Below are 144,179 nucleotides of genomic sequence, written 5' to 3'. Positions count from 1 at the left end.
ACAAACAAATGGATATTAAATCAACAATCAACAAGACATTAAAAAGTTCTATGGACACTACAGTTCTTTCTAACTTACTTTGACTACTTGTCATCAACTGTAACATTCCTGTCTTACATGGTTTTAAAGGAACAGTCATCCAAAAAAAAAAAAAAAAAAAAAGGCAGAGGCTATTTACACTATAAGTAAAAATAGCAATTGATGCAATTTTCACTAAGTGTACAACCCCAATTCCGAAAAAGTTGGGACAGTATGAAAAATGCTGATAAAAACAAAAAGGAGTGTAATTTGTAAATTATATTCATCCTTTGCTATATTGAAAGCACTACAATTACACATTATATGATGTTTTACCTTGTGAATTTCATTGTTTTTTTTTAATTTATTTTTTTATGTGCAGTAATTTCAAATCAGATGATTCAAACACACTCCAAAAAATTTGGGACAGTTGAGTGTTTACCACTGTGAAACATCACCATTTCTTCTAATAACACTTATTAAGCATTTGGGCACTGAACACACAAGTTTGTTAAGTTTAAAAAGTGGAATTTTCCTCCATTCATCCATTATGCAGGTCTTCAGCTGCACAATTGTACGGGGTCTTCGTTGCCGTATTGTGCGCTTCATAATGCACCACACATTCTCAACTGGAGATGGTCAGGACTGCTGGAAGGCCAATCTAGCACCCGCACTCTCTGCTTATTCGGCCAGTATGTAGTTTGAAGTTGTCCTGCTGAAAATTCTGGGAAGTCCCTGGAAAAGGGATGGCAGTATATGCTGCTCCAAAATTTTTACATATCTGTCTGCATTAATGATGCCCTCACAGATGTGCCAGTTACCCATGCCATGGGTATTGACACACCCTGGCCCATACAGACACTGGCTTTTGGATCTGATGTTGATAACAGCTTGGATGGTCCATTTCCTCTTTGGCCCAGAGAACACGATGGCTGTGTTTTTCAAAAACTATTTGAAATGTGGACTCATCGGACCAAAAAAACACGTTTCCACTGTTCTACTTTCCATCTAAGATGAGACCAAACCCAGAGAAGTTGGCTGTGCTTCTGGAGAGTGTTGATGTAGGGCTTCTGCTTTGCATAGTAAAGTCTTAACTTGCACCTGTGGGTGCAGCGGCGAATGGTGTTGACTAACAAAGGTTTACTAAAGTAATCCCAAACCCATGTTCATGATAACCATTACAGATGAATGATGTTTTTTAAGACAGTGATGTCTGAGGGATCAGAGATCACGCGCATTCAGAAGTGGTTTTCATCTTGCCCTTTACGCACCAAGATTTGACCATATTCCTTGAATCTTTTAACTATATTGTGCACTGTAGAGGGTGATATGCCCAAAATCCTTCCAATTTTTCTTTGGGGAACATTGTTCTCAAAGTGCTGGATTATTTGCTGAAGCATCTGTTGGCATACTGACAAGTCTCGAATGATCCTTGCTCTTGAAGGACTAGGCTGTTTTTGGTGGCTCCTTGTATACTATGACACGACTGCCTCACCTGTTTAACATGTCCTGTTTCACATTGCCTTGCTATTTTAACTTGTCAAATTGTTATTTGTCTTAAATTGCCCCATCTCAACTTTTTTGGAGTGTGTTGCAATCATCTGATTTGAAATGACTGTACATAAAAAACAAACAATGAAATTCACAAGGTAAAACATCATATAATGTTTAGTTGTAGTGCTTTCAATATAGAAAAGGGTGAATATAATTTACAAATCACTCCTTAGCATTTTTCAAACTGTCCCAACATTTTCGGAATTGGGGTTGTAAATAGCAACAAAATGTATCTTCTTTAAACTAAGGGCAAATAGTGTTAGATGATATTTAAAAAATGTACCATGGTTTTACTACAGTAACCATTGTATCAGCGTTGCATTTTGTTGAAAATTATAGTTACCGCAAAATTAAACATGGTTACTATATTATCAGCATATTACTGTAGTAACACTATGGTTAACTGCATTAAAATTATAGCTTCTGCCCAAAAAACATAGTTGCAATATTACTATAGTAAAACCTTGGTTAATTTTACCCGTGTTCCACGAAAGAAAGGGTGAGTAAATGAGGACAGAGCTGTCAATTTTGTGTTAATTATTCTTTTAAACTTCCAATGCATCTCAGTTTCACCTTAAGCACAGTGCTTTCCAGCTTGCGTAGCTCAATGCTCATGTGGCTGGGCAGAGGGTGGCCTGTGGCAGAACATGTGATCTTATGGCTGGAGTTCAGGTTCCCCTCCAGGTTACTGGCCATGTCCAAAATCTCTGGTGCACGATCTGAAAGAGGAATGAGGAGAGAGTTCCATGAGACATGAGGAACAAACTTTAGACATCCTAGCTGGAAGCTGGTGGACCAGCATAGCCTTTCTGGTGAAGCTGGTTGACTAAAGGGCTGTTCCAACTGAACACGTTATTGCACTAAAATAACTAGATGCAGATCAACGAATATATCAGAGTGCAGGTGTCTCATGACACGTTTTTAACTCGGCACAGCGTGAAAACATACAGTGTAACAGTCAAAGATGCATGTTTACAAAGAAAAACTATTCAAATGCAGAAGGACGCTAAGACACGTTTTGTGTGAACAGCCCCATAAGGAAGTCTTATTGGTTAAGATAGTTAGCAATCCTGGTGGGGACACCAACACACCATCATCTCATGCTAGGGTCCAGCACACAAATCACAAAGTATACTAATTACCAACAATGCTGGTTTATTTTTTGTAATAGGCTTTAGAGCTGATGGAAACATAGTCTTAAACGCTGACCTGATTTCTCACAGTGCTGGCCTCTCCAGCCTGTTGGACATTGGCAGCCACTGAAGCGATTGCATTTCCCTTTGTTCTTGCAGTTGCAACTTAAAAGACAATCAGCCCCGTACATTCCTTCAGGGCAGGCTTTTAAAATAAGAAGAGTATTAACAGGTCTATGTTATCATACTGTAGTACATATCAGCAGTTGAAGGCTTTGGAAATGTTTGTATAACTCTACCAAGACTAGAGAACAGTTGGATAGAGCAGTAAGGAATGTTTATGTTGGTTGGAATGATGGATGCTGAATTTTTACTGGCAGATTCCAGTGGCACCTGTTTAAATTTTAATTTCAGAATGAAATGTTTTATGCAGGGTCCAAATTATACACTGTATTGTGAACAGTAATTGTTTAAAGTGATCCTATGTTGAACTTACGTTTACGACAGCGATCTCCATACCAACCGCTGGCACAGGAACACCCATAAGGATCCGTGAGACAGAAACTCAAGCCCTGGCAACCACTCACTGACTTACAGGATTCCTGGCAGTTTCGGCCAAACATTCCTTCACGGCAGGCTGCAAGACCAAAATCAGACAAATGTTATGGATATTTTAAGAGGCCAACATATTCCCCTTTTGTGATGCACAGAAGAAAGAAAGTTATGCATGTTTGGAACAACATGAGGGTGTTTTGGGTTCATTATTCCTTTAAATGCATAGCCATACATAGTCCCTACAAAAGCTTACCTGAAATAAAGGAGATTTATAAAGCATCAGTTTCAAACAAATTATTCTCAGATTGAATTCAACTCTAAATGTTACATGCCCTCTTGTACCTGTCTCACAGCGCACTCCCATGAAGCCTGGAGGGCAGACACAGTCTCCATGTTTGTCATGGCATATGCCTCCATTCAAGCACTCAGGACAGTCCTTGTCACAGTCTGAGCCCCATTTGTTCTTTGGGCATTCTGGAGAATACAAGGTTGAAGGTAATCATAAACAGACAGGATATAATGTACAATACAATGTCATGCATATCTTAAAAATAGTAAAATACTGATTAGTCTGTTACCACGAACGATGAGATGCATCAAGGCACTATAGAGAGCACTGTCCCCAACATAGCTGGCACTGTAGATCCCTGCGTAATTTTCATCAATGTTCTCCAGATCCAGGACTGCTGTGCGGTTCTGAACATCAGCAATAGGTGTCATGTAGTAATAGTTACCTAAATCAAATCAGGACATACTTGCTTGTAAATTGCTCATCTATTTATTTAGATACAAAATAAACCTTTGTTGCTGTACTATGCATAATATGTCTGAACTAATTCTCTGCTCAGTTGCTCAGAAGGGGTAAGAAGGTAACATCATAGACATTTTTTTGACACTAAGAACATTATGCTAACATTTGGAAAGTAATCCACTAAAACGACCTGAAAAATATATTCAATAACACTGCGACACCATCAACACACATAGGCTTTAAAATCTGCAATCAATGGTCCAATCAGAAAAGCTATTATTCTTCTTAATATCTGAATAGCATATTTGTATAATAAACTGCTTAAGTTGTGCAAAGTTTCATTGTTGTGGTTGTAAGGCTGCAGCTTCTAGAGACAAATGAATTTTCTGAATATTGTCTTAAATATGGAGACGACACAATGCTTTATAATTTAAACTCTGTTCATTGCTTAATTAATTTGCACAAAACATTAACTATCCATTAATCACTGCCTTAAAAATCATTCCAACATCTTTCTATTTAGCTTAGATTTGGCTCATTTCTGATTGCAGCTACTGTATATTTACCATTGAATTTCCATGCAATGTCTCTTCGATCTGTCCCAAGCACGTCCATGGTTAGATGCACTGTGTCTCCTTTACTGGCCGTCAAAGAGACCCTCACTGGTCTAAAATGACCTTGTAAAACATAATAATAATAATAATCGAATATAATACATTTGATAATATTTTTTTTCCAGTCTGATTAGTTTGACAAATATCTAAACAAAGTCTTAAGAGGAGCTCAGAATTTGTTTGTTAAGCTTCTGTCCTGCTCATACCTCTGCTGAAGTTGTTGATGAGTGTAACATTGCCAAGTTGGTCAGTGCCCCTTTTTGAGTGACAGTAGAAAATTCCACTGTGATCAAAGCCCGTAAATCCAAAAGCCACCACTTCTAGAGCCTGTGGCCTCTCCACAGTAAAGAAAGGTGGATCTACACGACGGACAATACTGTTGTCCTTCTTGATGCTCAGCTGAATGCCATCAGCATCACGCTCTCCAGAAATGCAGGAGAGGCGGAAATTATGAGCAGACGTGGCCCCGTTAGATGTCATTGTGAGATCCACAACTGCATCTGGAAGAGGACACATACAGATTAATGTAAAACTCACTCTAGTGGGTCTCATTAACAACAACAACAACAGCAACAACAAAGAGCCTCTATCATTGTTATAAATAATTTTTTCACATTACTTAAGGGTGAAAATGTGAACCAGCTTTGGAACCATGTTTCAGTCCAGGCAAAGAGTTATCTGCTAATTCAAATTAAGAGATACTTTACAAAACATCAACAACAATGGAGCTACTAGAATCACATTCCTGCTTTGACACGTTCCCCCCTGGCTTTCTGCCCCTCGTGCCCTTCTCAACACGAGAACAATGTCAGGAAGCAAAGAGGATCCAAAGCCATCCCTAGAGCACACATTCCACCTAAAGGGATAGTTCACACAAAAATGAAAATTATTTTAGCATTTACTCACTCTCATGCCATCCCAGATGTGTACGACTTTCTTTCTTCTGCAGAACACAAAAATGTTTAGAAGAATATCTCAGCTATGTAGGTCCAAATAATGCAAGTGAATGGTGGCCAGAACTTTGAAGGTCCAGAAAGCACAAAAAGGCAGCGTAAAAGTTATCCATATGACCCCAGTGGTTAAATCCATATCTTCAGAAGTGATATGATAGGTGTGGGTGAGAAACAATATTTAAGTCCTTTTTTTTACAATAAATTCTCCTCCCTGCCCAGTAGTTGGCGATATGCACAAAGAATGCCAATCACCAAAAACAAAAGAAAAAGAATGTGATAGTGAACGTGGAGATTGATAGTAAGAAAATACTTAAGTATTGATCTGTTTCTCACCCACACCTATCATATCGCTTCAGAAGATATGGATTTAACCACTGGGGTCATATGGATAACATTTATTCTGCCTTTATGTCCTTTTGGACCTTAAAATGTCTGGCTGTCATTCACTTGCATTGTGTGGACCTACAGAGCTGAGATATTTTTCTAAAAATCTTCGTTTGTGTTCAGCAGAAGATAGAAAGTCATAGGCCTACATATCTTGGATGGCATGAGGGTGAGTAAATGATGAGAGAACTTTCATTTTGGGGTGAACTATTCCTTTAAGGTTTAGATCAAGTACAAATAGCTCCTTAAAGTAACAAACTTCCTTAAAGTCTATTGTTAACATGGTAAATTGTGACAACACTGGTCGTCCTATAATGTGATTATAATCATTAGGCCCTATTTTGTTAATTAATTAAGCAAACACAAGAGTAGAAACGACACATGGTGTAGGGTTCATTTTTACTTACCAGAAATGTCGACGAGACACAATAGACAGATTAAATACAGCATGACTTTAATTTTATGTTTACTCTGTAATAATCCGTTAGAAATAATCCAAATAAAGGATTCGTCAGCAATTAATACATTCCAGAGGGTTCTTCCAGCTCTGCAGCCGTTGCCGCGCGTAATTGCGCATTTCCACAATCACAGTGAATATACACGAACCAATTCTCAGTTAACGCGTGAAAATCTGTTCTGTTGACATACTGAAAACTTCACTTTCTTACTTACTGCACTCTCATACTACTCATTCTATGGGAGGGAAAGGAAGGAAGAGGCGTTGGGGATAAGAGAGAGAGAGAGAGAGAGAGAGAGAGAGATTATCAAACACATGGAGTGAGATCTTGAGTATAATTGAATTTTGTTTTGTTCCATTGACATAAATAAATAAATAAACCTTTAAGACAGTGGTTCTCATTAGGTTTTGCTTCAGGGCCCAGATTTGACAAAGAACTAAAAAAAAAAAAAAAAAAAAAAAGATTTATATATATATATATATATATATATATATATATATATATATATATATATATATATATTAGTACACAAATGTGTTTAAAAGCAAATAAAAAAATATTAATATTATCATGAACTACAAAATTATTTACATATAGGATGAGTATGAACATTTATAAGTTTGTAAATGCATAAGCAACAGCAGAAGCCTGTTCAAATCAATGGGGCACTAGTGGATGTGGGCGACATTTTGCTCAATGTGTCAATTTTTTCAATCTTTTTAATTGCAAAAATTAAGTTATATTATTTATTTAATTTGCATTTAACAGTTTTTTCCTTGCTTTCAGCAATCCTTTTAGAACAGACCTGTGACAGTCATATTCTGTACCCTAAAATGGTAAGTTGGGGTGAATTCACACAGTGACACAGTGGGTTTATACCATTTTACGTAGGCCTACACAGAGGTACCATTTAGAGAGGTTTAGAGTATTGGGGCCTTTTTAAATATGCATATCTATGGTAGTTGTATGTGTACCCAAAAATACTGTTTCATGACAGTGTGCCCAGACTCATGAAGTTAATTGCTTACTGATTTAGGAGAGGCAAAGTATGCCAAAATTCAGATGTTTCCTGTTGACTGTTTTTAGGCAGGCAATGAAGCACTGATACATTTTACTATTATCTGAAGAAGTTTTTTAATAGTTCAAAAACATAGTTTTAAGGATACTCTTTTTACTCAAGGCACCAAACCATTATAAAGACACAAAGATTAAAGACAAGCCATGAAAGGAGAAACAATATCTGCCTGTCCATTAGCTGGTAAATACAGTTTTTTGGCTGTTAAAATGTTCTAATGTCCAACAAATTCAAACATGGTCGGACACAATGTCCAGTAAAAATATTAACACGAAGTGTCAGCTACTTCTTTTGTTGATGCCACAAATGCACAGCATGACACAGTGGCATTCACAGACCTCAGAAGGCACAGGGGAAAAAGGATAAAAATGATGACTGATATATATATATATATATATATATTAAAGAGTCGCACTTATATATACTTATTCTTTGCTTTTTGAGTTTTTAAATTTTTTTCTTGTATTATAAACATTTTATAATACAAGACACGCCTCAGTCCGGGTGGCGGAGGATGAATCTCGGTTGCCTCTGCATCTGAGACCGTTAATCTGCGCATTTTATCATGTGGCATGCTGAGCGTGTTACCATGGAGACATAGCGCGTGTGGAGGCTTCACGCTATTCTCCGCGGCATCCATGCACATCTCACCACGCGCCCCACCGAAAGCAAGAACAAATGAGAAACATTTCAGTCAAGTGTTTCAAGTGTGTGTGTGTGTGTGTGTGTGTGTATATATATATATATATATATATATATATATATATATATATATATATATATATATATTCTGTGTATATTAAACAGAAAATTACTTGATTAGTGTTAACAAATTGATTTTAATTTTTTCTTTATTTTATTTCAATACTTTAATCAATAAATATATATATATATATATATATATATATATATATATATATATATATATATATATATATATATATATATATTATATTTATGTATGAATATATATATATATATATATATTATATTTATGTATGAATATATATATATATATATATATTATATTTATGTATGAATATATATATATATATATATAATATTTATGTATGAATATATATATATATATATATATATATATATATACACTTACTGAGCACTTGTACACTTTCAGCCTGTATACCTACTTATTCATGTGATTATCTAATCAGCCAATCATGTGGCAGCAGTGCAATGGATAAAATCATGCAGATACAGGTCAGGAGCTTCATACATATATATATATATATATATATATATATATATATATATATATATATATATATATATATATATATATATATATATATATATTTTCTCTATATGCTGATGTGTCTTGTCTAGAATGTGTGCATGTTTTTCTGTGAGTCTGTATGTGTATACTGTATGTTTTTTGGCTGATAAAGAGCAGAAAGTGTTTGTATGAGGAAGCCACATGGGAAAGTATGGACACTGTGTCAACATTTTCTGTGGGTGCATGGAGCCAGGGCGGGGAGAAATACTCACAAGAACAAGGTACTTAGAAAAAAGATTTAACGCTCCCAGACTACCGCCTATTGTCCCTGCCATCTTTTGTAGTCCAGCTGTAATTGCCATACCTCCTCTTTATTATGAAAGTGAAGATGAATGCTGATTATTTTTTTCTTGCAGGCAGACAAAGACTCAAAGGCTTTGTCTTTCCTGCATTTACCCAGTGAGGTCAGGAGACAAAGCACACACTGGAGGCCAGTACACATGTAAAGGAAAGCAAAAGTATTTATGTAACTTGAGTATGTTTATTGTGATTTTGTGTGATTGTTTTTCATTATTATTATGCTGAATTGCTAACCTCAATGCTGCTGATACTAGAGTTGACCAATAACAGAACTCAATAAGGATTTATTCTTTTTTGTTAAAAGTAAAATAAACTAGATTTTTCACAATTTTGAAGAAACTGAAGAAAATCTGTGTGGTACTTGCCAGTCCAAAAATAGGCACCACAATACTAGGGTGTTGTGAGTGATTGTCAGGGTATTGCTATATGTTTGATAAGGTTTTCTGGTGGTTGCTAGGGGGTTGCTAGATAGTTTTGGGTGGTTTCTAAGTGGTTTCTTACTGGCCAAATAAAAAAGATCGCATTCGTCTCTATATTTTAGTCCCTAGATATGGCTTGAGTGCCTCCTTCCCTTTAAGTTATGTACATGGCACAAACAGTGAGGTGAAATTTACTTCTTAGGGTTAGAGGTTTAGAAAAACGGAGTGACTATTTGCACCCAGGTGTAAATAACACCTGCCCACAGCATGGCTATTTGCGCCCCAACAGAGCCGGTGAGACTGAGCCTTTTCAACACGGGTTTGATTCCGCATTTGTCGCACTCTTTTTCCCATTCTGTTTCCTGTCATCTCTCTTAATATTTTCTTTAACACTACTTATAATAATACATTAAAATGAATATAAAGGTAGTTTTACAAGAGTAATATTGTAGTAACCATGTTTTTTGGCGTACACCATAGATTTGATGCAATTAACAGTAGTGTTACTAGAGTAATATGGTTTTTATATTGTAACCATGTTTAATTTTGTGGTTACTCTGATTTGACAACAAAATACCATGGTGATACTATGGTGACTGTAGTAAAACCATGGTTAATTTTGGTGAAGGAAGGTTAGGGTTTGGTTTAAGAGTAGGGGTTGGTATATGTCTGAGGGACTCTAAATAAATACAATAAACATGCTGTAGGGATGCCCCTACACTGTTAGTATTTAATTAGGGGTGCAAATATTATCTACCATTATTTGTACCAGGGTTGGGGTACAAATAATATTTGCCACTATTTGCACTGGGGTGTAAATAGCATCTACCTTTATTTGCACCAGGGAGCAAATATCATCTGCCCTAGAAAAAACCTAACCCTTAATATAAGCAATAACAATAGTGATACTTGCCTAAGAAATCACAGCTGATAATAAATAACTACATAAAAATGTATAAGTTATTTACCTAAATACCACTTTGTGTAACGACATGTAGAACTGTGGGAATATCTCACATAAGATTCATTAAACCATAAATAAATCTGTAAGTGTTATTGACTTGGGAGGGGCTTCAGATGCTTTGTAGCTATGTGAAAAAATTTGTATTAAATTCTCATTTCCTCCTATTGTGATTGGAGTTGGCAGGCCTCCACACGCACTGATTCACTCCTTGAGCACTGCTACATTCAATGTGGATGTGTGAGAGTGTGAGTTGGCAATACAGTAGCCGGTCTCATGGGCCTGCAGCCCTGTTGAGGAAGCTCACCCTGGGACCCTTGCTGCTATAGGGGCTCCACAATACTCCTACTGGGCATTGCCGGAAATCCCCCTGTGATAACGGGGTGAAATTTATGGAACTAACCATAAAACCTCCCCTTGAAAATCTGTCATCCCTTCCCTCACAGAAGGGTAATTGAAGAAAACGCTCTTGAAATAGTGTTTAGTGAAAGCTCAGACTTGCCATACATTTCCCACCGGCTGATGGAACAATCATGTTAAATTTCCATGCATCTGGCATGAATGGGTTATCCGCTCATATATCTGTGGAATAATAAACACAGTGGTTTAAATAAAAGAAGATGTCTTTGTGTTTTAACTTAGTCAGCCAGATGCAGCGTGACAGATATGAGGATGATCTTTAACAGTGAGGTCAAAGATAGGATGGCTTGTATAGGAGGATGTGGAGGGTGGTAAGCTTGAGAGAGAGAGAGAAAAACAAAGGATAAGGGAAAAGGAAAGAGGTGAGAGGACATTTCCGCTCCTCAGCATTTGTCACAAGATTGTACGTGTGCAGCCAGATACATCTTCATCACTCTCAATTCATCCTTCCTTTTACTCTTGAACCACACTTTCTTATCCAGTCCCTAACCACTAAGCACCCACTTCTGTAACTCTACTTTCTGCACTCTTTGAGAACTTGGATTGGCTGAGAGATTATTTATTAACACTGATGTGTGTAATTTTCTGATGTTAAAATTATTTCTCGGATCCCTGCTAAATATACAGTGTCAACTAAAGTATACTGGATGTAAGTACATTTTAAGTTGATTTCACCTACAAGTGCAACACTGTGGCTCTGGGGCACTATCAAAATATTACTCTGTTTGAACAGCCTGTCTAGCCTGACACAGCAACACTGGCTCAACCAATAATGTGAGTTTCAGGTGGGAGTATCTGTTACAACCAACTGAAGACAGGGGAAGTTGTCTGGAATCTGTTTGACAACAGTGATTCTTTTTGCAATTCAGTTTGATTACGCTAGTAGGGCAGAAAAAGGGTCGCTTTACCCATTAGGCAACATATAGGCAACCGCCTAGGGTGCCATCTCTTTGAGGGCGCCAATCTACTGAGCAAATTTCAGCATGTGTAAAACCTGTCAAACAAACTGCACCCGTGTGCTCCGATAACATGCCGCCCTTCCCAGAACATGATCATGATCATTGATCACACGAAAAGTTGACACGTTGCTACAAAATGTTACAGTACCCTGACATTGACCTCATTTTGCCGAGTTACTGAAAAGCAGCATCTTCTATAAGACATTTTTACAGCAGTTAAAATTTTGTTTACCTTATTCTGTGGCACAGCAGCCTCAGCTCACATTGGAGCTCACACTTGCCCACACTTCCAGCTTTGGCCACTGGGGGCACTAGTTAGAATTTCGGTAAGCACAGACCAAGTTTAGTTGAAGAACTTTTGACATACTGTCATTGAATTCACAGTGATATCAGTCTGGAACATTGATAGACTCACTAGGTTGGGGGCTGTGTCTGCTGTGTTGAATTAGAACTAATGTTGCCTGATTCAAGAATGAATCATCCTTTTTTCATGCATTGGTCTAACATGCTAGCAAAATGACCTGAATTAGTATGCGATTCAGTCAGAATCATTTGGACAGTTCAAGCATGTACTGAATTGTTTGGAGCATTTTCACACTCAGTAAAACAGTAACATGATACTTTAGAAGACTATATCTGCTGGATAAAGTGGATATTTACCTACAATCCATTGAAACAAAACCTGCTAATGTATTCTATCATTTGCCAGTGATGAAGAAGGTCATGTGCTGCCTGTGAACGACTCTGTACTGCAGATAAAGACATTTTCCAATCAAAAGTGTATCAAAATACTAAGTACACAAAAGCCAAATACAGAAATTACACATTTCAGCTTTAATAGTTTACAATAAGGTTATATAAGCTAAAATTAGCTAATGTATTATGAACTAACAATAAACAATAGTGTATTTATATATTAAACATTAACCAAGACTACAAAATGCTGTAAAAAATATTGTTTATTGTTAATACATGATACTATGTGCATTAACCAATGTGTAACTGATTATTTATAAAATAATTAAATTATTACATGCAAATGAATGCCCCTTGATGCCCCTGCTGAGAGGTCTACAAACAAGCCCTGAAATGAAGGAATGTACTCTACTATTGCAATGTTATAAATCATGTCTCAACGTATGTCAAACAATAGAATGTTTCTACTGCACCCGAAGCTCATATTATAATATTATACATAAAGACATTAATTTTAACTCATAATTCAACTCTTTATGACCCTGGGTGTTCATTTACAGTATTACATTGTTGTTTTGAAATTTCAGTATATAAGCCTTATCTCAGAATAATAAACATCAGTCTAGCCTCACATTTCCATGTTGGCTCAGGGTGTGGTGTAGTGGAAATCCATGTTCCGCAAACAGCAGGGTATCTCGGCCTGTGTCCCGCTCCCTGCCAGTTTTTCAGTGCCCCACAGATTCATGTGTAACATGAAATGCAGGGGCTACGGAGGTCAGCAAGGGGTCATTACACAGACTGATTATGGAGAGCACAATGGAGAGGATGGAAGAAAGATTGCTTTTGCTGTTAGATCTGTTACAGCTCTTGATTTAGACCCATGAGACTGATGCTGGCACGTGCTTAAAGTGTTATGTCAAAGAGAGCTTAAAAATGTGTCTACATTTATGGATCAGTAAATGGATATGACCCCAATTGAAAATGATGTGAACATTCAAAGAGTACTTTTTGAAATGTTTGGTTGAGAGGTCACCATGTCTGACCCATTTTCCTCAATCAGTGAGGTATGCAGTGCCATTAATTACATTATGGAAGATTCAGATCAAAGGTGAGGAAGTGTGAATCATAACAGACCTGACGACCAGTAGTGTAATTATTGTAGAAACCCCTGGATGTCTTTATCATTGTGCAACAGAGATTCAGTGTTTAAAAATATAACCTTGCGCGATCCTGCATACACATGCGTGGACGTTGCAACGCATAATTTATATACATTTAAATTGATTAATCTCAGTTCAGAAGACTCTGGGCTGTCAGTAAAGGGTTAACTTTTGCCGTACAGAGACATGTAACAAAACAACATGGTTTGTTGAGTTTGTCTACATCTGGTAAGAAACCTAAATAAGTTTTTACATTGAAACCTGTTTGAGTCAAAAAATGAGAGTCTCTAGTTTCATCCGATATGCCATTTAAAAAATGAGAGCGATTTATTGCGAAACACCACACTGTTAAACACAATGTACACTAATGTTTACTTTAGCACATTTCTTTCCCCTTAGAAATATATTTACTGTGAATTATCAGATTGAGAATAAATGGGTTCTTCCAAAAGCTGAAAATTTTTACTTAGGACTTAGGATGAAAATAAGGTGCATTTCAAACTGTTCAGAGACCAGTGCAGAAAGACAGCACACTGGAGGTTAGGTCATTCACTAAGTAGGGAGGATGATGCTGGCTATTATTTTGAATCAGAATTAATCATCCTTATTTCTTATGTAATGTCTGTAATGTCTAAAAATCATGAATAACCAACACTCCTGGAAACATAATAAACAATTTTATATATAAAAAAAACTGACTTTCTTTAGCTTGGTATTATCTAACATTTCACAAATTAGTCCCGCTGTCCACATATGTTGCCTTACATTTTTAGGAAAATGATTTGCGCTAGAACTACAGTCCCGTGCATGTGCACCTTCACGCAACACACTGTGCAAGACATAAGCAAACATTATATAAATGGATGTGATGTGAAAGACAAATTGCATCCGATTTTCAGAAACATTTGAGTAGTAATTACAATACGTAATATACTCCTCCTTACTCTGATCCAAACCACAACAGAACAGAGACCAAAACAGTTTTATTTCACTTCTGTGCAAATGTAGCTGTGCAAATGTCAATGTAATCATGTTGGCCTACTTCTTTCCAAGGCCGTAACCATGTCTTGAACATTGGGGGGGACCAAATCATTTTGGGTGTGGGGGGTCGCGGATGTTGAGATTACAAATATAATTGTGCTCTTTGGTCCTTTAAAATATTAAAGGCTCCGAATGCAATAATTTTCTGAATAAAGGTTTTAAATGCGATAAAGGCCTTACATTTGATCATTTTTGGTTTTAAAAGATACGGTTTTTTTTTTTTTTTTTTAAGTTCACATTACAAGACTACTACCGTGTCTGCATTGCTAGCAATTTGCCTGTTTTAATCATCTTTTCTTTCTTTTTTGGTGCTGTCTCAAAGAAAAGACAAATATAATTTGAATTTCTTTTCATCACTGATGTACAGTATCTGTAAAATTACGACATCAGCTGGCTAGCAAAAACAAAATACACAAAATTATTTACTGCCCTCAAGTTGTCCCTCATTGTGATTTTTTCCCCAGTAGAATTTTAACATAATCTTTTCTTCAAGAATCCGAACGCTGCTCTTTTCCATACAAAAACAGTTCATACTAAGCACTATTGTCAAGGTCCAAAGAAAAAAAATCATTATTCATATACCATTTAAGTAGTCCATGCAACACAAAGCTGTTGTGTGTCCCCAGAAAGCTTAGAATATAATGCACGAGTCATATGGACTACTGTCATAATGTCTTTATACTGAATCTTTAATAACGATTGAAAATATTTGTCCTTTATGAAGCTTGACAGTTCCTGCTCACTGTAAACTGTGATTCTATGGAATAGAGCTACTTAAAATATCTATTTTTATGTTCCAAGAAAAAGTAACAGCATATGTGGTTTGAACAACATAAGGGTGAGTAAATGAGTGAGTAAAAGTTAATTACCAATTTTTAGGTGAACTACTCCTTTAACTGGTGGCTCATTTTGTGAGCACAAACTTGACAAGGACATACTCAAAATAAAAACGGTCTCTTATAAAAGAAGACTCTTAGGAAATGTTGTACACAATTCAGAATTAATTAAAAACAAAGAAATAATTTAAAAAAATCTTAAATTGATTTTAAATTACTATTATTACCTAATAATATTTGCATTAAAAATATATGACCGTGTCCTTGCCACAACCTAAAAACTAAACTGAAGCCACAAGCCACTGGTCTTACCATGTTCTAGTTCTAATCTGAGGGTGATAATGCTCTACATTGTGTTATAGGTCATTTTCAAAGTGAATTTTCAAAAAAGCTACTTCAGAAGCTTAACCACATTCATTCAATTGCTTTACAATATACACACATTCGCTCTTTGTCTTAAGCCTGATTCACTGAAAAATGCTCTCTTAATGTTTTAACATTCAAAATTATGAATGACATAGGAATCATGTACTGTACATGACATATTTTTAAATCAAAACGGCAAATTTCGCCAAATGGTGAATAGTTTGCACCACTGGAAATTACTGTCAGTCTGTACAATATTTCAGTCATAAAATAGTGGCCAAATATTGCATGTTAAGTTATATACCGACATCTTACATGACACTAAAACACTTAACCTGAACTGCAGACACTGATGTGTGCGTGCTGCGTGGCACTGGAATAATCCACAAGGTTCCCGCTCAGCTTCTTAAATTTGAGTCCCGCCTTAAATCGATTTGGAGGGGACTTGTCCCCCTCAATGTATATTGTGGTTACAGCCCTGGTTCTTACAGGTTCAGTCCTCCCAAAGGAACCTTGGTTTATTGCACATTTCGAGGAGGTATCAGTGTAGTTTTTTGCAGAGTACAAAGTACAGAGACATAAGGTGATAAAATGAAACAATAAGATATGATTTGAGTGTGCATGAGAGTGTGATAGAGCGAGTGGTTAGCGGCAGCAGTCAGTGGAGACTTTGTGACAGGAAGCAGTGCTGCGGGAGTTGATATGTGACCAGGAAACTGGCAGGAATCAAACAGTAAGCATGCAGAAACAGGAAAAACCGCTGGTCTCCTGTCTGCTGAGTGTTTGCTCAGCCCACTTCACACTTCCCATGAGGCCTTCTAGAAAACAGCTGGAGCAATGGACACTCGCCTGCACTGGGTCCCAAACCATTTCCTGCTGGTTCAGTGGCCAGCATGCAGAGTCCTTAAGAACACTTCTGCACATGGTTTTTAATGATGTCCCAAAGGCTGCTAAAGCTGCAGAATCAATCACGAGACTCCTTTTGGTGAGTCTAATGAATGCACTCTATTGATGGCTGTTGCCATCAATTCAATGCTTGAATGTTAGCTCACTCAGGTATTTCTAAATTGCACTAAACTGTACTCACAGCGGTGGTATGTATACCTAAGAATGTCCCCCATTGCCTATGTAGTTGCATTCCCAGAATTGTGTGAAATGTTCACTGACAATAGACGCTCTGTAGTATTACTTACAATTGTATTTGAGTTGGAAGATTTTAAAACACATAATTCCAAGAACAGAGTTTCCTGTCATATCATCTTTATTTATCAAACCTCCTGTAATATTTTAAATTTGAAAATATCTGCATATCTTCTGGATATCTGTTACACAAGCACATTAAAACAAATTATTATTAAGTCAACTTGGAAATCTGGGTATGACTGTAAACTTATAAGAATTACATCCACCCCACTGAGTTGGATCACAGCCTCTGTTTTTAAGTTGAAGCGTATATGTTTGCACACTAAGTGGGGCCAAGTAAAACACTCTGTTGATAAAATCACTGATTAACATACCACTTGGACAAATCACTTCTCTTTTGCAGGGGAGGGTTTTTTCAGCTCCCATTACCAAAGGAAATGAGTGTTTTTTAGATGCTTAAAGGGAGTCAAAGAACAAAAATAGTCAGAAAGCCAGACCACCTAAGTGATCAGATGCATGGGCTTTCTCAGCTAAACAATGGGTCTGGGACACAAGATGTCCGGGTCATACATCAAAAACATTGAAACAGTTTGGGCCAAATTACAGAGGTCAACCAGGGGAAAAACAAAAAAGCTAACTGTAGTATAGAGAAGTTAAATTTTGCTATAGATTTTCAGAATTATGTGATAATATGATTTGTGTATATGCATACAGTGGCCATGAATAAACATTTAGATATTTAAGTCACACATAAAGCATATAAAAGTCATTGCATTAGATAACAAAATATTAAACCAAATGCCTTTTATTATTAAGTGTTCACAAGCAAACACCGGTGTAAGCAGCTAATTGATATAGAACGAAATGTTAAAATGAAACTCAATGGAGAACCACAGTGGATATTGAGAAAGATGCTCAAAGACACTAGCGACTTAGTTAATGGTCTCTGGGAAATGTGGGGAAAAGTTCACAGTGTCTGGGAAAAGTTTAGAGTTTCTGTCAATGACAGACTCTCACCTTTCCTGAAAAGCATACATTTTGGTGTTAACTTACAGTATGGTGGCATATCATATCAGGATGATGGTAAATCCCCCATAAGAGTGAACGGTTAACTTGAGAGTCCCCCTCCTACTCTAATGCTATTGTGGTCATGAGAAAAGCACTTCACCCTAAATCAGGGGTTTCCATCCTTTTTTTGTCTGCCAAACCCCTGTGACCTAAATTACTAAGTACTAAATATTCCCTGACATTTTAAGTAATGCTTACCTTTGAGCAAATACGAATAAAGAGAATGTATTCACATAATCCTTTGAAAATTATGAAATAATACAAATAACTAATGAAATCATTTTTATAAGATCATGGAAGTTTTCCATTTTTATAGTTTTACATACATACATACATACAGCCAGCATTATATTAAACATACAACTATTCATGCTGATGTCCTTGAAGAGTGTTAACACTGTGACCCATTCAAATCATTATTTGATTTGTTTGATTGGTCCAACATGTTAACTTGTGGCTCAACCTCATGGCAGAATTTGCTACCTGTGAACAATGGAAGACATTGGAGTGACTGGGAAACCTGTTTGGAAACAATATTGTGTATACCTGATCTTACACTAATTATGCTTAACAAACCGATGACGTGTGGTCATGTAACCGCCTTAAACCGTGTTCCTTTATCGGGGCAAGGTTATAATCAGTTTAAGCAAAAAACAATCAAACCCCCAAATTTCGTGTTGTATGTAAACACCTTTATCTGTGCTTTTACCAGCTTATTTGTAGAGAATAACCCATAATTTCACATGTCATGTAAACACGGTTTTCTTGCGTTGTCATATTTTTTATCATCCTGTAAAAGTGATTTGTCACACCCATGATGTGACTGATTATGATCAACCAATCAGCACCCATGCTCTTGTGTATAATAAGGTTCAGATGTGTCACCTGTGAGTGTGTCACCATTCGTGTGGCCTCCTGTTCTGGGGCTGGACTGCATCACTTTGGGTATGCGTCATTGTGAGTACTGTTTGGTCATCACTCGTCTCCCGTTTTGCATAAGCTGGGTTAATGTTGGATCAGCTGCTGTATGTCTTTGCTGTGTTGACTAATGAGTCTTCTCCAGCTCGTTTGTCACATTCACATGCTGTCTACAGGCTGCTGTTGTTTACACTTTGAGAAATATTGGTATATTATGGTTTTCAGTGACATGCTCCAGTTGACTCGCATGTCTGAGGGTGTTTCTCCTCCCAGGCTGCGGGATTTTGAGCGCTAATCTTATCTGAAGATCCCATTGATGGATGCCGTTGCTGTTTTGCTCCTGTTTTTGTTTGTTATTTGTTGTTGTTTCTCGATGTTGTGTAATGCTAATGCTGTGATGTGCCCGACTTATCCTGCGGAATAGCTTCCACACCATCTTGAAGCTTTGTTCTAAAGCATGTGTATATACAGTATAATATACATTAATGTGGTTTGTTGCATATCCATTGGATGACCTTTTTTGTTATTGTTTTCATTCTTTTTAGGAGCTGAAGGTCCCCCGGGGTAGGAAGGCTAGCTGTCCCCTAGTGGTGGTATTTCCTCACTGAGTGCCGTGCCTTGCCGCTTGCATCCAATTTCTCACCGTGTGTGTGTGTATTTGGGTGAGTGAAATGCTTTTTAGGGGATCAGATAAGCTCTCAGCTAGCCTATCCTGCCTCAGCACTGTGAAGTGTGTGTGTGTTTTTTTTTTTTTTTTTTTTTTTTCCTTCATTAAGTTGTTCTGTGTGGATTAAATTGTGAACATTTTCTCTGGTACATAGGCGAGTAACAGCTGTTCAACCTAGTCAACCACATTTCAATAAAGAAATCTATTTTTGTACTGGTGCCCACATCTCTGTGCATCTTTTTGGTAATAAACCTATGTGCCCTTTTATGGGTTATCATTTCCCTGGGTAAAGTCCCAGGGTGGTGTAGTTGGTTTAATTCTAAAATTTGAAGTATATAAGCAAGTTTGTTGTTTTTCTTCATGGTCAATTCCCACTTAGCCACACATAGTTTGATGCACATTGTGTACGGTGTGCAGTTTTATATTGACTGGTGCTTAAGTTAGTTTAGAAGATGGCAGGCTGTAAATAGGCTAAAATAGGTAAAAATTGCCACTAGATTTGCCAAAGTTTACGTGAACTGGTTAAAATGAACTATTCCCTCATATTTAGCATTGGAAACTCTGACTAATTTTAGTGAGTCTGTTCATTCGGACGGATCATGTAAATTAACTAGTTCACATAAGTGATTCACTTGGCCCTGTTTAGCCTTAAAGGGACTTTACCTTTTGTGTTAATTGCTGTTGTTTATCACTATTTTGATTCAGTTATACAGCATAGGTTATCCTTCTGAATCTCAGTGTGCAAATTTTTTTCAACAGTCATTTTAAGTGTGTTTGCGTCATTTGCAGCAAGTGATTAAAACAATGCAGACAGTGTGTGCAGAAACAATGCTAAATCAATCTTTGGTGTGACCAACTTTGCCTTCAAAATGGCACCAATTCTCCCAGGGACACCTGGATACAGTTTTTCTTGGTTGTTGGCAGATAAGATTTTCCAAGCTTCTTGGAGAATTCGCCACAGTTCTTCTATATATTTAGGCTGTCTCAATTGCTTCTGTCTCTTCATGTAATCCCAGACTCTGTTCAGTGTGGTCTCTGTGGGGTCATGCCATCTGTTGCAGGGCTACATGTTCTTCTATTCAAGTCTATTTGCAGAAGGAACATTTGGGAGTCTAATGTCAATTACCTATTGACACACTACAGCTGAAGATATACATAACTATCTTAAGACAAATGTTTTTTGTTAAACATCTTATGTGCCTAAGACGTTTGCACATTACTGTGTGTGTGTGTGTATGTATGTATATATATATATATATATATATATATATATATACTGTATATATCACACACAATGCTCCCCCGCAGTTGGGGTTTAATGTGGAAAAAATTCTGATTAAGCTTTTAAACTGCAAAAAGCCACAGCTTAAATTTGTTTTATTTTTCACTTAAATTAACTTTTTATATATATTTATGGCATTTAATAAGGTTTTTTTTTATTATTTTGAATTTGTTTATGGCTTTGTTTTAGCTTCATGCTTCACCCTAATTGTCACGAATCCCGCCTCTGTAGTTCCTCCCACTCACCACCTGAGGGCTCCATCACCTGAATATTGACTTTTACACTCTGAACTCAATTTCCCAAAATCCCCATACCTGGCACTGATTACCTGCTCACCTGTTCCTCATCTAATCAGTTATTTTAAGTCTCACTCCCTATCATTTTGAAGTCTTGTTTTTCCTCGGCTAACATTTCTGAGCGTTCTGAGTTTATTGTATTTCCTGTGTATGATCCTGGACTGTTTACCCTGTTTTGACCCGTTGCTGCCTGCCTACTATTACTGCCTTGTTTACCTGGATATAACCTGTGATTGTCTGCCGCCTGACCTCTTGCCTGTTTATTGACTACCTCTCTGGATTACCTTGGACATTACTGTTGCTTGTGATTGACCCCTGCCTATCTGTATTACTAAGTTTATTATTAAAGCTGCACATGGATCTCAACTCCGTTGACTCATTACACTAATCATGTTTTGGTGATTATACACAAAGTTTAATGTTCATTCAAACATGTAATAAAAGTACAAATTTAATAAAACATATTTTGTTTTCTTCTAAATGGTGAACAGCTGTTAGGAACACATTAAAGAATGGAACTCTGAAACAAAGAAATAGACCTTTGAGTAAATAATTATGTCACAGTTAAGAATGAAACTAATTTGAGAAGTTTAGAATGTTGGCGGCATATAAAAGGAGGTGAAGGCTTTAGTTTATCTGTTTAATCTGACTGCTAACTGGATTTTTCAGCTGTGACAGTTTACTTGGACTATTACAATTACTACTTTTTCCGAACACTCTTCTGGAGTTCTGATCTACACCCAGAAGCAGGGGTGGACTAGGACTAAAAATAAGCACTTTATAGCTCAGACAAATAACATACAGCCAAATAACGTTTAACCAACATACAGATGTTAGGTTAAAATGTACATGAAATTTCAAAGTAAAATGTGAATTTTATTTGCTGTGACAAGTCAGCATTTCTTCAAAGTTTTTAAAGATCTTAATCACCTTTCAACTTTTTTTTAGAAGTGCAAATAAACAATTATCTTAATATGAGGTTGTGGAAACAACAAGTATAATAATAATATATTATGTATATATAGTTATAAAAGATCATAAAATGATGTGTCACACAGCAGGACCCTGATGACAATGCTTAAAATTTCATGTCAATTACCCACTTAAGTATGTGTAAAAGTTTATTTAAAAAATCAATTAAAACAAAGTTAGCCAGAATATGTACATATATAAATAGATGCCAAAATAATAAGCATACCTCTTAAAGTGTAGATCTTTGCAGATATTTTGCAGATTAATTGCTCAGATTTTCACTCTATGCAAGTTTGTTGCATTTTTATATCTGCAGTGTTTTAATTCCTTCCCCAGATTATTCTTGAGAAAAAGTGAAAAGCCCTATGCTTTTACAAGCACTGTTTCTGCTATCCTTTAAACAAAGTAAGCCTCAAAGACTCAAATTGTAAAAAGTAATCTTATTTTCTGCAATATTCAGCAAGCTGCACTTCAGCTACCTGCTCAATGAATAAATTATGCAAATGAATATTTACTGCTCAAGGCTTTACTGTTTGCAGATTTGATATATGCTGCTGTTATTGTATTTGTTTTAACTTGCAGTTATTTGTCATTTTGTGATTATTCAGAGCTCATCTTATACTTAATATGTTGTCTTTGGTTGTCACCATTACTGTGATTTGTATGTCAAAAAAATCAGGTCCACACCAGGTATGAAGTAAATGCTTAGGAATGAAAATGAGCAATATTGTGTAAGTAAATTCAAAATAAAAAACATTGTATCCAATGAGATCATTGATTATTTGCTCTGTAATGGAATTCGCTCGGGCATGTTGGAGCCTATGGCGGCTGCCTATTTTGCCTGTAGGGTGGCCCGTGCTTGCATAGCAATGGGATAGGATGTCCAGTCCACCCCTGCCCAGAAGTGACTGAACATCTACTTCTTATGATGTTTATCCCACATGGTCCCATCTCTTCTGTGCAGGTGTGCAGAGATAGGAGGACCAACCTCTCTTTGAGGTATGGTTATGTTAACTTTATACACCGCAAACATGCAGAGTTTGCGCTGAACACGCTTATGTTTCAGGTCCTCTTGGGTCAGCCAATGAGGATTATGTGGGCCCAACATGATTCCACTGTAAGGAAAAGTGGAGTTGGGAACATTTATATAAAGGGTCTGGCAGCGGACATTGATGGCATCGCCTTGTATGACAGTTTCTCAGTCGTCAGGGAAATCCTGTTTTGCAAGGTGGTTAGAGATGAGAATGGATCTAAAGGCTATGTTAACTTTGTACACCGCACACATGCAGAGTTTGCGCTGGACACGCTTATGTTTCAGGTCCTCTTGGGTCAGCCAATGAGGATTATGTGGGCCCAACATGATTCCACTGTGAGGAAAAGTGGAGTTGGGAACATTTATATAAAGGGTCTGGCAGCGGACATTGATGGCATCGCCTTGTATGACAGTTTCTCAGTCGTCAGGGAAATCCTGTTTTGCAAGGTGGTTAGAGATGAGAATGGATCTAAAGGCTATGTTAACTTTGTACACCGCACACATGCAGAGTTTGCGCTGGACACGCTTATGTTTCAGGTCCTCTTGGGTCAGCCAATGAGGATTATGTGGGCCCAACGTGATTCCACTGTGAGGAAAAGTGGAGTTGGGAACATTTATATAAAGGGTCTGGCAGCGGACATTGATGGCATCGCCTTGTATGACAATTTCTCAGTCTTCGGGGAAATCCTGTCCTGCAAGGTGGTTAGAGATGAGAATGGATCTAAAAGCTATGGCTTTGTTCATTATACAATGATGAAGGCTGCCAAGAGGGCCATAAACAAGCTCGATGGCATAATACCATTTCAAAGCCATATGAGGAGCATCAGGCCGAGTGAAATGCTGTGCAAAAAAATCCAGAGAAGGATGACCTCAAGCTGTTACCCGGGGGAGAGTTTCTATATTTCAAATCTTCCGTACAGCTTGGATAGTGAACAACTGTGTACATTTTTCTCTCAATTTCAAACAGTCACCTGTTCCAAAGTAATGATGGCGAACAGAGGTAGACAGGGCTTTGTGGCCTTCTCCTCCCTTGAGGCTGCAACCAAGGCTCTTTTTGTAATGAACGGCCGTATTGTTGGCACCAGGATGTTGAGAGTTTTAGTGTCCAAGAGTGTGGAGAAGAACCCCTGATCTGCAAAACAAAACAGTTCTGAAATGCCTGACGTTGTGGTTGAATCAGTCGTAGAGGACAACTCTGAAAAGGCACTACAGTACCCTGACACAACACTGCCAGTCCAGTGCCCCGACCAGGGCTAGATGTACCACTGCAAAAAAGTCTTGGTGTGAAAAATAAAAAAGACTGTACAAAGAAAAAAAAAAGTTTTTTTTAATTTTTTTATTATTATCTTTGTGTGTGCGCACTAAATATATGTTTACATTCTATTTTTGCTATTGAGTCTGCACTTATTTTCCCAAATATTTACTAAAAATGACAACTTCAAACAGACAGTGTGCATAGTAGAGAGAAGGCACAGTAATTGGCCTTTTTAATAGTCTCAATATTGCCAAATATCAGTCGATTAATCAGCCCATCAAAAGGTAAAATATAACCCTTCACCTGACCCTAATTCTCTCTTTCTCTATAACGCACACACACAGCAATGTTAGTGTGCCCTTTAAACACACAAAGGAACACACACACACTTCCTCAAGCGAATTAATTACCACCCAATCACGGTAAGGCTCCTTTCTCATTTTTCATAATTATATGATCCTAGATGTGGTTTTGTACAAGCACCTAAATTGTTATGTTTATTACTTTTTAATGCAACCATAATGACTGTCTTGCTGTTCCCAATCCCAAACTGCATAACTGCCGAGCTCTGGTCATTTTTCAATATTACTCACATGTTAATATCAGGTTAATACCGGGTTTTATCACAACATGATAGTTGGCTGTAATGGCATGACAGTACTTACATTCTGCATATACTTACCTCAGAAGTCCACTTAGTGAGATTTGCCAGTTCACTCCTCATTGTTGTTTCTCCACATCCGTCCTTTCTCCCCTACTCCCTAAGGGCTACTTGATGATGTAAACAAGCCAAACATTGACTCCCTGATTGTGATGATCCCAAGTAACCCCAAACTGATAACTCAGCCATTGATGGAATGTTTTTCTATTTTCCTCATAGGTAAAAGCCCATACTTCATGTTCACTAACCGCCATGAGATCCGTCACATTGATCTGTTGAATAAGGACCATACGCAGGTAGTGCCGACCCTGAAGAACACTGTGGCTCTAGATGTGGATGTTACCACCAACAAGATGTACTGGTGTGACCTCTACCATCACAAAATCTACAAGTACTCATGACATCACACATTTAAATAACAAATATGCGCAGCTTGATTTAATGTTGCTTTTATGCTCCCTAAAGTAGGGAATGACAGAACATAGAAGTGCAATAAAAAGAAAAGATATAAATAGTCCTGTTGCAAGACATTTTAATAAATTTAATCATCTGTTGTCATAATTTTTCTTTTTTGGTAGTGAACATACAAAACCCAATACAAAAGGTGGGGATATTGATCAAATTAGGAAAAGGAGGGAGGACTTTTCCCACCCCCTCTCAACCAGCTGATATTTAAATGCATGAGAACAGCTGCTATAGACTCACTGGAAAGTTTCTCAATGCAAACAGCATCATGGAATGAGAGCTGTGCTGGATATTATATGCACATTCCCATAAAGGTTTACTCCGGGTTTCCTGTCTCTAGAAACTTGAACTTGTGATGAAATGTGAGGTGATAATTAGTAAAAAAAAAAAAAAATAAAAAAAAAAAAGGAAATGCTGAGTCAGAAATTCTAATTAAAAATTGTTTTTCTACACTGCAAAATACATTTTCTTAATCAGTATTTTAGTCATCTTTTCAGTAATAGTATTTAAACATTTTTAAAACAAGATAAATGTACGTGAGAAGCAATATTGTGTAAGTTATTAAAGGAATAGTTCACCTAAAAATGAAAAATGAAAAATTGCATGTTCACACAAAAACTTAAGCTGTCTTTAAAGGGACAGTTCAACCAGAAATGACAATTCAGTCATTGTTTACTCACCCCTGTGTTGTTATAACCCTATATGACTTTCTTTCTTTTTCTTAACACAAAGGGAGAAATTGTGAAAAACAATTGTTCTCAGTGATGCCATACAATGGCAGTTTATTGTGACCACCTCTTCAAGCTTTAAAAGGACACAAACATGTAATTCAGAAGTCTAATAAATTGTTCCATGAAACTCATGATTATTATGAAAGTGTACGATAAGGTTTTGTGCGAAACAAACTGAATTGTAATGTATTATTTAGTAAAAATTTTCACTGACTGTTGATCTCTTGTGCGCGTTCATGAGTCTGCATGCAAGCTTTAGAGCTCTTTGCATGAGAGCAACAGTAACTGCCATTGTATGACATCGAGTAATTTTTTTTTTTCACAATATCTCTGTTTGTTTTAATAAAAATAAATTAATTTTGCTGAAGAGCCTGGAGAAAGAGCATGTGCAGGAAAGAGAGAGAGCGCGAGCGAGCGAGAGACGGCAGTTTTCAGCTTCATTCCTGCAATGTTTTATTTCATGCTGACTTTTTAAAAAATATTACTTGATTAAAATAACATAATGAAATATAGTGAGCCAAAATCATACAGAAACATTTTAAAATATATTATTTATTTATATAGATGATGTAATGATGTGGAGTTTTATTTTGCCATTAAGCTAAATAATTCTTTATTCACTAAATAATTTTCTAAGGTGATATTATTGTAACTCAGGAGAATGCACACAGTGGCAATGATAATTTAGTGGATGATTCTAATATTCGGTTTTCAAATGTAGGTTATGATAACTTCAGTGTTGTTTTATGGTCGCATGAGGGTGCTATGTTCCCATGGTTTTCTGATCTCAGCGCCCAGAAACACTACCCAGGTTGGATCGGAGTTTAAAGATACTAAAACATAATAAATAGGGCTGTCGATTTAAAGCTTTAATTCATTGTGATTAATTATATAAAAAATAACGAGTTAAAAAAATTAACTTAATTAATAATTTCCCCGGACCATAATAAGCCTTCCATATGAGAAATTCAAGCACAGAGTACCAACTGTTTCTCCAGGGGGCAGTAAGCAAAACTAGCTGTATGAGCAACACTGCTGACTCAGCTCAAACAGACAGAGAACAAACCACACTTGGAGCAGACAACACAAGATGACAACACGTTCTTGTGTACAAACACAGCTTGACTGAGCGCAAATCTGAAGGCAGGGATCTCAAGTCGTGTTTTTTTCGAGTTAGAAGAGTTTGTAACTTTGTTTAACTTGACACAGCACTCACTGCCACTATATGGGACATAGTGAACGATTTCGGACACAGCCTATGCGAGCTCATAAATTCAAACCCAGTGCATGCTGGGAACAACAGCTTCAAAACGTTAAGTAAAATTAACTCATATTTATTTGCTAATTTGAGTACATTTCACAGGTTAAAAAAAAAAAAAAGGTTTTCTCCTTTAGGACTGATACATGATGACACATTGTAAAGATAACAAACAATCATAAATAATATTTACTTATAAGCTAGAGCATTCATTTTTACATGTTTGAATTAAGTACAAATGTAGAATTTACTTAATATTTTCAAGTTGACACTTTAAATTTTTCAGTGTAGAAAGTACTTAATCTTTTCTGCTATCTTTACTTCACCACAAAATATTTTTTTGTGTGTGTATACACATGTATGATCTTGTGGAGAACTGAAAAAAGAAAAAGGAAGAGGAGGAGAAATTAATGTAAGCCTAAGACAACTCCTGCTTAGATTGTGTTTGTTACTTGTCAGAATTAAACTGCAACAATTATTTAGCTAACATTTTGGAGTTTTGTTCTATTTTTCAAAGGTACATGTTATCAGATATTTCTGCTAGCTATATAACTAAGGTGTAGACAATACTATTGTCACAATAGACATACTGTAGCTAGCCAAGATTAGCTCACAGACTCTATGCTATTTTCGTTTCAGTTAGTTAGCTAGCAAACTAACGGTAATTGCAGCACTGGAGATGATTCAATCAACTAAAAATGTGTCTTTTTCAGGTGCCATATAGAAATATTTAGGGACATTCATACATTCAGGTACACAAATCCTTGTGAACAGCCATATATGTATGTATGTAATCATCACAAGTAGGATTTCATTAAGAGCCCCCATATGCTCAGAAACAGCCCTGATGTAATGCAGAGAAATGCCTAGGGAGGGTTAAAATAAAGATTAATACAGAGAAAGAAATGTGCCAGATGCTGCCAGATGCTGTCATGCAAATGCAATAACAGCAGTATAAGTGCCAAACATGAACACCATGACCAGTTCATTTGTGTCTTGTCTAAGACAAACTGTCCATTGTTTTGAACCTTGGGTTGTTTTTTCCTGTTAAGGAGAGTGAAGCCACCACAGCTGTACCCATAGCATGCTGGATAGATTCTCTATCCTTCCTTCCCTCTTCTTTCCTTGTACACACACTGTGTCTATGATCAACAGCTAGTGTAGCCAATTAATGTAGATTATGTAGAGAGTGTGATATGTACAGAACATGCGCATGCTTGTTTTAGTGTCAATGTGGGGATCTACCACTGTTTTTCTTTTGTTCTTAAATTAAGCTATTTGTAGAGTACCCTAACCCTAAACTTTTAACATTATTCAATGTCTTTATGAATTGGTGCATCTCTGCAATACAGGTTTATCAGAATTTACAATCTTTGTAGGGGCATTTGGTACTTACAAGGAAAGCAAACCTGATACACACATGAAAAACCAAGCATACCTTTGTGATATACAGGAAATTATCCTATTGTTTTTGAGAGCCTCTTCTGTCTGAACATCAGGCTAACAAAAGCTGAGAGCTGTAGAGACTACTGAAGTCACTGCATTGTGAACTAAACAGACAAAAATGTTCAATGACATTTAAAATACTATATAAAATATTTGTAATAATATCCTTATCTAATATTTCAGTACTAAATACATGTTAGATAGACTAGAAATACATAACAATATAGTTTTGGAAATACAATAGGGCCTACTATAGATACTTTCACAAAAAAAGTCCTCTAACCTATATGCTATACCAGCAGTGTCTAGCAGTAATGACTACAAGATCACACAAAATGTTTCTGGTCTGTAGTGTTTTGTCTGTACTGTATTATTTTATTTTTTTGTAACTTTTATTTTTTTTAATGTGGATTTTTTTTAATGAATTATAGGCTATTTATCACAATGAAAGGGACAGCAATGTGTGTTGTCTATTGAATATTTGTGTATGATAAATGATAAGTTTATATCAACAAACAATGTAGACCCTTATAATTCAGTAAAATGTCCACATCTTGGGGTATGTTAAATCTATTCCTTTAACATAAATTTGACATGAAGTACCACTAAGACATCAATGTTGTACCAATGTTGACAACATTTTCTTATGTGGAACACAAAAGGAGATAAAGGCTGCATCAGTCACCATTCAGTTTCATTGTATGGGAATGTGCAGCTTAGGGCTGGGCGATAAAACAATATAAATATTTATAAGAAACAAATTATTTTCGATATCGATGATAAACTTTTGAGTAATTTTCAATATTTAGCCTATGTTCTACATCTAGACATTCGGATCAGGAGCGTCTCGCTAAAATTGCAAGCAGTTAGGCAAAGTTATACACATAGCTAGCTAACTGAATCACAGTCATGAAATCAGCTTGTTAGGAAGTATTAGCTGGCTAGCAGCTACATAGCCCTGCTGTCATGGAAACCGGTAATGAGGCTCAGTAGCCGCTAGCTAGCTATCCGTTAGTCTTAGCCTCTGACGGCATGCCCACGGACCGCCCACAGTTCATTCTCTAACCATCTGATAACACAGAAAACTGGAAAAAGTTTTCTCGATCAACTCGCAAATCTGATTGGCTGGTTCCACAACTTCCGTGAGTAAACGCACACAGGACGTTTATCAGTCCCCCTGAAAGCCGAGTTGTGTTCACAAGGTTCTGCATTGATAGAATACGCACTTTTGAGGACGAAATAATTGCAGAATTTGCCCACAGTTGCCAGGTTATTGACATCAAATCTTTTAAAGATATTTAGAGTTTCGTTTGAGGCATGCAACAGAAAGTAAAGCAGATATCCATGAGCAGAGCTGCATTTTTCTGCTATGTTTACTTAGGGTGTTTTCACACTTGTAGTTTGGTTCTTTTGGTCTTCTTGGTCCGGACCAAAAAATAAATTGTTACATTTAGTCCTGGTTCGCTTAGCGTTCACACTGGCATTTTTAACACCGAACCTAATGATACAAAACCAAAGGCATCAGGAAAAAGTCACAACCAGACTGGACAGCTTTTATGATGTATATTTTTTGACGGAACTTAATGATCATCCAAAACAATGCTGGCTGCTGAGCGAAATGCGCTCGTTAGATTTATATATGTATATATGGTGGTATTTTTACCAGCAGAGAACAAACAAAGAGCTAATAAAATGTGTAAAGGAGTCAAAACAGCGCCAGGAATTCCTCCGTTGCACACACAAACGAAGATATGCTGCAAGGACGGCTGACGGCGGTTCCGACGCCTGTACCGAACTGTAATGGGCAACATAGCTCCTATGATGAGAAGAACCAGGTATGCTTGAGGTCAGTATTAGGCAAATTACTTCCTGTTTTTGGTCCGTTTAGACATCTTTGGTCCAGGTTGCGTTCATATATCAATCGAACCGCACCAGAGTTCGTTTGGAAGCAGACCGAGACCCACTATTCAGGCGGTCTCGGTCCGCTTGTTTGGTGCGCACCAAAGTTCGGGTGACAGCGTTCACACTTGTTCAAATGAACTGCACTAACAGAGCAATCGCACCAGAGTTTGTTTTAATCTAACCAAACCTGCCAAGTGTGAACACACCCTTAGTTCTATTAAATTCTCTATAATGAGTTTTTCTGTGCTGTACTTACAGTGCATTCAGAAAGTATTTAGACCACTTCATTTTCCCCCCCCCACATTTTGTTATGTTGCAGCCTTATGCTTAAATGCTTTAAATTATTATTATTTTCACACCAATCTACACTCCATACCCCATAATAACAAAGCAAAAAAAACGATTTTTGATAACTTTGCAAAATCACATTGACATAAGTATTCAGACCCTTTGCTATGACACTTGAAATTTAGCTCAGGTGCATCCCATTTCTCTGGATCATCTTTGGGATGTTTTTACACTTTGATTGGAGTCCACCTTTGGCAAATTCAGTTGATTGGACATGATATGGAAAGGCACACACCTGTCTATATAAGGTCTCACAGCTGAAAATGCATATCAGAGCAAAAACCAAGCCATGTGGTCAAAGGAACTGCCTGCAGAGCTCAGAGACAGGACTGTGTCGAGGCACAAATCTGGGGAAGGCTACAAAAAATTTCAGCTGCACTGAAGGTTCTCAAGAGCACAGTGGCCTCCATAATTCTTAAATGGAAGAAGTTTGGAACAACAAGGACTCTTCCTTGAGCTGGCCATCTGGCCAAACTGAGCAATTGGGGGAGAAGGGCCTTGGTAAGAGAGGTGACCAAGAACCCGATGGTCATTCTGGTTGAGCTCCAGAGATCATGTGTGGAGATGGGAGAAACTTGCAGAAGGACAATGCTACAAATATACCGGCAGTTGGAGGTGTAAAAAGGAAGTGACGGGATGATGGTATATAATTCTAGAGTGTTTATTCCACAAGAGTACAAAATTGATGGTGTTCCAGTGATGTGCAAAGATATTTACAGTGAGAGATGAATAATCCAAGAATATATATATAACCCCCCTTTACAAAATAATGTACAATATTTACAATGAGGTTGTTTTGGCTGCAGAAAATTTACCCAAAACACAAGAATCACACTCTACAAACTCAACTCAACTCAACTCCACACTCACACACACACACACACACACACACACACACACACACACACACACACACTCACTCACTCACTCACTCACTCACTCACTCACTCACTCACTCACTCACTCACTCAAGGAGCAACAAACAGCACTATGCCAGAAAATTGACCCAAAACACAAGAATCATACTCTACAAACTCAACTCCCCACTCCAACTCACTCAAGGAGCAACAGACAGCTCTGAGGAGCACCCTTAAAAAGGCCAAGCCCCTCCTACTTGGACTAAACCATTTTAGAAATTAAAGGTAATAAAGAAAATAAAGACAAACAATTGCAATATAACAGTAACAAAAAGGTAAACTGTTATCATAATACAACATACATAAGTATTTTAAATGAAAATAATCAATAAATCATTAATCCTTAACATAATGTTTAACACAGGAAATACACAGTACACCGATCTCCCCCCTCATACATTAGACAATGAACTGTGCCTTCTATCGGCGGGAATGTGAACTTAAAATGGTGGCATTCACTGTGATCAAGTTTTGACTGTTTGGAATGGAGAAGATGTTCCAGTACGTAAGTATAACTGTTTATATATATATAAGTGGATATATGGAAATAAAGAAATAAACATTTAACATGAATACTTGTCTTGTTCATTCTTTAACATAATACACAACGAAATATATGAATCAACCATAATGAAATATATAAATCATTAAACATTAAACCAATGAACAAATACTGACACGATGGGGACAGGAACAATATTAAAAAATACACACAAGCAGTGGTACAAACATATCTGCATTAACTGGTGTTATTTTGTGCAAAACAGATGATCTATGTTTGGTGTTACAACAGGAAGTGTATGCATGTTGATGTTCACATTCTGGTGTCATAATAAGAGTCCTTTCATAATAAAAGTCTCTAGTCACAGGGTCTCACTGTGAGATTTCCCCATCCCTCTTCAGACACCGCCTGTGTTGTCCTCGAGAGAAAGTCCGCAGTGCAATTTTGCGACCATTACCTGTACAGTATCCGAAGTCAAACAGCTGAATGACTAGAAACCACCTGGTAATCTGAGCATTAGTGTCTCTCATCCTCATGTGGTCAGTTTCTAAGTGGAATTTCCGCCCAAGCAAATAGTACCTTAAAGAGTCCAAGGCCCACTTAACAGCCAGGCACTCCTTCTCTACTGTAGAATAGTTGGTCTCACAGGGAAGGAGCTTCCTACTGATGTAGATGACTGGCTTAAGCTGTCCTTGTTCCTCTTGTAGCAGTACTGCACCAATGCCCTGTTGCGAAGCATCAGTTTGTACTGTAAATAGTTTGTTAAAGTCAGGACTGGCTCCTGACATAAAGCATTCTTTAAGTCTTGGAAGGCTTTTTCGCAGTCCTCTGTCCAGTTTACCTTTTTAGCCTGGCTCTTTTTAGTCAAGTTTGTTAGAGCTACTGCCCGGGCTGAGAAATTGGGAATAAACTTCCGATACCAGCCAATGAGTCCCAGGAAAGGTCTGACCTGCTTTTTAGTAACAGGCCGTTCCGCACCCTTGATGGCCTCCACCTTCCCAACCTGTGGTCGGATCACCCCGTGACCCAACATAAATCCAAGATATTGGGTTTCTGACTTGGTAAGGGCACACTTGTCAGGTAAGGGTACACTTGTCAGGGCAGATGGTTAGTCCTGCAGTTTTAATTTGAGTCAACACCTCCTTAAGACGCTGAAGGTGCTGGCTGAAGATAATAATGTTGTCCAGGTAAACTGCAGCATATTCCTCTGTATCATGGAGGATCTGATCCATCATCCTCTGAAACATTGCAGGGGCCCCATGGAGCCCAAATGGAAGGACACGGAACTGTAAATGGTCGAAAGGGGTTCTGAAGGCGGTATACTCCTTGCATTCTGGTTTCAGTGGCACCTGCCAGTATCCCTTACAGAGATCCAGTGTGCTGAGGCACTTCGCCCTTCCAAGCCTCTCCACCAGTTCATCCACTCGTGGCATAGGATAAGGATAACATTTTCTGACGCTGTTCAACTTACGGAAGTCCAAGCAGAACCTTAGGGTACCATCCTTTTTTGGCACCAGCACTATGGGGCTGCTCCACTCACTCGTAGATGGCTCGATCATTCCCAGTTGTTGCATAGTTTCCAATTCCTTTTCATGACAGGTAGTAGTCTCTCTGGCACTCGATACACTGGCTGGCGGATGGGTTTTGGGTCTTTGAGGACGATGGAGTGGTTGACCAGTACTGTTCTGCCAGGTGTATCAATGAAGAGCTGATCAGGTAAGCATTGTAGCAGCTGCTGTCTCTGCTCTTCAGTTAGGTGCTCTTAATTCAGTTTACTGTCACTCGTGGGTAAGTACTGCTCCTCTACTTCTTCCTCTCCCTCCATGGCTCTCACCAGCATGGCAACATCGGTGCCCTTGTCTGGTTCCACTGAAGGTACACGTGAATGCCATTTCTTCAGCATGTTAACATGGAATGTCTGTAGAGGTTGACTTCAAGAGGGAATTTCGATCTCGTAAGTCATTGAACCTACTTTTCTTTTCACTTGGTATGGGCCTCGTCACTTCACTAACAGTTTATTCAATGATGTTGGCAGTAGTAACAGGACCTGTTCACCAGGCTCGAAGCTTCGTGCTCTACCTGTTTTTATCATACAACTGCTTCTGCTGTGCTTGGGACTGTAACAGATTCTCTCGTGCTAGTGTAGTGGTCTGTTGCAGTTTCTCCCTCATCTTGATAACATAGGTGAGGATGTTCTTTTTGTTCGGCTTGTCTATAGCCTCCCAGCTCTCCCTCAGGACATCTAGGGGCCCTTTAACCTGGTGGGCGTATAGCAGCTCAAACGGTGAGAATCCCGTCGAAACCTGGGGTATCTCCTGGTAAGCAAACAGGAGGAATGGCAGCCATTTATCCCAGTCTCTGCCTGTGTCTGAAACAAACTTCTTCAGCATGTTCTTAAGAGTCTGATTGAATCTTTCAACAAGTCCATCAGTCTGAGGGTGATATGGGGTTGTTCTTACTCTCTTTATACCCAAGAGCTGATAAACTTGGTGTAGTGTGCGACTCATAAAATTAGTACCTCGATCGGTAAGAACCTCTCGTGGTATGCCCACTTGAGAAAATAATCTAAACAAAGCTGTAGCTATCTGCTTTGCAGTAAAGTCTCTGAGTGGTTATGCTTCAGGATATCTTGTTGCATAATCTGAAATCACCAGAATAAACCTATTTCCTGCCTGACTTCACTCAACTGGTCCAACAATATCCACCCCTATTCTTTCAAATGGCACATCAAGCATAGGTAAAGGAATGAGTGCCGCATATGCAGGGGTACGAACAGCAGAAAGTTGGCATTCTGGACATATCTGACTGTATTCTTTAATCTCAGTATACATTCTGGGCCAATAAAACCTCTTAGAAATCCTCATAAGAGTTTTCATGAACCATAAATGACCTGATCAGGGGATGGAGTGACCTAATTCTAGCACCTCACCCCTCTGTGTCTTAGGTACAACCAACCGAAGACCTCCTTTTTCACTCTGCCTGTACAAAAGTCCATCTTTCACCACAAAAGCCTCAAAAAAACAGCAACCCCTTCTTTCTCCTTAGCCTCCTTAAAACATCTAGCTAGGGTCGGATCTTCTCTCTGTAACTGGACTAGATTATTTGAGATCACAATTTCTGTCTCACACAGTTCAGGTTCATCTACCTCCATATTAGCCTGCTCTGTGGTGTCAATCAAACCTTCCACCCAATCCCTACACTGCTGTAACCTGTCCTCCTCTGTAGGCCCTGATTCAACCTCAAAATCAACAGTGCTAAAAGGCATGGTTTGCAGAGCATTATCTGGTTCTAAGATATGTGTTATCTGTGGTGGCTGTTTTAACTGAGACCTTGTCACTACCCCACACCATGCTGTCTCCTGCACTAACTCACGGGCATATCTGTGCCAAGCAATATGGGATAAGGGAGAGTCTCAGCAATTCCAACTTTCATGAGGTATGACTGATTCAACACTTCAATGTAAACCTCAGCTGTAGGCAATGGAGTGTTATTGCCATGCACACAACAAACTGTCTCAGTGTCACTCCAATCTTCTCTGGGCACATAACTGCTCTGAACTAGAGTGTACGTACAATCAGTGTCCACCAAGGCTAAAACTGGTTTACCATTTAACAGGACAGATTCTACAGGTTGTGAGTTGCATTTTATGGGTGATGACTGATCTGAATGAGGAACATAAAGACTGGCTGTTTTGGGTTTCTTCAGTGGGCAAAGAGGTCTAGTGTGTCCTGGCTGACCACAGTGGCCACAGTTGTATCAGGTGTAGTGGCTTTAATGTGTGTATTTAAGGTTTTTAGACTGAGAGTTTGAACACCCCCCAGATCCCTCAGACTTACCTCTGGCTAAAGGCAGGCTGCCTGCATAGCGGAAGTTTCCTGCTCCTTTTCAGGCTTTGATGTATGCCTCCACCATGTTAGCAGCTTCGTCAGCAGTAGCTGGCCCATGCTCTTTGACCCAAGTCCTCACTTCTGGATACAAGACTCACAGGAACTGTTCTAGCACCAGGGCCTCCATAATGTCCTCCTTAGTGCTGCTGGATTTTGGACCCACTTGCAGAACAGATCCTTTAGTCGGGTATAAAGTTCTTGTGGCGACTCATCAGAAGGGGTACTCAAGGTACGAAACCTCAGTCTGTATGTCTCAGAATTGATCTCATACTTCTTCAGTATGGCTTTCTTTACTTGATCATAGTGCTGTGTTTGTAAAGGGTCCATTGCAATGAATGCACACCTGGCCTTACTCGTAAGCCATGGTATGAGGTGTATGGTCCAGTCTTCTTTAGGCCACTGGTAAACCTCTGCCAGTGTCTAGTCGCGGTTTGTGGTCTATCACCCTAGGTACTAGTTTATCGGAGCCGGCTCCAAGATGGGTACGCTCCATGTCCAGCTGAATCTGGGCGACCTGGTGACTGAGAACTTTGTAATGTTGCTCTCATCGAACTGTCTCTCTCTCCTGCCAATCGTCACGCTCCTTCTGACACTCCATGAAGGAACTGAACATCTGCACAAGAGCAGCAACTGCAGCATCCGCTCCAGTAGCATTAACAATCGCACGCTGCACTCTATCCTCTGGTCCACATCTGGAGTGGCACCTGCCTCAGGCTGACTCATTGATTTGGTGGCATGGCAACAAAACAGGAATCTCCATGTCACTTCAGCGGTACAAAAACTTCTGACACCAACTGTTACAAATGTACCGGTGGTTGGAGGTGTAAAAAGGAAGTGACGGGATGATGGTATATAATTCCAGTGTGTTTATTCCACAAGAGTGCAAAAATGGTTGTGTCCCAGAGATGTGCAAAGATATTTACAGTGAGACGAATAATCCAAGAATATACATACAATAATAATAATTAAAAAAAATATTAGCAAAAGTAAACTGTACAAAATAATGTACATTCTTTACAATGAGGTTGTTTTGGCTATGCCAGAAAATTGACCCAAAACACAAGAATCATACTCTACAAACTCAACTCCCCACTCCAACTCACTCAAGGAGCAACAGACAGCTCTGAGGAGCACCCTTAAAAAGGCCAAGCCCCTCCTACTTGGACTAAACCATTTCAGAAATGAAAGGTAATAAAAAGAAAGAAAGACAAATAAATGCAGTATAACAGTAACAAAAAGGTAAAATGTTATCATAATACAACATACATAAGTATTTTAAATGAAAATAATCAATAAATCATTAATCCTTAACATAATGTTTAACACAGGAAATACACAGTACACCGATCTCCCCCCTTATACTTTAGACTATGAACTGTGCCTTCCATCACCAGGAAAGAGAACTTAAAATGGTGGCATTCACTGTGATCGGGTTTTGACTGTTTGGAATGGAGAAGATGTTCCAGTATGTAAGTATAACTGTTTATATACACTACCGGTCAAAAGTTTTGAAACACTTTCTCATTCTTTATTATTATTATTATTATTATTATTATTATTATTTATTTATTTATTTTAAAAATTTTTTTTTCACATTTTAGAATAATAGTAAAGTCATCAAAACTATGGAATAACATAAATTGAACTATGGGAATTATGTTGTGACTAAACAAAATCCAAAATAAATAAATCAAAACTGTGTTATATTTTAGCATCTTCAAAGTAGTCACCCTTTGCCTAGAATTTGCAGACATGTACTCTTGACATTTTCTCAACCAACTTTTTGAGGTATCACCCTGGTATGCTTTTTAAACAGTATTTAAGGAGTTCCCATCTATGTTGGGCACTTATTGGCTGCTTTTCTTTATTATTTGGTCCAAGTCATCAATTTAAAAAAAATTTTTTTTTTTTTTTTTAAATAAAATTTTAGTTTTATAATGAAATAAATTAATATGGTGGCACAATTATATTTTTGTCTACAAAACTAATTTCAAACATTTAAGCATAAGCCTTCAGATCAAAAGATTTTTAAGCTCATGAGAAACATTTCAGTCAAGTGTTTTGACCAGTAGTGTATGTAAGTGGATATATGGAATTAAAGAAATAAACATTTAACATGAATACTCGTCTTGTTCATTTCCTTAACATAATACACAACGAAATATATGAATCAACCATAACGAAACATATAAATCATTAAACATTAAACCAATGAACAAATACTGACACAATGGGGACAGGAACAATATTAAACAATACACATGAGCAGTGGTACAAACATACCTGTGTTAACTGGTGTTATTTTGCGCAACACAGATGATGTATGTTTGGTGTTACAACAGGAAGTGTATGTATGTTGATGTATGTTCACAGTCTGATTTCATCACAAAGTCCATTCATAATAAAAGTCTCCAGTCACAGGGTCTCACTGTGACAGACAACTATCACTGCAACACTCCACTGATCTGGGCTTTATGGCAGAGTGGCCAGACGGAAGCCTCTCAGTGCAAGACACAAAAAAGCACTTAAAGGTCTCTCAGACGGTGAGAAACAAGATTCTCTGGTCTGATGAAACGAAGATTGAACTGTTTGGCCTCAATTCCAAGCGTCATGTCTGGAGGAAACCAGGCACCGCTCATCACCTGTGCAATACCATCCCAACGGTGAAGCATGGTGGTGGTAGCATTATGCTGTGGGGGTATTTTTCAGTGGCAGGGACTGGAGGACTGGTCAGGGTTGAAGGAAATCTGAATGCAGCAAAATACAGAGATATCCTTAATGAAAACCTGCTCAGGACCTCAGACTGGGCTGAAGGATCACCTTCCAACAGGACAATGACCCTATGCACACAGCCAAGACAATGCAAGAATGGCTTAGGGACAACTCTGTGAATGTTCTTGAGTGGCCCAGCCAGATCCCAGACTTGAAACCAAACAAACATCTCTGGAGAGACCTGAAAATGGCTGTCCACCGACGGTCCCCATCCAACCTGACAGATCTTGAGAGGATCTGCAGAGAAGAATGGCAGAAAATCCCCAAATCCAGGTGTGCAAAGCTTGTTGCATCATACCCAAAAAGACTTGAGGACGTAATCGCTGCCAAAGGTGCTTCAACTAAGTACTGAGTTAAGGGTCTGAATACTTACGTCAATGTGTCAAAAATGTCACAAATCTGGTTTTTGCTTTGTCATTATGGGGTATGGATGTAGATTGATGTGAAAAAAATAAAATAATTTAAAGCATTTTAGCGTAAGGCTGCAACATAAGAAAATGTGAAAAAATAAATAAAAATGAAGGGGTCTAAATATTTTCTAAATGCACTGTAGACTCTCTACACATTTTCTGCTCTTCTCCCATGTGTTTTCTGTGCAGTCGCTCACGGAGACTTGCGCACCATTATATAAATGATTTTTTCCCCCATGTCTGTATTTTTATTATGGTATGATACGTCTCTGATAACCCCGCCCCTATACACCATGTAATGACAAAACTGACTGTGATTGGTCGCTTTACATGTAAGTTAGATGGCTTTTCCTGTCTAAATGTGCGGTTCTTGGCCCATTGAAGTGGCTGTAGACCCCAGACCTATGCCATAATCATAGGTTTGGCTATGTGAGACTAGCTATCCGGCTAATATGATATCATTGTGTACCAAACAGGACAGCACCAACAATGCAACATCGACATCAACACCATTGCTGTTTATTTATGTTCTATTTAGTTAAACGTTTTTACATGATCCATAGAGCTGTGACAGGCAAGAAAGTGTTTCTTCTTTTTGTGATGTTTATTGGTGGTTGGCAATCTATCTTATGGTGCATTACCGCCACCTACTGAGGTGGAATATGGAGCATCACAAAGTCTTTCAGTGGAGTCAAATGTCAGCTGAAAATGATGAAATGGCCAAATTTCATCTAAAAAAAGGTCACACACCTTATGTAGGATTAAATCCTAAACTGAGTATACTTTAAAGGTAGCTCCGAAGTTTACTTGTAAACAAACAAGTTATGTTTACAATCATTCTTGATGACTATAAAACATGTGGAATGCATTTCCTACCCCATAAATGGTATGACATTTATATCATGACAAATATCGATATTGAATGATATGAAAAAAAAAAAAAAAAAAATATCCTGATAATATTTTTGGCCATATCACCCAGCCCTAGTACAGTGTGACCATTCCTCAACATTTTTCCTGTCTTCCACAAAAAAAAGTAATTCAGAACAAATTGGAAACAACACAAGAGTGAGTAAATGATGACAGACTTTTCATTTTTGGGTGAACTACCCCTTTAACCAACAACTGCATCAAAGAGTTTTTGTTTGTGATCTCAGTTTAACCAAGCTTGACTTAGTATAACTGTTCCTTTCAATTCTAAGGTGAAAGAGAAGAGGCAGAGCTACGTTCAGACATTCAGTTACAAATTAACTTTATCTCAGAATGACATGCAAAAGACACACCTACCAACAACCTTTGCACAACCTGCCTTCCATTTCCTTAATATTGGAAATGGCTGACAAAAATGTTTCTGTCCATGATAAAATGTGACGTCTGAGAAGAAAAGCCACTGATTTTACATATTCTTAATAACTGGACAAGCCAAATCTCAGGTAAGTCACTTCTGTTTGGCTCTCAACATAACCCTTTTGCACTGTATGACGATGGTTCCATTCATCATCAATGCGCATTTACTGTATATGTTTGGTAAACTCTGGTTTGTAACACAACAAAAAGCATACCGTAAGTGTAATCACTATGTTACAGATCTTCAGCTTAGAGTCTAAAATGAGCCTAAGCAGCAATATACAGTATTTCTCCTTTCCAGGTTGCTAGTTTACTGTTTAATGATCAGACATTCCCACCTGTAAACCCTCATGCCACTTTATATTCTGTTTTAACCACAACAAGCCAACCGATAGGAGAGGAGTTTTGTAGGAATCAAGACAACCACACCTAGGTTACTTACTAAGCGGACAGAAAAGACTTAACAATATTATCTAATGCGTTACAGAAGATTTGAAAAGGTAGGCATACACCAACTCCTACTATGTTCTTGTTTTATGCATTGCATTGCAATGATGCCGATTTAAAAAAACAATATTTAGGACAAATGTAAATAATGGGGGGTTGGGGGCTCTTCATGCAACAGCACTTTCTGAAATATTACATCTATACACAAAAAGCAGTTTAAAACATATAGTTTTCAGCTTTTAAAAAAAGCAACAATATCAATGCAGTCTTTGGTGTCAGTGTAATCAGTAACAAACAGAGTGCTAAACAACGTAGGAAAATGGGGGAAGGTGGTGTGCTTGTATTACTTGATCTTAAGGAGGTCAAGTCAAGGACTTCTTTTTGTGGCATATTTCCACAGTGCACATGGACCCATGCAGTGAGGTCCGGGAAAGCATTTGTGGTTGTTCATTTATAGCATAAGGAAATAATGAGATAAAAGAGCTTAAGACAGAGAGTGAAAAATGTCAGGCTGGGATCCTATCACTTCTTATCTTTTCCACAACATTTCCGAAAGGATTATGCTTCATGTAAAATGACTCCAAAATATCATGTCACTGTACTGGATAAATCCTTTCTTTCTCACATTCATAATGACACACACATACAAACACTTCCAAGTTGGCTGGCTCCTGCAGGTATGCCGTTTGGGGCCGTGCTGAGACAGGAAGAGATAAAAGGAGCTCCTGAGGAGTGTTTACCGCCAACAGTGCTGCTAAATGAATAGCAGGAGACAGAGGGAGTGAAAGGAAGGGCCCTTATATAAAAATGATTGAACCCTCTATGAAAAGTGGCCCAGGTGGAAGTCACCGTATTCTTTGATCGAATATTTTTGTGTAATAACCGTAAATTGTTTTTAACTGACTGTTGTTCCAAGCAACCGATTTAATTAATAACTGTGCTAGCTTTATGTTTGTCGTATCAATCTGCAGTCTCTTTCTTCTGGCATAATAAAATGATTTTTTAAATAAAAACTCATCGAATCAATATTCATGTAATTTATTTATTTGGAAAGTACCTGTGTAAGCAGGATAATGTACAGTCAGTGGACATCCCTTTCACATTTTACTGTTTTTAATGCAATGTGTCTTACACATGCTGTTGTGGTTTAGAGTAGAGTATGCTGAGTCTTGTGTTGTGTTGTTGAGTGTGTCAGCATGTTCCTAAAATGACTTCCTGTTCATTTTTGATGATACAGTTATCTTAAATCTTGGATATTCACACATATTTGGCTAACAATACAGTAATGTAACATGAGAAAAGCAGTTTCCACAGTTGCTTTCTAAATCTTAAAATAATAATAAAGTAAAATATTACAATTAAAATTTAGATTTAAACAAACAATTAAATGTAAAAACGAAAAAGCCTTTTTTTTTTTTTACTGAAAAGCTAAGCAGAAAATAATTGTTTTAATTGTTTTATTTATTTATTTATTTATATTTAACCTTTAAAAGCATACCTTTGGTCTTTAGTGACCCAAGACCTCATTCCACCCCCTGTACCTCATCCATTTTTAGTATTTAGCATCCACTTTAATATTCCTCATTCTCTCTCTTATAAATAGTGTAAATAAATAAATAAATTATATATATATATATATATATATATATATAATTTATTTATTTATTTGCAACTTAATGTAATTTAATATATATATATATATATATATTTTTTTTTTTAATTTTTTTTTTTTTATTATTGTTTTTTTTTTTATTATGGCTTAAAGTACCAAAAGTGTATGTGGGTCATTAGATACCCTAGGTATTTAAGAGTGTCGTTTTTTGTGTCGTCTTCTTTTTTTTTTTTTTTTTTTTTGCACTTCCATAAATTATATATTTAGATTATTTCATATCTATATAAGTTTACTATTGCAGGATATCTATTTCTTTGTTTATTACAAGATAAATTAGTATTATATTCATACAAATGAATACTACATCACATTGATTTTCTGTATAACAATGAATTATCAACAATGGTGAATTATCAGTATTCCAAATGCGTGCACATACATATTATACTTGTTATTCAAGGTGGCGCTGTTGTTTCAGTGATGAAGAAACGACATGGAAGTAAACTATAGCAAGTACAACACATGAATAGAATGATATGACTATTGTCATTTGGGTGTATTACTGAAATTATGTAAGTTGTGCATCTATTTAGACTCAAAAAGTACCTTAGAAAATACTTATGTGTATTTTATGTGTAACTTATGTGTAGCTTACATGTATCTTATGTTTTTATGTGTAGCTCAATATGTGTTTGACAGCCAGTTGTCTCATGAAATTTCATTGTGAAAGTAATGAATCCTGTTCCAGATTTGTTCTGATTTGTTGCATTAGCTCTTTGATATATAAAATAAAAAAATTTTTATCAAAATATATTTTATTCTTTTATTCTAATTGTTTTATTCTAATTGTCTTGAAAATATTTTACACATTTAACAGTCTCTAGGCATTTTGCAGATCCATTTATGATAGATATAAGTAATAATTATAATTTAATAATTAATAATAATTAATAATTATAATAATTATAATAATTATAAATAATTTTCTTTATTTATCACACATTATACATTTGCACATATATGATGAAATTCTTCTTTTTCACATATCCCAGCTAGGCTGGGGTCAGAGTGCAGGGTCAGCTATGATACAGCGCCCCTGGAGCAGATAGGGTCAAGGGCCTTGCTCAAGGGCCCAACAGTGGCATCTTGGCAGTGCTGGGGCTTGAACCCCCGACCTTCTGATCAGTAACCCAGAGCCTTAACCGCTGAGCTACCACTGCCCCTGCTGAGCTACCACTGCCCCTCAAGTGTCGGGTCTTTAATTGCACTTTAATTATGGTTGCTTTTTTAAATTATGATTTCAGCAGGAAGTGGGCAAACATGGGGTCTGTTGCACGTGCCTTATGTCTGCTGCAATGTTTTTGGATCCCAGGATCATGCCATACACTCCAGACTGTAGGCCCATGTACAGTCAACAGAGACACGGTAAGGAAAAACAATGCACACTCTGGCCTCTTGTTCCCTCAGCCAGAGCAAGTGTGGCTACAAGTGTGGAGTATCCTGTTTGCACACACTTGTTTCCTGTTTTTGCTGAAAGAGATTTACCCAGTCTGTCACAGTTTTCATGTTTATCTCGTGAGAAAAGAAATTTCTTGTTTTTCGTCTGAAACCACAAATGGGTAATCTACTCTCTTTTAAATCGGCCTTTTATGAAATGGGGTAAAAATATATTTTGTTTGAATACATGTGATCATTTTTAAACAGATGAAAATTCTGTCATCATTTCCTCACCTTCATGTTGTTACAAACCTGTATGACATTCCTTCTTCCGTGGACAACAAAAATAGATGTTAGGCACAATGGCAGCCTCTGTCACCATTCACTTTTATGTACTGAGATACAATGAAAGTGAATGTTAACTGAGACTGTCGTTCCACCTAACCTTTTTTGTTCTGTGTGCCATGGAAGAAAGTCATACTTGTTTGGAACACATGAGAGTGAGTAAATAATTCAAATTTTCTTTTCTTTTCTTTCTTTTTTTTTTTTTTTTGTGGACTACCTTATTAAGTAACTTAAGGCCATACCCCCTGAAGTTCATATGTCTACTAATTTTTAACCAGTTTCCAGTACAATGTAACCAGTTTCATAATTCATATACAAATCTTTGTCCAGGCTGCATTTGACTGCAGTAGAAAAAAACTTACATCAGTACCACAACATATCTGGATGAATGTGACCAAGTTGGACCTTTCTGACAATCTTCTCGGTCTAACCCACACTGACAGCTTCAGGCAGCTGAACCTCTTCAGCCACTTGATCACACTAAATCTATCAGGCAACTACCTCCCCCTATTGTTAAATGACCATCTCTACAGCCTCCCTTCTCTCAAAGTATTGGACGTAAGTAGATGCAAGCTGAAAGCAGTGGAGGTAAGTGCTCTGAACAGCCTCCCCAGTTTACAGATGCTCTTCTTGGGGGAAAAAACGTTACAAGGCCACCTGTCCAGTGCACTTGGAGACCTGAGATTGAATGACCGTCAGACAGTGGGAGAGGGAGTCATGATGATCAGAACAATAGAGGACATAGTCCAGGATAACCACAATGATGGTATGAACACCTTTATCTTGTTTTTCTTATATTTTACTTGCCACTTCTGCTTGAGCTGCTTGAGTGGGATAGTTCACCCAAAAATTGTAACTCTGTCATAATTTATTCACATGAGAACCTACATTGTTTAGCCCTAAAACAACACAAGTTCTCACGTGAATACACAAGCCACTGTGAATAAGTGACTCATGCAAGATTTTCACCTAAAAATAACTTAAATTTCAGGTGTTTCAAACCAAAACCTATCGAATGCCTTTAAAAGACCTGGAATATAACGCACGAGACGCACTGACTACTTTTATGATATTTTGGGTCCTTTTTAAAGCTTTAAATTGAGTCAACATCACATTCCATCATCTACCACTTCTATTCCATTGTACTGAATAGACCACGGGTGTCCAAACTTTTCCTATTGAAAGCCAGAGAGAGAGCGAAAGAGAGAGAAAAAGAGTCACGGGCCACAGCGTTGTAATAATTAAACATAAACAAGATGCAACTAGATGGCCACTACTGCATCATCCTTATTTTGTATGCTTACTGTAATTTGATAAAATAAAAAGTGAATAGTAAATATAAATATATATAGAAATACACAATAAGACAATATATATACAGTACTGTGCAAAAGTCTTAGGCACATGTTTCACAAAAGCATTTGTCTTAAGATGGTTAATTATATCTTCAGCTTTAGGAAATATAAATGTTAGACTCCCAAACATTACTTTTGCAAATAGAAAAGATTAGAATAGAAGAACAGGGAGCCCTGCAACAGATGTTATGGCCCCCAAAGCCCCCCACAAAGCCCCCCACTGAACATCTTGTCAGTCTGAGAATTCATAAAGAGACAGAAGCAACTGAGACAGCCTAAATAGATCAAATCAAATCACTTTTATTGTCATACAGCCATATACACAAGTGCTATGGTGTGTGAAATTCTTGGGTGCAGTTCCGATCAACATAGCAGTCGTGACAGTGATGAGACATATACCAATTTACAATAACATCAAATTAACACAGCACAATTTAAAGTCTAATATACACATAATTACACACAACAATATACAAATAATAACATACACTGTACAGTATACAATACACACAATATAGATACACATTATTCAATAAAATAAATAAAAAAATAAAAAAGTATGTATAGTAGTATATATAGAATGTACAGTAGGTTGTATTGTACTGTATTGACATTCAGGCTGTCGGTTGATAGAAAGTTGCAAAGAGAGAATATATATAATATAATATAATTTATGACAGTCCGGTGTGAGATATAAGAGTAAGAGTAATAAAGTGCAGTGCTGATGTATTTTGATCGTGGGAGATCAAGAGTTCAAAAGTCTGATTGCTTGGGGGAAGAAGCTATCATGGAGTCGGCTGGTGCGGGTCCTGATGCTGTGATACCGCCTGCCTGATGGTAGCAGTGAGAACAGCCCATGGCTCGGGTGGCTGGAGTCTCTGATGATCCTCCAAGCTTTTTTCACACACCGCCTTGTATATATTTCCTGGAGGGAGGGAAGCTCACCTCCGATGATGTGTCTGGCAGTTTGCACCACCCTTTGCAGTGCTTTGCGGTTGTGGGCTGTGCTATTGCCGTACCAGGCGGAGATGCAGCCAGTCAGGATACTCTCTACAGTGCAGGTGTAGAACCGTGTGAGGATGTGGCGGTTCATTCCAAACTTCCTCAGCCATCTCAGGAAGAAGAGGCACTGATGAGCCTTCTTCACAACGACTTCAGTGTGGATGGACCATGTGAGTTCCTCAGTGATGTGGACACCCAGGAACTTGAAGCTGCTGACTCTCTCCACTGGTGCTCCATTGATGGTGATGGGACTGTGTTCTCTGTCTTTTCTTCTGAAGTCCACCACAAGCTCCTTTGTCTTACTGACGTTGAGGGAGAGGTTGTGCTCCTGACACCAGTGTGTCAGAGTGTGCACCTCCTCTCTGTAGGCTGTTTCATCATTGTCAGTGATCAGACCTACCACCATCGTGTCATCAGCAAACTTAATGATGGCATTGGAGCTATGTGTTGCCACACAGTCATGTGTGTACAAGGAATACAAGAGTGGGCTGAGAACACAGCCCTGTGGGGCTCCAGTGTTGAGGGTCAGTGATGAGGAGATGTTGCTGCCTATTCTAGCCACCTGGCGTCTGCTTGACAGGAAGTCCAGGATCCAGCTGCACGGCGAGCTGTTTAAGCCCAGAGCCCGGAGTTTCTCATCTAGCTTGGAGGGCACTATGGTGTTGAATGCTGAGCTGTAGTCTACAAACAGCATTCTCACATAAGTGTTCTTTTTTTCCAGGTGGGAGAGAGCAGTGTGTAGTGTAGATGCAATGGCATCATCAGTGGAGTGGTTGTTGCGGTAAGCAAACTGCAATGGGTCTAGAGAGAGAGGCAGCACAGAGCAGATGTAATCTCTGATTAGTCTCTCAAAGCATTTGCTGATGATGGGGGTCAGAGCAACAGGACACCAGTCATTTAAGCAAGTTATTTTTGATTGCTTTGGAACAGGCACAATGGTGGATGTTTTAAAGCATGTGGGGACTACAGACAAAGAGAGGGAAAGGTTGAAAATGTCTGTAAAACACCAGCCAGCTGGTTCGCGCACGCTCTGATGACACGGCCCGGAATGCCATCTGGGCCCGCGGCTTTGCGGATATTCACCCGTCGGAAGGATCGGGTTACATCCGCTACAGAGACGGAGAGTAAACTAACCTCTGTAGCTTCGGCCGCGAGAGCTCTCTCCATGAGGGCGGTGTTATTTCCCTCAAAACGAGCATAAAAAGTATTTAGCTCATCCGGGAGAGAGGCAGCGGTGTTCATGGTGGAGTTTTTATTCCCTTTAAAGTCCGTGATGATGTTAATTCCCTGCCACATGCTTCTAGAGTTGGTGGTGTTAAACTGTCCTTCAATCTTGTTCCTGTACTGGCGTTTTGCTGTTCTGATAGTTTTTTGGAGGGCATAACTGGCTTGTTTATGCTCCTCCGCATTCCCGGAATTGAAAGTGGAGGTCCACACATTAAGTGCTGCGCGAACATCGCTATTTATCCATGGCTGCTGGTTCGGATAGATCCGTGTTGTTCTGGTCGGAACAAAATCCTCCACGCACTTTTTGATGAAACACATTACGCTATCAGTGTAAAGCTCGATGTCATCATCAGAGGCGGACCGGAACATCTCCCAGTCCGTGTGACAAAACAGTCCTATAGCGTAGAGTCTGATTGGTCCGACCAGCACTGGATCGTTCTGAGGGTGGGTGCTTCCTGTTTCAGTTTCTGCCTGTAAGGGGGCATGGAAGAGTAGTCCGATTTGCCAAATGGTGGGCGGGGGAGGGATTTGTAGCCATCCCGGAAGGGAGAGTAGCAATGGTCCAAAACCCGGTCCCCTCGTGTGTTGAAACTAATGGGCTGGTGGTATTTTGGTGCAACTGATTTGAAACTGGCTTTATTAAAGTCCCCGGTCACAATGAACGTGGCCTCAGGGTGCGCGGTTTCCTGCTCACTTATACACCCATACAGTTCCTTGATTGCCCGGTCTGTGTCGGCTTGTGGGGGGATGTACACAGCAGTGATAATGACCGCTGTGAATTCCCTCGGTAGCCAGAATGGTCGACACAGAAGCATGAGAAATTCCAGATCAGGAGAGCAGAAAGACTTGACAGAATGTACGTTCCTCTGATCACACCAGGATTTGTTGATCATAACACATACACCACCACCTCTGCTTTTACCTGAGAGGCCTTTCGCTCTGTCCGCTCGGTGCACGGAGAACCCCGCGAGTTCAATGGCTGAGTCTGGAATCTCCGCAGACATCCAAGTTTCTGTTTGGCAGATAATGCAGCAGTCCCTCGTCTCTCGTTGGAAAGAGATCCGCGCTTTCAGCTCGCAGAGCTTGTTATCCAGAGACTGATTATTTGCCAGTAGAATACTGGGTAGCGGGGGTCGATTTGCGCGGCGTCTTACTCTGATGAGAACGCCGGCTCTGTTTCCCCTTTTCCTCCTGCGTTTCCGTGTCCAGACTGCCCAGACAAAGGGCTCCGCTTGCGTGTTTGTAAACAGCGGGTCGGCATTGAGGAATTTGAAGTCCGGTTTATGGTGTGAAATTGCTGAACCAATGTCCAAAAGTGTTTGTCTGTCCTAGACAATAAGGCAGACAACATCCAAGACAAAAAACATAAGAATTGTGAACAAAACAAAGAAAACACTACCATGTTGTGTCGGAGCTCGCAACGCAGCAGCCATACTCGGCGCCATCTTGAGTCCTTGCCTCATCTTGAGTCCTTGCCTTGAGATAGAAGAACTGTGGCGAATTCTCCAAGAAGCTTGGAACATCCTATCTGCCAACAACCAAGAAAAACTGTGTCCAGGTGTACCTAGGAGAATTGGTGCTGTTTTAAAGGCAAAGGTGGTCACACCGAATATTGATTTAGCTTTTTTTATGTTTACTGGACTTTGTATGACACAAGTGATAAATGAAAACTATTTATGTCATTATTTTAGAAGACATCCTCACTATGCAACATTTTTCACAAGTGCCTAAAACGTTTGCACAGTACTGTATATATATATACAGTTGTGCTCAAAAGTTTGCATACCCTGGCAGATATTGTGAAATTTTGGCATTGATTTTGAAAATATGACTGATCATGCAAAAAAACTGTCTTTTATTTAAGGATAGTGATCATATGAAGCCATTTATTATCACATAGTTGTTTGGCTCCTTTTTAAATCATAATGATAACAGAAATCACCCAAATGGCCCTGATCAAAAGTTTACATACCCTTGAATGTTTGGCCTTGTTACAGACACAGAAGGTGACACACACAGGTTTAAATGGCAATTAAAGGTTAATTTCTCACACCTGTGGCTTTTTAAATTTCAATTAGTGTCTGTATATAAATAGTCAATGAGTTTATTAGCTCTCACGTGGATGCACTGAGCAGGCTAGATACTGAGCCATGGGGAGCAGAAAAGAACTGTCAAAAGACCTGCGTAACAAGGTAATGGAACTTTATAAAGATGGAAAAGGATATAAAAAGATATCCAAAGCCTTGAAAATGCCAGTCAGTACTGTTCAATCACTTATTAAGAAGTGGAAAATTCAGGGATCTCTTGATACCAAACCAAGAAAGATTTCAGCCACAACTGCCAGAAGAATTGTTCGGAATACAAAGAAAAACCCACAGGTAACCTCAGGAGAAATACAGGCTGCTCTGGAAAAAGACGGTGTGGTTGTTTCAAGGAGCACAATACGACGATACTTGAACAAAAATGAGCTGCATGGTTGAGTTGCCTGAAAGAAGCCTTTACTGCGCCAATGCCACAAAAATGCCCGGTTACAATATGCCCGACAACACCTTGACACGCCTCACAGCTTCTGGCACACTGTAATTTGGAGTGACGAGACCAAAATAGAGCTTTATGGACACAACCATAAGCGCTATGTTTGGAGAGGGGTCAACAAGGCCTATAGTGAAGAGGGGGGGGGGTGCGGTGAGCTCTAAAGGCATGGGGAATCTTGTGAAAATTGATGGCAAGATGAATGCAGCATGTTATCAGAAATTACTGGCAGACTATTTGCATTCTTCTGCATGAAAGCTGCGCATGGGACGCTCTTGGAATTTCCAGCACAACAATGACCCTAAGCACAAGGCCAAGTTGACCCTCCAGTGGTTACAGCAGAAAAAGGTGAAGGTTCTGGAGTGGCCATCACAGTCTCCTGACCTTAATATCATCGAGCCACTCTGGGGAGATCTCAAATGTGCGGTTCATGCAAGACGACCAAAGACTTTGCATGACCTGGAGGCATTTTGCCAAGATGAATGGGCAGCTATACCAAGAATTTGGGGCCTCATAGACAACTATTACAAAAGACTGCATGCTGTCATTGATGCTAAAGTGGGCAATACACAGTATTAAGAACTAAGGGTATGCAGACTTTTGAACAGGGGTCATTTAATTTTTTTCATTGTTGCCATATTTTTTTATGATTGTGCCATTCTGTTATAACCTACAGTTGAATATGAATCCCATAAGAAATAAAAGAAATGTGTTTTGCCTGCTCACTCATGTTTTCTTTAAAAATGGTACATATATTACCAATTCTCCAAGGGTATGCAAACGTTTGAGCACAATTATATATATATATATATATATATATATATATATATATATATATATATATATATATATATATATATCACACACACACACACACACACACACACACACCCCCACACACTACTGGTCAAAAGTTTTGAAACTCTTGACTGAAATGTTTCTCATGATCTTAAAAACCTTTTGATCTGAAGGCGTATGCTTAAATGTTTGAAATTAGTTTTGTTGACAAAAATATAATTGTGCCAACATATTAATTTATTTCATTATAAAACTAAAATTTTATAAAAAATAAAAAATTGACCAAATAATAAAGAAAAGCAGCCAATAAGTGCCCAACATAGATGGGAACTCCTTCAATACTGTTTAAAAAGCATCCCAGGGTGATACCTCAAGAAGTTGGTTGAGAAAATGTCAAGAGTACATGTCTGCAAATTCTAGGCAAAGGGTGACTACTTTGAAGATGCTAAAATATAACACAGTTTTGATTTATTTTGGATTTTGTTTAGTCACAACATAATTCCCATAGTTCCATTTATGTTATTCCATAGTTTTGGTGACTTTACTATTATTCTAAAATGTGAAAATAAATAAATAAATAAATACATTATAATAAAGAATGAGTAAGTGTTTCAAAACCTTTGACCGGTAGTGTATATATACACACACATGTATGTACAAATACAAATCTGCTATATACAGATGCAAGGGAATGTAAGGTAGGAAATGTTGGATGAATATAAATAGACTAAGCTGTGTATTGCACGTAATTATTGCTCAGTGGGGCAGTTTTAACAGTTTTTGAGATGGATAGCCTGAGGGAAAAACCTGTTCCTGTGCCTGAGGGTTCTGGTGGTCAGTGCTCTGTAGCGCCACCCAGAAGGCAACAGTTCAAAAAGGAAGTGGGCTGGGTGAGTGTTTGAATGATGCATGTACACTATATTGCAAAAAGTATTCGCTCATCTGCCTTTAGACGCATATGAACTTAAGTGACATCCCATTCTTAATCCATAGAGTTTAATATGACGTTGGCCCACCCTTTGCAGCTATAACAGCTTCAACTCTTCTGGGAAGGTTTTCCACAAGGTTTAGGAGTGTGTTTATGGGAATTTTTGACCATTCTTCCAGAAGCGCATTTGTGAGGTCAGACACTGATGTTGGACGAGAAGGCCTGGCTCGCAGTCTTCGCTCTAATTCATCCCAAAGGTGCTCTATCGGGTTGAGGTCAGGACTCTGTGCAGGCCAGTCAAGTTCTTCCACACCAAACTTGCTCATCCATGTCTTTATGGACCTTGCTTTGTGCACTGGTGCACAGTCATGTTGGAACAGGAAAGGGCCATCCCCAAACTGTTCCCACAAAGTTGGGAGCATGGAATTGTCCAAAATCTCTTGGTATGCTGAAGCATTCAGAGTTCCTTTCACTGGAACTAAGGGGCCAAGCCCAGCTCCTGAAAAACAACCCCACACCATAATCCCCCCTCCACCAAACTTCACAGTTGGCACAATGCAGTCAGACAAGTACTGTTCTCCTGGCAACCGCCAAACCCAGACTCGTCCATCAGATTGCCAGATGGAGAAGCGTGATTCGTCACTCCAGAGAACGCGTCTCCACTGCTCTAGAGTCCAGTGGCGGCGTGCTTTACACCACTGCATCCGACGCTTTGCATTGCAGTTGGTGATGTATGGCTTGGATGCAGCTGCTCGGCCATGGAAACCCATTCCACGAAGCTCTCTACGCACTGTTCTTGAGCTAATCTGAAGGCCACATGAACTTTGGAGGTCTGTAGCGATTGACTCTGCAGAAAGTTGGCGACCTCACCGCACTATGCGCCTCAGCATCTGCTGACCCCGCTCTGTCATTTTAGGTGGCCTACCACTTCGTGGCTGAGTTGCTGTCATTCCCAATCGCTTCCACTTTGTTATAATACCACTGACAGTTGACTGTGGAATATTTAGTAGCGAGGAAATTTCACGACTGGACTTGTTGCACAGGTGGCATCCTATCACAGTACCACGCTGGAATTCACTGAGCTCCTGAGAGCGGCCCATTCTTTCACAAATGTTTGTAGAAGCAGTCTGCATGCCTAGGTGCTTCATTTTATACACCTGTGGCCATGGAAGTGATTGGAACATCTGAATTCAATTATTTGGATGGGTGAGCGAATACTTTTGGCAATATAGTGTATATTTTACGGTTCATTACCGTTTATATTATTAAATGATATAAACTTATTACACTAACATTCTGGAACTATAAAATCTGCTTTTTACTTTGTAATGTATTGTTAAACACTGTAGTAATTGCAGAAAAGCACATGATGACATACTGTAGAGCTCATCAATATTGGCCCTTCCAGGAGAAATTACCAATAAACATGTAGAGACAGTATGCACAGTGTCACTCACACAAACACAAAACACCATCAGGGTAAAACATGTGAAATTAAAAGAATAATACAATAAACATGAACTAAACTACATAAAATATAACTCGGAACACCCCAAAGTAAATAACTGATATTAAAATGATGAAGAAACATCGCTAATCTCATAAAATATAATGAAATGTGATGGGTCACGCAGGGAATTCTGGGAACGCCCGATTATTGCTTTTTACCTTAATTTTAATAATACATTTCCATAAAAAGTACATGTACTCTCTTGTTAAACATAATATACATTTTACTGTTAATTATATTGTAAAATTATACTTTTTACATTTAAAAAACATAATCTTTACAACATTTTATCGTAAATGACATGTTGTTACATTTATTATCATTTTTACCATATATTTTAAGGTAACTACCCATTAATCAATGAAAGTTTTTTTAATGTAGCATTTTTACAGTCTTTTACCATTACGATTATGGCCATTTTTTATAGTGGAGGGTAAGTATGGTTTGCACGTCTCTATGCCCGCTCAATAAACTCAATTTGGCCGCTCGCACAACGACAGCTATACCCAGCTGTACGATGGATGGTATCGGGACATTTTAATGAGAACAAGCACTGAGCAAAGTGTCTTTGCTCTGATACCGTAACCAATCCTTTAACAAATCATTCTTTTTTTGTGGCGCCTCATCCATGGAAATCTGGAGTATTCAAAGCTCCTGTTGAACTCTGCCAGTGGATGGTAGCGATTGCAATGAGAACACACTAGTGGGGACAATGCGCTGTGAAATGTTGCTGTTTAAACATGTTTTGTTCCACAGTCATACTGGTTTTTAAACGACATCAGAGTAAGTAAATTATGACAGGATTTTCATTTTGGGGTAGACTATTCCTTTAAACAAGACATTTATTTTACTTTGAGCTTTAAAAATGGATGTACACTATAACTTCTGTATGATTTTTTTTTTTTTTTTTTTGCAGGATATTTTAAGAATGTCAATCATGGAGACTCCCTTCGTAAACTACTGGAAATGACTTACCAAGGAACCTCTACACATCCTAATTTCACAGCTAATAGTCAGTGTTTTTACATATACATACAGTGTGTATAGCCAACATCTGAGTTTTTCTTCATTAATGTAATGTAGATTATTACCTATGATTTGTACTACAATTCTATAGCCAAACATTTATAATCTTGCATACAACTGAGACTCTAACCAGTTTCAATAACAATGTTTTCAGGCACACTGACAGCAAACTCTTCAGACAGCTGGAAGGCCTTTGTGGCTGTCCTGGTGTCAACTATCTGCCTCTCAATTCTTATTGCTGTGATCGCCAAGTGCAAGCTCATACACAAGTATCTGGCAAGCTACAGACACTCCAGGCTCAGCGAAGTAGATGCCACAAGTCAGTGTGACCCTGCAAACTTTGAGGTGGGCTTCTCGACACATGGGGGCCCAGGGATCCAGGCAGCTGCACCTACTAATAACACTGAGGAAGATGACGATGGGTTTATTGAAGATAACTATATTCAAGCGAGTGAGAGTGAGAGAGCTGCAAGAGCAGCAGAACTGAAGGATGATGATGATGATGAGGACGAAGAGGAGGAAATTGAATTCACTATTGGTTAAATCTAATTGAACTATTTAATCTTATTAAATCTAATGTAAAATCTTATTTGATAACAGTTTATAATAAAAAGACTTGTGTCAAATATGCCTAATGCCACAAACAATGGCAGATCTGTAGTTTATCAAAACAGATCAGTAATGTACATTAATATATGGGCTATAAATATGAAACATTTATGAATCAAAGTTTAATGACACTTAAAAGCACATGAACTAATGGTCTGTTTTTATAATGTTTATTATGGAATAATATCATGGTTCCCACCATTTCTCACCAGTGAAATTGTATGACTGTGCTGTTTATAAATTGTTAAAAATCATTTTGATTCATGTTGATTTGCTAATGAATAATTCAGACTGATTTGTGAATCATTTTGACCTATTCAAGATCTGACTCAAAAGAACCATTTGCTCACAAATCGGACATCACTGTGGCTTGCGAGAATGTTTAACTATACACAAGAACATTGTCTAGCAGATATTTTTAGAGCACAGGAAAACTAGAAAAATGTATATTCACTATAAAGATTTGATACATTTTCATGACTTTTCCAGGCCTAGAAATCACTATTCAAAAATGTTGTTAATGAATTTTATAACGAGGGTTACTGTTTATTTATTTTAAATGAAAATTTTAATAATCAATTACATTTTAAGATCTGTCCTTCTTGAATTTCTATTTACTTATCTCAGTTGGGCACTATTACTTGTCTCCTTGACCATCTACATGATGTATTATGTATGTTTTACTCCATTTCTAAATTAAATGGTATTATTGACCATAATGTTGTTTTATTGACCAACTCTGCACAGGTTCTAGGCTCTACATACAGTTTTATAAATCTGAATCTAAAAACTTGAGTGCTTACACATACTTACAGGATAAAATCTATGCAAAGTTTTATGCATGAGGCTACTTTGGCATATCCACGATTGTCTTTGAAGAACAAAACAATCCAGGATTGTGTCAAATACTTAATAATTAAATCCAGCTATCCATGTATGAATAACAGCGCACAGGTTTCCTTTCAAGCTATATAGCCACATTTTAATGCATCTATCAGAAGTGGACTCTACAGTCTTACTTTGATATACATTTTAAAAATACATTATCTGAAAAAAGCCTACATATCTTATACAAAAAAATATGAACATTTATTTCTATTTTTGCAGCTCAAAACTTCAAACTTCTCTGTCTGCTTGGATAAATATGACACATCTTAAGTGTTTGTGAAAACTCTTTGGATCGCATCATTTTGAATTTAACTGTATTCTGATTACCAACTATTTAAATCTACAGTTAAATCTACAGTTACTAATATTTTGTATTTTGAATACGTAATCCCATTACGTGTTTTCAGTTACTCCACAACCCTGGCTGTATTTATGTGCTTTTTGTACCTTCAAAATTCTGGCCACCATTGACTGCACGGATCTACATTGCTGAGAAATTCTTCTAAAAATATTCATTTGTGTTCTGCAGAAGAAAATCATAGGGTGAGTAAATGACGAGAGAATTTTAAATTTTGGGTGAAATATTCCTTTAAGTCAATTTATTCTCTTTGCTCATTAAATAAGTGACACAACACATTATTTTGCTCATTTTTATTTCTGGTAAATATAATGTACAATAAGTACACTACACACTACAGATTAGTTGCTTTCTTTATAGGACAGGTAAATGACTTAAATGTACCATAAACTAGCACACACCCCAACTTGATAGATTTTTTACAAACAAAAAGGAATAAAGAAATTACTGAAATTGTCTATTTTCTTTAAACATTTTCATTATAGGGTTGCAGAAATGATTACATATGTGGCATTTCAGTGGAACTCACTTGTTTTCTGAACTAATACTTTGACCTCCCTTAAATTTCCTTTGTCTAAATTTCAAAATTGCTCTTTTGCAAGAACTCTGATGAACCTGAAGGTGCACCTCGCTCACTTTGACAACTTTCGGCAAGCCTTTTTTAAATGTTTCCCGAGACTACCACATCGACTGAAAGTCTTCCCACATAAAGGGCAGTGATATGGCTTGTCCCCAGTATGGACTCTTTCATGCACTGTTAGGCCAGATGACTGAGCGAAACTCTTTTCACAGAATAAACACTTGTAGGGTTTTTCTCCAGTGTGGATTCTTTCGTGCACTTTCAATTCAGCTGCTCTCTTAAAGGCTTTCCCACACTCACAGCACTCATAGGTTTTCTCATCAATATGTGTTTTCTGATGGTCTTTTAAACCGTTCAGCCATACAAAACTCTTTCCACAAAAAGAACACAAGTAAGGTTTCTCATTTGTATGAATCCTCATGTGTGTCTTTAGCTGTATTGCCAAAAGAAAATTTTTACCACACTGATCGCAGTGAAACGGCCTTTCTCCAGAGTGAGCGAGCACATGAGTTTTTAGATTGTTCGCCTCTGCAAATCTCCTGCCACACTGAGGACATTCGTGTGATTTCTCTCCAGAATGAGTTTTCATATGACATTTTAAGGTGCTGTGATGTGCGAAACTCTTTCCACACAACATGCATGCAAAAGGCCTCTCTCCAGTGTGAATTTTTGCATGTTCCTTAAGAACACATTTTTGCTTAAAACACTTTCCACACTGAGGGCATGAAAAAGGCCTCTCCACAGAGTGACTCTTTATGTGCCTCTTAAGTTCTGTTAAATTTGGGAAACACTTTTCACACTGAGTGCAGATGAAAGGCCTCTCACCAGTGTGAGTTCTAATGTGCCTCCGGAGTCCTCCTGAATTTGTGAAACTCTTTTCACACTGAGTACAATTAAAAGGCCTCTCACCAGTATGAATTCTAAAGTGTTCCTTAAGGCCTCCTTTACATGTGAAACACTTTCCACACTGAGGGCATATGTAAGGCCTCTCTCCTGTGTGAATTTTCATGTGAGTCATAAGGTGTCCTATACGTGCAAAACACTTTTCGCACTGAGGGCAAGGGAAATTTTTGGGTTCTGTTCTTTTTTGTGAGAAATTCTTTTCAGTCTCTGAGGAATTAAAGGATTTTTCTCCAGTTGTGACATTATGGGGGTCCTGATCCTGATGTTCCTCCTCCGATTCATTCAGTTCTTGTCTTTCCTCCTCAGCTTCTTTCTGTTCTTGACTTTCCTCCTCCACTTCTTTCAGTTCTTGTCTTTGCTCTTTCACTTCCATTTAGTCTAAAAAGAACATACATACAGTTGAAGACAGGAGTTTACATACACCTAAGCAAAATACTTTTAAACTCAAGTTTTTCACAATTCTTGACATTTAATCATAGAAAACATTCCCTGTCTTAGGTCAGTTAGGATCACTATTTTAAGAATGTGAAATGTCAGAATAATAGTATGGAGAATGATTTATTTCAGCTTTTCTTTCTTTCATCACATTCCCAGTGGGTCAGAAGTTTACATACACTTTGTTAGTATTTGGTAGCATTGCCTTTAAATTGTTTAACTTGGGTCAAACCTTTTGGGTAGCCTTCCACAAGCTTCACAATAAGTTGCTGGAATTGCGGCCCATTCCTCCAGACAGAACTGGCGTAACTGAGTCAGGTTTGTAGGCCTCCTTGCTCGCACACACTTTTTCAGTTCTGCCCACAAATTTTCTATCAGATTGAGGTCACGGCTTTGTGATGGCCACTCCAATACCTTGACTTTGTTATCCTTAAGCCATTTTGCCACAACTTTGGAGGTATGCTTGGGGTCATTGTCCATTTGGAAATCCCATTTTCAACCATGCTTTAACTTCCTGGCTGATGTCTTGAGATGTTGCTTCAATATATCCTAAAAATTCCTCATGATGTCATCTATTTTGTGAAGTGCACCAGTCCCTTCTGCAGCAAAGCACCCCCACAGCATGATGCTTCCACCCCCATGCTTCACGGTTGGGATGGTGTTCTTTGGCTTGCAAGCCTCACCTTTTATCCTCCAAACATAATTATGGACATTATGGCCAAAAAGTTAAATGTTTGTTTCATCAGACCAGAGGACATTTCTCCATAAAGTAAGATCTTTGTCCCATGTGCACATGCAAACTGTAGTCTGGCTTTTTTATGGCAGTTTTGGAGCAGTGGCTTCTTCCTTGCTGAGCAGCCTTTCAGGTTATGTCGATATAGGACTCGTTTTATTGTGGATATAGATACTTGTCTACCTGTTTCCTCCAGCATCTTCACAAGGTCCTTTGCTGTTGTTCTGGGATTGATTTGCACTTTTCGCACCAAACTACGTTCATCTCTAGGAGACAGAATGCGTCTCCTTCCTGAGGCTGCGTGGCCCCATGGTGTTTATACTTGCATACTATTGTTTGTATAGATGAACGTGGTAGCTTCAGGCATTTGGAAATTGCTCCCAAGGATGAACCAGACTTTTTTCTGGGGTCTTGGCTGATTTCTTTTGATTTTCCCATGATGTCAAGCAAAGTGGCACTGGGTTTGAAGGTAGGCCTTAAAATACATCCACAGGTACACCTGCAATTGACTCCAATTAGCCTATAAGAAGCTATAGAAGCCTATAATACATATTTTTAAACACAAATCGTATTTTATCAAACTACACAATGATGACTCTAAGACATTATAGATATTACAGTTTCATTTTCTGTTAATGCATGATTTTCTGTAAAGCTGCTTTGAAATGATGCATGTTGTGAAAGGCGTTATACAAATAAAAATGACTTGACTTGACTAATTGCCTAAAGGCTTGACATCATTTTCTGGAATTTTCCAAACTGCTTAAAAGCACAGTTAACTTAGTGTGTGTAAACTTCTGACCCACTGGAATTGTGATATAGTCAATTAAAAGTGAAACAATCTGTCTGTAAACAACTGTTGAAAAAAATAAATAAATAAACTAGATGTCTTAATCGACTTGCCAAAACTATAGTTTGCCAATATGAAGTCTATGGAGTGGTTAAAAAATTATTTTTAATGACTAAGTGTATGTAAACTTCTGACTTCAACTGTAAGTAAACAAATTAATTAACTTTTTTTTTTTTTAAGTGATCTTTGATTTTCTGAAAGTGAATTATGTTAAAGGAATGGCTCACCCAAAAATGAAACTTCTCTCATTATTTACTCACCCTCATGCCATCAGAGGTGTGAATTTTTTTCACTTTTTGAAGAAAACAAACAAAGATTTTTTTTTTTTTTTAAATATCTAAGCTCTGTAGATACATACAATGCAAGTGACAGGTGACCAGAATTTTGAAGCCCAAATAGAACATGAAGTTAGCATATGCATTATCCATAAAACTCCAGTGGTTTAGTCCATATCTTCTAAAGAGATCCAGTCAGTTTTGGGTGAAAACAGACCAAAATATAACTCCTTTTCCACTATAAATCTTGACATAAGAAGTCTCCTTGGCGATCATGATTTCAAGCTCGACTACACTTCCTAGCGCCATCTAGTGCTCTGTGCATGCATCAAGCAATAGGAAGTGTAATCGAGCTTGAAATCATGATGGTGCCCAGAGACTGCAATGGAAAAATATACAGTAAAAAAATAATTATATTTTGGTTTGTTGTTACCCAAAACCAATTAGATCAAACCACTGGAGTCTTATGGATTACCATCATGCTGCCTTTATATGCTTTTTGGAGCTTCAAAGTTTTGGTCAACATTCACTTGCATTGTATGGACCTATAGAGTGGAGATATTCTTCAAACATATTTGTTTGTGTTCTGCAGAAAAAAGAAAGACATACACATCTGGGATGGCATGAGGTTAAGTAAATATTGAGAAAATTTTCATTTATGAGTGAACTATTCCTTTAATGCAACCAGATCTGGTGTTATGGATCAACTGGGGATCATGTTAACTGGGGATGTGTGCGTACATGTGAATAATTTTACTTGCCTTTTCAGCAGATTCGTTCAATGTGAATTGTGAGTAAAGAAAAGACGTTTTGCACATTATAAAAAATTTTGGTATCATTATTAAACAGAGTTGTTTCATCGATGTCTGTTCTAATGAATTTGACACACTTTAAGAGTGATTTGAATGGTTTCACAGGGTAACATGTTGACGTGGCACATTGGTTTGAATGGGAATGCCAATTAAACTTGTCAAGAGCAGTAAATCGCAAGTGGAATTCTTTTATATACAACACTAAAGCATCATAGGCTGATGTGTGTCAATAATACATTTTCAATTGCTTTTTTTTCTCTTTATAATGAATAATGGCTTAATTAACCATGATAGTTTGAGTAACCTTCTACCATTGAAAATGAACAAGGCAATCTGCTAATAAGAACTGGATCGTTAGTTTAGTAGTAAGTCACACTGATATATCACTCAGCGGTTCGGATTCAAATCCTGGTTCATCAAGAGCATTGTATCTCTGCTGCAGGTTATGATGTACTTTAAATAGGTATATCGAAAATTATTTTGTAAAACACAGACACAATTTATTATATTGTTTTAAACAAATCTATCAAAATTTCAACTGAATCTGACAGCCAGTAATCACAGTATAACCTACTGAATTTTCTGAGATTGGTTGAATTACTGAGAAGAAAATTAAGAACTATGCTGTCTACAGTTTAAAGGCCTTTATAAATGGTCAAAACATTTATTAAAGATAAAATCTTAAGATTTTGCCAAACAAACAAAATCATTGTTTCTGAAGAACTTTATCATGCTTTCTCAGAGTATAATTTATCATTGGTCAGTTAGGCCTCTGTACATGCTCTCCAGTCTCCACACATAAACATCTTTTGGCAGTGTCATGGGTAATCATAAATATACTACACTGTCATGCACAGAACCGTTGAAAAGTAAAGGATATTATAATATCAATTTAATTAAATTAACAGATGTTTACTGAGGAATTGAACCCGGGTCTATTCATATGGTTACGATCACGCTACTGCTAGACCAACCGACTTTTCTATTACTTGCAAACAATAATTTTCTTTAAACTTATAAAACTATAATTCTTTTTTTAATAAATGGAAGTAATTTAAGAGTATATGCCTATTGTTGACACATTTCAGCCTATGATGGATTAGTTTTGCAAATTAAAGAGTTTCACTTACGATTTACTGCTCTTGACAAGTGTAATAGCCAGTTCCCATTCAAACCAATGTCCCACGTCAACATGGGAAACCAGATGTTACCCTGTGAAACCATTCAGATCGCTCTTAAACTGCGTCAAATGAATTAGAACAGACAACGATGACACAGCTGTTTAATAATGACACCAACATTTTTTATAATGAGCAAAACGTCTTTTCTTTACTCACGATTCACACTGAACGAATCTGCTGAAAAGGCAAGTAAAATTATTCACATGCACGCACACATCCCCAGTTAACATGATCCCCAGTTGATCCATAACACCGGATCTGGTTGCATTAAAGGAATAGATCACTCATAAATGAAAATTCTCTCATTATTTACTTACCCTCATACCATCCCAGATTTGTATGTCTTTCTTTCTTCTGCAGAACACAAATGAATATTATTAGAAGAATATCTCAGCTCTATAGGTCCATACAATGCAAGTGAATGTTGACCAAAACTTTGAAGCTCCAAAAAGCATATAAAGGCAGCATGATGGTAATCCATAAGACTCCAGTGGTTTGATCTAATCGGTTTTGGGTGACAACAAACCAAAATATATTTCGTTTTTTAATATACATCTTTCCATTGCAGTCTCTGGGCACTATCATGATTTCAAGCTCGATTACTCTTCCTAGTGTTTGATGCATGCACAGGCTGTGTCTCATTTGGAAGGCTGCGTCCTCCGGAGGTCGCATTTCTCGGCCGCATACTTCATCGAGGCTGTCTCGTTTCATAAAAGCGAGTAGGACACTTCGAATGCGACCTTCTTTTGTGGGAATTCGGAGTTTGCATGAGGTGTATCCTTCATGGGCACTCACAACCCACAATTCTTTGCTTCAACGGAAATGTCTAAAAAAAAAAATAACACCACCACCTAACATTTGCCCGTAAATATGATGTTCAAACGCAAGGAATGTTAATTCCCAAGTTGAAGTACCTCAGTAGATGGGTGCAGAGTATATAATATGTATATTTATATTAATATATATTTAAAATAAAGTATATATTAAACTACACCTGTAAAATCTATTTTCTTTTCTCTTTAAATCTTTATAACTCTCCTAAAATTTACCTCATACATTCCCTTCTAAAGGGACTTTGTTACAATCTCAGTCGAAGCGCTCGCGCTTGTTAAAGAGTGGCGTGCTGTCAAAGCACCCATGTTATGTTCTGTTTCCATTTGTCCTACAAAGGCTGTCTCGTTTAAATGAGATTTGTTTAAAGGAGGATGCTCGGTATACTGCAGCCTTCAAAGGATGCATCCTACCTAGCATGCAGCCTTCGAAACGTGACACAGCCACAGAGCGCTAGATGGCGCTAGGAAGTGTAAACGAGCTTGAAATCATGATCGCCAAGGAGACTTCTTATATCAAGATTTATAGTGAAAAAGGAGTTACATTTTGGTCTGTTCTTACCCAGAACTGACTGGATTGCTTTAGAAGACATGGACTAAACCACTGGAGTTTTATGGATAAAGTTTATGCTAACTTTATGTTCTATTTGGGCTTCCAGTTAACATATAACACCGTTAATGAACTATCAGACGGTGTATGACTTTAATATTTCTCTGCAATTATTCATGAAAAATCAACCTCTTTGCTCCTCTGTATTTTTATTTTTCACTTTTCATCTTTACAGTGATATGGCACGCAGATTTTAGTTGTTTCATCCCTTCTTGCTTGTTTGGAAACGTGTCTTCGTCACGTTTAAAACGCTGCGAATCAATGGAAATAAAATCATAGACAAATATCAAAATCAATCCGTTCCTCGTGTGAGAATACGCTTCACTCTGAGGGCACATCATAAATGTTGAGCCATTTACAACAAATCATCTATAAGCACGTCAGATAGAGGATTACAGTAATACATTCTCTAATGATCTACATTCGTAACACAGTGCTAACTTACTATTACCATGTTGTTGTAAAAACATTAAAACACTCTTTAACGTTATATTTATACACCTAAAATGTGAGATCGCTCAAAAATACAAACCTTTTCTCAGCCAAAGTACAGTAGCCTGAAAACGATGGGCGCAGCCCTAATGACGTCACTGGCGCTATGTACTTGACACGTCTCGTGTCTAACGCAACACTGAAGGCTGGGTCGTAATTCGTTTTAAAGAGGTATATTGAAACGGCGGTCTTCACTTCAATATAGTAAAGAAAGAAACTAGGATTCCGGAGACATCGAATAAATGCATCCAATTGCTTCGCAAATTATCCACAATTTCGAAGCGGTCGAAACACGGCGCAATGCGGACACCTAGTGGTCACAGGCGGGTAATTGCAATGAAAACACTACTATGTTTTTTTTTTAATTCAAAGGCGAGAACTTCCTGAAACCTAGCAACAGTTTATAGACCATGTAGACCTTCATGTAAAAGTGAGACTTTTATTATTATAGTTTAGTTTTAATTTGTTTTTAAGTTTGTCTAAAAGTAGCTAGCACGTGTAAAACCTGTAGAATGGTGTGTACCGTGTAAATTGCGTGTTTTGTTTATGAATTCTAATTCTATAATGTTTTATTTGTGTACTCTTTTCTGTAGCATGCAGTCTATAAAATAAAGATAACAAATTGTAATGCGAGAGGTTAATGTTAACAATTTATTGACCGCCACCGCAGGTTTAGATGCCACAGTATATCCTTAAAACTCTGTGCGCGGACAGCTCGCGCTCAGTCTCCTGAAACTAAACTGGCAGCGTAGACTGCGTCTTGTTTATAACGAGAGCGTTCTAGTTTCGACGTTTCGCAACGCAGGCAATGTAGCTGGGGTGACAGAATAGGCACAGCTCAAACGAAAGCTGCAGAACCGGTCAGACGCCTCAAAACCCGGAAGACACGCTGGTTAAGGATGGGAAAGGGCTTCCTTCATTTCACTTGATTAAACTTTACTCAAAATCACAAAACTTCGACATCCGTCTGTCACTCCTTGTCTACTACTTTGATCAGGATGGCAGCGTCCGCGATCTTCATCCTGGACCTGAAAGGCAAGGTAAGAAGTGTACGTGCACCTGTCAGAGGAGGAATAAAGGTCACACTACTCCTTTATTCTTAGGATAGACAGTATGACTTTATATGAAGCCAGTATACATATAATCAATGTTTAAAGGTCAGTTACAAAAGTAAACTGCATGTGATACCTCAAATCAATACCTGCAGGGGTTTTAAAACGAAGATGTGATGTCACATGATGTCAGAATGGCAAGAAGATAGATTAATTTTACATTGCAGTGTATTAATATATAAATTTGGCATGTTACTTAAAATAAGAGCTATGACAATAACAATAACAAACTGTACAAGATGCTCCTTAAAATAATTGCATCAATAACAATTATAAAGTACTTTCTTCTATGTACCAAAGTATTCTTTGGGTAGTCCTTTGGGCAAGGTTATAATAGTTTTACATTTTAAATTTAGTTTTTATTTCTATTTCATTTTAAAATTTTCATTATAATGTAGTTTAGTTTTCATTTTGTTTGTTAGTTCTTTGTTAGTTTTAGTTTTTAAATATTTTATAGTTCAGTTTTAGTTTTTCATTTCATTTAGTTTTTATATCAAGTGATACATCTAGAATGGGGAAAACAGGCATCTGTGCAATGTGGGTCATATAGCTGGACACCCAAATGTACAGTTTGTAAATAATACTTATAATATTAAAAATCTTCATTTTAATAAGATCAACTGAATTTCCTTACTGATACTACAGAAGAAGAAAACACATAATTCTGAATTAAGAATGCTTCTTTTTTTTTTTACTTTAACCAAAGTTCTCTTTAGTGCATTTGTCATGAGAAAGTAAGCCTTGTCGTAACTCTGAAAACTGAACATCAAACAAAATCTATACCAATTCCAAATGAAATGTAAAACAAATCATTGATTGACGATGTAAGACAGAATGAGTGAAAAGACTGTGTGTGTGTGTGTGTGGGAGAGAAAGAAAGTCAGAATAAATTACTGGATATTGTATTGTTTCTGTTCTCTTTGTTTTAACATCATGCATTGACAGCACAATGAACGGTCATGTCAATAAAGGTTTAGATGTGTCATAATTGAAGTCCCAGGTGCATTTCCTATAGGGTGACCAGATTTTGAAAGTCTCAAACTGGGACACTTGGGGGATTCGCGATACATGCATTTATATATGTATGTATATATATATATATATATATATATATATATATATATATATATATATATATCACATTGTATTAAAATATGTAGCTAAATTCAATATAACATCTTTTAGTATGTGAAATGTTATTTTATTATATATTGTTTTAGACAATTCTAACCACATTTTAGATATGTACAAATTCCATATAGCCTATTATATCCACATGATGTCATATTGCATGTGTAATAATGATATGACTTGTCAATTGACAATTTCATGTCAGCAAAACATTTTTACAAAAAATTTGCAAAATTGGAACTTAAAAGTTAAAATACAATTCCACATTTCCACATTTAAGTGCTTGTACTATTTTAAAAAATAGAGCCGTATGAATATTAACCTGCAATCTCTTATTTAACTGTGGCCATGGGAAAGTGAATATTTACAGTGACAGCAAAACATTTCAATTCCATTTTCACATGTTGTGCAAAGAAATAGACTGGCTTCTTTCAGCTTGTTGAACATGCATTTTCATTTGGGCATTTCTAATTTGTGTTGGATGATGACAGAGAGCAGCAGAGAGCGCCAAGCGCTTGAGTCGTTGTCATGGTAACCAGATAGATTCTGAGTGGATTGCTGCAGATTGATAGAATGAAAGTATTGTCAAATCATCGTGCAATGCAATAAAATATCTTCCCTTCCCTGCAATCGATACCAGACACAATACCAAGAAGGACGCTGAGGATATTAAATTTCACATAAAAAAATAATCAGTAAGCCTAACAGCTGAAACTGGGACATTATTCAATTTTTTCAGAAATGACGCGACACCGGGACACACCTCGTAAAACCGGGACCAACTACAGGTCACCCTAGTTTTCTACCTGCTTTGCTTCTCTCCATGATGTACTGTAGTGATTCCCTCCCTCTCTGTCTTTGCTAATATAATGAGAGAAATAGGCTATCTGCTTGTGCTATCGCTGCCTAGTGGCACCTTCATGTTAAGGTGATAGCGGGTTTAAAGGTTTAAAAACCTATCACAACAAAAATGAAATCGTCTCGGTTACGTATTTAACCTTGGTTCCCTGAGATGAAGGGAATGAGACATTGCATTTATTAACGCATATGGGGGAGTGCCTTCTCAAATGACCTAGTTGAAACATCTTGTGCATTTGCAACGAGCACTGTAATCTTTTTTCAATCTTTGTAATTCATTACAAGATATAATGCGTCGCTCAACATTGGGAAGTGGTTGTGCAAAATATGTGGGCTTTGAAGTGGGAAAGCCCTTTATTGAAAATGTGTGAACGTCTCGTGCAAACGCTGTACTCTTTTACAATCTTTGTATGTTCATACATGATATAATGCGCCACTCACCATTGGGAAGCGGTTGTGCATAATGTGCAACTTTATTGCATTTGATTAATGTGAGACACAGAAAACAACATGTTGAACAACATTTTGAACAACAATATTCCTTTCCTGACAAACAGCAGGGGGGAAGAGGGGAACAGTATTGTGTGTCAGGAGCACTTTTGCTGTGTGGGGGGGTTTGTTCCACCGGCGTGAGGCGGGCGCTGATACGGCTGCTTCCGTTTGGGCCATGGCTTGCGTGGCCTCACCGGTGTCTCGGCAGCGGCAGGTGTCGGCACTGAGACAGCAGGTATGGGGCTTTTAGTTGGGTGCTGGCTCGAAACAGAGTGAGGGCAAACCGGCTGTGATGTACTACGTTTTGGCATAAAGTGTTTCATAGCCTGTGATTGCTGATGAGTCACGACGTAACGCTCAGCAAACTTATTCACAGAGCTGCCAAAGAGGCCGGCTGGAGACACTGGAGCATTCAACAGAGTTGCTTTTTCCGTATCACTAATTTTTGTGAGGGTCAGTCATACATGTCGATCGAGAACAACCAGGTTGCCCATGGACTTGCCGATGGCCTGTGCAGTGACTTTCGTGGCACGCAGCGCTAAGTCTGTAGCAGTGCGGAGCTCTTTGAATGTCTAAAATGCCCTTGTAAGGACGCGGAGCATCTCCCTGTCAGTGGCGCATACATGCTCCTCGCCCTCGCTAGGGGGAGCATCATCCACTGACCACTCGCCTGATGCAGCGAGAGACATGACATCGTCATTATCATCCCCAGCGTCAGAACCGCTGAATGAGATGAGGCCGCGCGCTCTTATCAGAGGGCCGGAGCTCGTCTCGCACCTAGCATATCGGCAAAGATGCGCCTCGTGGAGATTGAGGGGCTCGCAGGGCATGTACCAGCACAAGGACCACCTCAAATTCATCCTGCTTGACCTCGCGGCCCCGCCGTGCCTCTTCATGTGAATCCTCCGGTATCACAGAAGAGGTTGGAGGGAGGGCGCGTGAGGCTGAATCGTCCGTCAGAACGAGGGTGATTCGTGAGAGAAGCGTCTTGAGACTCATGCCCTCACAGTGTGGACAGTCTGTCTCCATGAGAGCTGACTCTGCGTGGGCGCGGCTCAGACAGTAAATGCAGCTCTCATGCTGATCTGACGGCGGGATGTGCCTCTCGCACAAGGAACACTTACAGAACGACATCATTAAAAAGATGCAAACACGTAAGCGACTCCTTTAGATATATAAATATATATTTATATTTCACACAATATGCAGTTGCTTTGTAAGGATACACAACACCTGCCAAAGCGTTGCGGGGAATCAGGATGCTGAGGCCCGTTCACTAGCGAAGCCTCAAGCGGCGAGGCGGAGTGATGTTCGCCAGAGCACTGCAGGGGAGCGGAGAGTCTTCTTGTTGCCATGAAGATTCCGCCGCTGAGTTGTATATATTGATGGCGAAGGGTAGAGGGCTTCTAGACAAGAGATGATCGCTGTCTTGAAGGAAGAAATTCAGAGGAAATGGTGTTTGTGCACCTGCTTTTATAGCAGACAGCTTTGCGCCAAACAGGTGGGGCTCAAACACCATAGCCAATATTAGAATATTGGCATTATTGTAGAGAGGTTTCAACTAGGTCATGTAAGAAGGCAGTCCCCCATATGCGTTAATAAACGCAATGTCAAGTGTACTGAGTCGGAAGGGAACTTAATATTTTTTACGATTATTTTTTTATTTTTTTAATTTTTTTCAGAGCCATGCAAATTTATTTTTCTAATTGTGTTGATTGTTATTTTTATTTCAGTTTAAAACAATGTTTTTTTTTTACATTTATTTTTCATTTGCCTTTGGGTTGCCTTGTTATAAATAGTATGCTATGTGAATATGGTATTCATTCAGTACAATGGTACTGTATTTCAGAGTACCATGGTATTAGCTCTGATACCATCATTGTACCATGGATCTGCCACTCTACTTTTTTTTTTTTTTTAAAGGGATATTAACATGTTGTTTATTACTTACTAGGTGACTAATCATGCAGTTACACTTTACTGTAGCATGAGCACTGTAATGTACAATGTGACCAAGAATGAAGAATATTATGGTTGTATATATTTAAAAGTTTAGTTGTTGCTTTTTATGTACATTGTACTTAGGATCCAGTAGTAATCTTTAGGGTTGCTGCACAATAATAATAAAGCAATAGAGTCAATCTGTTGATCTCTAACGGTTTATTTAACCCTCTTCCTCACTGTATGTACAGTATTTTGCACTAAATGACACATCTTTCTTGACCCTCCCTCTTGAGAAGTAAACTAGGCTTTATACATAGCTATCTCAATGTAAACAGAAGCACAGAAGCTTTGGTGTAAGATGTTGAAAGCATGGTTGTGGTGGGTGGATGGGAATGTTTCCATGAAAACAGAGAGTCTTAGGGCCTCAGTGGAATGGATTACCCTCAAACATACCCCTGGATCTTGGCAGTGCTGATGAAAGCATTTTTGTCTGTGATCCCTGAGCAATTCAATATCTCCATCTGAAGGAATACCTCAGTATCATCCCTGGTAAAAGACAGACTTCATTGATCTCTTATGTTTCACCCTACTATACACTGTAACTAGTTTTTATATTACAGTTTATTTGTAATTTTACATGACAATTAATGAACACTTATGGATGAAGTTTCATAGCCCTTATTGATTTATTTGTTTACATTTCTTTAGCCTGATTCGAGTCAGTACAAACAAACCTTAAGGAATCAATTTTGCCTGGTAACTGTAGCCAAAACATCTCTAAGAAAATAAAATATTTTTTTCTATTCAAAGAGCTAGGCCATCAAACCTCAAGGTTTTTATCTGAGCTTTTGTTGATTGTCTTACTATAGGCAAAAAGAACATTTGTTTATATGGATTGCACTTCATGCACTAAATATATATTATCTGCTCCACACAGCATAAAAAAAAAAAAAAACAGGAAATGTGTCTATCAGTTTTATGAGAGCTTTTTTTTTATTTTTATGAATGATAAGAGAGAAATCCAAAATATACAGTGTGTTTTATGATATTTTTACTGTTTCATCCATACTAACAATGTAATAGACCAGTCCCAGTGTTTACAAAAAATTATTTAGAGGGTTCTCGTAGATGACTGTGACTTCAAGCCATCAACAGATTTGACTGGACTGAGGAGATCATTTCAACTCACAGCAAACATATAAAAGCGAACATTATTACAGATATGTTATTAACTCATGTCATTATAATAATTGTATAGCTAAGAATATTTGTCTATTTATGATGGTTTAGTGTCATACTTTATTCGTCTAATCTGTCAAATCTAACACAACAGTCTATTGGCTTTCTGCCACCACTTCTCATGCACATTGCCAAAGGATTGGTCTATACTACTCCCATAATAATCAAATTGCTTATTGATTGTCAGACACCAACTTTTATATCACCCAAATTTCAAGTTTTGAATGAGTAGATTGTACCCATGCGTTGCAAATATGGGTTCTTACATTGACCATGTTTACATGCATGTAAAAAAACTGATTAGTCCAGGGTTTTTGCTGTAAGTGGCGTCCTGAAATGTCATGTAAACCAGAACGACAATTTCCTTAAGCTGTTTAAGGGATTAAGAGAAAGCGTTTTAACACACCCAGGTCTCTCCCAGAGAACACGACCCTTAAACTCTGTGGATCCAAAGGGGGCGCAATATCGTGATAAAAGTTTTCGCATAAAACTTAAGTCTCTGTATACAGGGGGCCTGGGTAGCTCAGTGAATAATGACGTGACTACCACCCCTGGAGTCACGAGTTTGAATCCAGGGTGTGCTGAGTGACTCCAGCCAGGTCTCCTAAACAACCAAAATTTGCCCGGTTGCTAGGGAGGGTAGAGTCACATGGGGTAACCTCCTCGTGGTCGCGATTAGTGGTTTTCGCTCTCAATGGGGCGCGTGGTAAGTTGTGTGTGGATCGCGGAGAGTAGCATGAGTCTCCACATGCTGGGAGTTTCCGCGGTGTCATGCACAATGAGCCACGTGATAAGATGCGTGGATTGACGGTCTCAGAAGCGGAGGCAACTGAGACTTGTCCTCCGTCACCCAGATTGAGGTGAGTAACCGTACCACCATGAGGACCTACTAAGTAGTGGGAATTGGGCATTCCAAATTGGGAGAAAAGGGGATAAAAAAATAAAAAAATAAAAAGTCTCCGTATACATAAGTCAGGCATATGAGCTATCATTTCAAAGCTTAGAATCTGTACTTTTCAGAGATAAATCAGTTCTGAATTTATGTTACTTACAATAACAAAATAAGGCCTCAAAACATTTGTTTTGAATTACCCCCCAGAGGTAATGGGGTAGAAATATTTATGTAAAAATATAAGTCCTTCACATAGCACATAAAGACAAGTCATATATCAAATGAAAGCTCTCACTCTCAGAAATGTGACTGAATAACTAGTAATTTTGTTGCCCTAATACCACAGTTCGAAAGATTTTCAAAAGAATCACAAAGTGAAATATGATTTCTGTAAGTCATCAAATACAAATGTCTCTTTATGCTCCAAAAACTGCTGTAATCCCCAAATAGCTAACAGTTTTAAAACAAGTTTTAGTTTATATCTGCTTTTACCTTAGGAAGCCCTCTAAAAAATGAGCCATTGTTTATTTGTCTGTGAGCTTGCTTGGCTGAATAATCCAATGTTATATCTTTGATGTAAACAAAATATGCCATCCAGAAGGAAAAGCATGCAAAACAAATCATCAGAAAATATGTTGATGACTATTGATGATAATTTACATCATCGCAAAGAGGAGGATCTCAGCTTTATAAATGACACCTAGATTGAGCTTCTAGTCCACTCAGAGGCTAAGATATTCAATGAAACAACAAGGGTGGTGCTTGAACTGAAAATTAGACTGAATGTCTATAGATGAGTGCATCTGTGAGGGCTAAAATGCATTAAAGTGCCACCTACATTTCAGATCTGTATATTGTGATGGAATGTGATAGATAAAAAAAAAAATTCTAGTGCTTTCTGCCACCTAGTGGAATAAAATTAGACTTTTCAAAGTGAGGTTGAGTGAACAGAACCAGAATTACATGTTTACAAAGTTAGGACCAAAAAACAAAACAAAAAATGTTGTTTTTCCCCCAGAAAAATGTCTGTTTATCATAAGATTATAAACAATATTATTTATGAATAAATGGAGTCTTTTTATTTTTATTTGGGTGGTTCTCTGAAAAATGAGACCGGTTTGTTTGCAATTTGTCTAAAGGATGTGTGAATGGTGAGCTTTTAAAAATGAGTGTGAAAAATTGCAGGCTGCAGCCCAAAAATGCACCAGGGTTTAAGGTAATTGTGGTCATCATGCAAACCCAAAAGTGCCGTTCTTACAGGTTTTTTAGGAGTGCGCATGTGGGTGGAACAAACCGGACAACTAATGTCATAGGATGGAGCCAAACAACAAGTCAGCACAGCGGAAAGAATTAAACATATCTGGGAGTACAGTGGGAAAAGCACATACACTATAAACTATACCCATTTATACAAACCAATGTAAATTATCGACTGTCCAACTCCTCACATTAGTGTATATGCACTGGTTCGTTGGGGGAATCCCGGATTTTTACGTAAGAGGCAACCCCCACTATTGCAGTGCAATTCCGCATCATGTTGTGATGGAAAGTCAAGGAAACAAAAACAGCAACAACTCTGGAATATCTGGAAACAATGCAAAGCAACGGAAAATAAAAAAGCAAGGTCTTCCCCGGATGCCATGTTTGTTATTTAACCCTTAAACGCATACTTTGGGTCTTTAGAGACCTGGGACCTAATTCCACCCCCTGTACCTCATCCATTTTTTGGAGTTGTACCCAAACCTCTTAAGTACTCCTCAATCTATCTCGTATAAATAGTGTAACACACACACACACACACACACACACACAAACACACACGCACACACAAAGTCAAAATTGCAACAATTTATTTTTATTTTTATAATGGTTTAAGTACCAAAAGTATATAGGGTCTTTAGAGACCTGAGATATGTAAGAGTGTCAGGGTTTTTTTCACACTTCCATTAATTATATTTTTTATGATTATTTCATATCTATTTAAGATTACTATAACAAGATATCTATTCCTTTGTTTATTACAAGAGAAATGAGTACTATATTCATACAAATAAACACTATATCATGTTGATTTTCTGTGCAACAATGAATTATCAACAATGGTGAATTATCGGTATCCCATATGTGTGTACACATACATATTATACTTGTTATTTCTTACTCAAGGTGGCGCTGATGTTTCAGTGATTGATTTGATTTACATTAGACATTGCTAGCTGATGTAGAAAAAACATAGGAGTAAACTATAGCAAGTGTAACATGAATAGTATGAGATGACTATTTTCATTTGGGTGTACTACTGAAATCATGTAAGTTGTTCATCTATTTAGACTCAATAAGTGCCTGAATACATATGTGTAACGTATGTGTAACTGATGTATATCTTATGTGTAGATTATGTGTTATTTGTAGCTCAGTATGTGTTTGGCTGCCAGTTGCATCTCATGAAATTTCAGTGTGAAGCTAATGAATCCTGTTCTAGGTTTGTCCTGATTTGTTGCATTATCTTTTTGATTTATGAAAAATAAAAAATCAACAGATATTTTATTTGATTAATTTCTAATTGTCTTGAAAATATTTTGAAAATCTGGGCATTTTGTACATCCATTTTTTATAGATATAAGTGCCGGGCCTCTAAAGATCCAGATATGTAAGAGTGTTTGGGAAAATTACCATGCATTTAAGGGTTAAACAAGCGCTGCAAGGAAATTACGTTGCTGTGGAGAAAGTGGCTGACTGACCGAGGCGCATGTATACAGCGGGAGTAAAGAGTACGGCACTTAACAATGCATGTAAACTGGAACGCTGCTTTCTCGCAATAATCTCACAATAATTCGCTTTCTGGTGTCCATGTAAACAGACATTGTATCAAGCTCACACTGGCTTTAAAAAAAAAAAAAAAAAAATGGATGGCAAAGGGACAGTGTCTCGAAGCGATCCAGGTGGCAGTCAACCTGTTTAAGTGCAGCGGCCAAATAAATTTGCCCTTTTTACTCTTTATGGTGTACTGATTTAGTGCTGTATGAATTATCATATAATTGCCATGTAAGGTCATTTGTAACTTATTTTGGCAAATAGTTTGCAAGAACTTGTTCAACATGAAGCTATAATATTTGGAATATTTCAGTGCTTTCAGCTTTATTTCCATCCCTAAGGTTCTTATATGCCGGAACTACATGGGCAACATAGACATGAATGAGATTGACAACTTCATGCCCATAATGATGAAGAGAGAGGAAGACGCAGATCTGTCACCTGTTGTTATTCATGGGTCCACCCACTTTCTCTGGATTAAGCACAGCAACCTGTACTGTATCCTCCATCAGCTTCATTTTAAAATATAACTTTACACTTCTTATCTTTTGATAATATAATTTAGCAAACTGTTTTGCCACTGTTGTAATAGCTCTGCAAATGTGCAGTACACTTTCCCCTTAACAGGTTTTAATCAGTGGTTGCAATGACTAAGAAGAATACTAATGCTGCCCTTGTATACTCCTTCCTGTACAAAATAGTGGAGGTAAGTGTTTCATATTTATCATAACCACAACAACACCTTGCACAACACTTTACACAGTACAACACAACAACAAATAAAAACAGTAGCACACTTTAATGTGACATATACTTATCTCTATAAGTTTACCCTCTATATTATAATGCCAGATTTATGTGCATTTAATAGGGTTGTATTGACCATGTACTGTATTTGCAGGTGTTCACAGAATACTTCAAGTCAGTGGAAGAAGAGAGTATTCGAGACAATTTTGTGACAGTATATGAGCTAATGGATGAAGTAATGGACTTTGGCTTCCCTCAGACCACTGACAGCAAGATCTTACTGGAGTGAGTTCTGACCATTCAAACTGCACTGCTCACAGAACGCTATTCATTACTCAAACAGCATTACTATGCTTGTTCACCATTCACTATTCAAGCTCAGACTATTCATAATCCACTGTGCATGCTCTGTGCAGAAGGCACAGTTTCACAATATGCAGTTATTCATTTCTTTTAGAACACAGACAGATTATCAGACTAGAGAAATAAGAGTCCCTTGTAGCATGTAGGCATAATCATTTTACTGTTAAATGTAAAAGTTATAATGTTTTGCTGTTAGTATGGTTTATATAGTTTATATGTCCTTTGCATTGAGTGGGAATCACTTGAATCTTTACAACTGATAGTCAGTCATTTCTAAGTCTTAGACGGTGGGCCTCCCCTCCCTCTGGCAAAACTTACAAGACGGCACCTCCCCATGGCACAAAGAATATTCCATTTATGTGTTGCAAAACAGACTTTTAGAGAATTTTTTTGTTGGCATTCTGTATAAGCTAAGAGTATAATGGTAAAAGTTAACTGATAATTTAATAACTTTCATATCAATAATTTACTTTTGATATCAATAAGTACTTGGTTAGCTACTAGTGCAAATGTCCATTCCTGATGTCAACAATTGAATTGATCTAGTAAAAATGCTAATTTTTTATATCTGTCATTTGGTTATTACTAGTGGCAATGTTAATTTTAAATATCTTTAACATGATTTTAACTAGTTGTAATACAATCATTGATATCAGGAATAGACATTTGCACTAGTAGCAATGTAATTATTGATATTAAAGGTTATCGTTTGTACTGGTAAGAAGTACATTGCTGATGCAGTACGTAAATATGTCATTTTAACTAGTAAGGAAGTAATTATAGATATCTGTAATTGTCTGACAGCAAGCTTATAGTGAAAATGTAGTTACAGATATAAAACAATTATGGATTTTACTAGTTGAAATTCAATCTTAAATACCAAGAATGGGTATTTCAGCAAGAAATTGTTTAATTTTTTAGATCCAGAATTAACGTTTTTGGTAACACTTTACAATAAGGTTCCATTTGTTTACATTAGTTAACAACGGTAGTTAACATGAACTAACAATGAACAATATTTTTTACAGCATTTATTAATCTTGGTTAATGTTAATTTAAACATATAGTAATACATTTTTAAAATCAAAAGTTGAATATGTTAACATTAGTTAATGCATTATAAACTAGCATGAACTAACAATGGACAATAGTATTTTTATTAACTAACATTAACAAGGATTAATAAATGCTGTAAAAATATATTGTTCATTGTTAGTTCATGATACCTAATGCATTAACTAATGTTAATGAATGGAACCTTATTGTAAAGTGTAAAGTATGTTTTTACTAGTGCAAACTGCAAACCTAATTACTAATATCAAATAATTAACATTTTCACTAGTAGTAATTCTATTGTTGATATCTAGAATGAGAATTTTTTAACAAGTGAAAATTTAACTAGAGATATCTAGAATTATCTATAGATCATATCATGCACATGATTAAATGTTGAAAGGCTTGCAATTGCGCATGTGCTCTGACATATTGAGCTGCGCCACTTGAAGTTCGAATTTGACTCGTGTTGTATCTCAGTCCCATTATCCTCTTATTTCCTGTCCTCTCTTTATTGCCCTGCATTTAATAATCAGCCAAAAAATAAAAATAAAAATAAAAAAATAAATAAAAACCATAATTATATAATTAATAAAACTCATAATTAAGTAAAAAAGACTCAACTTTGAATGCTTATCGGATTTAGTTTGCAGTCTTTGTAAGCTACCCCTTATTAACAGATAGCTAAATGCTGCAAGCCCTCAGTGACAGCAACACAATACCCTGTCAGCTGGAGACACTTGAGGTTAGAGAACACACAAGGTAGGTGATCTCAGGTTTTATGATCCTTGTGGGTACATTTGGTCCCCACAATGTTGTATAAACATGTACACACACACACACACACACACACACACACACACACACACACACACACACACACACATATACAGGCACACTCACGTTGGTGTGGCTATCCTTATGAGGAATCTCCATAGACATAATGATTTTTATACTGTACAAACTATAGATTCTATCCCCTAACCCTAACCCTCACAAAAAACCTTCTGCATTTTTACATTTAAAAAAAACATTGTTTAGGATGTTTTTTAAGCGATTTGAATTATGGGGACACTAGAAATGTCCTCATAAACCACATTTATAGTATAATACCCTTGTAATTACCAGTTTGTATCCTAAAACAAAAGTCCTCGTAAACCACTTAAACCTGCCCACACACTCTCTCTCTCTCTCTCTCTCACACACACACACACACACACACACACACACACACTCTCCTACGCATCTTAAACCTCGTTGTAGAAGGACCAATTTGTAGAATCAATAAAGAAACTTGTTTATTTGTTAATTGAATAACTGCATAAGTATGTGTTTACTCTGCTAATGTTGCTAATTTGTGAATGTAGTTACTCTGCTAATGTATGCTGATGTTCAGCTGAGACGATAGAACACTCTATGCAATGTTAGTGTTCACTTTCATTTTCATTTGCATAGGAGAGTGTTTTTTCCATCTGTATGTGATAGAAGAATGTGCAGTAAGGTAAACATTACAGGATCATTAGTGATGGAAATAAAATAAAAAAACAAAAACAAAAAACAAGGGCAGGTGTTTATCAGCCTGTCTGTCCCTAGGGGCAGCCATGTTCTTCCCATGAGTCTGTTATCTCAGCATTCTAACATCAGAGGTCTATTTACACACCCAACATAGTTACCTGCTTCACTGATTCTTTTAATTTAAATCTTATTAGATCTGGAAAGGTGAGTATGTGACACACCAGATGATAAATATTCACACAAGGCAATCATATTGTAAATAGCTGACATGCACTGTTAGGCTGATACAATCTTTAATCTACACTTTGATTTGTTTTATTGTTTTTTGTTTTAATACTGAATGCCAGCATTGTTTGTCAATGTTACCATGGTCTGATGACCTCTCTCCATTTCCACCCAAGGTACATCACACAGCAGGGGCATAAGCTGGACGTGGGAGCGCCACGCCCCCCAGCTACAGTAACCAATGCTGTGTCTTGGAGGTCGGAAGGCATCAAATACAGGAAGAATGAAGTCTTCATGGATGTCATTGAGTCTGTCAACCTACTGGTAAGGATTACAGATCATTATCAATGTTTTAACAACTCTGAATTTAAATAAACCTGTAAAAATAGTCAAACAAGCCCATAATAATACATGTCACGTATAGGTTTGTCATTACTTAGTGTGAATAACTCCAGATGCTGTTTTTCTGTCATTACCTCAGGAAAACATTGTTCCCTCTTTGAACGAGAGCTATGACTGAAAGGGTGAGGGTTGTTAATGGTAAGGGTTAGGGTAGGGGTAGAATTGTTTATTTGTAGGGTTGGGAACCAAGAACCGGTTCTTGTTCAGAACCGGTTCCATTCTTAAAAAAATACCGTAATCGTATGATCTTCGTGACTTTCGGTTCCGTTAACGTGCAATTTTCAGCGTGCAATTTTCCACCGATGTGGCTGGAATACCATCCTCAAATACTCTGATAGTGTTTCCAGCAGCGCATCTCTGCAGCAGCGCTGCCCTCTACTGACTCTACAGCGTAAAAATTCCCAATCGAACAAATATTGAGCTGGCTCTTTTTACAGCGTGAAACATATGCACTTCCGGTACAGTTTGATTCCCAAAATAATTATTCAAAGGAGCCGGTTCTGTTGAATCAACAGCGCAAAACATATGGTGCTTCCGGTATAGTCCGATCTCGAAAGAACCATTCTAATGAGCTGGTTATTTTGAATCTACAGCGCAAAACATCAAATCAAATCAAATCACTTTATTGTCACACAACCATATACACAAGTGCAATAGTGTGTGAAATTCTTGGGTGCAGTTCCGAGCAACACAGTGATAAGACATATACCAATTTACAATAAACATCAGATTTACACAACACAATTTAAAATCTAATATACACATAATTACACACAACACAATATACAAATAATAATATACAATGTACAGTATACAATACACACAATATAGAATACACATTATACAATAAAAAATAGTATATATAGTATATATAAAATATACAGTAGGTTGTATTGTACTGTATTTACAATCAAGCTGTCGATTGATAGTAAGTTGCCAGTGCGTTGTTAAGAGAAAATATAATATAATAATAATATAATTTATGACAGTCCGGTGTGAGATAATAAGAGTAATAAAGTGCAGTGCTGATGTATTTTGATCGTGAGAGATCAAGCGTTCAAAAGTCTGATTGCTTGGGGGAAGAAGCTATCATGGAGTCGGCTGGTGCGGGTCCTGATGCTGTGATATCGCCTGCCTGATGGTAGCAGTGAGAACAGCCCATTGCTCGGGTGGCTGGAGTCTCTGATGATCCTCCAAGCTTTTTCGCACACTGCCTGGTATATATGTCCTGGAGGGAGGGAAGCTCACCTCTGATGATGTGTCTGGCAGTTTGCACCACCCTTTGCAGTGCGGTTGTGGGCGATGCTATTGCCGTACCAGGCGGAGATGCAGCCAGTCAGGATGCTCTCTACAGTGCAGGTGTAGAACCGTGTGAGGATGTGGCGGTTCATTCCAAACTTCCTCAGCTGTCTCAGGAAGAAGAGGCGCTGATGAGCCTTCTTCACAACGGCCTCAGTGTGGACGGACCATGTGAGTTCCTCAGTGATGTGGACACCCAGGAACTTGAAGCTGCTGACTTTCTCCACCGGTGCTCCATTGATGGTGATGGGGCTGTGTTCTCTTTCTCTTCTTCTGAAGTCCACCACAAGCTCTTTGTCTTACTGGCGTTGAGGGAGAGGTTGTGCTCCTGACACCAGTGTGTCAGAGTGTGCACCTCCTCTCTGTAGGCTGTTTCATCATTGTCAGTGATCAGACCTACCACCGTCATATCATCAGCAAACTTAATGATGGCATAGATTGATTAAACATACAGCGCTTCCAGTATACAAGTAAAGTTATGAATGTCCAACTCTAAATAAAATAAGAACTATTGAAGTCTCACAAGCCTGAAGTACAAGATTAGGCTACAAAACACAGTCTAAACTGTCTCTGGAACTGTTACTATTTATTTAATGATGACCTGTATATCTATTAAATCAAGCAGTGCAGTTACTGACTGGTTGTTCATATGACAGTGTATAATTAAAGATACACAAGTTTTGTTGTAATAAGTGGAATTTTATAATATAATAAATGAATTAATGAAATATGCCATCACATTTCGTGTTGGTTTATATTTATTTATTTAAAATGGAGTAAGGATCTATTATTGGATTGTCTTTATGTCTCTAAAACGTCTGCAAACACACCTTTTACAAGAACTGCATTAAATGTATTTCTGATTTGTTATATCTGCTCTGTACAAATCTGATTATTTGGTAACAGACAGCAGAGGGAAGTAAATGCAATAAGAATGGCATTTCTCATTTATAAATAATTCTTTAAAAAAAACTAAATGAATTACTGGAATCATTACTGGAACCATTAACGAACCGGAATTGTTAAGAGGAATCTGAATTGGAACCAGAATCATAAAATTCCTTACGATACCCAGCCCTATTTATTTGAGAGGAAAGTCATTCCAGGACCAACAAAAGATTTTGATCATGGAAGATGTCCTATTTCACGGTCACTTTAGATGTGGCTCATATTAATTAAACATGCAATTAATTACTCTGGGCCAACCAGCTGACAATGATGTTTGGTCCTTATCAAATTTCAGTACACAAAATCTGTACATGAAAGCTTTTAAATAATGAATAATTGTTCAAAGGTGACTTTCTACCTTCTTCATTTAAGCCAAAGCTACATTAAAGGTTAAGTGTGTAATTTCTGCGCCTCTAGCATCTTTAAATTCAATCAGGTTTCATGAACACTCCCACCATCTGCCATTGCTCGGACTGACAGATTGGGTGTTTCTCCATGCAAAGAACACAGAGAACAGACTTGCCAGGCTACCTTAGAAGAATGAACTCAGAAGGACAGGAGGATGTAGAAAGCATCTATTACGAACTTTGAGATATGCTGCGATCTCCCAGGATATTTTTAGCCAGTGAGAGAACTACTGGCATTATCACACACCAGTGACAGCTTTATTATCATCATACCAGTGAGGTTTTGCAGGACATGTTGAAAGAATAAAGTCAGTTAACACTTGTTTACTCCATGCGTTTATTATTTTATTAAAATGATGCCCAACAAAACAACAAATATCGACTCTCACAATCCATCAGACTTTCACGAGCTTATAGCAGGAATCTCTTGAGGGAAAACATGGTAAATGTCCTTTGTCTGCCACCGTAGTGCTGCTATGACTTTTGGGACTTCAAACGGGTTCTTGTGCACAAGTCACCATCTGATGCAGCCTTGATATTCAGCCTAATAAAAGAACACACCTGGGTAATTGTTTTGCATTCTCTGTACTTGTGTTCTTGAGGATTGGAATTAAACTTCGACAGTGGATGATGATGTCCACAAGAATGTAAGAACGCACATTGAGAAACAGCCAAAGTCCCGCCCAAAATTCATGCCGTTGATTGAGCTAGAGTTGTTATTTCGGGATGAATGGAATGCACAAACAAACAGAGCAATGTTTTGATAGCACCAAAGAGGAACAGTGTTTACACTTTCCAGGGGAATCAACCTACTAATGTCTTACTAATAGTTGTCTCAAAAGGAATGTTCAGGGTTTAATATAAGTTAGGCTAAATTGATAGCATTTGTGGCATACTGTTGATTACTACAAAAAATAAATTTGACTCGTCCCTCGTTTATACTGCGGTAAGTACAGTACAGTAAGGTGCTTACAATGGAAGTGAATGGGGCCAGTCCATAAACGTTAAAATTAGAGCTGACAGAATTAACGTGTTAATGCATAAATGTTAATGCGTAAATGTTTCTTAATCGAGATTAATGCCTTTCCTGTTGAAATAGCATAAACCAGCATAAACACTTGTTGGGAACCTTTGTAATGTGTCCGCCCGTAGTCATTACACTGACACACACACCACAACTCACACACAACAACACTTCCCCCTCAGTGATAAAATGATGGAGAAAGGACCTATTTGATGTACAGTACAAAAAAAGTCAAGATGGGCTTGTGATAGAAATCAAGTATTTTTCAGCCATAATAATTTAAGGCACATTTCAATTACCACAGAAGCACGGCAAGTCTTAACAATCACCAAAACGCAAAATGAGATATTTTTGTCTGCAAACTCTTTTCATGGTTCGTTCAAAGCGATGCTTGATGCTGGCTCTGATGCATTTAAGAGTTTAAGAGATTTAATGCCCATTGCAATGAATATGCAGCCTATGGGGAGACTAGTTCTTTCAATTAGACAAACTCCCACTTAGACTTTGGAAAATGTTTAATATTACTTGCATTTTTGCTATTTTAGTGCATTTCTATCTTTATACTGTGGAAGGCTTTGTACGGAAAATGTTAATAAAGCATTATTTTGTTACATATTGTTTTGTTTTATTTCCTAAGATGGAAATAAATGCATTTTAACAGGGAAAGAAATATATATGGTGTCAAATTTCAGCATTTTCAAAATCTGCGATTAATCGCGATTAGCTAAAAAATGTATGCGATTAATCACGATTTTATTTTTTAATTGACTGACAGCTCTAGTTAAAATACACACTGTTTCAAAAGTATAGCCACAAGACGTAAACATTATATGGGTTTACATGATTTTAGTGTGATAATATCACTTACTAAGTTATCAGTCCAAAGTTATATGCAATATTTCAACTTCATTGCCATGCTGATGCAACATTGGTAAACCCTGTAAGTGATTTTATCACTCTAAAATCATGTTAACACATCTATTTTTTTATGTCATGTGGCTATACTTTTGAAACAGTGTCTATTTTCATGTTTATGAACTGGCCTCATTTACTTCTATTGAAAGATCCTTATTGTAATTATTTTTTAAATAAACAAGGGACAGTTCTAACTTATTTTCTTTGGCAATCAACATTATGCTACAAAAGCAATTGATTGAGCTAAACTTGTATTGAGCATTCCTTTAAGCTGGGATTGGAGAAACGATTTTTACATCCAAAAATCACCCCAATCATCCTACTGTACCTCAGCTGACCTCCTTCATGTTCTTTAGGGTTAAGGGCCAGCCCTCCAGACTTCCTTACATTCAGAGAGTGAGGAAGCAGCTGCCCTCTTTAAGTTCTTGTTGACATTATGCTCTGCTCTGGCTTTTGATGGATTCATTACTGCATCTCAGTGTTGTGGTCTTAACGCTGGCAGACAGTAGCTCCGAGCAGCAACACTTTCCTGATTAAGACTTGAATCACATCTTATTGTTTTCTAATGCAGCATTGCTATTCATCCATGCAGAATTCTCACTGGCTTTTGTTTCCAAGAGTTCTCAGAGGTATTGACTTAATGTGGAGTTTTTGTGGATCAGATCCACTTTCTGTAAGTCTAGCTTGTATGGTTTTAATATTTTACTGTAATATAATACAGTACATTCTCATATCTTTACTTACTGCAGCATACTTAATTCCTCTCTTTGAAAGAGCATTATCACACAAATCACACGGTTACTGCCTTATCTGACAGAGCATAATAAATTGTAGATGGCAGTAATGGTGTTGATGCATCGCACCTTGCCACTCTTGATTCTGATTTGCAATTCTCTTCTCTCTTTGTGTTCGTTATAGGTCAGTGCTACAGGTAGTGTTTTGCGAAGCGAGATTTTGGGCTGCATCAAACTCAAAGTCGTTCTCTCAGGCATGCCTGAGCTCAGACTGGGACTCAATGACAAAGTTCTCTTCGAGGTCACCGGCAGTGAGTACACACATCCTTCAGAACACTGACCTTGATTCTATATGGTTTAGCTCTTCTATAGTAGTGCGGGGGCGGCTAAATTAAGTTGAGCAGACAGTTCATTGTCTCATCCTGTTCTTTGGTGAACAGCTCTCTCATTTGCACTTGATAGATGGATTCAATTCCCTCTGACTCTCTTTTTTAATCCCCACCCCAGGCTTAACCCAGCGGGTGTCGGTCTCACAGTAGACCACATCTCAATTATGCATTCTGCATGTGCAATTTGAATGCAACCACGCATTCAAGATCAGGACCAGTTCAAAGTTACAATACAACAATGTTGAGCGTTGATCATCAGTGCAAATAAGTGTATAGTAATGTGATTCTAATAATTAGATGTACTGTATTTACTAAGCAAACATTAGCACAGTAGTTGACCATAAGCAACATTTCAAAGACAAGCTACCTTGTGGTTTTACTATAACAGGAAACTGTTCTATCAGATATGGTTTCAGGAAAGTGAAGTAGACCTGCTCGCTTCCTGTGCCACTTCCCATTATAAAGTTGTACAGTGGCACCAGCTTTTGTAAACACCACTGAAGGTAGAAGGTGCCATTCTGGTATTTCTTCTGTTGTGTTTAAAGTCGTAATATAAAGCCTGGAATATCTTGTTTCAGCTCAGAGGTAGAATGAAAATTAGATAAGTGAAATACCGCCCTCTCTAGGCACAAACTTGCAAATGCTTGTCTTTTAATTATGGTAACGTTTCATTGAAAGCATGTTGACAGGAAAATATTTCCTGCATATTCATACTTTTAAAAACTTGTCACACCACAGGACCATTAAAAAGAAACCAGTGAAGGAAAAATGACTGAAAATGGTGAAAAACTTAAAAGAAATGGTGTTCAGTTACAGGACCTAAAATATACAGTTACCATTATGCATACATATAGAGTACATTTTAACCTAAAACTGCGCATCTGTAAATGGAACCTCAAATATTATAGATCTCAGAAATTCGACATTATAGCATTGTAGCCCTGCTCACTTTAGAGCAATTTACAGCTGAATCCAAAGATGTGTACCTCAGACAAAGAGGACCTGTCGTTCTGAGCGCCAATCACATTCACTGAAACCTCTGCCTGTGGACCCAGGAGAGCCAATCAGAGAGCTATAAGAGAGCATCCTCACCCCTCCGTGACCTTTAGTCCCTGCGGTTGATGTCATCAGTAGGTGCTGCAGCAGCTCCCAGCAGGCCTCGTCTGTGGCAGAGGACACAGAGAGCGAGAGCTTGTGATGTGACCTCTGTGTTCCAACTCAAACCTCTGAGAGCTCTTTCATGTTCCACTGTAAATGTCACTCCTAGATAAAGCGGAAAACATTCATAAATATAAAAGCGAGGCTCACACCCACACACATTCGCAGACATTTCACAGGCTTCTGATTTGACTGTGCTGTTGAGTTTTGGGGCTCAGAGGCCCTGAGTTATTAAGAAGCTCTTCTGTAGTCACTGCCTTCCCCTTTTGCTGAGGTCAAGCAAATAAACTACCTCCACGGTTACCTGGGTGCACAAAAAGTGCAATTGTATGCAGTTTTCTGGAAACGTATTAGAAAGCTATGCATGTGTGTATATGCAGTGTGTTTGTGTGTGTGTCTGTTTGCCTGCGTTATTAACGTTAAAGGAATATTCTGGGTTCAATACAAGTTGGGCTCAATCGACAGCATTTGTGGCATAATGTTAATTGCCACAGAAAATGATTTTGACTCGTCCCTCTTTTTCTTTAAAAAAGCACAAATCAAGGTTGCAGTGAGGCACTTACAGATGAAGTGAATGGGGCCAATTGTCAGAGGGTTTAAAGGCAGAAATGTGTAGCTCATAATTTTATAAAAGCACAATAATTCTTCGTCGTTTTAGGGTTTATGGCGTTACATCGCCATGTCAACTAAGTTGTAAAATTCGATATAACTACATAAAAAAGGTTGGTAAGTAATTTTATTTCACTGAAATCATGTTAAGATGCATACTGTTTATGTCTTGTGGCTATACTTTTGAAAATGTGAGTATTTTAACATTTACAAATTGTCCCATTCACTTCCATTGTAAGTGCCTCACTGGAACCCAGAGTTTTGCTTTTTTTAAAGAAAAGGAGGGGCAAGTAGAAATAAATGTTTGTGGTGATCAAAATTATGACACAAATGCTGTCGATTGAGCTTAAATTGTATTGAACCCCGAATATTCCTTTAATGAAAACTAAATGAAAACAAAAAACAAAAACAACAACATTTATTCACTGAAAAAAAAAAAAACATAATTGGAAATACTAATGACTCGAAAACTAACTTGAATAATATAAATATGATCACAAACTAATTTTAGTTTTAGTACAATCAGCCTTCATTAAAACATCAAAATGCCACTAGCTGGTGATAACACTAGACACCCTGGGAAATTTATTAAACATACAGTATATAAACGATGTCAGGCAGTGCATTACCTTTGGTAGCCCTAAATAATAAATCTAAAACTAAAATAAAAACTAAATATACTGGAAATTTTTTTCAAGTTAAACAGCACTCATGTTCTTCAAGTTGATTAATGAGCTTTGCACACATCATAATCATCAGTGTCTACTTGTTTTATATAGTATTATAATTCATCTCACTCCATTTCTGGTTTCTCTCAGGAGAGAAGAGTAAGTCTGTGGAGCTGGAAGATGTGAAGTTTCATCAGTGTGTGCGTCTCTCTCGCTTTGAGAACGACAGGACGATCTCTTTCATCCCACCTGATGGAGAAAGTGAACTCATGTCTTACAGACTCAACACTACGGTCAGCACTCACTATTGAATGTGTAGAGAAAATGTTTAATACTTTCTACATCATGGTAGTATTTGTGGTACTGCCTTTCATTTATGCTGATTTTAAAGGGATAGTTGACCCAAAAATAAAAATTCTCTCATCATTTACTCACCCTCATGCCATCCCAAATGTGTATGACTTTCTTTCTTCGGCTGAAAACAAACTAAGTTTTTTAGGAGAATATTTCAGCTCTGTAGGTCCTCACAGTGCAAATGAATGGGTACCAAAATTTTGACCTCCAAAATGCACATAAAGGCAGCATAAAAGTAGTCCATAAGACTCCAGTGGTTAAATCTGTATCTGTAGGTGTGGGTGAGAAACAGATCAATATTTAAGTCCTTTTTTACTATCTATTCACTTGCATTGTATGGACCTCCAGAGCTGAGATATTCTTCTAAAAATCTTATTTTATGTTCAGCTGAAGAAAGAAAGTCATACACATCTGGGATGGCCCAATTTATTAAGGCAATGAGAATCTTGGGGGAAAAAATTTACTTAATTGTCATGTAATGTCACCATGAAAAAAAATATTAATGGTCCTAAAACAGATTTCCTTACCCTTATGCAAAATATCATTTCTTATTTTTTCTTTTGATTTTGCCGTTAAAATGTGACCCAGACATGTTTTTGTTAGATCAACCCAGTAATACTACATTTAATGTGCATTTAATTGATATGAGAAGTTAAAATGTGAAAAAAAATGCATTTCAGTGTCTAGATAAGTGACAGCAGAATCACAACTTCATTCTTTTCTCTGTCACTGCTCTGTTTTGACAGGTGAAGCCTCTAATATGGATTGAGAGCATAATAGAGAAGTTCTCTCACAGTCGAGTAGAGATCAAGGTTAAGGTAGAGCTGCACACATACACGCTCACTTCACATACTCACTCCACTGATTCCACTTCTAGCACATATCCTGGTTTCAGTAATTAGCTTTCAAGCTTCTATCCTGGGGAATGGCTCAGAGTTTACCTGAGCTGTGTCTAAAGACATGTCAGATTCTGACGTGAACATGCTTTGTCCCATTGCCCTTGCCACTGTGAAACTTTAGCTTTTCAAAATTAAAGATTTGAAATATTTGCTGCGGCGAAGTTGTGCTGTAGGTCCTTCATCTGTTTTACAGGCCCGAAGTCAGTTCAAGAGCCGCTCCACTGCCAACAATGTGTCCATCCTAGTGCCTGTTCCCAGTGACGCTGACTCCCCCAAATTTAAGACCACCACAGGCCAGGCTAAATGGGTCCCTGAGAAGAATGCTGTAGAGTGGAACATTAAATCCTTCCCTGTAAGTACCAATAAGATTCCTACCTTCTAATATACATATGTACATACTACTTTATTATAGCTGCAGCCATGTTTGTGATGTGGTGGTAACGTGTCACAAATATGTCTCCTATGACCATTTGTGATTAGATTTCAAGGGGAGGGTTTCTGTTTTTTTAGACTACATACATCACTTACGGCTTCAGTGTGTTACTGCTTGATAACTTGAATTTTAATCTTACTGCAAACATAACATTTTGAGTGAAAAGCTCATAGTAATTGTACTCTTTTTTTTTAGTGCATGAATGATTGACAGGTGAGTAGGTGGTCCTATGCTTATACTACAAATGCAGTGATGTCACATGCGTATTTGACTACCTCTGAGTGTGGTTTGAGTTATCTGATTTATTCAGTGAAATGCTTACACAAACACACTGGGGCTGTTTTGTACAGTAATTATCCCACAGTAAACCATCGGCTATTTGTGTTTTACAGCCAGAGGATAAATTGGGTGAGGGAGAAAGCAGTGTTTTAGCGGTAAATATAAAAGGAAATAAAAAAGTCCTAAGGCCATTTCACACTCATCAAACCCATCAACTCAAAATGTAAAAATTTAGAACGGATTATTCAAGGCACTTGAGCAGATAAAACCTGGAATCTAAATCCTCATAATTATGAGAATTTTTGCAGCTTTACAGTGGCCAAGTAATCACACAGTAAATTCTTAAGAATATACAGTACAAACGTGTGTTGAATTAAAGCCAAAATACCATAAAAAAATAAAATAAAAACCCGCAAATTTACAAAATGAAGTGTTTGTCACGGAGGCACCATTTCCTGTTTTACCTAGTCTTAAAGGGATAGTTCACCCAAAAATGAAAATTCTCTTATCATTTACTCACCCTCATGCCATTCCTAATGTGTATGACTTTCTTCTGCAGAAAATAAACAAAGATTTTTAGAAGAATATTTCAGCTCTGTTGGTCCATACATTGCAAGTGAATGGTGGCCAGAACCTTCAAGCACCAACAATTACTTAAAGGCAGCATAAAAGTAATCCATACGACTCCAGTGATTAAATCCATATCTTCAGAAGCAATATGATAGGTGTGGGTGAGAAACAGATCAATATTTAAGACTATTTATTATTTTTTTTTTTTACTATAAATCTCCACTTTCACATTCTTTCAAATTCTGAAAGTGAAAGTTAAAGTGGAGATTTACTGTAAAAAAGAACTTAAATATTTATTTGTTTCTCACCCAAAGTGATTGGATCGCTTCAGAAGACATATATTAAACCACTGGAGTCATATAGATTACTTTTATACTGCGTTTATGTGATTTTTGAAGCTTAGAAGGTCTGGCCACCATTCATTTGCATCGAAAGTACCTACAGAGCAGAGATATCCTTCTAAAAATGTTCTTCAAGAAAGAAAGTCATACACATCTTGGATGGCATGAAAGAGAGTAGATTATGAGAAAATTTTCATTTTTGGGTGAACTATCCCTTTAAAAAGGACATCAAACTTAGTACCTATGCAAAGACATACTTATAAGTGCTTTATCATTACCTCTACACTGACAAACCATCTTTATGAAGTGAGACATGTGGGACACTGAGTGAAGAAGGTTTTTCAACTCCCAATGATGCCTTGGGCATTTGAATGTTGAAAGACTTTAAGTTAGTCTTGAAGGTTTGTGCTGTCACAAGCTAACAGAGTGAGGCAAGTTTGTATGAGCCACTCAGGAATATGACTCAGAAGACTTATTTAGAACTGAGCTGTTAATTAGGGCTTATTACTGATGTGTTGATTTTAGCAATGGCAATTAGATGGTTAGAATGGTCAAAAATTAATGATGTGTCTTTTTTTATGTTAAAGGGGGGGAAGGAGTACATGATGAGAGCTCATTTTGGACTGCCGAGTGTGGAAAGTAATGAACTTGAAGCAAAGCGACCAATCACTGTGAAGTTTGAGATCCCATATTTCACAGTGTCTGGCATTCAGGTTTGTTAATAAAACACATTCTCTTAACAAACATTTTGTTAGTGATGGTTGTAAAATTAGGAATAGAGCAATAATTGGTTTGACCGATATATTTTTTTACCGATAATGACACTTTTCTGCTTAATTGGTTATCAGTTTATTGTTGCTGTCTTTTAGTTATTTTCACAATTTTTTCGTTATCATTGTGTCAAAAAGCAGAAATAAAACTATTTAAAATCGGTTCTGCATATTGGTTATCGGACACTTGAACATTAATATAATCAGCATCTGGATCGGCCATAAAAAAAACACCAGTCAATTTCTACATGAAATGGTAGAATTATTTTTAAAGAGTTTTTTTATGTCTGGTATTAAACACAGGTGCGATACTTGAAAATTATTGAGAAGAGTGGCTACCAGGCATTACCATGGGTGCGTTATATTACTCAGAGTGGAGGTAAGTCACATTAAAAAATTCTCACATACTCACACACACACTGTTACTCTGATACTCAAATATCATTCAGATATAAAGTTTACCTTTACCCTGCATGAGAGTTCAGTGAACATGAGCCTGACTCTCTCTGCTGCCAATCACACACACACACACGCAGTTTGATATAGTGAAGACTATCGGTTTTCCATTTGCATCAGCGACACTAGAGGAGAGAGAGAGCCACTATAATCCCACAGCTCTGTTCACTTATTCATAAGAAATGCAAAACAGACATCAAGCCTTAAACCTCACTGGAATTCTACAGATATATCTGAACACCCAAAAATCAATAACAAAATCCAAATACCTTTTTAACACCTTTTGAAAATGTTTGATCAACCTTAACAGATGGATTAAATTAATATAATTCACCCAAAAATGCTAATTCTGTCATCATTTACTCAGCCTCATATCATTCCAAAACCGTATGACATTTTTTCTTCTCTAGAACACAAAAGGGAAACATTTTGAAGACTGTTCTGAATGCTCTTTTTCCATTCAATTACAAAAAGTACACAAAAGCACCATATAAAATTATCTTTGAATAACAACTTAAATTTGTATTTGATACAAAGGTATCATATGGCTTCATTAGTCAAATGGACTACTTTTAGGAGACTTTATGGTGCTTTTGCATCCTTTCTGAAGCTTGAAAACCCCGTTCATTGTAATTGCATGGGAAAGAGTGACCAGTGCATTCTTCAGAATTTCTCCTTTTGTGTTCCACAGAAGAAAATCATATGGGTTTGGAACAACATGAGGGTGAATAAATGATGACAAAATCTTCATTTTTGGGTTGACCTTTCCTTTGAACATGCATGAATTATAAATTGCAGTTTTCTGACATAAATTTTGACAGATTATCAGCTGAGGACCAACTGAGGGAAGATGTACAGTATTTTGGACAATGGCCGCTTGTCTTGCATCTCCTGTATGTCCTGTTTCATTCAGTGAGACGACTACTGCCCTTCACACAGCAGGCGGGCAGCTAAATCCTCCCTCTTGCTCTCAGATTCTGCACTGGATGTGCAGGTCTTTTGTATAAGATCATGTTTTTACAATTAACCAACAAGGAAGTCTGACCACAAAACTACTGAGAAAACCTCACAGAACAATTTATTTTTCATTACACCTTAGCAGCCAGTTGCAACAGACCCCTTAAGTTGAGAAAAACGTTTTACAATTATTACTTAGGGCTTTTGCAAATTAAGGGGTTTGCTGCAACTGGTCACAGGCCCTATTTTGCATTTGGTTTAACTATGCTGTATTTAAAGCAAGTTACTGTAATATATAGTTACATTTATATGTCTAATTTAAATGTCTATAATGTGTTCTAGTTAGACTTTGGCATTTTAAATCAAGCAAATGAAATAATTTCACATTGTTACATTAGGCTTGAATGGTATCAGCTGTTTATTTTTATTGCTGTTGTAGGTGAAGGAGCTGTCTTATAGTGTGATATGATCTAAAGTCTGTAGAGTTGAAAAGATAACCACAGGCCAAGTGAAATGAATACCTAGTGCTCAAAATCAATGATTAATAAGGCAACATACTGTTAGGACAGCACTGTAACAATATATTTCACAACAGTGGCTCCGTATTTTTGCCTTTGGTTTGTATGTGCTTTCTCAAAATACCAGCAGTGCATACTCACACAAACTCACATAGGTCGATTGAAAAGTGGAATTGCTAATGTGTCTTTATTAAAATTTTCCACCCGTTTATGTACCCCAACAGCTCCATCCGTCAATGGTCAAGTACCACTTCAGCGATACCAAACAAGAAATGTGTTCCTTTTACAGGGATAGTTCACCCAAAAATGAAAATTCTCTCATCATTTACTCACTTTAATGCCATACCAGATGTGTATGACTTTCTTTCTGCTGCTGAACACAAACGGATATTTTTAGAAGAATATCTCAGCTCTAAAGGTCCTTTCAATGCAAGTGAATGTTGGCCAGAACTTTGAAGCTCCAAAAATCACATAAAGGCAACATAAAAGTAATCCATTCAACTCCAGTGGTTTAATATATGTCTTCTGATGCAGTGCAGTCATTTTAGGTGAGAAATATGGGTTAGATACTTTTTACTGTAAATCTCCACTTTCACTTTCACACAAAAAAACAAAAAACAAAAACAACAACAACTTAAATCTTGAACTTAAACTTAAATTCTCACCCACACCTATTATATTGCTTCTTAAGACATAGATTTAACCACTGGGGTCATATGGATTAATTTTATTCTGCTTTAAACTTGGATTAAACTTATTTTGGAGTTTGAAATGTCACCATTCACTTGCATTGAATGGACCTACAGAGCTGAAATATTGTTCTAAGAATCTTTGTTTGTGTTCTGCAGGAGAAAGAAAGTCATCCATATCTGGGGTGGCATGAGGGTGAGTAAATGATGAGAGAATTTTCATTTTTTGGGTGAACTATCCCTTTAAATCACATTATACATTATCATTAATATTATTAGTGTCACCTTTGAACAAAGAACAATTAATACTAAAGGTGAACAGTCTCATCAATAACACATTTGTTGTGCTACGAGTGTCATCCACACACATTTAGAAAACGTACACATTATTTTGTTATCATACACATTATCTTTCGATAAAATAAAAATTTTCTTTGACAGCCCTAGTAATTATAAGTCATCATTTCTGTTTTATTGGTTTTACAAAGCAAAATTGGAATCTTTTCCAGTATCCCCTAGTGTACACGTACACCTGGTTGGGAATAATTGCAAATAATTGTGACATAGCCATTAACCTACCAGCAAATAACCCAACTTCACATTGATGTCAGCAACGAAGCGGCATGAATTATCATTGTATTTTTTGTTATTTAATCCACAGCAGTCAGCATGCCACCTGATTGTCCACATTTTCTTTTCACATTTTCAGCATGCATTGCACCACTTGTTTTATCAGCGTGGTGGATGTGTGTGTGGAATAAAGTCTGCCACCTTTGCAGAGGCAGCAGAATATATTATTTAGTCTTGCACGTCAAAACGGCATCCTCATTTATTTACCAAAGGTCAATGGTGTGGTAACATCCCGATATTTATTCCACCTTGTTGCTGAATCTGAAATACTGTATGCAGTTTTGATCTTTTTTATTTTATTTTATTTTTTATAACTTTTATTGTTCAATACTACTAAAATGTCATTGTGAGAAAATACATGGACATTCATTATGGGAAGTTTTTTGTGATAATTTTCTGACCTGTATGGGAAAGGGTCTCTTTAGTATTATTTGCATGTGAATATTGCAATAGCTGTTGAAATGAATTTCTGTTTTATGCAGCTGCAGCCTTGGGCTCAAAATATGAAATATATCTGGGGTATTATTATAGTACGAGTAAATAGATTTTATTGTATTTTTTTTTTTAAATCATCCATAAATATGGATGCTGACTCTATGTGTTGCTATTTTAGATTGACTAAGCTTAGGATTGTTCTTATCAGTCTCAACACATGACAGGTCAATAGACTGGTGACAATGGGTCACAGAGTCAGCTATTGTTTAAATGGTGACTGTTGCACAATAGCCAGCTTGTTATGGGTAAGAACAGGCAGGCATTTCTCAACATGACCCAGCCATCCTCCACCCATTACTGGCCATTTCTAAGGATGGGCTGTGAATGAATGATTCAGCTGCATGGTTGAGTATGCTATGTACTGTGTCTTACACACACACACACACACACACAGGCAAGAAGGACCAAACAAAATGTTTTTAACCAGTCAGATGTTGGAGTTGGCTTTCTATTATTTGCATATTTTTAAATAATGTTTTAAAAAATTATTGTCTTGCAAAAAGAACTCGTATAAACAAATCTCATTATGAAGACACTCTTGAAGTCTAAATCCAGTTTACAGCGGCCCCAAATATACTAGACCTTTTTTCAGAAATACTGTAATTAACTTCACTTTTCTTAGCCATTTTTGAAATTACTTAAACCAACTGTTTCGAAGGTAACTTTTAATTAAGTTTAAGTTTACAAAGGTAGCCTCGCATAGTAACACCAAAGGTGTAATTCATCACATTTACTATAGACATTTTCCAATAACGTAACGTCTAAATAAAATGTGTCTTTTGTTTTATACTGTAAAACCTAACAAACGTAATTTTTTTGTGAACTCTTTTCTTTGAAAAGTGTGATTGTGCTGTCTTTAAAATAAATGAAATTTTGTGTAATACTTTCATACATTTTGAAATACTTTTTAGGGCTACTGTATAAGTCTCCAGACTTTGTGAGCAGATTTATAATATTGCAGCCTCTTTTTCTGAAGTCATTTCTTAACGTTGTCACATTAGAGTTTGAATGTTTGTTCATTATGCATACAAACTGAAATAGATTTCCTCTAAATGGCTTCAACCTGCCATCTGTTTATTTCCATCTGTTTGTGAATCTATTTCATAAGCCCTCTAAAATGAAATACCAGTCAGCATCAAAGTGTAAATCAGGTTCCAAGTATTTCCACAAATAAAATATATTTTCTTTTCTTGGAAAATTATAAAAAAATAACACCAATAAGTAACCATATCCTTCAAATTTAGATTTTGATCCTTTATTTGATTTTTAGCAGCGCTTGCACACAGAACCAAGTTGTAGTGTAAATTCACAGGCATGCAAACTGACACGGCTGATCCATTCGCTCACACACACACACACACACACACACACATTAGAGCCCCTGAAAAGCTGAAGACATCCCCAAATGGACACCCACTTGGCATGCTCACCACTGCCCACATAAATAAAGCAGTGAAGGGCACACACACACAGAGGTGTCCAATAACGTTGGAGAGAGGCAATCGATACATGAGAGAAAGCAGCATGTTTTACCTAAAATCAATCCATTAATGATCAAACAATTCATTTAGATTGCTTTTGTGCTTTTTTTTTTTTTTTGCTTTTCTTCCTTCATTGTACTTTGTTGGAGTGGAGCATGTAAAAGCTCAATGTTTGTGTCTAAACCCTCAAAGGTCTAATGCGTAAACCCTTGAGCTATAGTGTAAATCAGTTTATTTGTGAGATGTAATTGTAAATGTCACATGTGATTTGTGCCTTTGTGTAATGAGTACAAACTTTCATTGAGGGTTTTGAGTCCCAAGACTGCAGAGTGCACAGTTTTGAGTCTTTTTTCTTTTTCAGTAGTAATGACAAACATGTAGTCACACAACAGAGTGCAACAGTCGGGTTTCAGAGGTAAAAATCCCATACATTTTCTCCATAGATAAATTGAGTTTTGAGGATAACTTATAAACCTTTAAAGACAAACCTACAGTGAGCTCTGAGGTTGTTAATCGATGGTATATGCTTCAGCTGAAGGCATCAACGCATTATTTAAACTTAACATTTTATAGTGAAATTCCTGGTGAAGAACTATACTACCCGTGAAACCTGAATAGAAAGATCCACCAACTGTGGCAAATAAACCAGAGCAAATGTGCTCTGTAGCAACAGCCCACCTCCATGACGCAATCAAGTCGGTCTCCCTACACTCTCAAACTACTTATATATTTGTATTGTATTATATAGAATATTTTGCAGTAAAATTAAAATATATTGCTTCTATACTAACAACTTCAAATCAATAGTTTTATATATTTCCATAGTCTTTAATTATGTCATTCGCAATGCTTCATAGAATTGTAGTTCATTCTCTCATTAAAGTATTTTTTATCAGATTTTTATTTATTTTTTGTTGTTGCTTCAAATCAAAACTTGTAATCTTGTAATCTGGTTGGTTTGGTTCATGGCTCAGAATGCTTTTAAAAATAATTTGGCCTGATCTACTGAAATTTACATGACAATGGCAACATTTTTGCAAACCAAAATGACATGCTTCATTATACGTTTGGCTGCAGTTTCCCAGTGAAATGTCCAGTGGGGGGCGCCAAAAGCAAGTGAAATTATGTTGTGATAGACAAGTTTTTTAAGCTGAATATTATAATGAGTAAAACATACCTCCCTAATTTAAAACTTTAACCTAAACCTAAGCAATATTTTTCGAAAAGATAAATGAGAGGTGAACAAAACAGACATCCTTACACTATACCTACGCCTAAACCTAACTGATAGTGTTTTAGAATAAAATTCAACATGAAAAGCACATTTACTGAAGCAACCACGTCATTTCATGTTGCTTCTATGGCACTTTCGCTTCACATAGACCAACTCTATCAGTTGAGCTACCGCATAAGTGAATCACATTGGAATAAGTGTGTAGATGTAGGTGGGTCTGTAATACAAGTGTTAATATTGTTTTTCAAATGATGTGTTAAAGTGTTTTGATATACAGTAAAAACATAGCAGGGTGTGAGTAATAGAGTGAAAAATTAGTGTTTATAAAGTCATAAACAGCCATAGTACCCATGATTTGTGTGAAAGTGAAGAAAACGCACAGTTGTTGTAGCGCCTCTAATGTTAATTTCACCAGGAAACTGCAGCAAACTGTAGAAAGCGGCATGTAAAACTCGGTTTGCAAAAATGTAGTTATAGTAAAGTTCACTCTATGAGACTAGGTTGCAAGAATTTTATGAAATCTCTACAGAAATAATTAATAGGAAAAACATTTTGGAATCAAGATGGCTGAAAAAGTGGGCGAGCACTGTTGCTCTGTTAGGCTATATCAGACGAGCCAAGCTTGAAGCAGTCTCTCTCCTTGTCTGCATTTGGCCTGAAATGGAGAAGATCCCCACTGTCCTCTCCCACCGTCTTTGTCCTGGCCCTGTCCTCTCTAAGAGGAAAACTACTGTGGAGTAAACCCCGACTGCTAACACTGTAAAACTCCCACCCACCAAAAGCACCACCCCAGATATAAACATGTCATTCAGTGCCATGCCAGGTTTAGGCATATGGTAGGCCAAAGCAACATCCAGGAGCACAGCCCCACAAATAAGCAGTGAGATTCCCATGATCAACATCACCAGAATGTCAGATAAGCCGCCACTCTTTAGCATGTCGATCCGCCGTCTGTTTCGTACACAGTTCATGTCCTGGACAGCGGAGCTCAGCAACTGCTTAAGGAGGACGGCCAGCGCGAGAAGACAAAGAGCTGTACCGGTGCCCAACCTCCATTCACTGGACAGACTGGTGGTGGTGGAAAGAAGGCCTACGCCACCCAGTCCGCAGCCCAAGATTAGGCTCACTGAGGCGCAGTCACATAATAAGGATTTGCGTGGCTCACTGAACCACCAGAGCTCCACCTGCTCCTCCAGGAGGTTCTGCTGGATGCGTGCGGGGTCAGGATATGATTGGCCCCTTGGAGAAGAATAATCCTCCAGTTCTGACATGATCTTTGCTGTTAATGGTGCTCAGGATAGGTCCCAGCTGTGAGAAGATGTCTGGCAAAACCTCCTGTAGAGAAGAAGTTGATACAGTAATTAGGTAAGAAGATGCCATGCATACAAAAATGTTATGCGGCTAATACATGCAAGCCTAAAATGTTACCCATCTGTTAAAGAGAGAAGTTAAAGGCAATAGCATGCTAAACAGTCATTGGACCAAAAAAATGAAGAATTAAAGGTGAAGACAAGAATCAGGTACATTAAATTGTACATCACTCTCACCACTCCAAAAAACAAGCACATTTTAAAGGACTGTTTCACCCAAAAATTAAAAATCTGTCATCATTTACTCACCCTCATATCATATCAAACCCAATAGGTTTGAAAACAAGAGGAGACATTTTTTATCATTTCCTTTTGTGTTTCATGTAAGAAGGTAATTCAGACAGGTTGGAGCAACATGAGGGTAAATAAATAATGCCAGAATCTTCATTTCTAGGTAAACTATCCCTTTCAAATTTGTATATGTACATACACTGTATATGTATATACACTCAATTAACACTTTATTAGGAACACCTGTACACCTACTAATTCACGTGATTATCTAATCAACCAATCGTGTGGCAGCAGTGCAATGCATAAAATCATGCAGATACAGCCCAGGAGCTTCAGTTAATGTTCACATCAACCATCAGAATGGGGAAAAAATTGATCTCAGTGATTTGGACCATGGCATGATTGTTGGTGCCAGACGGGCTGGTTTGAGTATTTCTGTAACTGCTGATCTCCTGAGATTTTCACACACAACAGTCTCTAGAGTTTACTCAGAATTGTGCAAAAAACAAAAACATCAAGTGAGAGGCATTTCTGTGGACGGAAACGTCTTGTTGATGCGAAAGGTCAGTGGAGAATGGCTAGACTGGTTTGAGCTGACAGAAAGGCTATGGCAACTCAGATAACAACTCTGTACAATTGTAGTGAGCAGACTATCATTTCAGAATGCTCAACATGTTGAACCTTGAGGCGGATGGGCTACAACAGCAGAAGACCATGTTTGGCACTTTATTAGAACCATAGTGTTCCTAATAAAATGTTAAGTGAGTGAATATATTAGCTCTGAAAAAAATTAAGACACCATTATCCCCACCCTGACCCCCAACAAACATCCCTGTGGTCAAAGCCCAAGTACACACGCAGATAAAAAAATAAAAAATAAATAATAATAATAACAATAATAATAACAATAATAATAAACACACATTTAAAACTATAAATCCCTCTCCACTGCCCCTCCCCGAGAGCCCTCCAAAAATGCCAAATAGCTGCCCCACTTTTTATCAAACAACTCCTGGTTGCCTAGCCTTCTATACGACATCTCCTCAAATGTCGCCACCCTGCCCATCTCTGTGCACCACTCCTGAAATGAGGGCGCTGCAGCTGACTTCCATCCCCTAAGGATGACCTGTCTGTCAATCATAACACTGGCTAGGACCCCTATATATGTGTTTGAGGAAAATTCACATTTTTGTTTTATTCTATAATGGACTGACAAATAAATAAAATAAAAATATTGTCATTTAGTGCATTTATTTGCCAAAAATGACAACTGGTCAAAATAACAAAAAATATGCAGTGTTGTCAGACCTCGAATAATGCAAAGAAAACAAGTTCATATTCATTTTTAAACCACACAATACTAATGTTTCAACTTGGGATGAGTTCAGAAATCAATATTTGGTAGAATAACCCTGATTTTCAATCATAGCTTTCATGCGACTTAGCATGCTCTCTACCAGTCTTTCACAATGCTGTTGGGTGACTTTATGCCACTCCTGGCGCAAAAATTCAAGCAGCACAGCTTTGTGGATGGAGGACCACCGGATCCAGATTCTGTCATGGCCAGCCCAATCTCCAGACCTGAACCCCATTGAAAACCTCTGGATTGTGATCAAGAGGAAGATGGATGGCCACAAGCCACCAAACAAAGCCGAGCTGTTTGAATTTTTGCACCAGGAGTGGCATAAAGTTAGTTTCTTTGCATTATTTGAGGTCTGAAAACACTGCATCTTTTTTGTTATTTTGACCAGTCATTTTCTGCAAATAAATGCTCAGAATTACTATATTTTTATTTGGAATTTGGGAGAAAGTTGTCAGTACTTTATAGAATAAAACAAAAATGTTCATTTTACTCACACATACCTATAAGTAGTAAATAACTGATAATTTTGCAGTGGTCTCTTAATTTTTTCCAGAGCAGTATATGGTAAAAACAAATTAAATATTATTTTTTTTTTCAAAAGGCTATTCTTAAAATCCATCTGTGATGTGTCTAAAGAACCTGTCTTAATTTAAATACTTCTTGTGTTGTTTAAAGCCTGTTAATATAGCTGGAGACGTCCGTGTTTGGAAAAAATGTGTGTAGAAAGAGAATAAAGATTTTCAATAGTGTGAGAAGAAGACAATTTCCCTCTTGCTATGGGCTCTGGCATTAATTCCTTTACAAATGGCCTGTCCCTGTAGTCCCTGTGACCCTCAAGGTTGCAGGACAGACAGCTTGTCTTTACAATCCTGTAAGTGGCTTTGCCTTTACAGTCAGCACTGCTGCGCCTGCCAGTTGCATCTGCTCTTAAACAACAATAAATGCATACATTACAATCACTGACCAAAGTGTACTCTTAGTTCAACTCTTTATCCTTTTAATCCAGGACTAGTGCCATTATTCTCCAATGTTTGTTCAAAGTCTGTTGCCTTGCACATGTTTGGCCATAAGGGTTGTGTACATGTGTGAAGCTGTGTTAATTAAGTCCCAGAAGACCTGAGTCTTATATCACTGACATATTGCATCCCTGTTTGAGGTGAGGCATGAACAGAGAAGATGGAAGAGTGAAAACAAGACAGCCCATGAAAACAGTCCTTTAAGATTACACATACATACACTGTGGATTCAAAAGTACTTATTGAATTATTATAGCATTAAAAACAAGTTAATTAAAATATGTGAACATGTTGAGATTTAAGGACATTTTATTTATTATTATAGATGGTGTCTGCCATGCAGAGGGAAAATAAATCAGGCATATACTCTATGCTTGCTCTTGACTGGCTTAAATAATGCTAAATAAATATTTTGGCATACTTTTGACGCTCCACGCAAAAAAAAAACCTCAAATTAATAATTACTACGCACTTGACCAAAACAAAATGGGTGTCGTTTTAAAGCTTAGAAGTTTCTTAATGCATATAGGCAATATAAACAACTCTGAACAGGTGCTTTTTATTTTGCTGACAACTTATAAGTGTTCCATTTTCATCACTTATGAAATATGATTATTTACTTTACACCATACTGTCAAACATATGATTAAAACATCATACAGATTGTAAAGTTCTTAAGTAGAACACAACAAATATTGTGTCACTCACATACCAAATATATACTGAGTAAAAGCCAGAGAAAAAAGCTTTTAGAATTTATAAGTTGTAAGTAAACAGATGTGTCCTTTTGTCAGGTTTTTGCTTGTAACTTCATGAAACATAAACAAAAAAACAAAATGCAACACTACATCAGATATCTTTTTTGTCATGCTGGGGGACGGTTCCTGGTTACAAAGCGGACTAATAACAGCAGTTGTGGCATGACACATTGTTACATTTTTTGGAGAGGTGCACGTCAGGCTACGACATAGGCTACGCAGACATAGGTTCGACACAGAAGTTTATATTAGCCTTTAGGTTTAGGTTTTGTGGGTAGAGTTAATAAAATATGCATCCTGTTGACTGTAATACATCAATTACAACAAAAAAATACAACTCGCACTCTCAGTGGACATTTCACCCGAAAACTGGAGCTCACAGGTGCCCATTACTTTAACAACACTTCCAGCTATGGCCACTGGGGGCAGTGGTTAGAATATTGGTAAAACAAGACCAATTTCAGCAGCAGAACTTTCGACCTACTGTCGCAGAATTCACAATGTGTTCAGTCTGCTGACTTCGTGCATTTCAAACAATTTCATTCCCCTCTACATGTCCAGTTATTTTATACAGACAGAGAACACAGACCATGCTGTTGTACACCCTGTCTTATCTCATCTGCCCAGTGTAAAAGATGTGAATGATACAGTACCTACTATAATAAGCCTGTGGCTCTACTTAAGTTAAAAAAATGAATTAAACCTAGTTTTGACAGTTCTTCAATCATGTCTAAGTGGACTGAATTATAAAGCTTATTACAAAATAGTATCCAAAACGTCATCTAGGATGGGTGCCTTGGGTTACAGCATAAGAGTACTCACCCTTCAAAATTAGACACTATCTGCGGTCTGAGTCTTTCTGCATGTGGCATGTGAGCAGTTTATCATTCGCTGGTGCATTCACGTACAGTAATTTTCCCAATAGAGTGAAGGCAGTGAGGACCTCAAGGTTAGATATATTCTATATCACCTCAGGATTGGGCTTCTTTGAAACTCTCCTTTTCACTTTAGTGATGCCACTGTGGTGCAGTCAAATGTATAATTATGAGATTGAGATTATTATTTTTGCAACTGATAGCAAAAAAGTTTGACATGGAAAAGAGACTTTGAACAAAGTTCTGAAGGAAGTATAATTACCATTGGTTGGATTCCTTTAGGTTTACAAAGGCTAATGTGGCATTGATAAGAAAACCTTCTGAATGGCTGACCTGTCAGTAGAGGTTTTGCTCTCAATTTTAAAAGTAATCCTCTGTATTTCCAATCAGTGTAAATTGTCCATCAAGGTCTCTCATAGGCCAAATGCCTGTCAGTGCATTAGTTATCCACAAATTAAGACAGCGGTATTCCTTCTTGGTTCATGTTACTCTTGGCTAATGATGTTGCGACTTTCTTGGAGATTTAAAGGAAACACCATCTTTCCCGACAGGTGTGAATGCTAAGCATTGTTGCAGACCAGGCGCACAATTCATTCTCTATTCAAGCAGCACAGTGTAGTATCTCTGACTGCAGGTCTCTGAGGTATCTGAAAAAGAACCATTCATAAAGCACGCTCTTGTCTTGTCTCTGGTCACCATACAACAGCTGATGCCTTGTTTAGCAGCCTGGTTCCTAGACAGAGACAATGGAGCAAGTCTCTGTGTGCTTCTCTAAGCCAGGATGAGATGGGTCACTAGGGTGACTAGATTCCTGCTTGTGGAAAACAGGACAGCCCCCTCCCAGCAAAAATGAAATTGAAGTATTCTTACCTAGGCGCAGATCAATGCGAAGTAGAGGGTGCATCCGCATCTGTAACTGTTGTCACCTTGTACTTTTTGCTTGCAGCGATTTTTCTCAGCGTGCACTTGTCTTTCAAGAGTTTATCGTAAAATGCAGAGCAGTCCAGTCCAAAATTAAGATGTACGAAATGCATTGCCTTCATGACTGTTACACTGAGTCAAGATTTATCCGGTGTCCATGCTGCATTCATTAATGAGAACACACGCTTCACAGATGCAGATGTTCCAGGCAGGCATAAAACAAACTCCACGACCTTGGCTAAGACTCCAAAGTTGATGGTCTTGCTCTCCAGCTCACGAAAAACGTCTGTCCATCTCTCAGACACGGCCGTCTTGTTCATGTTCCAATCAGTGATGTGACAATGTTTTTCACGCAAGCCCACTCATCAAAGAGTGTGTTTCGTCAGTCAAACTGAGAGCGGGGATTCTGGAGTAGAAGTGTTCAAGACTGCTCTGAATGTCTTTCCACTCTCGTATGTCTCTCAGTAGGGCCCACTCAAGTTTTTCTGTGTTCTTCAATGAGTGGCTCCAATTTTGGGGGTAATCCACTGATGCTGAGTAAAAGTTTCTTATTGCACAAAAGAAATCATCCGCTCGCATGTCACCAGCTTCAACCAGGGCATCCAACTGCTTTTTAATATCAGAGTGTATGAATGATTCCTCCAGCCTGGCCTGTAAGACTTCTCTCAGGTTATGAATGTGCAAAGCTATGGCTGTGCACAACAGAATGATAAGCAAAAAGTCCTTCACTTGCGGGCACCTTGTCAGATTCTGAACTTTGCTTCACAAAAAAAATCGCTAACACTTGGTGTGGCACACTTACTTTTAACAGCATCCACATGCTTTTTTGTATGAACATGCTGCGTGATGTCGGTGTGGCCTCCATGGATGATGGAAAAGCGAGCTCCAAAAATCTCACACCACACTTTACTAGGCTCTGTATGTGACTCCTTTTTTAGAAATGTAAACTCTTTTTGAATATCCTCATTAAATGTACATGCATGCTTCCTTGACATTTTTCCAGCCGCAATTTCATCTGTGTGCTCTTTCAAACTGACTCTTCAATCAGTTCACTAACTGGACGTCTATTGATAGGGGATTGTGATTGGATAGTTTAATCCAATCATGTACTTTAAATAACATGGTGTGATTTTATTGGTTTTACAAGCCATATCCTTGGCTACCTTTGATAAAAATACTCATGTGACTGAGAAAGCTGCAAAGGCGATTGAGAAATTTCAGGAGAGGGGAAATATGGGACAAAACACGATTTTTTCAGAATAAGTCAGGACACTAGATAAAGTGCTTGAATACAGGACTGTCCCGGGAAAAACGGGACGTCCGGCCACCTTACGGGTCACTATCAGTCTGGAGACAATAGAAGCAAAGACTGACTGTTAGATGTGTGGGGTGGGCATGTGAAATATCAAAAAGAATCAAAAGGATTTAATGAATTGCTTTTGATTGTTATGAGAGGACATTGCTATTAAAAGAAAAATGTGAGAAATAATGTCGATGATTTAAAAAAAGAGGGTTTTTCAGCAAGTCTGTTTCAAAGCCATTGAAGAATGACTATAAACACACACTTGTTATCACACATTCCATATTATGCTGCCTTCATGTGCTATCGGAATTATCCTACTTCCCACTTCTGAAGTGGTAATTATGAGTATGTGGCATTCAAGTGCTTTGTTGTTGAAAAGAACAGGAAATATGGAATGCAAGGTTCATTCATAAATATTTCTTGAGGAACTTTTATTGTGACACCATAATACACTCATATAATTTTACTATACTACATACTATATCAGTTAGCTTGCAGATGATAATAAAATTTTGGTCAAATACAATCTATTTTCAAGGTGTAAAAATTTACAACATGCATCAAATGGTTGCTGATATACATAAATGAATATGACCAAAATGGCAAGTGCTAACAATTAGCTATATTTAAAAAAAATGTATAAAACCTGCCATTCACTACAGAAACTGTATTCTCCTCCGGCATGTTGAAAGTTTACGACTACCCCATTTCGAAAACTCTGAAGTTTCTCAATTGTTTCCCAGTCATAATTACGACTTGAGGGGTCATTCACGTGCAACTACTGAGAGGGAAATTTGTATTTACGAAAATTCCGATAGTACATGAAGGTAGCATTAATGTCCCAAGATGCTATGTTGCTTGGCAAGCATAAACGGCCTACAGTTAGGCCTAACCCTAACACTAACCTAACCCTGCATTTAATTACACCTGTAGTTACACTGTTAATATTACCCCTAATCTAACCCTAACCCAACCCTTACCCTAAACCCTTACCTAAATCCTAACCCTACCCCTATCCGTACCTCAAACTCAGTAGCAGCAAATGTGAATCTTGTGAGAATTATGCAAAACAACATATATGGAGTGACTGAAGGCAAGAAAATTTATAAGCAAAATGACTTGAATCTAGAAAACCCAACCTTTTAACCCTCGAAATTCCTCAAAGCCATAAAACTAAGAGCTGCCAAAATGGCTCCCTAAAGTCTGGAATGACCCATCCAAATGAGATGAACCACATTTGGCCAATAAAACAAACAAAAGAAGATCTGTGAATGCAGAGGATCCCTTCTCATACATGTTGTAAATCAGGGAATCCCCTATGACCACTACGAGTTAGATCACACTCCCTGGAAACACTGGGAGAGGATAAGACACACTCTTTTTGTCCTACGATATAAACCAATTTGCTACACTTAAACTAGACTCATCAGGTCATGAGACATTGTGATCGTTTCCTGCAAACAGCATTTGAATCTATAACCTCTGACACAATCGCAAAACTTACTTTACTGTAATCATATCCTGTACATAATCTGATAAAGTGCCTAGAACTCTTATTCAAGGCTTAACCTGATAATATATCCTGACAATCATGTTTCTCATAGCGTATAATGTATTAGCCATGTTGGAAAACCACTGAATTAACCATTATGATTTGTAATCATGTATTTTCACATTTTGTTACTTACACATGGAATATTCATGAAAGTATGTCATATTTAGTATGTAAATGCTTGCTTGTTTACATAGAGAATGTTGAATGTCATGTCTCTTGCACTGTTTTCAAGATATAAAAGGTCATGATTAAACATTGCCCTATACTGAGCAGGAAACAGGAGTCTTCACAGACAAAGGCTCATAAATTACCAATCAGAAGGAAGGACAGAAATTACCATGTGCCTCCAAAAAGGCACTTCTGACTGGCTCAGGACACCTTTGGGGTGTGGCCAATCTCAACGCAAAAACTCTCGTACCAAGGAGGAACGGCCCTTTCTTTCCTTTTCTTCTGCTCTCTTCTCCGTACTTCACTTTCTTTGCAGATCTGCGCTCTTGCCCTCGTGGCTTGTAGCCTCTTGCCCCTCAAGCTCTGTGCAATGTAGAAGTCCAGGAAGGCTCGGAGTAAAGCTCAGAGGAAGCCCTTCTCTTCTCTGTGCTACGACACACATGTGGCGGTCCTCCCTGCGGAAGGCCTCACTTCAACGCCCTCATCATCCATCGACGCAACAGACAAAAATGATCCACGATCTTAACAGAGTCCAAGCATCGACGGAACCACCCAAACTTTCTACAAGAGCCAAAGAACCAAGCAACGCAAGGAAACACAATGACACGCAAGTACATCTCCAGACTTTTGCTGAAAGTGCTGGTGTATTATTTAAATACTTTGGGTAATCTGATTGCAAATCGATTCAGACTCAAAGAACAATCAATGGTTCTTAAGGCATTGTCTACAGACTCCATAAAGTTCCTTTTCTCTGTATAAATAATTTCCATCACTCTGTTCACTTTACTCATCAACCTGTTTCATGTTTGTATGTGTTAGATTAGTTTTTATGTTTGACTGTGGTATATTTTGATAAATAATCTCGTCACTTGATTTTTGTCACTTGAAGATCCAGCCCTAAAGCTATACCTAAAATATTTGTGATATTATTTTCAATAAGCCATGAGAATAATATTACTCCAATAAGTGAATTAATCATAACTCCCTTAATAAAGCTAATTCCTTACAATAGAAATTGTGAGCAGATACATCGATCCATTGTATTACGATTTTAATGGTGGAGAATTTTATTCAGACAAATAATCATATTATTTGTCATTTATACTTGTTATAATGGTTGTCGAACGCAATTAATTCCATTATAAATTTCCTTACATAATTATGGAGGTACGCTGTCACTTTAACCCATACATGTACATCTACATTAACCAAATTTCCCTACATATAGTTACACAATAAGTACACTGTATGCATTTTAATGTTAATACATAGTAGTTAAAGACACCTAATATAAAGTGTGACCAAATCAACGTAATGTTGTAAGGTTTTCCTTACATTAAACCTTTAACCTAAACCTAACCGATAGTGTCATAAAAAGAAAATGTGACATGATAAAAACATCTGAAGCAACCAAGTAATTTTGTAATGCTTCTATGACAAGTTTGGCTCACATGTCGACTCTTTAGGAGTCGCACCCCGGCCCTTTGCATCAGAAGTGGAACGCTCAAACAGTTGAGCTATAGCACAATTTCACATTTGAACAAGCTTATAAATGTGTAATGAAAACGTTAATGTCACGCACCATAGTAAAAGTGTTTAGATGTCATAAGTTAACATTATGTGAGGAACAGGGTGAAAAGTGTTTATGAAGTGATAATCTGCCTTTTTACTTGGGATTAGTGTGAAAGTCATAGTTGTTGTAGAGCCCCAAGTGTTCATTTTACCAGGAAACTGCTGTAATTCGTACAACGAGCCATGTAAAAATCATTTTGCAAAAATGTAGGCCTAAGGTAGAGTAATGTGATTCTATGAGACCATATTTATTGAACATTGGTGCATTTTTATTATAGTGTTATTGGTAGCTTTTTATAACAGCTATAAACCACTCAAGTCCATGTGATATTGTGATTTTACCATGGTTAGGGTAAATCACTGTAATGCACAGCCTCTCATAGCTCATTGCTTAACTGGTTACTATAACACTGATCCTCAGTGTTATAGCCCTGCCTTGATTGTTTTTGTTTTGTTTTTTCTCTTGAGTTTTCCTATGTTTCTACAGGCTACTATTTAAGAGACTACACCTGCTTTAAATTGGGATTTGCCTATTTAAGATGTCCAATCCTTGTCTGGAGGAGGAGCCCCTTTTCCCTCCTGGGTTAACTTCCTGCAGGGTGCCTCAGAAGCTGGACCTATGTTTTCTATGTTACCTGTTCTTCACCCATTTCTTTGTTTCCCCTTTTAAATGAACCCCTAGACTTAATAAATTAATATTGTTATTGTATATTTGGACTTTGTTTATTATTGTTTGTTCACTGAGTTGGAAATGTGAGTGAGCAATATTCCGGTAGCCTCCAATATTTTGAGTTTGCTCGTCTTTGTTCTCCATCACATGTTTGAAGAAGGGAAAAGATAAGTTCGGAACTGGAATTTGGCCGCATCAAATGTTGGTAAGTTTGTTGTTTGCTCTCAACATAACACTTAATTAAATATGTTTTTCCATGAGTTAAGAAAGAATTTGAGCTCTTGCAGGATTTTGTATATGAACGCTGGGTGTAGTGTGTGTTTACTTTGTGTAATGCTCAGTAGGCTGGTAGTCATAAATAAAATTAATCTTATTAGCAAACTCATAAATGTTTTATTTTTTTTGCACATTTGTGATGTTCCCTGGTAGGTATAGCAACTCACTGCGTTGACCCTTTTTTATTTTATTTTTTGTTATTTTTGTGCTGATGCTGGTCTGAGAGCGCTGCTACGGTTGCTATATCTCACTGGTTTGTCCGTGAGATTGCGCTGCCAGCGGTATTTGAGTGCTTAAAGAGACTTGGCTCTTGGTGGAGGCATGAAGATTAGGGTTGAGTTATTTTAGGGGGGGGGTAGAGAGATGGAGGGTGGGAGTTGATCATCACTTGTTGTGCTTGTGTACTAGGTCTAATCAAAATGTACCTAGTATCACCTTTAATTTGCTGAATGAACATTTAAATGGTTGTTAATGAGTTTCGTTATAGACAAAAATGGATACTGAGTTGGAGTAATTTTTTAAGTCTCCTACTGATGCATTATTAAATCAACTGACAAAAGAACAGTTGTTAGAACTGGCAGCTCATTATGACATAGGTCTGACTACTAAAGAGAAAAGATTTAAGGATTTAAGGAGAATATTGGGCTAATTGTTAAATCAGCTCTCACACCCAAGTGTTTGTAACTGATAAACCTGATAAACCTACATCTGATAGGGAGTTGGGTAGGGGTGATTGTAACAAGGTTTAAAATGGGCAAGGAGGAGGCGGGAACCGGCTGAACAGACAAAATAATATGTAATGAAAACTTAAGACACAAACAAACACACACGGCAGCTGCATGTGGCTCTCTCTCTCTCGAACTGCCGCATCCGGCTCAGCTTTATCCCTCTCCTCGGCTGATTAGCCCGACTGGGTGCAGGTCGTGTGCACTAACGGCCAGGCCCCGCACTCCTCCTCGTCATAGTGATAAAACTCCCTTTTCTGCTTCATCATTCTCTTTTAAACAACAAAGAGAGCTTATGCTCTTAGAGATAGAAAAAGCCAAATTGAATCGGGAAATTGAGTTCCTAAGCGGTTGAAGTACAATGTTTTCAGTCGATTAGCGAGAGTAAGTTAGAGGACAGTACTAGCGGGACAATCAGTTCACCTAAAAAGGGGTTTGATGTGGCCCATAATATTAAACTCTCGCCCCGATTTAAGGAAGCAGATGATGACACATTTTTCAGTTTGTTTGAACGTTTGGCAGATGCTATGCAATGGCCAGATATCGAACAAACACTGATGTTGCAGTGTGTGTTAACAGGTAAGGCACAAAAAGCGTACTCTTCTTTGAGTGCTGAGGATAGCCAAGAGTATTGCAAGGTCAAAGAAGCAGTGTTGAAAGCTTATGACCGGAAGCTTACCGACAGAAATTTAGGAACATGCGGAGACATACAGAACAGACGTATTGTGAGTTCGCTAGAGATTTGAAAATTCAGTTAGACCATTGGTGTTCTGCCGCAGGTGCCAACAGCCATTATGATCTTCATGACTTGTTTCTGTTGGAATAGTTTAAAAGTACTTTGCCTGAACATGTGTCTATTTTTCTAACAGATCAAAATGTTAAAAGAAGAGGCTGCTATCCTTACTGACGAGTATGTTCTCACACATAAAAGTGAGATTGTGACACACTGATAGTCCTAGTATTTTAAAATACTACTGATAAAAGTGACTGATGTTCCTATTGTCATTTAAAGGGTCATTGGAAGAAGGATTGTCTGGCACTGAAAAGAAAGTTGATGCGTGTCAAATCTGAACCCAAATCTGCTCTTGCTGTTTCATCCATAACGACTGATCCCATTGATAACTCTGAATGTTGTATTAACACTTTTCAGGATTTAAAGAAATCAGTGATATTATGTAAAGTTGGAGTCATAGGCTATACGCCGTTTATCACAGATGGCTTTGTGTCACTAGTTGGGAGTACTGAGAAGGTTCCTGTTAAAATTCTTAGAGACACAGGTGCTTCAGAATCATTTATTTTGGAATTTGTTTTGTCTTATTCACAGGGCTGTGTGCTGATCAGGGGTATTGGGTTGCAAACTCTGTCTGTTCCCCTGCATAAAGTGGACCTTCAGACAGATTTGGTTAATGAATCAGTAGTGATGGGAGTTCGTCCCTCGCTTCCAGTGGAGGGAGTTTAAGTTATCTTGGGGAATTACTTTGCTGGTGATCGTGTTTGGCACCACCTCCACCTGTTATCACTTCATCTCCTGTTTCTTTGGATGACACTGATATATCTCAGTAGTATCCAGAAGTATTTGTGGCTTGTACAGTTACGCATGCCATGAGTAAACAAGCAGATGATACAAAATTGAATGACTCCAAGTTTCTGTTTCTGACCTCTACGAGGTTGGTGCCTGGTCTTCTTGCTTTACCTTCTATTTCCCATCAGGATTGGTCATCTGCTCAGAAAGGGGACCCATCGCTTAAGTCCCTGTTTGATGCTGCTTTATCCCCTGTTGAAACAGAAAGTTACATTAGTGGGTACTTTTTTGATGACGAAGTGCTGTTACAAAGGTGGACTTCTAAAAGAGATGGAATTTTGGGTGAACCACTTATTCAGGTAGTTGTCCCCATTTCCTTGCGAAACACCGTACTACAGACTGCACATGGTGAGGTGTTCGGTCATTTGGGGGTAAATAAAACCTGTCAACATTTGCTGTGCTATTTCAATTGACCCCATATGGAAAAAAGATGTAAGGCAGTTCATTAAAACGTGTTATACATGCCAGTTAACTGGCAAGCCAATCAATCACTTAAACCTTTGCCGTTATATCCAATTCATGTTATAGAACAGCCGTTTCAGCACCTTCTAGTAGACTGTGTTGGTCCGTTGCCACTTTCTAAGTCTGGTAAGGTTTATCTGTTGACATTGATGTGTCAGAGTACTAGATATCTTGCGGCTTATCCTTTGTGCTCAATCACTACACGATCTATTGCAAAAGCTTTGACCCAGTTCATATCTATCTTTGGAATTCCAAAGATTGTACAAAGTGATCAGGGAACAAATTTGACGTCTCACATGTTTCAAGAAGTGTTGCGTAAACTTGGCATTAAGCATAATCAATCCAGTGCTTATCATGCTCAAAGTCAGGGAGCCATAGAGCGCTTCCACCAGACATTAAATTCTTTGTTGAGAGCATATTGCACTGAGTTGAAAGGTGATTGGGAGAAAGGACTGCCTTGGCTGTTGTTAGCTGCACACGAGGTCGTTCAGGAGAGTTTGGCATTTAGTCCCAATGAATTAGTTTTTGGCCATCGTGTGCGTGGACCATTGGCAGTACTTTGTGATGGGGTTCCAGGGGCAGAACCACCCCAAAGATCCAATATGTACACGGTTTTCATCGACATCTGTTTTTGGCTGGTCAAGTGGCAAGAGAAAAATTGTGAAAGGCTCAGAGAAAAATTTAAAGCTTGTGCGATTGTAAGTCAGAATTTCGCATGTATAGTCCACGAGATCAGGTGCTAACTTTACTTCCTCTACCGGATTCTCCTTTTTGTGCAAAATTTTCAGGACTATATACTGTACTTCGACAAGTGTCTGATCAAAACTATATACTATCTACCCCAGAGTGTAAGAGACATACTCAGTTTTGTCATGCAAATTTGTTAAAACATTTTTATGTTCATACTATGGTTCCATCTAATGTCACTCCTTCATCAGTCTTCCCCTATGTGTGAATTGGGCCAGGATGTGAAAGCACCTGATGATACCATTCTACAACCTTGCCTTAAAAACTCAGAGACTCTGGCTAATCTAGAGGGACTACTGAAACACATATCTGGTAAACAACGCTCCGAGTTGACATCAGTATTGGCTGATTTCTCTGTTCTATTTTCGGATACGCCTTCTCGTACACACTTGATAAAACATGATATAGATGTAGGAGATGCTAAACTTGTCTGACAATGTTTTTACCATGTATCACATGATAAATGTCAGAAATTAGAGTCTGAAGTCAAATACATGCTTGATAACAACATTGCAAAGCCTTATTTCTCAGATTGGGCTTAGCCTTGTTTGTTAGTGGACTATTGAAAGGTGTATAGTTTAACTAAACTTGATTCATTTCCATTGCCAAAAATGGAAGATTGTGTGGATCAAGCCACATTTGTCAGTAAATTTGATTCGCTGAAAGGTTATTGGCAAGTGCCTTTGACCACTTGAGGACAGGAAATGTCATCCTTTACTACACCTTTCAAGTTGTATTCCTATTCCGTGATGAGTTTTGCCTGAGAAATGCCCCTGCCACGTTTCAGTGCTTAATGAACAAAGTGACAGCTGGGTTAGAGGGTTGCGCCGTGTACCTTGACGATATTGTCATTTATAGCAACACTTGGGACCAGCACCTTGGCCATGTTCGTGCATTGTTTGAACATTTAACTGATGCTCAACTCACAGTCAACCTGGCAAAGTGTGAGTTTGCCTGGGCGACTGTGACATATTTGGGTAAGCTGGTTGGGATGGGAAAGGTGCGCCCCGTACATGCTAAAGTTATAGCAATTGATCAATGTCCTATTACCCGGATTAAATGTGAGCTGATGCGTTTTTGGGGAATGGCTGGGTATTAAAGGAGTTTTTGTCTCAATTTTTCTTCTGTTGTTGCTCCGCTTACTGATTTATTAAGAGCAAAAGCCAAGTTTGAATGGACTCCTCAATGTGAAAAGGCTTTTGAGAATGTAAAAAGATTGCTCAGTTCTTTTCCTGTACTGACTGCTCCTTGAATGAATAAACCATTTAAGATCCAGGTGGATGCTAGTCAGTTGGAGCGGGAGCTGTGTTGTTGCAGTCTGATGAGTACGGCATTGATCGTCCCGTCAGTTATTTTTCACGGAAATGTAATTTTCACCAGGCCAACTATTCAACTATTGAGAAAGAAGCTTTGGTGTTAATTTGGGCACTACAACACTTCAAGGTTTATGTGTCTGGTGGTACTATGCCAATAGTGGTGTATACTGACCATAATCCTCTTACTTTTTTTCCACTCTCTACAGAATGCAAATCAACGTCTCAATAGATGGTCTCTTTTTCTACAGCCTTATGCTCTGGATATTCGGCATGTGCGAGGGGTGGACAATGTTTTAGCTGATGCATAGCTCCGCGCCCCATGTTAAATGGAATAAAGCTGGGCAATCCTTTAACTGTTCTTTTCTCTGTTCGTTGCCTTTATCTTGGTCTTCCTTTCCTTAAATGTTGCTTTTTACAGGCGCTGGGAAATTGCTGGACTGTGAAATCAAATTGGGTATGGATGGAAGGGAAATTGAACCGTCAAGGTAGCTTTGTGGCCATTGAGTAAGGTTTGTAGTTGGATTAACTGTTATAGAAAATGTAATCTGTGTTTTGAACATGTTCACCATTTGAGAGTTGAGGTGGAATTTTGTTTAATGTAGAAGCCCTCTTAGGAGACCCTCTCCCTTAAGGGGGGAGGTGTTATGGCCCTGCCTTGTTTGTTTTTGTTTTGTTTTTCTCTTGTGTTTTCCTAAGTTTCTACAGTCTACTAGTTAAGAGACTGCACCTGCTTTAAATTGGGATTTGCCTATTTAAGATGTCCAATCCTTGTCTGAAGGAGGAGCCCCTTTTCCCTCCTGGGTTAACTTCATGCAGGGTGCCTCAGAAGCTGGACCTGTGTTTTCTATGTTATCTGTTCTTCACCCATTTCTTTTTATTCCCCTTTTAAATTAACCACCAGACTTAATAATTAATACTGTTATTATATATTTGGACTTCGACATATATACATCATATATATGAGTTTTAATATAGACAATACCCCTGGCATCACAAATACATAACAGTCTCTCAATCTAAATTTCTAAAAAGCAATTTCTATCTATCTGAAAAAAGTGTGCTTTCTACCTGACAATTAATCATGGACTGTTTGGTCTAATCAAGATCTGGGTCCTTGAGCACCAAGAGTGAGCTTTTACAGTCATGCTACTTGCTGCCCCCTCTACTCTCTCCTTCCTGCTTAATCCACATTTTATCAGCCTGCACACATGGCTCAGGTTACTGTCAGGCAAATCCTTAGGAACAAACCACAAACAGCAGCTGGCCTGGACCCTGACTTCAGAGCTTTATACACCAACTCTGATCCCCCCCCCAATATTACGTGTCTTTCTCTCTCTGCTCTTTATGTTTACTTTCTCAGTTAATTTCAGCATGTTTCTCAGTCAGACTAAATATAACCTTTCTCTGCCTGTCTTTCTTTCTCTTTACATACTACCGTTTTGTTGGCTGGGGAGGGTTATCCTATCTAAAAATCAAAGCTCCCATCCCAGTGCTGTTTTTCTTTCTATCATAAAGTTTACATATGTCATTCCATGTACCTTATTCCATCATTTCACTGCACGACTCTGTGGTTTCATTTCCTTAAAACACTTTCCAAGTCCTTTCTGCAGCTTACTACCACATTAATGTCACAGTACGTAGGAGGAAACAGAACACAAAATAACATCATAAAGACAGATTACTCAGTCTTACTCGACACAAAATGTCTCAATGTTCTCTTTGTATGATTAATTTGACAACACTGGATATGGTTCAGCTATTATGGGTTTGAAAACAATGTACAAAAATTGGGAACATAATGTGAGTCAAATTTCTCTAGAACATGTCCGTATGGGCACGATGTCGTCTTGCAAGGTCTATAATATTTTGTATTCACTGCTGTTCAGGGCCTGATTTCCTTCTGTTTGGGCACAGCTGCAATATTAAGCACTAATTAAATCACCAATTAACAGGCGCGTCCACCCAGCTCCACACTGCAGAAAATTAGAAAAAAGTTCACCTCTCTTCTTCCCTCTCTCCCTGTCTGCCTCCCCTTTCATTCTCAAAGCAGTGACATATTACAGAATGTTTAGTTGTCTCCTCCAGGCCAGCCGAACTGTGAACATAGCCCATAATGCAATACAATGCAGGGCAGCTATCCAGCTTGGCCACTGAGATCCACTTTCTACCCTGACCTCCATCTGTGACATAGACACCAGCCAGGTTAGACACCTGGGCATGCTCCTTCACTCTCTGGGCATAGTTTCAGTGTCATTGTCTATCTCTGTGTCAAGGAATATTCCAGAATATCCACTCACTGGATGACTGTCATGTTACTGGGTACAGTCACCCTGTTGTTCCCTTAATATCTGTGTGCTTATCTGGGAATTTTGAGGAGAGCACCTAGCATCTGGAAGCATAAGACAGCAATCCACAGTAATTTGTCAAGACCCTGTACCATAATTTTAAACGAGGATATTTGTCCCTTACAAAAAATTAGACTGTTAAAATTGGTAACCTGCAACTGTTACCTTAAGGGGGTATTTCTTCTTGATCTAACCCTTAAAATTTGTTTTGCTGGTGTAACCTAATGTAATGTAGGTTCATTCAGAAATGTTAAATAATATTTTTTTATTTAGATGTTACCACATGCCGCACATTTTTAGGTTAACATTTTTCAGTCTTCTGTCATTGTACAGTAATGATATCAGATGGTAATACCATGCTACTGAATAATAACCATATTCATATTCAGTGTTGGGTGTATCTGATTACAAAGTAATTAGTTACTGTAGTCTAATTACTTTTTAGTCAAAAAAGTTATGTAACACATTACATTTAAAATTATTGTAATCAGATTACAATTACTGACTTTCAATGAAAGTGCTTTTACTTTGCGCTAAATTAATATATATATAATACATTTAAAATATGAATTCATATGTAAGTCTGTTAGTGTTTCTGTGACAGCTGAAGGGTGTGCAACAATAAATGAGGAAATATAGACATTATGAATTTGAGCAGAAAACCAAAAACTTCTAAGAAAAGTGATTTAGAAAGTAACTTAAAAGTAAAATAATTAGTAATGTCATTACATTTTAAATGGAGTAGTCAGTAAAGTAATATGATTAAATTTTTTAGAGCAGCAATTATTAATTTGCAGTGGATAACTTTTTTGAGTAACTTACCCAACACTGTTCATATTTAAATGCCGCTCACAAATGCTTCAAAAATACCAATGTATTATCATGGTGTACATGTCCAAAAATCTTTGGCACTTTTGGTAATTCGTTAGAGCTATTTCTTATTTAAACTTAGAATTAAAAAAGTAAATATCACTTTTTGTTATTGCTGTTAGCTTAGTGCTATTTGCTTTTTCTTTCCCACCCTACTGGATGACTGCAGTTATAATGTGTCAATGTAAGTGTGTGCGTGCATGTCCTTTCACTGTCATGAAAAAATAATATATATATATATATATATATATATATATATATATATATATATATATATATATATATATATATATATATATATATACACACACACACACACACACACACACATATATACTGTATATTAGAGATCGATCGATATTGATTTTTTTCTCACTGTCACCCGACACAAAGCTATTTTAGACACATTTATTGTGACACGGGTACTTTGCCCCATGAGTGGCTTTGCGTTTACATGAAACTTTTACTTGAACGGTGTCGCGGAGATAATTAATTTACACAGAGCTGTAATCACGTAAATGATGATTCATAGCAAAATAAAGTTTAATAGCAAATGTTAATATAATTTAGGGAATTTTAAACAAGTGGATCCTGTTAAAAACTGCACTGGCATACGGTGCCCATTCTGGCATACGGCCAGTCATTCCATTGGAACATGAGCATTCTTAGCACTTAAACTACACATCAAGCATTTATGTAACCCATCTCACTAGAGCATGAATGGCTGTTACGTTTAATACAATTTTACCTTTTCCTTTTTACACTTTACCTGTGGACAACCCCCAGCATTGTTTCCTCTGAAACGCCCTGCTGCAATGGCCGTCTAGCATGGAATTTCAGAAACACCTGCTTGATGGTGCCAGTTATCGGTGGATCCGATATTACAAAAACGAAATCCGATAATAGAAAAATGCTTGAATATCGGAAGAAATATTGGGAAATCCAATTATCAGTCGATCTCTAATATATATATATATATATATATAAACATAAACTTTGGACCCACTTTATATTAGGTGTCTTTATATACTATGTACTTAAACATTTGATACAATGTACTTATTATGTACATACGTGTTGTTGCATTGGACTTTTAAGTTTAATACTGTAGTTACACTGTTAACCTTACCCCAAACCCTAAACCTAACCCTACCATAACCCTAAACCCTAACTCCTATCCCTAATCTAAACCCTCAACCTCAGTAGCAGCAAATGTGAATCCTATGAGAATTTAGCAGAACAACATGTAGTTACACAATAAATACATTATATTGTATGTATTTTAGTAGTAGTTAAAGACACCTAACCATGATGTTAATTTCATCAACACCCCCAGTGTAGCTGATAGATCATCAATGGTTCAACAGCTGAGAGGGTAACCAAGAATAATTACTTTCTTCCTCTCCCTAAACTATTATATTGTCACTATGAATTCTATCCACTTAACAGTAAATTAAAAATATAATATATAGTAGAGTGATCGACAGTGATTAAGGGAACTAGATAGTTAAACATGTTAACAGTAATGTTTCTGGGTTTTTTCTATGAATGTATTCATACAGACAATGAACATTATAAACTAGTTTTGGACTTCCTTTTACGTACAAGGCACTCAGGACACATTAACACTTAATTATCGAACACTGCTTGTATGAATGTACTACAAAAAGACATATAATATTCACAGTAATATCAACATGATATAAAATAGAAGAAATGAATGATCGATAAACTTGAGAATATAAAGAGTAGGCTATATATCAGTCCATTTCTTTTCTCGTGATGAAGCCGAGCTAAATGAGTAAACACTGTTACTAGACTCTGTCTGACATGGGTCAAACCCTCAGTCACTTCTCAAAGATTAAATTTACACTTGACATATAATACATTTGATATAACATATAATTATGACAACATAATATAAAATAGTTAATATATGATACAACTCATTAACTAAACAATATAGAAATGCATTATAAAGAAAAGGGATCCCCATCTTAAATCAACCCCTTCAAATAAATAACTTTTATGAGTTTATTATCTTATATGTGACTGAGATTAATAACAGGAGAGAGCAATGTCTACACTTGCATATTGTATTATCATTGAAGGAAGCGTTAAAACTCCTGGACAAAGTTTACCTGTCCTGTGATAATGTATCAAGGTGCGAAACCTCTGATCAGTCGTTCTAACTTTTAGCTCACACATATATTTATATGTAATTTTAAAACCGGGAGTCTCTGCGAAGGCTTGCTATCAGAACTCAGATCCGGCTATGTGCTTCAGTTCTTACCTGTGATGTGCTGGTAGTCAACACACCATCCCGAACCACCCCGTCAGCCACAAATACACAGCAACAAACACACAGCTTCCTTCCACTCTGATCCGACTGACAGGGGAAACGTGGTCAGCTAATAGAGACATCACGTTTAATCTTAGTCTCGCGCAGTAATTCCGACCATATCAGGTTACGCTGACATTCCTACTGGCGATGCAGGTGCATTGCTCGTTCAGTCCGGACTTTTGCCCTCCGCTCGGGGGTGTGGTCTCTGCTCATTGCTACTCTGAGCGCGGAGCTCCTCTCCGTTTAGTTCAACTGGGAGTGTGACCTCGCCGCACCTTTCTGCTGGGATATCTGCAGCGATGAAAAAAAAAAAAAAAAAAAAGCATGGCCCCAAATAAAAAAATCAACAACAACAACAGCCTTCTTAATTTTATTTTCATTTCACAACACGACTAAGGGTGAGCGGAGTTCCTACCTGCTATTTGATCACTTATACACGGTAAAAAGTTGCAACCTGCAATTGTTACCGTAGGGAGCTATTTCTACTTGATCTAGTCCTTAAAATAGTTTTGTTGGTGTAACCTAATGTAGTCAAGTTGATTCAGACATGTTAAAGGAATATTCCGGGTTCAGTACAATTTAAGCTCAATCGACAGCATTTGTGGCATAGTTTTGATTTCCACAAAAATTCATTTTGACTTGCCCCTCATTTTCTTAAAAAAAAAGCAACAAATCTGGGTTACAGTGAGGCACTTACAATGGAAATGAATGGGGCCAATCTGTAAACATTAAAATACTCACTGTTTCAAAAGTATAACCACAAACAATATATGTGTGTGTGTTAACATGATTTTATTGTGATAAAATCAGTTACTAACCATTTCTGTGTAAAGTTATTGCCAATTTGACAACTTTTTTGGCATGACCATGTAATGTCAACAAACCCTAAAACCTAAAAACTAAAATGACTGTAAAATTACTATTTAACTTTACAGCTCAAATAATACATGAATTTTAACAGAAGAATTAATGTAAGTGCTTTTATAAAATTATAAGCTTCCTATTTCTGCCTTTAAACCCTCCAAAATTGGCCCTAGTCACTTCCATTGTAAGTGCCTCACTGTAACCTTTATTTAAATTAGATTTGTTTTTTTTAAAGAAAAGGAGGGACGTGTCAAAATAATTTTTTGTGGTAATCAACATTATGCCACAAATGCTGTCGATCGAGCTTAACTTGTATTGAACCTGGAATATTCCTTTAAATAATATTTTTGTTGACTTGAATCAAAGTCTTTCTAGCAAGTCAGTACACTGGCGGCCATCTTTGTAATGCTGGGGAAGCTCTTTCAGAGCTATTTCCAGTCATGACAGTACACATCCTATCTACTTGAATGGGGAAAGACCAAAACGGTTGGTCAAGATTACAATCAAAGAACATATTTCAAATCAGCAGTAAAATCTGACAACAATGGTATCATAAATTGTGCTGCTTTACATTAGATTACGCTAACAAAACACACATTTTATTTTTTGTATTTACTTACAATGTAGTTAGAAATGTCTCTGAGATGTTCATTTTCATAACATCAAGCAAACGTTGTCTTTAACATCGACTGAAAGTTTGGGGAAACAATACATTGGTAAATCTTGCACATAACGTATACACTGAAAGAAGTGTTAAATTTAAAAATTTGCTTTGTGTGGTAACATTTAAATTAATTACTATTTATTAAGTCACAAATAGTATTTAACTTCACTGAATCAACCTGAATACTTTAGGTTACACCAACAAAGCTAATTTTAAGACTTAGATCAAGAAAAAGCTCCCTTAGGTAACTGTGACAAGGAGGAGGGCGTGGCCGGGCCGTGATGGTGCACGGCCCTGCGCTGAATCAGCTGATCAGTGGGAGAGCAAGATAAAGGGGAGCCAGAGGCGCCAATTCGAGAGAGACACAAGCGGCTGTGTTGCATGTGTGTCCTTATGTTTATGTTTGTTTTATGTTGAGTTTCTGATTAAAATTGACGTTGACTGTTCGGCCGGTTCCCGCCTCCTCCTTACCCGTCCTTATGCTGTTACAGTAACATTTGTAGGTTACCACTTTAGCAGTTTTGAATTTATTCAACTTTGTTTCTTTTGAAGTGTTATAAGGTTATAAAGACCTACAGAGATTGGTAAATGAGGTTGTAGGGAGGTGTCTGAATGTTCTGGGTTCAGTAAAGTGGTAACCTGCAATTAGCTTAAGGTAATCTATTTATTCCAATCTATTTATACTTGGCATAACCTATAAAATTTTTGTTGGTGTAACCTAATTTAGTTAGGTTGATTCAGTCATTTAAATAATATATCTGACTTGAATAAGTCAGTTAATTTAGATGTTAACACATAAAACACATTTCTGGCATATCAGTCCCTTGTTAACATGCACTGTATAATGTTTTTGTTCCCCCCCCCCCTTTTTTTCTCTCCACATGATAAGATGCGTGGGTTGATGGTTTCAGTAGCGGAGGCACCACCGAGAACGAACCACATTATAGCGACCACGAGGAGGTTACCCCATGTGACTCTACCCTCCCTAGCAACTGGGCCAATTTGGTTGCTTAGGAGACCTGGCTGGAGTCACTCAGCACACCCTGGATTTGAACTAGCGAACTCCAGGGGTGGTAGCCAGAGTCTTTTACCACTGAGCTACCCAGGCCCCCTGCACTGTATAATGTTGAAGTTTTGGGACTATTCCTTTGAAACAGTGTATATTTTAACATTAATTACAGTGCTATGCCTCAACCTATAGACTTCCATTGTGAGTGCATTACTGTAAACATGATTTTGCTTGTTTTACAGCTTGTCGGAGGAACTGTTTTCCGAAATAGTTTTCTTTTCAAAATGTTCCGAAATTATTTTCTGTGTAATTGTAAGCATCTCATATGCCGTTGATAGAGCTGAACTTATATTGTATACCAGGCCGGAACAGAGTGGTCCTGAAAAATAATTATATATATATATATATATATATATATATATATATATATATATATATATATATATAAAGGCAGGATTTTTTTATTTGTTTATTTATTTTAGTCAGTCAGTCTGCTTAAAAAAAAAAAAAAAAAAAATAGAATGTTCCTATTGCTTCTGAGTATTACGGACATAATTCAACCCCATTTAGGTTGGCACAGGGAGTAGTACTAAATATCACTTATCTGAAAATGGTGACACCCAGTGGTGCCCTTACTGAATACACAGACATCAGTCAATGTACATCACAGGATATGCAAGTTTCTTTATGCCCAAACCACAAAAGAACATGGATTTTTTTGGGCATATTTCAATTAAATGTTTTGCTATGTCTTTCTTCCTGTAGATCTGAGACATGGTCCTGCATTTAATGACTACTTGTGTCCTTGAGAAGTGCATAGTGTTCTCAAAACAGCCAGTGAAGGGCACCATCTCTCTTATTAGAAGAATGTACTAGTGCATGGTAAACAAACCACCCGCACCATGCATTTATTTTTTGTGTTTTTGTTTCTCATGCAAAAGTAATGATGTACAATCTTTGTTGGTGTGCAATTCACCAGTTCTGCTACCATATCACTATTGCCATGTAACGATATTTATACACATACAACATGAGCATTGCATTATATGCTGCCCTCACTTGGCACACTTAAATGTTCCTGCTCTCTCTCTCTACCTCTTCATCTTGTGACAGATGTTGGCCTTACCAACTCATGCTACCTGATGTACTGGTCTTTCAAATCTTTGATGTTGTCCCTTAGTCTGTTGGGCTCTTGGGATGGAGCTTACTGTACATTTGTATGAATGTCATTCATGAACCTCTGCACCAGTCTCTTCTCATCATTCTCCTGTCAGTGTAATGGGGAAACACACACACTTTGGATCTCCTCATCGGTGGTATTGAGTTTTGGCTTGATTCGAATTATGTTTAGTTCTTGGTTAGTCTTTCTGTTGTGGAAGAGTTCAGTTTTTCTTTCATCCACCCACAGGAAAGCAAATCAGGCATCGATCTCTCTTTTCAGTCATTACTGCTGATCTATTCCCCCTCTGCCTCATCCCGGGCTCATTTGTATTCTAATTGCCAGGCCTTGAAGTGACATGCTATGTTTTGTACAAGGCCTTTTCTTGTCAATGCCATGCCAATACTAGTGTAGTGCTGTCTTCAGCTATGCTTTGATGTTACATGTGACATCTGTGCCTCAAAGTCACATATACAGTATATGCAGATCATACAGCATATGGTGTATAAATGGTATAGACTGAACTGCTAGAATATATATATATATATTTTTTTTAAACTGCACTGGCATTCATAAATAATAAACAGTTTTCTGTACTGTATGTGTGTTCAAACTTTTAAGTATCTCCAGAGCTTGATCTGTGGTTGACCTCCCGGATCTACTCAAACACTTCTTTGATGTCATGTTTTTGTGGTTTTATCTACACTCTGTGATTATGGTAAAAAAAAAAAAAATAACCTGATGATTTTTAGATGCACGTCAGTTTCCTGGTGAAACAAACACTAGAGGCTCTACAGCAGCAATGACTTTTATTTACTTTCACACAAATCACAAGTAAAACGGCAGCTGATCAGTTAATAATCACGTATTTTTCATACTGTTCCTTGCACAATGCTAACTTGTGACATCTAAACACTTTTATTATAGTTCATAATTCAGCTTGTAAGGCGATACATTTTAATGTTTGTATAACATGACCAAGTACATTTACAGTGAAAAAAATGACTAGTAAGATTTACTTAATTTTCATTTTGCAAGTTTTTTTTGCAAATGGTATAAAATTAAGTAAAATCTACTTCATGACATTATATTTATTAAAGTGAGTAAATTTAACTTAAACATTTTAATAAGTGCTATAACTTTTACTTACAAATCTGATGTACATTGTACTTAAAGTAAAATTTAAATGAACATTTATATATTTTATATATTTTTACTTCTATTAAAAAATCCCACGTTTAATCGTACCACATGACATACGGAAGCTTTCCACAGGTAAGCTTATTGCATGCTATGTATACTAGACAACATCACCTTGCATTACTGGCAATGGAAACAAGATATAGAGCTGTGCTTGTGGAACTTAACACTTGGTGCACAAAACACGATTACGGTAACAATCAACAGATACTTTTTTGATCATGAACAGATAATTTTGAGTAGAAAATTAATTTGATAACTTCTTTACAAAACAAGAATTACCAAACAAAATCAAATTAAAAACGGTGTAAATAAAACAGTGAAACCATGCAAGCTCATTAATTATTTAAACCCGGTGCATGCTAGGAACACCAGCTTTGTAAAGTTAAGTAAAATGTACTTATTTTATTTACCAGTGATATTTACTCAAATTAGCAAATACATATTACAAGCTTTTTTACTTTAGGACTGATACATGATGATGCATTGTAAAGGTTACAAACGATCATAAACAAAATTTACTTAAATTTTTACTTGCTTGAATGAAGTACAAATGTAGAATTTACTTAATATTTTTACTTAATATATTCAAGTTCTCCCTTAAACTCCCTTATTCAATGTAGAAAGTACTTAATCTTTTCTGCTATATTTACTTCACCACAAAATATTTTTTCCCCCCCAGCATACGAGCTTATTCAAGTGTGATTAAACTGTGCGGTAGCACAACTGATATATTATAGCACTTGCCATGCAAAGATCTGGGGTACGAGTCCTGAAGAGCATCTGAGTTGACAGGTGAGCTGAAAGTGTCATAGAAGCACCACAAAATGACTTGGTTGCTTCAGCAATTGCATTTTTCATGTCATGTTTGCTTTTTATGACACTATCAGTTAGGTTTAGGTTTATGGTTTAGGGTAGGGAGTTTGGTTTTGTTGATTTAAAACTCAACAGAGCATTAACCTTGAAAACCTCATCTGTTGTTCATCTTGCTTTTGCTTTTTATGACACTATCAGTTAGGTTTTGGTCTAAAGGTTAGTGTAGGGAAGAAGTTTTTGTTGATTTAAAACTTCATAGGGCATTAACCTTAAAAACATCATCTATTTTAGAGACTGCCACCACAGTCATCCATTTTTTCATTTTTATCATACAATATTATTCAGAACCCATCCTACTGCCATCAGATTAAATAGTCACGATGAAAGAGATGAATGTTTTTGTTCTGAGTTTATTAATTAATGTCCGTGACACTGTATTCCAGTGTTTGATCATCAGTCTAATTTTATTGCCAATTTTATTTTTGGTAGCTTCAATCCAATTACTTTCCGAAGACAATAAAGCCCAGTCCAAGTCTGTGACATTTAAAAGACAATACAAACTCGCAATTTAGTCAGTGTAACACCGAGAGGGGTAGCACAGAGTGTATTCCCTTTTTCCACACATAATCCAGATGATACAATACAGACCCTCTCTGTAAGCAAGAACAGGTACATACAGTGTCACACATCAATTTCGTCTGGTCATGAAGCTTGTGTTGGCACTTATTATGCATGGACAGTGGTGTGGTTGATGTTGGAGGCTTTGAGGATGCAATAAATGACAAGTAATACTGTAGATGTGCTCTGTCAAATGCTTTGCGAGAGAGATATATAAAGAGACAGCTGAACAAAATAGAGTGAGAGAGAGTGTGTGTGAGAGAGAGAATTAAAACAGGTGTGTGTCTCCACATGCTGATGGTGTGTGATTATTCATTACTTGCAGTCTTGCTGCTGGCTCTCTACTGAGAACGTGTCCCAGAGTCACCTTGACTGAGCCTTATATAGAAATATCGCCCTCATTATAACTGCTATTGTGGCCTAACCTGCAAACCAATGAGAGACATGAAGATAGAAGTGGAATTAATTTTTAGTTTTAATTAATATGTCATTTGAAATTTAAGTTAAAGCAAAGTAAGGGAGACCGGGGCACACTTTTTACTTTAGTGAATATTTCTCAGGGTAGGATTATTTTTTAAAGTCAATTTCTGGGCACATACTTTAAAGTATTGGCTACAAAAATGCTATTGAATATTTCTACCGTCATTGCCCAGGTAAAAGATACAGTTCATGGAACAAAAGTTGACCTTTTGTGATTACACACCCCAATAGTGGGGCATGTTGTCACACTGTATGGGGTAAGTTTGACAGTAGAAACTTCCATTACACAGCCTATTTGTACTTCTAAGCAAAATGTAAACAGATGTAAAATGTAAAAGTAATGCACAAACATGGCAACCCATTGTTTTAGCCAACAAATATTGCAATTAATACTGTAAATTGCATAAATGTATAACATTTGGAATACATTTGACAACCTGACCTGACATAAATGAAAAATACTCTTGTCCTATGAACACAGTTTAACCTTTCACTAAAAATGTACCTTCATTATTTATGTTTCCATTGTTGTATATTAACAATTAAGTTTTGTGAAATGTTTATTTTTAATATTTGTACTTCAGACATTAAAGTTCAAATGCTGATTGATTGATTGATTAGACATTTAATGTCTTTGTGAAATTAAATATAAAGCTTGTGTTTGTGAGATATAGCCCTTGTGACAATTCCTCACTTGGAAATAGCCCCTGTCTCCCTATATTATTTCATACTAACAAAAGCAATATATTTGCATGTGTGCACATCCTCCCTTTGCCCTGAAAGCTCAGCTCTCTTTTAATTTTCTTTAAGATGTCTCCCTACAGTGCCCGCAGCTTCTGCTGGCTGTAGCTACTTCATGTGCTCAGTCCTCACATTCGCTTCACTGATCTCTTTTTATGGGTTATAAAACTGAAGAAATAGAGAAAGAGAGTATAGAGGTCTACATAGAACAAGACCTTTTGCTGGTTTGCAGACTGCTAATGCAGAACGCATATCTCTGAAAATTTAATAATAGTAAATATGACAGTCCAGAGACTTAGGAGTGAAAGACAGTATATGATAGATGTGCCAGTAAAAGCCATGCAACTAAATTTTGTTTGTTGCTTACAATGTTTATACTACTGTATGTATACACAGATAATTTCTTATAGATCATCATCAAACTGTCTTACTGCTGCAGCTCAAGGATCATTTTGTAATTTATAGTCCTCTGGTGGAGAAATAAAATTCAGATTGCGTACACTGATCCCAGATTCCCTGATGGCAACTATGTCCTTGGTCAGCAAAAAAGAAACAGAAATTTACAAATTCTTACTCAAATACTTTGAAATTAACTGCGTCTATATACAGTAAATACACTTTATTAGGAACACTATGGTCCTAATAATGTGCCAGACGTGGTCTTCTGCTGTTGTAGCCCATCCACCTCAAGGTTTGACATGTGCATTCTGAGATGCTATTCTGCTCACTACAATTGTACAGAGTGGTTATCCGAGTTACCGTAGCTTTTCTGTCAGCTCGAACCAGTCTGGCCATTCTCCGTTGACCTCTCTCATCAACAAGGCTTTTCCGTCCGCAGAACTGCTGCACACTGGATGTTTTTTTTGTTTTTGGCACCATTCTAAATAAACTCGAGAGACATTCATGCCACAGTCTAAATCACTGAGATAAAAAATTTTCCCCATTCTGATGGTTGATGTGAACATTATCTGAAGCTCCTGACTCATGTCTGAATGATTTTTATCCATTGCTCTGCCTCTGCTGCCACATGATTGGCTGATTAGATAATTGCATGAATATGTAGGTGTACAGGTGTTCCTATTAAAGTGCTCAGTGAGTGTAGTACATTCTTAAGTAGTTTAAGGAAGCACTTCCTGCATTTTCACTCCTATTTCTGTATATCAGTGCCATAACTGAGCAGATAAATGATACTCATCTTCAACATGTACCTCTTAATTGCCTTGTCATATTTAAAGCATAAAATACTAATACTGTATGTTGAAAACATGACATGCTTAGATATCCTGAAAACTGTTACCACACCAAGATATAACCTACTGTATTAAATATGAGATATCTGTTTAATAACATGTCAAAGTGTGAGCTTACTTAATATTAATGTAAACATAAATATTGAGGGCACAGAAAAACACAACTATGCAAGCAGAAAAATATAGATCAAATACACCACCTCTAAGAAAATAACAACTTATTTATTGTAGCATATTTTGATTCAACCTTTCTCTTATGAATAGTATAACTATAATAATAATAATAAAAAGATTACTTAATTCCCCAAAGTGTATAGGGTTGTTAGTGATCCGAGATATGTAAAAGTGTCACAAAATACATTAGCACTTCCATAGATAACATTGATATCTCTTTCTTTGTTTATTACGAGACAAATGAGTCCTATATTCATAGAAATGACTACTGTAGCATGTCGATTTTCTGTGCAATTATGGTGAATTATCAATATCCCATATGTTTGGACATATATTGCTATTTCTTACTCAAGGTAGTGCTGTTGTTTCAGTGATAGACTTGAATATGATGAAGTGAAAGTAAACTATAGCAAGTGCAACACATGAACATTATGATATGGATACTGCCATTGGGTGTACTACCGAAATTCTTTAAATTGTACATATATTTAGACTTAATAAGTGCCTGAGAAAATACAAATGTGTTGCTCAAGATGTGTTTGACAGTCATTTGCGTCTCATAAAATTTTAGTGTGGAATCTTATTCTACCATTTGATGCATTATCTCTTTGATATATAAAAAATAAAACATCAAAATATAACAAAATATATTATTATATATATATAATTGTCTTAAAAATGTTTTGAAAATCTTACACTATCTAGGCATTTTGTAGATCCATTTGTGATTGATATATGTGCCAGGGCCAGTATTGACAAAAAATCTTAAGGTTAAAAGTAGCTCGTAATGCGAAAATTTAGGTGCAACTCTAAATTTAGGGGCGTGTCACTCCTAATTTTAGGACTCGTAACATTTTCATCTAAGAGTAATTCAGGAAGCGTTTTAACACTAAAAGTAGCTCCTAAACCCACGAGAGCTTAGAAGACCTCCTGAGGACTCGGAAACGATCCAGAGCATGCTGCTGTCCTCAATCCACATTAAAAACAATGTATTAGAATATTGTAATAACATTAACCATTTAAATAGGTATCGCCTGAATCACAGTTGAGTCTATGTATTGTAATAATATAGTATTATAATATTATAAATATAATAATGCTGATATTAACTTTTAAAACGGTATTGTCTAAATCGCGATGGTGTTTTAGTTAGAGATGTAATTATCTCTCACACAAACCAAAACAATCCAATTACACTGGAGATAAAGGTTTTGACAACTCTGCGCTCCCTGGCCACATCAAAATAAAACTGTGTAGCACCAATGAATTGCGAATTTCTGCCATCCATCAGCAGAATAATCTATCAAGCTATGTATAACCTCTTCAGACCTATCTATCTGTCTGTCTGTCTGTCTGTCTGTCTGACTGACTGTCTGTCTGTCTGTCTGTCTGTATATATATCGTTGACTGTCTTCGCTGAAAAATAGCAGTTCCCTGTCTACCAATCACTGAGGGCAATTTAAAAGAGCGTGCTAAGTAATCTTAAGATTTCCTTAGTAAAACTTGCTCGTGGCTTTTTTGTGAATAGGTTTTAAGCAAAAAGTCCTAGCTAGGAACTCTTTGGAGTGCTCCCAATTGTAAGATAAAAATCTTTGTGAATATGAGCCCAGGTCTTTAAAGACCCAAGGTATGTTTGGAGAAACACATTTAAATGCATTTAAGGGTTAACACTTTTGGATGACATACAATCATATTTAAGATCTCCATGTCAACTTTCCTCCCCAGTCTGCTTTCTGTCATGCCCTTCAGAAGTCTCTCTTAACTGATTGATATGTCCTGGATCTGTCTGTCTTCCTTCTCCTCCATCTGCTTCTTTAGCATCTCAAACTCCCTACCTGGATACGTGGTCTTCCTGACAGTGTGTGTGTGTGTGTGTGTGTGTGTGTGTGTGCGTCGGAGAGTGTGAGAAAGACTGCATGCTCCATTACTGCACAAACTCCCTAGCGAACAGGGCTGAAGAGAAGAAAATTATGATAATATTGAAGAAGAAAACAAGAAACTACGCAAGCAGAAAAATAAAAAGGAAATACAATTTAGGTGCGGGTAATAAAAAATGGGGAGAGCTTAGGAGAAATCCCATTATAGACAGGAAAAGATCAAACAGGGACAGAGGGTAGAGTTCATATTGAAGACAGCTCGTCCATAAACTGGACACTCTTTAGATGCTGATATTTTCACTTAAACCGCTCTCTGTAAGTACTGTGTCTAAGACAGTCATCTTCATGCAGGGTGGTATCGCTAGCACCAGGGAATAATATGATTAATTTTGTAGGAACTGTAGAGTAAAATAACAGTGATTATGTTCAGCTTTTCATCACTCTGTCTTTCATCCTGCCGCTCTATAGCCCCTGCGGATTGATGGAAGCCGACGTCGCATTTCTTTCGCGATTGCGGTGATGTCCTCGGCGAAATGCCAGCATTCTCTTGATTAATCTGCCTTCTCTCTTCTAATCAGTGTCACAGCGGGAGAGAAATGCCATGTGTTTAAAAATGCCCAGCTTTCGCACATAGGCCAGTTTTATGAGCTTGGCCTCCTGTGGACATGCACAAACACTGTGTCCTGTTGGTAGGACAGCTTAAGTGTGAAAAATGAGGATGCAAGATTGCAGGGTAGATGGCAGCATATTATAAATAGATCTTTCTAATAAACACTTTGTGACCATCTCTTATACTTTGCACTGCAGCTGGTCTGACAGAATTGAGAACCTTTCTAATATCAGTCATACTGCTGCCACACCAAGTATTGTACCAACCTGCTCACCAAGAGGGGTGTCAGTAACCTTGGCCTCCTCCATACTCCCACTCAATGTGCACTAGAGAAAGAGATAAAAGGCAGATATGGAGAGATAAGGTTGAACTATCTATCAGAAGAGTATCAGCTCAAGGTGTTAGGAGGGTTTGGCACTCTTAAAAATAAAGGCTTCCATTAGAAACAAGCTGGGTCTGCAGCCTGATGCCAAAGGAAAACCATTTAAAAGTTCCATAAATACATTTTTAGTTCTTCAGTCCTTTACTCTGTAAAAAGTAAAGACCTTAAGGAATTACTTGATTTAAACCTTAAAAATTACTTGTTGTTGTGTTAACCTAATGTAATAGGTTGATTCAGTCATATTAAATAATATTTGTGAGTTGAATAAGAAACATGATAACACTGGTGTGGCAGACCTCTGCCTTTCCTATGAAGGTGAACACTCCACGTAAGACATTTATTGCACATACGCTTTTCAGTGTCACACCATAAGGCTTTTCAGCTGTAACATTCAACAAACAGACAGGTTCGGTTTGCTTTTCAGAGGTCTCCGACACACACAAACATATTGAGATGCACACACAGCCCAGTTGGCTCATCAGTGTATATATAAACAGGTACATGATTACAAACTTACATAGTGCAAAATGCCAAATTGCAGACATTTCTATACTTATTTTTGTCCACGTTACACTGCAGCTTGCTATTACTTGTGGCAAAACCTATTAAATAAATTATGTGTAAAACAGTGGGTCCATTTCTTGCTATCTAGCAAGGAGTAATGCTTTACACACTTGACTAGCTAGCTAGTAAATACACAAGCAGTTGCTAACACCAACAACTGATTAGCTAGCAAGACTGTCTAGCTAGCGCTAATGTCCAGTGCTAGTGCTAACGCTATTTTCCCCTTGCCAGTGCTCTTTTATTCCTTCATGTTAACTGAAGGCAAATCTGAATGATGTTCCATGTTAGCTTGCTAGCTAGCAATCTAGCTAACGATTGCTAGTGAACTCGGTAACCATAATTAGACTAGCTTGCTAGCTGGCTGCCTACTATGCAGCTCACGTGCATGAAAGTTGGGACTGGGGGGCATGCCTGAACTAGATGATACAGCAAATCAGCAGCCTACTAAAGAGGTTGACTGACACAAATACCAAACTTAAATGTATTTAGATACAAATTACATTAGATTTTTTTCAAAGACTTTAAAATACAAAGTACAAAATAGTAATTTGTATTTCAAAGACGTATTTCAGATACATGTATTTGAAATACGTCCCTGTATACAGAATACAACTCCATCCACACTCCATTCTTCAGCACTAGCAAAACTTAGTTAATTTGAAATTGGTTTGAATTTGAAGTGAAATTTGTTGTCCAGCATGATCAGTCTAATAAAATTGGTGGATCTAGGAAGTCTTGCTTTGTTAAGATAAAGTCAAAACAATGAGTGTATTTACATGCACTTTAAAAGTTCGATTTCAGTCAGACTAAAGAAACAATTCATCTTTTTAAAATGTCATGTAAATGCTTTAGTCTGTCTGAAATCGTACTAGTGCTAGATAATGCGATTGTAGCTCAACTTTGTCCTGCTTGTAGGCCTACTGTATGTACGTTAATCAGACCACAACTGGCCTTGGCATTATGTGCATTCTCCGAAAAAACAGAGGTGCAATGGGACGTGTATTTAAACCGGAAGTCGATGCAACACAAAGCAGAGAAGGAGAAGAGCTGCAAAAACACACATGTCCCTGCGTTCCAAATGGGATAAATCAGCCTTCGAAGGGCACTTCGAAAGAAGAACAGTCATAATGTGAGATTGTTTCAAACAGAATTTCCAATAAACATGATTTTAATGATTACTTCAGAATGGAACACACCCACATGGCGAATGCTCGAAATGTCCACTTTTTGAGGGATCAGCAGTCTGTAAGCCATTCACACCTGTGATGCATTGATTTCCTTCTAGTTATTATTATTTTGCCTGTATTTTGCCCATTGCCTAATTCTCTATCTGTCTGCCATAATACCCATATCACACAACACCCATCTTTACAGTTGCATCAAATGTCTAACAAACAAACATAAAAAAATATAACAAATATAAAAAAAAGTTTTCATTATCTTACGTGGACTATTTTCACAAATTCCATCATAAAATACAATAAAAGAGAGTAACAGGTGCATATTAAGGCCAAGATTAGCAGGCTAGCATTAGCATTAGCACCATGAATACTGAAACGTTACAAATGACACATTGTCTCCTGCATATATCTTACTTTCAATCATAATCAAGTGGTTAAAACAGCTTCTTTTACTTATTTCAAGTAGATTCCATTCATAGAATGAAGCAGAAAGCATAATTATAGAATATGCAGCCTGCAGCAAATGACAGGTCCAGTGACAGATGGAGAACTGCTCAATTGTACAGACTACAACCTATAAATATTGCTAGGAAAATATAGACAAACCATATATTTTATTAATCGTCTATTTATTCACAACATCTCTCCTCAGTCTAAACGTTATGATGCTTTACAATGAGTTTATAAGGATAATGTCCTTAGAAATTGAAGGCATAAAGTGAAGCAAAGCAGAGCTTGTATAGTTAGAACAATCCAGGAGCAAATTGCGTAATCTTCTGCTTTCGGACATCTCCATAATCACAACGGATAGCGGACTACTTCAATGCACTACTATGATGCGAAAGGTCAACTGGAAACCATCTAAGTCACTTCCTCAGCTGAGGTCTTTCCTTCAGCTGTTCGATTACGCATGGTGTCATGTATACTTGGACAGAGAGATAAAGACTGTAGCTCAACTACGCAAAAACCCACAGTAGCTTGATTTTAACTGCCCTTGTAAACGTACTCAATATTGCTTACTTCCTTAGTTACACAGCAATTCCTACTTCCCAGCCTTCAAAACAATAGATAAGTATAATGATAATCTCATGAATATGCTAAGCTCCCTGACCTTCTCAAAGGTTCATATTCCAATGGTTAGTTCAAGATAACAGACTGCAATGATCATTTATATACAGTTGTGCTCAAAAGTTTGCATACCCTTGGAGAATTGGTAATATATGTACCATTTTTAAAGAAAACATGAGTGAGCAGGCAAAACACATTTCTTTTATTTCTTATGGGATTCATATTCAACTGTAGGTTATAACAGAATGGCACAATCATAAAACAAAACATGGCAACAATGAAAAAAATGAAATGACCCCTGTTCAGAAGTCTGCATACCCTTAGTTCTTAATACTGTGTATTGCCCACTTTAGCATCAATGACAGCATGCAGTCTTTTGTAATAGTTGTCTATGAGGCCCCAAATTCTTGCAGGTGGTATAGCTGCCCATTCATCTTGGCAAAATGCCTCCAGGTCATGCAAAGTCTTTTGTCATCTTGCATGAACCGCATGTTTGAGATCTCCCCAGAGTGGCTCGATGATATTAAGGTCAGGAGACTGTGATGGCCACTCCAGAACCTTCACCTTTTTCTGCTCTAACCACTGGAGGGTCAACTTGGCCTTGTGCTTAGGGTCATTGTCATGCTGGAAAGTCAAAGAGCGTCCCATGCGCAGCTTTCGTGCAGAAGAATGCAAATAGTCTGCCAGTATTTTCTGATAACATGCTGCATTCATCTTGCCATCAATTTTCACAAGATTCCCCCATGCCTTTAGAACTCACACCCCCCAAAACATTAGTGAGCCACCACCATGCTTCACAATGGGGATGGTATTCTTTTCACTATAGGCCTTGTTGACACCTCTCCAAACATAGCGCTTATGGTTGTGACCATAAAGCTCTATTTTGGTCTCATCACTCCGAATTACAGTGTGTCAGAAGCTGTGAGGGGTGTCAAGGTGTTGTCGGCATATTGTAACCAGGCTTTTTAGTGGCATTGGCGCAGTAAAGGCTTCCTTCTGGCAACTCGACAATGCAGCTAATTTTTGCTCAAGTATCGTCGTATTGTGCTCCTTGAAACAACCACACTGTTTTTTTCCAGAGCAGCCTGTATTTCTCCTGACAAGGAGAATTGTTTGTATCCCAAACAATTCTTCTGGCAGTTGTTGCTGAAAACTTTCTTGGTCTACCTGACCTTAGCTTGGTATCAAGAGATCCTCTAATTTTCCACTTCTAAATAAAATGATTGAACAGTACTGACTGGCATTTCCAAGGCTTTGGATATCTTTTTATATCCTTTTCCATCTTTATAAAGTTCCATTACCTTGTTACGCAGGTCTTTTGACAGTTCTTTTCTGCTCCCCATGGCTCAGTATCTAGCCTGCTCAGTGCATCCATGTGAGAGCTAACAAACTCATTGACTATTTATACACAGACACTAATTGTAATTTAAAAAGCCACAGGTGTGGGAAATTAACCTTTAATTGCCATTTAAACCTGTGTGTGTCACCTTGTGTGTCTGTAACAAAGCCAAACATTCAAGGGTATGTAAAGTTTTGATCAGGGCCATTTGGGTGATTTCTGTTATCATTATGATTTAAAAAGGAGCCAAACAACTATGTGATAATAAATGGCTTCATATGATCACTATCCTTAAATAAAAGACACTTTTTTTTTTGCATGATCAGTCATATTTTCAAAATCAATGCCAAAATTTCACAATTTCTGCCAGGGTATTCAAATTTTTGAACACAACTGTATACAGTAGATAAATAGTTTAAGAGACAGGGCAAAGGCTTTGATTAGTGCACAACAATCTAAAACTGGTCTTCAAGTGAAAGTTTAGTCTGAAACTTTGGCCATGTTTACAGCATATTAGCTTTCAGGTTGAACCTGCTGCCCTCGCCTTTGCAATTTCTGTCGAGACAGATGATACCATACAGCCAAGGGTGTATTTTCTGGGATTTTTACTTTACTCAAGTGCAATTTAAATGGAACACTTATACTTTTACTTAATTACATTTCCAAAGAAAAAATAGTACTTTTTACTCCCTACAATTTTATTTAAACTTGAAAAGTACTCATTACATTTCGTCTTACTGGATTGAAGCCACCTTTTCACTGTATCCGACAAATGACAGATGGCAGACTAGAGGTCAGTCATTTCAAATGGAGTGTCACAAGGCAGCTGTGTGGAGTTCCGACCATCTGCAGAGGCTGAATTTCGGATCTGATTTGAACTTTGGATACACTGAAATATTTGTGCAACTAGACTATATGTGACCACTCGAAAGAATGTGATGTATTCATTCAAAACTATGAGCACAAAGTGAGAAACACTGATGTTTTTTTTCCCTAAACTTTATTCTAAACACCTGCTACTTCTACAGATTGGACAGTTATGAAGTAAAAAATGATAATTCATGTTGCAAATATATATATATATATATAACAAAAGGCTTTTGTAATTAAATGTGAGCATGTCATTTATTTCTACACTTGCCTTCATATTTTAATCATATCTATGAATTTCTACTGCCTATTTGTTGAATTTTTATTGTTGTTGTTGTTATTAGGCAACTATTAATTATAATAATAACTATAAAACCAGCAATGATAATAATAATAATAATAATAATAATAATAATAATAATACAAATAATGGAATCTGAGTAAATATTAATTATGAATTTTATTGAATTCATCAATCTGCTCAACGGCAATATTTGTTTGGTAACAAACCTAAGAAAAACCAACAAAATTACTAACTTTCTTCAAAGCTTCATTAGATTTTTTTTTATTATCTTTCTCTATGTCACAAGGGGCTAGATGTTCTGACATTGCAATTCGTAAGTGACTTCGAACGTAGTCGAACATTGCGTGATTGTGTTAACGTTTTTGAAAAATAAAATTATGTGGTTCATTACACGTCTCAGGGCAGTTCTGAAGTGAAATGTCCACATTGTGGCGCTAAAAGTGAGTGAAATATTCACCCGAACAGATGAGGTTTTTCAGGTTAATGTTCTAACAAGATTTAAATCAACAAAACTGACCTCTCTACCCTAAACCTTAAAGGAATGTTCCAGGTTCAATATAATTTAAGCTTAATCAACAACATTTGTGGCATAATATTGATTACTACAAAAATGATTTTGACTTGTTCCTCCTTTTCTTTAAAAAAAGCAAAAATTGAGGTTACATTGAGGCACTTACAATGGAAGTGAATGCTCTTGCATGCTCTTCAGGAGTCGTACCCCGGACTCGTACCCTAGTCCTTTGTATCGCATGTGCAACACTATCAGTTGAGCTACTGTGCAATTTGATCATACTTAAACAAGCTTGTAAATGTAGTTGGTTATGTTATGCAAATGTTAAAATGAGTCATGCGCTATAGTAAATGTGTTTATATGTCATAAGATAGCATTGTGTGAGGATCAGAGCAAAAAGTAAGTGTTTATGAATGAATAATCTGCCGTTTTACTCATGATTTGAGTGAAAGGGGTTAAAAGTAATTGTTGTTTTAGCACCTCTAGTGTTCATTCCACCAGGACATTGCTGTGTTACGTACAACAGGCCACATAAAAATCATTTTGCAAAAAAGTAGTTATTGTAAAATGCTTCTATGACCAGGTTGTGAATGCCATTGGGAGAGAAATATGACAACTTAACAAATCAACTGAATTTAAAAACAACCTCTCTCACATAATCCCATCTCTTCATTTCATTCTATCTAGAAAAAAGTTACCTTTTTACTTTTTTAATACTATTTAATTTGAATAATTTCTCTCAAGTATGTTTTTGGCTAGATACTTGGACATTTAACTGAGTAACATTTTCACTCAGTATCCATAATTTCACTTTTTACACCCCTGCATACTGCCAGACTCTGTCACTGCTTGCTTACCAGAGTCACATAAGATGAACTAATCATCCCAGACACGATCTGATGGCGCACAACCTGACTAGGTTCATAACTACAGTGGGCTGTGGGGATCTGCATCAATTGCTCAGAGGCACACACACACATACAGAAGCATGCCGGTTTTTAAGATATTTGTATTATAATCTGTTTTCATGCTTAAAAAGAAGCAAGCTGTACATAGTGAAAAAAAAAAAAAAAACACACCCAGTGGTATAAACTTGTATTACTGTAAAACAACAAATGCCCCAGTGTGTAAATATGCAATTTGATATATTGAAAGGTATGCATATTTTTCCATTCTTGTCATCAGTTTTCACATTTCAACTCACAGTCCTAAAGCAAGGCCGCAGAAAGGATGCTGTTGTGATTGTATCCAGTAGCAACTGAATTTGAGTCTCTGCCACACTTTAAGCTGTGAGATTTAAAACATTCTTCTTATCACAGACAAATGCTACAATGCGTCATTACATTTCAGCTGGTTTATTTATTTATAACTATTCAAACAAAAGGAATGTGTGGCTCATTTAAGTGCACTAGATAATTTATAGACATTGAGATTGTTCTCTCTGAATTATACTGTATTTTGAGGGTTGTCACACTTTTTGAAAAGATAATTTCCATGACCTTTCCAGACATTTATGATTACTGGATAAGTAATTTTACATCTTTTTATTCATATTTCTGGCGTTGATCTGTTTATTGAATAAATGTAGTGTAATGTCTCCACTAAGACAGAAATGATTGAAATGAGGCTTAATAGAGGATTCCGCTTTCTGGGCCCCCATGTTGTCCCCCTCGAGGAAGACCACTTTGTATCCGGTATGTAACAGTTATTAGCTGGTAACAGTTATTAGCTGGCAACCAATACATCACACAGGCAGTTACCCTAAACAGCCAGATTGGTGTTATAACTTTACACAAGCACTCACAAAGAGCCATATCTATCCAAAGAAATATTGCAGAGTATATATAAAAAGAAAATGATAATTAAATATAGAAATTTCCATGAGTGGTCCAGGCATGGAAATTACAGTTTTTAAGTTTCCTGAAATTTCTAGGTTTCCACATCTGTGGGATTTTGGGTATTTCTATATTGTTTACCCCATAATCAGTCCCAATTCACAGACACACAGTGTTTGTATCAGTATTCTCCACATTTAAACACACACAGATTAAGTTCAGTGCAGCAAGGCACATCTGAACCAGCCTAGTGCATTAGTTTTTAAGTCTTTTTTGTATAATATGTTGAATACTGTGAATTCAGTGAAAATCCGAAATTTTTGCTACTGAAAGCGATCTGTGCTTACCAAAATTCAAATCACTGCCCCCCCCCCCCCCCACACCCCCACCCCAGTGGAAGTGTTGTTTAATGTATGGGCAAGTTTCCAGGTGAAATGTCTACAGAGTGGCACCAAAAGTGAGTTGTATTTTTAGTTGTAAATAATGTAATACAGTCTAAAGGAGTGCAGATTTAATTAACCATACACCCTAACCCAAACCTAAACCTAACCGTCAGTGGAGTAAAAATTACAATTGAGAACAAAAAAGCAACCTTTGGGTTGCGCTCACCATTGTGAGGGCAATTACTTCCATGAGACCATAATCTGTGTCTCTGAGGTTGCTTGCACATCTGAACTGATGAAAACATTTCTAATGGGGGGTTGCCGCTTGTAGTAATTTGGCAGAAAGGGTTGATTTCAGGGTACATGAACTTTCCGAAGCAATATGTTGATTTCCCATGTGATCATTTTGCTTAGCGATATGTTTCTACTAATTATTTTTCCTGTTAGACTTTCCTCCCCTGCTACAAGCAATCTAATATACTGCTGGTCTTTTTAGTTGGATATACTTTGATAGACTTTAAGGGATAAATCACCCAAAAATTATAATTTAGTCATTGTTTACTCACCCCTTTGTTGTTATAATCCAGTATGATTTCTTTCTTTTTTTCTTAACACAAAGGGGGAAAAAAATAAATAAAAATACCAACCTGGTCTCATAGTGAAAATGTGACTCTATATACATTTTTGAAAAATTTGCTATATGTGTCTCCAGGTACAATTCCCTGCAGTTTCCAGGTGAAATGAACACTAAAGGTGCTATAACAACTGTGTGTTTTATAGAGCTGTTCAGCCGTGATGGCAATTTCACTCAAATCATGACTTCAATGGCTGATTATGACTAGAAGCACACGAGCTACAGTCTGACTTTTGTCTGCAGTGGTTTTGGATGTTTCGCTTACCGAAAGCAAACTGGAAGAACCGGAGAGAAAGGCGGAGGGAGCTGGAATGTCTTCTCCAGTCTTAACTGGTGCGTGAGTGACAAAACTCGGACTGAAAAGAGTGAGACCTCAGCAGAACATTTGGTAGGTGACACCATCGGACAAAATTAAGTCATTTTTAAACAGATTCTGGCTTCAGTATACTGTTATGAGAAAGATTTTGGGCCAGTGCCAATTTACAGTGGACAGGGCTCCTGGCATGACATTGCAAATAGAAACTAAGCGATCGACAGAATGTCTCTTTGCTAATCGCAGCTGGAGAGGACAAAAACTCTGATTAACATAGAAAAGATACCTTTTAACACGTGTCGTTTGGCATCTGGTTAGGACACGGTGTGACTGTGGCTTCCTCAGCCTCTTCCATCTCTCTTTGTTTGATTTCCGAGTAGTCTGGTTCAAACAAACAAGGCTGAGGAAAGATATACATCTCTTCTTCGACTTCAAACTCTTCAGACATGTTTTATAAGTTCTGTTCTCTGGTTTTTGTGCAGCTGTGTTGTGTTCCGTTGTTACTATCGCTTTGGTGGACCTTTTTTTAGATAAACAAAATTAGTTTTTGCTTAAACACCTCATCTCCCAAGCAGGGGCTGTGTATTCTGTTGCTCTCATGCACTCTCATGAACACGCACTGGAGAGCAATGGTTGGTGAAGAGTTTCACTAAATAATACATTCGATTTCGGTTTGTTTCTCACCAAACCTTATCGTATGCCTTCAGATCAAGGCATGAGTCACATGCAATAATTTAATAGACTTCTGAATTATACATTTGCATCCTTTTTGAAGCTTAAAGAGGTGGTCCCCATAAACTGCCATAATATAACATCACTGAGTAAATGTTTATTTTATTTTTTATTTCTTCCTTTTGTTAAGAAAAAGAAAGAAAGTCATAGAGGGTAATAACAACACAGGGGTGAGAAAACAATGAGTGAATTTTGATACAGCATGTTGGTCATGATTTGAGATATCAGTTTATACAGCCCTTTCTTCTACCCTACGCTGACAAATTGGTTGATGTGACTTCTCAAAGGAAATGTTAAGACCTCCACAGAAAAGTCTCTCACCTTGATGATGAGAGGACTTTTTAATTGTTTGATTAGCTTAATATAACAGAAACTATGAAAAACATGTGATTACTGCGCTGCAACCTAAGAAAAGAACTCAATTTAATGTGGCATAACCTGGATAGTGTTTAGAATGTTGATATTGAGCACATATACTGTTTTTAAAGAGTCGGGATGTTCATATCATTGAAAAGTATTTTTTACAACTGACATTGTGTCACATACTGTGAAACCAGTAAATATATGGTTTCAAAACAACATCTTTAAACACAGGAGTAGAATACTTGGAAAAGGGAAAAAAGATCAATTGGGAACATCTAATTCTAAGAAAGGCTTGTCTCAGCGAAATACTTTATGCATTGCCTAATGTACACTAATAAGCTTACCAATTATTTGTGACTCGTAAGGGTAGAAAGAAGTTTTGATGATTCAGAAAAGGATTATTTCAAGGCCATAATCGAATATAACATTTGGCTAGGCTGTATCTGACTTCTCTAAAGAGAGAGAAGGTTTTGAATTTGTAATGATAATCTCTGGTTATATTTACAGCATAACATGTGACAAGAAACCCATATTAGGTGTTCAAATATCTTCAAACAGTTTCTCAATTTACATATCAGAGCACACACTGAGAATTGATCTCTTTTTTTGTACACTAATATTTACTGAAGAAATCTACTTTAAGATATGTTTTCATTGTACATTTAGCTTATTCATGGACATATCTTCCCATTCACACAGTACATCATAAAGACAATAATATTACGTTATAATTTGTACCAAAACTCAGTACATGATTTAGAAAGAAAATGCAATGCATTTCTGTGAGAGAGAAGCAACAAACATATTACTATACCACCATAAAAAAGGGTGGTGATCTTGACTATATCTTTTGGGAAAATAGGTTCTAATAAATCTTGACCTGAGTGGCCGATGCATTATATATAAAACATTCCAATAAACAGCCAGTGAATTATGGTCACGGTTATGGATATTTCTTGTGAAAAAGGAACATTTGCAAAACAAGCTGCTTGAATCATTTTTTCTGTATATTATGACATTATCTAAGGTTGATTAAGTATGAATTAATCTGCTATGTTTACAATACAGAGTGCATCCAGAAAGTATTCACAGCGCTTCACCTTTTCCACATTTTGTTATGTTACAGCCTTATTCCAAAATGGATTAAATTCATTATTTTCCTCAATATTCTACAAACAATACCCCATAATGACAATGTGAAAGAAGTTTGTTTGAAATCTTTGCAAATTTATTAAAAATACAAAAACGAAAAAAATCACATGTACATAAGTATTCACAGCCTTTGCCATGACACTCAAAACTGAGCTCAGGTGCATCCTGTTTCCACTGATCATCCTTGAGATGTTCTACAACTTGAATGGAGTCCACCTGTGGTAAATTCAGTTGACTGGACATGATTTGGAAAGGCACACACCTGTCTATATAAGGTCCCACAGTTAACAGTGCATGTCAGAGCACAAACCAAGCCATGAAGTCCAAGGAATTGTCTGTAGACCGCCGAGACAGGATTGTATCGAGGTACAGATCTGGGGAAGGGTACAGAAAAATTTCTGCAGCATTGAAGGTCCCAATGAGCACAATGGCCTCCATCATCCATAAATGGAAGAAGTTTGGAACCACCAGGACTCTTCCTAGAGCCAAAACTGAGCGATCGGGGGAGAAGGGCCTTAGTCAGGGAGGTGACCAAGAACCCGATGGTCACTCTGACAGAGCTCCAGCA

General features: G+C 37.5%; 5 protein-coding genes and 1 long non-coding RNA gene across 21 annotated transcripts in view; 3 read left to right on the top strand and 3 right to left on the bottom strand.

Annotated features, from left to right (window-relative positions):
• tie1 (tyrosine kinase with immunoglobulin-like and EGF-like domains 1) overlaps positions 1–6,628 on the bottom strand; it is a 33,596-nt gene extending 26,968 nt beyond the window's left edge. For all 4 annotated transcript variants that reach the window (XM_051707769.1, XM_051707770.1, XM_051707771.1 and 1 more), the window contains exons 1-8: positions 6,370–6,628; positions 4,832–5,125; positions 4,578–4,688; positions 3,839–3,994; positions 3,603–3,734; positions 3,202–3,342; positions 2,782–2,910; positions 2,146–2,291 (exon numbers count right to left, since the gene is read on the bottom strand). In XM_051707769.1, the coding sequence (XP_051563729.1) occupies positions 2,146–2,291; positions 2,782–2,910; positions 3,202–3,342; positions 3,603–3,734; positions 3,839–3,994; positions 4,578–4,688; positions 4,832–5,125; positions 6,370–6,412 (1,152 nt within the window). In that variant the 5' untranslated portion in view covers positions 6,413–6,628. The remainder of the gene's footprint in view (positions 1–2,145; positions 2,292–2,781; positions 2,911–3,201; positions 3,343–3,602; positions 3,735–3,838; positions 3,995–4,577; positions 4,689–4,831; positions 5,126–6,369) is intronic.
• LOC127446672 (uncharacterized) lies at positions 6,092–8,991 on the top strand. The gene is made up of 3 exons (XR_007898235.1): positions 6,092–6,131; positions 7,207–7,256; positions 8,902–8,991. It is a non-coding gene; the product is annotated as an uncharacterized LOC127446672 (long non-coding RNA).
• Positions 8,992–41,168: 32,177 nt separating this feature from the next.
• Positions 41,169–56,768, top strand: c9h1orf210 (chromosome 9 C1orf210 homolog). Of its 4 annotated transcripts, none has more exons than XM_051707758.1 (5): positions 41,169–41,313; positions 44,591–44,711; positions 45,399–45,834; positions 55,337–55,432; positions 55,601–56,768. In XM_051707758.1, the coding sequence occupies exons 2-5, from the start codon at positions 44,607–44,609 to the stop codon at positions 55,987–55,989; spliced, it is 1,026 nt and encodes a 341-aa protein (XP_051563718.1). In that variant the 5' UTR covers positions 41,169–41,313; positions 44,591–44,606; the 3' UTR covers positions 55,990–56,768. The 4 variants fall into 4 exon arrangements, with proteins under 4 accessions (XP_051563718.1, XP_051563721.1, XP_051563720.1 ...); XM_051707761.1 differs by having other exon boundaries at positions 41,204–41,313; positions 44,594–44,711; XM_051707760.1 differs by lacking the exon at positions 41,169–41,313 and adding an exon at positions 41,636–41,727.
• A 795-nt stretch (positions 56,769–57,563) lies between these two features.
• On the bottom strand, positions 57,564–65,269 carry LOC127445981 (gastrula zinc finger protein XlCGF57.1-like). 6 transcript variants are annotated; one of them, XM_051706533.1, is made up of 4 exons: positions 65,043–65,269; positions 64,640–64,761; positions 63,388–63,424; positions 57,564–59,162 (listed from the first exon to the last, which is right to left on the bottom strand). In XM_051706533.1, the coding sequence occupies exon 4, from the start codon at positions 59,155–59,157 to the stop codon at positions 57,934–57,936; it is 1,224 nt and encodes a 407-aa protein (XP_051562493.1). In that variant the 5' UTR covers positions 59,158–59,162; positions 63,388–63,424; positions 64,640–64,761; positions 65,043–65,269; the 3' UTR covers positions 57,564–57,933. The 6 variants fall into 6 exon arrangements, with proteins under 6 accessions (XP_051562493.1, XP_051562494.1, XP_051562496.1 ...); XM_051706534.1 differs by lacking the exon at positions 63,388–63,424 and adding an exon at positions 61,030–61,094; XM_051706536.1 differs by lacking the exon at positions 63,388–63,424 and adding an exon at positions 61,063–61,094.
• Positions 65,270–65,494: 225 nt separating this feature from the next.
• ap1m3 (adaptor related protein complex 1 subunit mu 3) lies at positions 65,495–96,220 on the top strand. Of its 2 annotated transcripts, none has more exons than XM_051706529.1 (12): positions 65,495–66,042; positions 75,826–75,982; positions 76,123–76,190; positions 76,386–76,516; positions 79,564–79,711; positions 85,301–85,427; positions 88,091–88,233; positions 89,041–89,112; positions 89,387–89,545; positions 91,404–91,529; positions 91,890–91,965; positions 92,864–96,220. In XM_051706529.1, exons 1-12 carry the CDS (start codon positions 66,001–66,003, stop codon positions 92,884–92,886), a joined length of 1,272 nt encoding a protein of 423 aa, XP_051562489.1. In that variant the 5' UTR covers positions 65,495–66,000; the 3' UTR covers positions 92,887–96,220. The 2 variants fall into 2 exon arrangements, with proteins under 2 accessions (XP_051562489.1, XP_051562490.1); XM_051706530.1 differs by lacking the exon at positions 65,495–66,042 and adding an exon at positions 70,882–71,088.
• A 2,323-nt stretch (positions 96,221–98,543) lies between these two features.
• On the bottom strand, positions 98,544–120,741 carry LOC127445982 (transmembrane protein 125). 4 transcript variants are annotated; one of them, XM_051706538.1, is made up of 3 exons: positions 120,468–120,741; positions 112,511–112,626; positions 98,544–99,381 (listed from the first exon to the last, which is right to left on the bottom strand). In XM_051706538.1, exon 3 carries the CDS (start codon positions 99,315–99,317, stop codon positions 98,649–98,651), a length of 669 nt encoding a protein of 222 aa, XP_051562498.1. In that variant the 5' UTR covers positions 99,318–99,381; positions 112,511–112,626; positions 120,468–120,741; the 3' UTR covers positions 98,544–98,648. The 4 variants fall into 4 exon arrangements, with proteins under 4 accessions (XP_051562498.1, XP_051562499.1, XP_051562501.1 ...); XM_051706539.1 differs by having other exon boundaries at positions 112,546–112,626; XM_051706541.1 differs by lacking the exons at positions 112,511–112,626; positions 120,468–120,741 and adding exons at positions 103,610–103,806; positions 103,925–104,512.
• Positions 120,742–144,179: the final 23,438 nt, after the last annotated feature.

Source organism: Myxocyprinus asiaticus, chromosome 9 (assembly GCF_019703515.2).
Source record: "Myxocyprinus asiaticus isolate MX2 ecotype Aquarium Trade chromosome 9, UBuf_Myxa_2, whole genome shotgun sequence".
Lineage (NCBI taxonomy): Eukaryota > Metazoa > Chordata > Actinopteri > Cypriniformes > Catostomidae > Myxocyprinus > Myxocyprinus asiaticus.
The sequence above is the reverse complement of the archived record's forward strand: the minus strand, read 5'-3'. Positions and strand labels throughout refer to the sequence as shown.

Coding starts and splice junctions, on each gene's coding strand:
- c9h1orf210 (XM_051707758.1), top strand. CDS start 44,607: ATGGGGTCTGTTGCACGTGCCTTATGTCTGCTGCAATGTTTTTGGATC. Junction 45,835..55,336: donor CCAGGATAACCACAATGATG/GTATGAACACCT, acceptor TTTTTTTTGCAG/GATATTTTAAGAATGTCAAT. Junction 55,433..55,600: donor TCCTAATTTCACAGCTAATA/GTCAGTGTTTTT, acceptor CAATGTTTTCAG/GCACACTGACAGCAAACTCT.
- LOC127445981 (XM_051706533.1), bottom strand. CDS start 59,157: ATGGAAGTGAAAGAGCAAAGACAAGAACTGAAAGAAGTGGAGGAGGAA.
- ap1m3 (XM_051706529.1), top strand. CDS start 66,001: ATGGCAGCGTCCGCGATCTTCATCCTGGACCTGAAAGGCAAG. Junction 76,517..79,563: donor GACAGCAAGATCTTACTGGA/GTGAGTTCTGAC, acceptor TTTCCACCCAAG/GTACATCACACAGCAGGGGC. Junction 91,966..92,863: donor TTATATTACTCAGAGTGGAG/GTAAGTCACATT, acceptor AAATTTTGACAG/ATTATCAGCTGAGGACCAAC.
- LOC127445982 (XM_051706538.1), bottom strand. CDS start 99,317: ATGTCAGAACTGGAGGATTATTCTTCTCCAAGGGGCCAATCATATCCT.